This window comes from Prionailurus bengalensis, chromosome E2 (assembly GCF_016509475.1).
Source record: "Prionailurus bengalensis isolate Pbe53 chromosome E2, Fcat_Pben_1.1_paternal_pri, whole genome shotgun sequence".
Taxonomy (NCBI): domain Eukaryota; kingdom Metazoa; phylum Chordata; class Mammalia; order Carnivora; family Felidae; genus Prionailurus; species Prionailurus bengalensis.
In genome coordinates, this window is record NC_057352.1 from 35033899 (window position 1) to 35174658 (window position 140760).

The window sequence follows — 140760 nt, forward strand, 5'->3', positions numbered from 1 at the left end:
ATTACATTATAACAAATGTACAGGAAATAAGACATACTGGCTCTGTGCCAGATGGATAACTTAATATCGAAAGACAAAAGTTCTTCACAAATTAACCTATGAATACAATACAGTTCTAATAGATTCCAAAGGATTGTTTAGACTTCCCAAAAATGTACTCTAAAATTCATTTGGAGGCATATAGGCCTCAAATAGCTAGTCACCCTTAGTGAAAGAGGGCATGGAAAGAAGACTTGGTAGAAAGATATTACGAGGCCATCATGGTAAATCCAACATGGGGTCTGAGCAGGGATAGGCATGAAGGCCAGTGGAAGAGAATGAAGGGCTCAGCAGCAGACTTATATACACCTGGGGGACTTAAGACACAATATTAGTGGCATCACCAGTAAGGGACAGATGGTCTGATGATGGTGTTGGAAAACTGGCTTATTATATGAAGAAAAATAAAATGGGATCCATATCTAACTCCTCATCCAGAGATGGGCTCCAGGCAGAGTAAAGGTTCTAAACAAAATGGCAAAACTATAAAGGTAATGCAGTAAAATAACTTTGTGACCTCAGGACAAGGACGGACTTCTCAAACAAAAAACGATAAGCACGAAACATCAGACCAAAAACCTGGTGAGTTTACGTACATCAAAATTATGGAGTTTTTTTGTTGTTGTTCCGTGGAAGACACCATAGGCGATGTTAGCCAGCATGGGACAGAATAGGGCGAGGTATTTGCAACATCTGAAGCCAGAGATTAACATCTGGAAGACCTGCAAATCAAAGCAAGGATACTTCCCTAATACAGAAAAATGGGCTGAGGTTTTATAAGGCAATTTCAGAGAAGACAATATCTAAAAGTAAGAATTTAGCATGTGAAGACACATTTAAAGTCATCAGTGACCACAAACATTAAAAAAAATTTTTTTTAAGGTTTATTTTTTTGAGAGAGAGAGAGAGACACAGCACGAGTGGGGGAGGGGCAGAGAGAGCGGGAGACACAGAATCCAAGCTGTCAGCACAGAGCCCAATGCGGGGCTTGGACCCACAAGCCAAGAGATCATGACCTGAGCTGAAGTCAGACGCTCAACCGACTGAGCCACCCAGGTGCCTCCCCCCCACAATTTTTTTTTTTTTTAAAAAGGGGCTCCTGGGTGGCTCATTCGGTTGGCGTCCGATTTCAGCTCAGGTCATGAGCTCTCACAGTTCATGAGTTCAAGCCCCAGGGCAGGCTCTGTGCTGACAGCTCAGACCGTGAGCCTGCTTCAGATTCTGTATGTGTGTGTGTCTCTCTCTCTGCCCTTGCCCTGCTCACTCTCTCTCTCTCTCTCTCTCTTTCTCTCAAAAATAAAATTTAAAACAAATTTTAAAGTCATGAGTGATCACAGAGTTGCACATTAAGATGACAGAGGGACCTCATTGTATCCCTATTAAACTGGCAGACGCATGATAGGAAGCTGGATACTATGGATGCTGGCTTCCTGGGGCATTGTGGAGGTTGTGTAGGGTGTAGGTTTCATGGCCTGGAGTAAATGGGGTGCTGCTGCTCATTATCCAGCAATCCTGCTCCTGGTTATTGACCCCAGAGGAACACTCTTACATGCCTAGAAGAGACACGACCGAGGACGGGTGTGTGGCATTATTTATGGCATTATTTGTAGTGGAAAGGAGCTGGTGGCAAAGGGGAGGTACGGTCCATCACAGGGAGAACAGAATGAATCCCTACAGCAGACACACAGCCACATGGATGGATCTAAAAACGCAGTTTTTAGCAATAATATAAGAAACAGAGGAGGTAGTAACACCGTATCACTTACGTGAGTTAAAAACAACAACGTGCAAAAGAATGCTCATTTTGAAACAAAAAAAATGTATCAGAATGGCTGCCTATAAAGGTCAGAGAATGGGGTGGGGTGCCTGTGTGGCTCAGTCAGTTACGTTTCTGACGCTTGATTTTCAGCTCAGGTCATGATCCCACAGTTCATTATTGAGCTCCGCATCAGGCTCTCTGCTTGGGATTCTCCCTCTCCCCCTCTCTCTCCCCCTCCCTCCCTCAAAATAAATGAATAAACTTAAAAAAAAAGAATCAGATAATTGGAGTGGGTATGAGGATAAAAAGGAATAAAGAAATATACAAAAGAAATGAGACTAGCCTGACACACCCCATGTTTACCTTTCGCTCCTCCCTGCCTTCCCTCGCCCCAGGCGGATTCCTCAGGGGTAATTGCAGGGCACACGGTCCCACGACAGTTTAATTTATCCTTCACACTTTATTTTTCGTGACTGCATAATATTCCAGCCAGAATTTAAAATCATGATTTATTATTGAGAATTGAGGTTATTGCTATGTTTCCCCCAGTAGCAGCAACTGTGTAAACTTGTCAGGACAGTGTTTCTCCAGAAGCGGCCCCCCACACCCCACAGGGTGCTTTACAACTTTTGTGGGCTCCTTCCTCCAATAACAAAAGAGTAAAAATATATATTTTTTTACCTCATTGGTACAAAGACGAATACAATCCAGAGTGGACTCATAATTATATACTTATTATTAGTCTATTCATTTTTTTTTCTGAATTCGAAAGCAATTAGAATTAATTTTTATAGACCACTAACCTTCTGGATAAGTTTTCCCTGTCCCATGAGTTAGACACTAAGTCAGAGGCCCAGGGTGGACTAGAACCCAGGCCTCAGCTAGGCAGGCTGGTTCTGTGGTGTAAGTAACCCCATGGCCAATTTTAAGCCGTTGATATGACATCACTGAAGAGAAGCTGGGAAAAGATACAGAGGAGCTCACCATTGCCTATTTCCATTATAGAGATACAATAGTAGCAAACAACTCCAAGAACATACATGCTAGAGAAAGGTAGTAAAATAATTAACAAGTGATGAATTTTGAGTATTAATTACCTTTGCTTTAATATAACCTATTTATTTACAAGTTTTTCTAATTTAATGTGTAATCGTGGCTGTTTGTCAACGGGCTTGCAAACATTTCTGAAATTTTAACAATCAGCCCTTGCTTGCAAACTGGCACGAACTGGCTCCAGCCTGTCGCTCGCTGAGGGACCTATAGCAGGTGGTCTTCCGGACCGAGGCCGGGACAGTGACAGACTACATTTCCCAGAGGCCTCCTCTCCCAGAACCTGTCCTCAGCTTCCGAAAGCTGTTACCATGGAGATGGGCTAACAGATGGTGCGGGCTGTTCTCAGAGGGGTGAGGAGGGAGCCCAGGACCTGAGGTAGCTGGTGGCAGGGTAAGAAGTAGGGTGGTGGTGGGAGGGGGCTTTTTCTGCTTGGGGGGCTTCCAGCCCTGATCTTTCTGGGGAAGGGGGGTGTGTGTGTGTGTGTGTGTGTAGGCTGCTGCCAGGGACGGTGCAGAAAAGGGCCTGCGCGGGTTGGGGAGGGCCTCTGGGCAGGGACTGCCCTCCCCACACTGGGCTGTAGCTGAGGAGGCAGTCTGGTTTGGGGAGTATTTAGCTCAGCTCCACCTCTGATAAAGGTGTTCTGTGACCTTGGGCTCAGGGCCCATCTCAGTGCCTGTCACAGTTGTAACCCTCTGCAGCCCACAGATACCTTGGCCTTATCCCCATTTCTATCTTTACTTACCTCTCCCACTCCCCCCACCTCATCCCTTCTAGAACTTTCCCATCTCAGTAGGCCCTTAAGTGCCTGGCTTTCAAAGCCAGAAATATATGGCTTCTAACCCCAGATCTGCTACTTACTAGCTCTGTGACCTTAGGCACTGCACTTAACCTCTCTAGGACTCAATTTTTTCATCTGCAAAGTGGGTATCATAGCACTGTCTGCTTCTTAGAGTCCGTAATGGAAAAACTCAATTCAGTGTCCTATCTCCTGTGTTTCTCCTTTACTACTCACATGGGACACTTCACCCCTGACACTTCTGGTCACCAAATGTGTGACTCACCAAGCAATTCTCTGTGAGCTGGGTGTCCTACAACGTAACTCAATTCTGACACTATCTACCTGGAGATAGAATCAGACCCCACAGATTCAGGGCTAAGTCCCACAAGATGGCCCGTCCACCTCAGACACTGATCTCAAGTAGTAGGTCCCTAGGTTTACCCACAACTTCTGTCTTCTTTGGTTACAAATTGGAGGTTGGTGCCCATGACGCCTTCCTCAGGTTTGATTAATTTGCTTAAATGGCTCACAGAACTCAGGGAAACACTTACTTGCATTCATCAGTTTATTGAAGGATCCAAAAAGGATACAGATGAGTAGCTACATGAAGAGGTAATAGGGTGAGGTCCGGAAGGGACCTAGGCACAGGAGCTTCCGTCCCTGTGGGGGTGGTGGTGTCATATAGGTGGATAGGTTCACCCACCTGACAACTCTCCAAACCCCTACGGCTGGTATTTTATGGAGGCTTCCTCATTTAGCACCATCAGTTATTAACTTCATTTCCAAACCGCTCTCCTCTCTTTAGAGAAGTGGGGGGTCGTGGGGCTGAAGATTCTGAGCTTCTAAGCATAGCATGGCCTTCGCGGCGACCAGCCCCATCCACAGCCCACCCAGAGTCCCCTTGTCAGGACAAAAGATGCTCCCTGTGCTCTCATCACTCAGGAAATTCCAAGCGTTTCTGGAGCTCTGTGCCAGGAACTGAGGCACAGACCAATACATATTTTCTGGGATCTCACTGACTCATTGCAGGATGTGTGGGATTATCTCTGGGAAGCCCTTAGCACGGTGCCTGGCACACAGTAGGTATCGGGTACACAGTAAGCACCTAGTGATGGTTATTACTGTCCTCCCTGTGGCGGAATACTCTCTGCGCCCAAGGGGAAGACAAACAGATCTGAGCATTGGGCTGTGCTGCGGGGCTGGCAGGCACAGTGGGAGGTTTGCCTGCAGAGAACTGGGGTCCTGAATGAGCCTGCTAGACACAGGTCTCCACCATGATGTCGGCCACCTGGGCGTCAAGTGGGCTGACCTCCAGTAACAGGTGCATTACTGGGTCCTGAGTCCTACAGAATGTCAGCATGGGACAGAAAACATCTGTCTCTCCTTTCATGTTGCAGAAGGGGAAAACGAGGCCTAGAAACGGGCAGGGAGTGGCCCAAGGCCCCAGCAGAAACTGATGGCACAGCCAAGTTCTCCGTTTAGCCAGGCTGGCGGTCAGTTTGCCTCCCCAAGAAGCTGAGGCTCCAGATAGGGATTGGAGTGGGGAGGTGGGCCCAGCCTTTACCTCCTGGTCCCTTTTGCCCCCGCCCTGGATCCTGGCTCCACCCAAATCTGGGGAGACCCTGCTCTTTTCTCCCCTGTTCCCACTCCACCACACCCTGGGCATTGGGTTGGTTTCCCTCCCCTCTGGACCTTTGCCCTGTGTGCCATAAAGAAACGGGACATTTGAGGTAGAGCACTGCAAATACCAAAGACTGGAGATGGAGTCAGGAGGCAGGAGGCCATTGGATCAGCTGGGCTGGTGTAATAGGAACCCGACATGGCCACTTCCATAAGCAGAGCCTGGATTTTCTCACATGACGGGAAGTCTGGAGGTGGCACTCAGGGCTGCCAGGGTTCCGTTTGGGACCCCAGATCCCCCCGTCTCTCCACTCTGCTGTCCTTAGCAGGCAGCTTTGGTCCTCATGTGTGGTCATCTCACGATCAGGCATTGGCTGTCCCACCTCCTGCTTTATGCAGGAAGAAGAGAAGGGCAAACAGTCCGTGCCATCTGGGCCCTGCACTTTACCATCCGACAACTTGGACTCACATCTCAGTGGCCAGAACCAGGTTCACATCGCCGAGGCCACCCCCAGCTGCAAGTGAGGCCGGGAACTGAACATTTCAAACCAAGCACATTGCTGCCACCAGTGAAATTGGGGTTCTGCCATATATGGAAGAGGGGACTGGATCTTTGGGGAGGCGACGAGTGGTCCACTACAGCGAGGCTTTGCCTTGTGGCTGCGGGTAAGGGCTTCCCTAGGGCACATGAGCACAAATGTCATCTCAATGTGGCTCCCCAAAAGACCTCCATCCTGTGGGCTGACAAAGGGCTTGGCCCGGAGAGTACAGGCTATGTCACACCCCACACACCTGCCCCCTGGCCAGGTGCCCTGCCCTTGCCTTCTCTGTGCCTCAGCTCCGAATTTGGTGATGTTACTTTTTTTTCCTTCCTTCTTTCTCCTTTCATCATATTCCATATCACCTTACTGTTATGAATAATTTTCCAATTCACTTGTCCGACTTAATAAGCATATCTTAATAGGAAACTTCATAATACCATTGTAACCCCTATGGTATTAGTGTTGCTTGCCATAAAGAGAAGGTACTTTCAGAAGAAAGAAAGAAAGAAAGAAAGAAAGAAAGAAAGAAAGAAAGAAAGAAAAAAGGGAAGGAAGGAAGGAAGGAAGGAAGGAAGGAAGGAAGGAAGGAAGGACAAAGAAAAGGAAGGAAGGAAGGGAGAGAGAAAGAATGGAGGGAGGAGGGAAGGAGGGATGGAGGGGGAAGGTTGGCAAGCAGCATTAGTAAATTTGGACCAGGACCTACTCTGGCCTTGACAATAGCTTTCAACCTGTGGCCTGCTGTGTCTTTGTTTTTAAGAGAGGTCTGCACATGTCAGAAAGGTGTTACAGGCATGCCAGCACCAAGCAAGACTCTCCCCAATAGAAGAGAAGTTTAAGAGGGGCTCGCTTGTCCCCCCTCCAAACCACCTCCCAGAGACACAGGTGGTCTTGGTGGCCGAAGTGGGCCATTCTGAGTGCATTTATCCCTCCCACAGACATTCTGCCTCTAGGCAGCCAGAGACGTGCCAGGATGGAGGTCCTGAAGGAGAAAGTGGAGGAGGAGGAGGAGGCCGAGCGGGAGGAGGCGGCCGTGCGGGCTGAGAGGGGCGAGAAGGTGGTGAGGCCGATGGAGGTGCGGAGAGAGGAAGCCCCCATGACACAGGAGATGCTCAGAGACCTGGAGAAGAAGCTGTCAGACATTGAGATGGCCATCCCGGAGAAGCTCTCGTGCGTGCCAGGGTGGGGGTTTCGGGCCTGGCGGCCCTGATGAGGGTCAGACCAGGGCTGGGTGAGAGAAGAGCCAGACAGAACGGTGGCCCTAGGGCTGGGAGGCAGGACCGGACATAGAGGGAGGCAGATATGAAGGAGGGCTCTGCTTTCAATCGGCCTGGTCCACGTCCCCTCTCTGCCCCTCACTAGCCGTGTGACCCTGGGTGAGTCATTCAACCTCTGTGCCTCCGTTCCCGTTTCTATTCAAAAGTGCACAGGACGATGATGCTTCTAGGCAGCTGGGAGGATTAAATGAGGAAAGGATAGAGCCAACGGCAGCTAAGGTGGGTTGATGGTTCCCTGTGTGCCAGGCCTAGCCTCACACGGACTAATGCCACCCCTCTTACGGGCACAGGACCTTTACCAAGGACACTATCGACATCTCCAAGCTACCCCTCTCCTACCAAAGCAACACCCTCAAGGAGGAACACTTGCTGCAGGTGGCAGACAGCTTCTCCCGCCAGTACAGCCACCTGTGCCCAGACCGCGTGCCCCTCTTCCTGCACCCACTGAACGAGTGCGAAGTGCCCGTAAGGCCGGGTCGTGGAGGGTAGGGCAAGGGCTGGAGAGCAGAGGGTGGAGGGAGGCGGGCCAAAGCTCATGGGTCAGAGTTTATATCCGGGGATAGCATAAATCCAAATGCCAGCAGACCTCAGCAGAGTCGATGTGAATCACCCCTGGGGGCCTTTGGGGGCCTGGAGACCCCACGCCAGCTACGGGACAGTTAGACACCTGGTGCAGTCTCCAGCCCCGGACCCCAGCTCTGTCCGGGGAAGGGCAGAGAAATAAGATGAGATAGACTGGGACCCAAGCCCTGGCCTCCTTCCCTCCAGCCCTGTAACCCAAGCACGTCCTGAGTGTCTCTGGGCCTCAGTTTCCCCCATCTCTAGGTGGAATGGCATAGGATGAATGCAAAGGTTGCAAAACAGCAGCCCACAGACTGTTTTATTTGGTCCACATGGTAATTTTTAACATTGGTATTAGCTGCCAGCATTTGAAACTCAGTGATTCCCATACGGGTCCCAGCTCCCGCTTCTCTTGATCTGGTAACCCCAGGTGTGCATTTCCCCTGGAGCAATCAGCGGGCCTGCACAGGTGGGGCCATGTGACATCCTATGCTGGCAGGCCTTCTTCGAATCTGCAAGGAGACCACGGAGGACTGGGCCATGGGCCCTGGGGTGACAGCAGCCCCTCAAAGGGGTAGCACTAGCTCCCTCGCACTGGGTGGTGGTCAAGAGCCAGACAGGCCAGATCTGCTACTGACTGTGAACCTGAACAAGTCAGCTCACCTCTCAGAGCCTCAGTTTCCCCATCTGCCACTGGGCCTGACTTACAGGGTTGTTGGGGGATCAGGAGGTGGTGCCTGGTCTGGCAGCACTCAGCAGAGCACAAGCTTATTTGGCATCTGGGCTGGAGGGGCAGAGGCCTAGAGAGCCTCCCCACCCAGGGCTCTGGCTTGCTGGGAGTACTGGCCTCCCCCCACCAACCCCCAGGTAGAAAGCCCTCCGGGGGTCTGTGGTCTCTCCCCTTGCAGAAGTTCGTGAGCACAACCATCCGACCCACACTGATGCCCTACCCTGAGCTCTACAACTGGGACAGCTGTGCCCAGTTCGTCTCAGACTTTCTCTCCATGGTGCCCCTGCCGGACCCCCTCAAGCCGGTAAGCCACCCTTGGCTGCATCCTTAGGCCCATGGGACCTAGGAGGGGAAGCCAGGGATAGGGCGAAGGAGGCTCAGTGAGGCTCACACCACAGGCCATACTGCATCTGGTCTGAGCCCCTCAGAGACCCCTCTAGGGTGGGGTGGGGAAATGGGCCCAGAGAGGGAGGGCCACTTGCCTGAGGTCACACAGCAAGCCTGGTCTCTTGGCTCCTACCTCTTTGCCTCCTTTGCCTCCTTCTGCCTTCAGAGTCTTCCTCTCACGACTTGAGGAGGTGAGAAAAGGAGAGAGGGGAGCGCCTTGCTGGTTGTGACCCCCAGCCTCATCTTTGGGCTTCTGTCTAGCTCAATGTGTTTCCCACTGATCATGGAGGGAGACAGGGAGAGAGGGATAGATGCACAGGGAGAGGGGAGAAAGGCAAGATCCTTCGATCAGAAGAAGTGAGGACAACTTTGGATAAAACCGTAAAACGACCAGTCAGAGAGCATTAGACCAGAAGCTTCTAACTAGTCCAGATGGTCTTTCCTATCAGGAAGTCCACAGCCACTTAAAATTATAGGCAAATGTGGATTGCAGTTTCTACACATGGTTCGAGGTTTCCATCCCATTCTCGGTAGGCTCTTCGGCCTGACAAAGGGGAGGAGCTTGGGGTGGGGAGGGGTCCCGCATGCGCATTGGCCCTAACACCAGGCTGCTGGCCTGTGGGAGGACAGGTAGGGGTGCACCGGGGCGGCTGCGCTGACTAGCCCTCTGCGGCCAGCCCTCCCACCTGTACTCCCCGACCACGGTGCTCAAGTACCAGGAGGGGAACTGCTTCGACTTCAGCACGCTGCTCTGCTCCATGCTCCTTGGCGCTGGCTACGATGCCTACTGTGTCAACGGCTACGGCTCACAGAACATGTGTCAAATGGACCTGACGCGGGACGTGTGCCCGCTCACCGTGAAGCACCAGGAGGTACGGGGGCTCGTGCTGCCCCGGGCATCCCGCAAGGCGTGCCATTGGTGACGCAGCGCGTCCCCTCCCTTCCTGCCCCTTCCCGGCCCCACAAGCAGCCCCCCGCTGCCCCGGACTTCATTCACGCTGCCGGTGTGTCTGTCCTGGTGTGTCTGTCCCCGTGTCTCAGCACACACAGCCCGGCTCCCCGAATCGCTGTCCTCCTTCCCTTGTCCTAACTCACTTCCAAGCGGCTGTTCCCCACCAGGTGAATTCTGTGACTGCCGCCGGCTTCCACCGGCTTCTAAAGTCAGTGTCTCCCAGATTTATCCTCCGTGTTTGATAAAAATCCCCCTAGCCGTTTTCATGTAAAGAAAAAAACAGACAAGTGGGCATTTAGTTCGCTCTCCGCCCCCCCCTCCGCCCCACTATTTCCTCCCAATTCAAAAGACCCCTTTTTAACAGCAAAAAAAATTGTCACCAACTCTCCAGCAGGTGGTGGGTGTGTTTTTATATCTGTTGACATGACAGCTCCCAACTGGCCAGAGGCTGCTGTGAACACAAGAGACGCTCTGAAATGAATTTAATTTTAGGATTCCAAAAGCATCTCTGCATTTTGGGAAATAGCCACGGTACAGACAGAAAATGCCATTGGGGAACTGGATTGACTCCAGGGCTCTGTGATCAGAGTTAAGCCCCCGTGGGTGTCTGCAGCTCAGGACAGGGCATCGGGGGGCCTGGGGCCTCCAGCACTATGTGCATGTGCACCTGTGTCACACCTGAGCGAGCTCCCGGGGGCCCTGGGGCTGGTGCTCTGCTGGAGGGAGGCACCGGGTGAGAGTCTTGCTCTCGCAGGCCCACCTCCCCCAGGAAGATGGAGCGAAGGCCGCCTTGCCTTCCGCTTGGCTTCCGCAGGCCTGGGAGCCCACACTCAGGGCTCTTACCCCAGCCAAAATGTTAATAATTAAAGTGATAGAATAGCTACTAGATGCAGAGAACTCTCGGGTTTACAAACCGCTTTCACGTCCGTTGTCCCCTCACAACAGCGCTGTGTGGTGGGTGTTCTCTCTCCTATTTCACAGACGAGTATGTAGAGATGAACAGAGAGATGGACTAACATGGCCGAAGCCACATGGCTGGTGAACGGAGACAGGGGCTGAGGCCCCACCTGGCTGATGGGCAGCTGCGGAGACTGGCCATTTTCCCTCTTCACTGTGGCAGGCCCCCTCCGCAGCCTCTGCGGTGTTCTCCCCTCGACACTGTGCTGACCACCTGGCACACATTTGTACACGCGTGCGTGCACGCACACAGGCTTTCTTCTCCTTCCTAGCCCAGAAGAGTCTTTAGGTCAACACGAGACACCCTCCAATGCCAGAATCTGGGAAGTCCGACTCCTGACAATTCTCCCGCTTTCTGGGTCAAATCCAGATCATAGATAATAAGGGCAGTGGGGGGCGAAGGGGCGAAAATCTCATCTCCTGAGCTCTGCTGCACCCGGCACCTCCCGTGGGCGTTTTCCTGTCTTTAGGTCTCAGAACAAGCCCGAGAGAAGGTTCTGATTCCCGTCCCATTCTACAGAAGAGCCTGAAGTCAGGGAATGGGAGCTGAGGCTCTTGCATTTAGGGCCAGAAAGCCTGGGGACTCCAGGAGCAGCTGTGACCTCCTGGTCAGTGGGGCGGGCGACGCAGGGCCACTGATCCTTCTCTCGTTGGGAGACAGGTGGTCCAGGAGGAAGAAAAGGTACCACCTAAGAAGTACGCCATTAAACCGCCCAGGGACCTGACCAGTAGGTTCCAGCAAGAGCAGGAGACAAAGAAGCTGGAGGAGATCAAAGCGGAGGAGGAGAGGCGGCTGAGGGAGGAGGAAGAGCGCCTCCTGGTGGGTCCTCGTCCTCAGCCCCTGCACTCAGTCCTCCGGGAGAGGCCGCTGGCAACTGTAAACCGAGACAGATCCACACACCCGGGTCCGCATCCCCTCCTCCCGCCTCTCCATCCCCCACATCAGTCCAGCCATGTGGGAAGCTCCCACTGGTGGTCAGCCAGCTTCTGCCATGGGTTTCTAATGTCAGAGAGCTCTGCTGCCTGGAGCCAGCCTTTCTGTGCCGGACTCTGGTGTCCTCCTTGTTCCAGACTCTTTCCCTACCTGTATATACTCCTCATCCATCCTCCCTGGTTCCCCATCATCCCAGGTCTGGATCCTCCCATCCATCCTCCCGGCTCTCCTTCCATGCATCCATGCATCCACACTCTCATCTCCCCGCCCCCCGCCCCCCACTCTTTTCCTCCCTCCCTCTCATCCTTCGCTTCCATATAGTATCTACTAGCATCTCCTGTGGTCCAGGCACTGGGGATACAAAGAAGAACATGACACAGTCACCCTTCTTCCAGAGGGAAGACGACAAAGAGGCCACACAGTACCCCTCCACCTTCTTTTGGATGATATCTCACCCAGAATCACAACGCAGAAAGCCAGTAAACCCCAGATACTTCGGGACTCCAAAGGGCCCAGTTTGTAAACTACAGATAAACCCAGACCGTCCCATTTTACAGATAAGAAAACAGGCTCAGAAGGGGGGTGATGTCCTCAAGGTCATGCAGTCGGCCAGTGCTGCCGTCAGGATCAGAAATTGGCTCGCCTGCTGGTTCCCCAGCCCTGGGGAGATGTTTGGGCCCCTGACACCCCCCTTCCCATCCCTTGGCCCATGGACCCACCTTTCCCGTGCAGGATGTGGAGAAAGCAAAGACTGACCCCCTGCATGGCCTACGTGTGCACTCCTGGGTCCTGGTGTTGCCGGGGAAGCGTGAGGTGCCTGAGAGTTTTTTTATCGACCCATTCACGGCACGCAGCTACAGCACCCAGGACGACCACTTCCTGGGCATCGAGAGCCTCTGGAACCATACGAACTACTGGGTCAACATGCAGGACTGTTGGAATTGCTGCAAGGTACTGGGCCAGGGGGCGGGGGCGATGTGACAGGCACAGTCGGGCGGGGGTGGGGGGGTATGCTGGGGGAGTGACCTGTGGGGTGAGCTGGCCACACCGAGCTTCAGACGTCCCCATTAGCTGAGTCCCATAGCCCACTCCTTTGTCCATAAATAACCATTCTAATATTATTGTCTCTCTCTTGATTTGTGTATCCTTATAAAAAGTGGATTGTTGTTTATATGAGTGATTTTTTTAACGTTTATTCATTTTTGAGAGAGAGAGACAGAGTGTGAGTGGGGGAGGGGCAGAGAGAGGGAGACACAGAATCTGAAACAGACTCCAGGCTCTGAGCTGTCAGAGTTATCTGGCAGGTGAACAGAGCCTGACGCGGGGCTGGAACTCACGAACTGCGAGATCCTGACCTGAGCTGAAGTCATACGCTCAACCGACTGAGCCACCCAGGCGCCCCTATATGAGTGATTTTTTAAAACAACGTATTAAAGTGTAGAAAAATATACTCATGCAGAAAACATACTCATCCTAAATGTATAGTCCAATGAATTCCCATGAATGTGTGTGTAGATATGTATACACACATACGTGTGTGTGTGTGTGTGTGTGTGTGTGTGTGTATAAAATTCAGTGCCACTTACGTAAGTTAAAAATACATGCACACGTTTGGGGGAGAGGGAGAGTCGTAACTGGACACAAAAGGACTTTCTGGAGTGTGGGCAATGTTCTATTTCTTAATCTGGGTGCAGGGAACCAGAGTGCATTCAGTTTCTAGAAATTCATTGTGCTGTACACAAATCAAATGAGACCCAGGCTCCAGGCTCCACATCCTGTGCTCTTTTGTTGTTTCCAAATTCCTCCATTTCCAACCGGGCCAGTTTCCCAAAGGTGGATCCTGGGCCCTTTGCCCCCTCTTCCAAGGTGGCCCTGTCCAAGGGGACTGCTGTCACCCCTGTGGCAGATGGGCAGAATTGATGCACCTGTGCCCCAGTGCAAGTCACCCTGTGTGGAAGTCAGATGTTCTGAGATGGGGAAACTTCTGCCTTGAGCGAAGTGAGGATCAGCCCAGCCCCCGCTCCCGTCACCACGCTGGCCTCTCAGCCTGATTCCAGGCTTGGCTCTCACTGACTTCACAACGTTGTGGGGTAGATGTGCAGTAGATGCTTAGAATAGTCCCTGCCTGTGCAACAAATGTTAGCTGTTGTTACTCTCATTTTACAGAAAGAGCTTCTACCCCACCGCACAGATAGAGCAGCGCCCAGACTGCCCTCCCCCAGAGCCCAGGCTCCTAACTGCCATGGCGGTCAGCGCCCTCTAAAGGCTAATGGACCCTTAGAGGCTGCTTACAGTCCTCCTTCGCCCCATCCCAGACTGGACTGAAGGTCCTCAGCCTCCCCCTCCCAGCATGCTCTGCACCAGTGCCAGGAGAAGGAAATCTGTGGCAGGGATAGCACAAGATGATGAGATGAGGTGGAGATGGAAGGGTGGTCTGGTGGAAAGCGAAGCCAGAGAGGCTGTACTGCATCACCAAGTGAGGCCATGAAGAAATAGATCATGACACTGGCTGTCACTTCTGCCAGGGGAGAGTGGGAGCGGCTGCTCTGTTCCTTCGGACGACCCTGAAATGACATTGAGAACGGAGAGCCACGCGAGGCACCCACACAGAAACTGGCTGGTGCAAACACACCCCAGGCTCACGGACGTGGTGGTTGTCCATTCATGTATGCTTTCTCTGTGGAAACAGAACTTTAAGTTAAAGTATCAGAACATCTAACTACTGCTTCTGGTTACCAAGGTGATGGAATGGAGGACGTGCCTTAAAGAAATACAAACATCTGTGTGGTTAGCTTCCTCTCCTCTAAGCCTTGACTATCCGCAGTCACTACTACATCTGGGGGCAGTTCTCTCCCTCCCTGCCCTCCACCATGTTCCTCGTTCCTCTCCCCCCACCTCCCAGCTAGAGCAGAGTAAGAGCCCCCCAGGACTCAGGGTGGCCTCAGATCAGAGCTGCCTTCAGGACAGCGTCATGTTGAAATCCTTTGTGGGAAGCTATTCTTAAGCCTTTGACCTCCCTCTGAGACACTGATTCTGGGTGTGTTGGGGTCAGGGGGTGCCAGACTGGGGAGGTAGATTGGGACATTGAGTGCCCCCATCTGCTGGGAGTTATCTGGCAGGTGAACCCAGGCTCAGGTAGGTTGGGCTGAAAAGGTGAGAGCCCCCCCCCACTATGGAGGAGAGATTCCCGCCTGCCTCCTCTGTACAGTTCTGCGTGTGCCTGCCTGGTTCCTTTCTCCCTGGCACGGGTAGAAACCGTGAGTTGACCCTTTCTCAAACCCACCATTTCCCCATCCGTAAAGTCTTGCTGGCCTGCATCTGCTCTGAACACCGCCTGGGACACCCCCTCCCCCACCGATGCAGCAGGATAAGCCCCATATCCAGGACCGTCCCAGGCCGGAGAGTGGCCAAGTCTCACAGAGACCAACAGCGGGATTGTCTTCGCAGGGAGATTGGACAGCGGGGCTGGCTTCAGTTTCCCTGTTGAAATGAGGAGGATGGGCGTGGCCTCTGAGAGGTGGCCTGGAACCGACATTCTGCCCCCCTGAGACCCTGGCCCAGGTCCCTCCTCTACTCCGGATACGGCTGTTCCCCGCTACCGCGTGGAACGGGAGGGGGTGTGCTGGCAGTGGGGTGCACTCAGACGATCCTTCCCCCACCAGGACTTGGTCTTTGACCTGGGAGACCCTGTGAGATGGGAGTACCTGCTCTTGGGGACCGAGAAGTCTCACCTGTCCTTGACTGAGGAAGAGGAAGATGGGTTGAATGATGACGACGATGTGGAAAACCTGGTGAGTCTCAGCAGCGCGGGGCTGGGCGGTGGGATGGGGTCTTCGCTCCCTGTCTTGCTTCAGGCCGACCTGACCCCTGTCCCCCACCACGTGTATGTGTATTGGTGGGGAATGTGCCAGGCAGACCAGTTATAGATCCCTCAAAGCAGAAGGGCCTGGACCCTGCTCTCATTTTTTTTTTTAATTTTTTTTTCAACGTTTTTATTTATTTTTGGGACAGAGAGAGACAGAGCATGAATGGGGGAGGGGCAGAGAGAGAGGGAGACACAGAATCGGAAACAGGCTCCAGGCTCTGAGCCATCAGCCCAGAGCCTGACGCGGGGCTCGAACTCCCGGACCGCGAGATCGTGACCTGGCTGAAGTCGGACGCTTAACCGACTGCGCCACCCAGGCGCCCCGACCCTGCTCTCATTTTACAGATGGGCAAACTCGGGCCCAGGCAGGTCCACTGACTTGCCCGGGACACCCAGTGGGGTAGGGAAGGGCTGAGACTTGCATCCATGGCTCCTGCCCCACACACAGCCCGCCTTGGTCAGTGGTTGCCCTGCTTCTGTTAAGAGCGTGTGCCCCGCAGTAGGGTGATGGGACCATGCCCACAAGCCCTGGCCTCACTTGCAGACCTTCCTGCATAGCCACCACAGCCCCCCTCACATGCTTCCAGGCCTTTCTCTGTCTGTCTAATCAGCCCATTGGCCTGGGGCCTTCCCCACAGCATCAACATCCCCTCTCCTATATCCTGGCCGGGGGCCTTCCGGGCAGGTCTCTGTGAGGACCCGTGCCTGGAGGTCAGGGGCCCAGAGGCCTTAGCTGTTGGCTGCTCACCTTGGCAGACTTCCCAGTCATGGAGAGCTTCATTTTCCCCATCTGTGTGTAAAATGGGGGAGGGGGGTCAGTTATAGTACCAGGTGTATCAGTTTGCTAGAGGTGCCATGACAAAGTGCCACACACTGGGGGGCTTGAACAACAGAAATTAATTTTCTCACAGTTCTGGAGGCTGGAAGTCCAAGATCAAGGTGTGGGCATGTTGACTTCTGCTGAAGCCTCTCTCCTTGACTTGCAAATGGCTGTCTTCTCTCTGGGTCCTCGCGCCGTCTTTCCTCTGTGTGTGTGTCTTAATCTCTTCTCACAAGGACCCAGTCACGTTGGATTAATGGCCCAGTTTTAATTTAACTACCTCTTTAAAGATCCTGTCTGCAAATGTAGCCACATCCTGAGGTACTGGTTTTGGGGCATGATTAGGGGGACCCAGTTCAGCCCACCCCAGTAACATTCGAATGACCCTAAGTGCCAGGAGGCACTTGACCTGAACTAACTCGTCCACGTCTTTACAACCACCTGGTGAGGTGGGTGTTCGTATGATCCTTCCTGATTATCATCATCCCATTTTACAGACAAGAAGACTTAACACAGGGGTGAAGTAATTTACCCAATGGTAAATGGCCTGTAAGTGACAGAGCTGGGGCTTGAACCTGGGATCTGACAGTCTGACTCCCAAGTGTGGGTTCTGAACAGTGACTCTGTTCTACCTCTTGGGACTGCTCAGGGACAAAAGGGAGACCATAGGTACGACGAACTTGTCTCATCGTCCTCATCTCTGGAGACCAGAGAGCCTCCGTGTGCCCTAAATCCTGGGACACAGGCGCCCCCTGCTGGCCTCCAGGGAGCACAGAGGTGTGAGCCATGTTTGTGGGAGAACAGTTTTACATTGTGAAAATCTTATCCACGTTTCTGTGGTTACCTAGCTTGAGGACCATTTGTGTAGACCAGTCCTTATTTTACAGATGGGGAAACTAAGGCTTGAAGAGGGGGAAAAAAAACAGTAGCTAGGCAGTGCCTCAGTGGTTTATGTACATTCTTTTTTTAGTAAATGTTTATTTATCTATTTTGAGAGAGAGAAAGAGAGCATTAGCAGGGGAGGGGCAGAGACAGAGGGAGAGGGAGAGAATCCCAAGCAGGCTCTGAGCTGTCAGCACAGAGCCAGACTTGGGGCTTAATCCCAAGAACCGTGAGATCATGACCTGAACCGAAATCAAGAGTCAGATGCTTCGCCGACTTAGCCACCCAGGCGTCCCTGTATATTCTATCAGTTAGTCCTCCCACGGGGTCCAGTTAACAGTTAGGAAACAGGCTCAGAGCAGTTAAGGGACTTACTCCCCCAGGACACCAAGCTGGTGTCAGATGGAGGGTGGGGCTTGGGTCCACCTGACTCCAGAAGCCCCTTTCTTAAGGAAGGATGCGTAGCTGTTCCCGGTGCCCGTGCTGACTGACAGGAGGTGGGGCATGCAGGGCAGGGGATTCCTGTCCTAGCCAGGCAGCCAAGGGAAGGCTCCTGAGCCACCCCTCTTCGTCTCTACCTTGGGTCATGCCAGGTCAGAACCGTCCGTGACCTCTGGCTCCCCTGGGGGAGCTGATGGCCACTGTGGCTTGGCCCTGGCGGGCAAGACAGAGGCTCTGCCTCTAACTGCCGCTCCAAGGCCCAGCCCTGACCAGAGCCTGCCCCCTCCACCCTCTCCCAACAGGGCAAGGAGGACGAGGATAAGAGTTTCGACATGCCGCCCTCATGGGTGGAGCAAATTGAGATCTCCCCAGAAGGTATATGCACATATGTGTTCACCCACCTCCCCAGGACCCGTTCGGGGGGAGCCAGCCGAGGCTGCCCCAGTCCCTCATTTCCACCCCTTCTGCCTTCTGTCGCACCCTTGTCCTTCCTTCCTGCTACATGCAGTAGCTCTGTGGCCGAGGGCCTGACACCTGGCATGCGGGAGGGGGCTCAGTTAAGCCGCGCTGGGTGACACAGGGTGGGTGATAAAGGACAGGGGACCAGGACGCAGTCATTCCCCTCCCGCACCCTCCCTGCCAGGAGGAGGCCAAACATAGTACAGGTGGCACAGGGGAGTGGAGGTGTCAGGACCAGGAGGAGCAGGCAGAGAAAGCAGGAGGGCAGGGACACTCGTGTCCCATGCCGGCATCTACTGGGTGCTGAGGTGCCTGTCTGGGGGTGCCCAGACCCACGGCGAGGGCATGGGCTGTTCTAATAGGTGGGAAGGGCTAGAAGGGGCTTCATGGGAACCAGGGGAGGAACACTCGGCCCAGCCTCCCGGCAGAGAATGTTTCCAGCAGGGAGACCTGCACAGGCCAAGGCCTGGCAGTGGATGACTGGTGTGGTAGGTCACAGCTCCCACGGCCAGGCTCAAACCTGAGAAGTCCCCCGGGGCAGAGCCACTCTAGTGACCACTTTCCTCCATCTCCCTGCAGTGGGCTGGGGGCCTGGAGCCAAGCAGACAGCACAGCGGACAGCAACTAGATGAGTGGCTGGGGAGGGCGGGTAGGGTGGCCCTCCGGTCCACCCCCCCACTGCCCTGATCTGGGGAGGAGCGACCCCAGCCTGCTCTGTTTCTGCAGCTTTCGAGACCCGCTGCCCAAATGGGAAGAAGGTGATCCAGTACAAGAGGGCGAAGCTGGAGAAGTGGGCCCCATATCTCAACAGCAACGGCCTCGTGTGCCGCCTCACCACCTACGAGGACTTGGAGTGTAAGGGGGGCAGCCCCGCCCATGGGAGCAGGAGAGCCGAGGTCCCCATCCCGGTGTGTGACCTCGGGCACGTCGCTGCCACTCTCTCGGTGTGAGTGCGGGCCCTGCCGGCCTCTGTGCTGGGCAGGTGGACGGAGGCCAGGGGAGCCGGCCTGGCTGCACCAAGCACCCATCGCGCCCCGCAGGTACCAAGACTTTGGAGATAAAGGAATGGTTTCAGAATCGGGAGGACATGCTGGAGCTGAAGCACATAGACAAGAACACAGGCCTGAATGTCGACTACTTCAAGCCAGGCCACCCCCAGGCTCTGCGTGGTGAGTGTCCGGCTGGGAGGCCGGGGTGGGGGCGCTTCTCATTCCTGGAGCAGCCTCCATGTGGCTGGCCTGTGCTGGGAGGAGCCAGTACCCAGGCATCCGCAGGGCTCTTAGGCGGCAAGCAGTGTACTTCGCCTCTGCCTCCCTGAGCAAATCAGATGTGTGGGAGGTCAGGGGAAGTGCAGAAAATCCAAGGAAATGTGACAAATGTCCCTCCAGGAAAGTCAAAACTAGGGCTGTGGAGCCCATTCTGTGGCTAGGCCTAGGCACACGGGGGGGGGGGGGGGGTGTCACATTTCCAAAGGGTCAGAATGCTGAGCAGTAAAACCAATGAATGTGCTCCACAAGGATGATGCAGCAGGGGGCGGAGGTGTGGCCATGAGCCCCAGAGTCTGGGAAGTGAGGGAAGGACATGTGTTGGGAGAGAATCAACAGCCCTAACCAAAGACTCACAAAAGAAAAACACAGTGTCAATATACATCTTAAAAAAAATTATCAATCTCACTTGGTAGTTGAAGTGAAAAGAAAGAAAAGGAAGAAAGGAAGGAAGGAAATCCATAAGGGACCATCTTACGAGCCTCATGTTGGCAAAGATGAAGAAAATGGTCCTACTGGGTGTGAGCAAACACACTTGCCCCCTGTCACTGTTGGTAGGACAGAAAATTGGTGCAATGTCCCTGGAAAGCAGTTGGGCAAAATAATCAATAGTAGCTTCCAACGATGCTTTCTAAAAAAATTTTTTTAATGTTTTTTTAATTTATTTTTGAGGGAGAGAGAGACAGACAGAGCATGAGCAGGGGAGAGGGAGAGAGAGAGGGAGACACAGAATCCGAAGCAGGCTCCAGGCTCGGAGCTGTCAGCACAGAGCCCGACGCGGGGCTCGAACCCACGAGCGGCAAGATCACAGACCTGAGCTGAAGTAGGATGCTCAACTGACTGAGCCACCAGGTGCCCCTCAACTGTGTATGCTTTTTGACCAGCAGTGCTACTGCTGGTATTTGTCCTGAGCAAATAATGGGCAAGAATGAAAAATGCATGATGCAGATGTTCAACATGGTGTCGTTTATAATAACGAAAAGGACAGAGGCAACCTAAATACTCAGCAGTAGGGGATTGGTTACAGAACTCGTGGTCATCCATGAGCATTCACGGGCATGCCTTGTCCCTGGGGTCTGGGGTTGGGTTCTCAAGCCAGTGGCCAGAGCTCCTGGTCTCACCCTGCTGACCTCCCGGACCCTGTCTCCCACTACAGTGCACTCGTACAAGTCTATGCAACCTGAAACGGACCGCATCATGGAGTTTTATGACAGAGCCCGTGTGGACGGCCTGGTAAAGCGGGAGGAGACATCGAAGACAATGACGGAGTATTACCGAGGACGGTCTGACTTCCTCTCCTATCGCCATGTCAGTTTCGGGGACAGGGTCAAGAAGTTGTCTCTGAACAGTGCAGAGTCAAACCCCCGGCCGATTGTGGTGAGCACTCACTGGGCCTGGGGATAGGGTGCCCACTCTCTCCGGCAGGCTGAGGTGACCCTGGGATGGGGACAGCTCTGACTCTGGAGCCACATCTTTCCCAAGTGCCCTCTCCTGTTTTGTGACCCTGAGGCTGTCAGATGCCAGGCTGTGCCCTCAGCCACTGGGCCATGGATGTGTTACTTCCTTACTATTATAAAAAGTGCACACTCGTGACCAAACATTTAGAAAATATGGAAAAATATAACAAGAAAAGGAAAAGTATCTCTGGATGGTATCTCTCAGATATTGCCATGTGTTAATAGGTCTGGCTTTGAGAGTCTAAGTCTAACTGAGGTGTGTGTGTGGTGTGTGTGTGCGAGGGAAGGTAGAATCCCTCATCACTCACTTAACATTAAATTTGCGCTTTTTCCTCTACATCATTACAAATTATTTGGCAACTGTGTTTAACGGCTGTATACCAAAGAGGCTCTTCCTGGAAGTAAGGGATGTTTAATGATAAAGCAGGGTGCTTGGAGAGGTGGTGAGCTCCCCATCTCTGGAGGTGAGCAAATAGAATCTTGTGGAGAGAGCTAGAGAAGAAACGCCGCACCATACAGGGCTGAGGTGGCCGGGTGCTGAGAACCCACGGAGCCAGAGAGCCACCGTCTGGCTGGGAAGGACTGCTCCATATAAAGTCCCAAAAGCCCCCAAAGCCCAGTGTCCGATTGTCCTTTACTTCCACCCTCAGGGGTGTGCATAGAGAGCCCCTTCCCCACCTCCCATCCTATGACGATCTGGCCTCCCAGAAAATCACAGAGCGGTTTGCCCGCAACCCCGAGCAGCCTGCGGATGAGGATGTGGCGGAACGCGTGTTTCTGATCTCGGAGGAGCGCATCCAGCTGCGCTACCACTGCCGTAACGACCACATCACGGCCTCCAAGCGCGAGTTCCTGCGGCGCTCCGAGGTGGACAACAAGGGCAACAAGATCGTCATGACGCCCGACATGTGTATCAGCTTTGAGGTGGGCCTGGGCGCCGTGGCTGGCCCGGGTGGGCCGGGTGGGTGAGGAGAAGTTCCCGGGGCCCTCTGTGCCGTCCCAACGACTTGGGGAAACTGGGATGGAAACTCATGGTTCCCAGCCCGGAAATTCATCGCTGCCCCTTGGGAAAATCAAGAGCTCCCATCTGGGGACCTTCATCTTTGCAGCTCCTCTGAAAATCTGCCCTTTTTCCATCAAGAAAGGCAACCCAGCAGGCTACTCTCCTTACTCGTCCTCCCCCACCTCAGTCCTAGACCAAGCTGACCCCAGATCCCGGACCAACGCTGGAGTAGGAGAAGGTCCTACCACCTCTGAGGAGCTGGCTTTCCTCACTCTTCTGGCACATTCCTTAGTCCCTCTGAGCTTCCAGTTCACCTTCTTTTATAATCTATACTTTCATAGATGAAGAAGCTGAGGCCCAGAGAGGTCAAGCAAGTTGCTTGTTGTCACACGGCTAGAAAACGGCAAGGGAAGATTTGAACCCAAGCAGTCTGGCTCCAGAGTCTGCCCATGACCCTAGCCATTGCTGCTTCTCCTTGTCACTGTGGTTGTGGTTGTCCCAGGTGGAGCCCATGGAGCACACCAAGAAGCTTCTCTACCAGTATGAGGCCATGATGAAGCTGAAGAATGAGGAGAAGTTGTCCAGACATCAGGCCTGGGAGTCGGAGCTGGAGGTGGGCCCGTGGCGAGGGTGGGTGGGTGGGTGGGAGGAGGCAAGGGTAGAGGATGTCTTATCCATGCCATCCCCCGCTTTCCAACTTAGGTGCTGGAGATCCTGAAGCTTCGAGAGGAGGAGGAGGAGGAGCACAGGCTGACCATCTCCATCTATGACACCAAGCGCAACGCGAAGAGCAAAGAGTATCGGGAGGCCATGGTGAGCCTCGTGTCCTGGCCCAGGCCCTGGCTTTTCCTGGACACTGCTGCCCCCCCCCCCAGGCCTCCGGGACAGCGAGGACAATCAGGGACTCTGCCAGGGAGCTCCTTATAGGGGACAAAGCTATTGACACCACTGTGGTCCTCCTTGCTGTTGAGCTGACCGTTTCTGTGATGAACGCCAAAGGGTGCTCAGGATCCAGAAGGTCTCCCCCCACCTCCAGGGGCTGTGGCCAAGGCAAGGCCTCTGCCGCATGGGAAAATAGTGGAAATCGTGTACCCACCTCCACCCAGGGCTCCCCTCAAGGTCAGGACCCGGGCCGGTAGCCCCAGGGAGCCCACTCTGGCCACAGGCCTGAGTTCTCGGGCACCTGCCGCACAGGACTTTCGGGTGATACCCTCGGGTTGCAAGGCCCAGCTGGGTTTTCAAGGCCAGCTTCTAAATCTCCTTCACCCACCAAGTGTGGAGATTTCTAAAAATAGTTTGGGGTTGTCGAGGCAGGACAGGGCATTAGACCACTCACTGGTTCTCAGCCGATACAGGCTAAAAGACCGGGGGTGAGAGAGAAAAAGAAGGGAGTTATTGACAGTTTTTGATTTACCGTTACTATGATCACCATTTATTACCATTTATTGAACAAGCATCGGCTGAGTGTTGGTTATTTGCCAGGGCTCAGGCAGAGAGATTTGAATTCAGGTATGCGGAGTTGGCTGTTACCGACTATGACCACTGCTACGAGGGCCGGCACGAAGAGCCCCTCCGCGGGCTCCGTCCCAGCGGCACCTGGCCCTGGGATCTGGATTTAAGGCCTAGTTTTGTGTTGTCACATGTTGATGCAGAGCTGGTCGGGAGGTCTCTGCGGCTCCTGCTCGTCCAGCTGACCCTCCCCCCCCCCCCACAGGAGCGCGTGATGCACGAGGAACACCTGCGGCAGGTGGAGGCCCAGCTGGACTATCTGGCCCCCTTCCTGGCACAGCTCCCGCCGAGTGAGAAGATGACACGTTGGCAGGCCATGCGTGTCAAGGACGAGTGCCTCAGTGACTTTAAGCAGCGGCTCATCGACAAGGCCAACCTCATCCAGGCCCGGTTCGAGAAGGTGCGGCCAGGGCCTGGGCAGGGGAGGGAACCTCGGCATCCTCGTCCAGAAAATGGACCCGGGGCTCTCTGCTCGCCATCTCCACACTTCTGAGGGAGCAGTGAGGGGGAATGAGTCAATCAGTGCTTGGAATTTTCCAGAAGACCGAGTTGTCCTTCCTCGTTGTTTGCTGGGTGGAAGCGGGGAGGGAGGGGTGGTACATTATAACAACCCCTAGTCCTCGCTGCATTTCATATTCAGCTACGTGCCATGTAGTTTCCATGCATTATCTCCTTTAATCTGCACACAATGCTTTCTGGTGTGTGCAAGGGTATACAGTGCCCTTCATTCTGCAGACAAGGAATCGGAAGCTCTGAAAATATTGGAAACTTGTTCACCAGGCTCTCAGTCTTGAGGCCTGCTCCTCATGAACACGACACCTCTCTAAATGTGACCCCCCACTGGCTCCCACGCAAGACATTGTGTGGCCCCTGCCTCTGCCGCTCTGGCTTCTATGGATGGTGGTAGCAAGGCCGGCCCTCATCGACTCCTCTGCTCTCTGCTCCCCATGCCCGCAGGAGACCCAGGAGCTGCAGAAGAAGCAGCAGTGGTACCAGGAGAACCAGGTGACCCTGACGGTCGAGGACGAGGACTTGTATCTGAGTTACTGCTCTCAGGCCATGTTCCGCATCCGCATCCTGGAGCAGCGGCTCAACCGGTGAGGGACGGGGGAGCTGGACAGGACCCTTAGGAGGCTGGAGCAGAGCGTTGTGAACCCTCACCACCTCCTGTTCCTGCCTCTGATTTCAGGCACAAGGAGCTGGCCCCGCTGAAGTACTTGGCTCTGGAGGAAAAGCTCTACAAGGACCCACGCCTGGTGGAGTTCATGAAAGTCTTTGTTTGATGCCCGCCATGGGGCCTTGGCCAAAGCTGCCAGGGCAAGAAACCTCCCCCACAGCCCGGCCCCTATGCCCCCCACACCCGGAAAATGACAGTCCACTTGGGCGACCTCACTGCCACACCGCCTCCCTGTGGCCCTGTCTGTTCCTGCTTCTCATGACCTTCCCGTAAATAAACACACTTTGAATTTGCTGCTTGCACCTCATGTTTAGTCTTTATAGCCTAGGGGCCACCGCCTGCCCACTCACCTTGGCCACCTTCTTTATTTGCTTCCTGTCCGTCTTCCCATTGGAATGTTGAGTCTTTGCATCACCTCTGCAGATGGTCCCACAGCCACCTTCAAACAACTGGTTAGATCTCAATGTGGCTAGGGTGGCCCCGCTGACAATGTGGGAATGGCAAAGCCGAGGTGCATGCTCCAGGACCTGGGGGCTCCATATTAGACTGCCAGGAACAGCCCCCAGATCCTCTTCTTACCAACTACTATTTAGCCATCTGTGAAATGGGATGGCGTTGTTGTCTTCCATAACACTTGTAAATCAGAGGGCTGGAAACGGCACTTAGAAAGCACTCAATGTTAGCTTAAAAAGTGGCCAAGAAACACATGAAAGTGTCAAATTCATTAGTCATCAGGGATATGAAATGCCACCGCAAACCCACCAGCATATATGCCATGAATACGTGTCAGGAGGATAAGAAGCAAATGGAACTCTCCCGCAGCTTTCCCAGTGGAAGGGTCAATCTGTACAACCACTTTGGAAAACTGGAGGTATCTAGGACTAAGCTTTGGCCCAACAATTCTGCTCCTAGGTTCCACTCCATCCACCCATCTGCCCATCCATCCACGCTCCCCCATCCGTCTATTCACCCGCTCATCCAATGAACGAGAATGATGAACAACTCAACCAAGATGCACATATACATCCACTAAAAGGCATGTACTAGAACATTCATCGCAGCACTATTATTAGTACCAAGCTGGAAAGAACCCAAATGCACATCAAGAGTAGAATGGAGACATATATTGTGGTCTTGAGAGATTTTTGTCATAACCGTATGGGAATGCTCCTGGTGTACTGTTAAACATTCTACAATGCACAGGACAGCTCCCTGCTACAAAAAAGGATCTAGCCTAAAATATCAGTAATGGTAAGGTTGAGAAACTCTACTTAGGCTCAGTGAAAATGCATGAACTATAAGCCACATGGAGATTCCTCATATACAATATCAAGAGATTTCCAGATACAAAAAAGTACATGCTGCCTGATTCCATTTATATGGGGGGGGGGGGGAACCCAGACAAATTAATTGATGGTATTAGAAATCAGAATAATCACTGCTCTTGGGGTGTAAGGGTTAGTGAATGTGAGGAAGCACCATGGGGGGCTTCTGGGAAGTTTGTAATGTTCCTGACCTGAGCATGTTCAGTTTGTGAAAACTCACTTTGACACTTAGAGTCTATGCCCTTTGGGGCATGTGCGTGATACTTCAGTACAAAGTATTTTAAAATGCTGATCCTGAATCTAATCAAGTTTTAACTTCCAATTTACAGGAAATTCAGAGGGAAAGAAACAAATAAACAACACTAGAAGGAAACAGTGAGACAAAATCATAATGTGGGACAGTCTACAAGGTAAAAGTCCTGATCAATCTCTTCAAAAGATCAATGTTATTTAAAAAAAAAAAAAAAAAAAAAAAAGTTGGACTGGAACAAAATGAGTTAAAGAGCCAGGTGTGGTGAATCTTGTTTCCTAGCTAGAAAAAGTTTTACATAGCTTTTGGGGATGATTGGGGAAATCTGGACTGCATGTTAGGGAGTTATTAGTTTGTTGTTGTTGTTGTTTTAAATGTGGTGATTTAATGCTTATCAGGACCAGAGCCTTATTCTTAAGAGGTACGTGCTCAGCATTTTAGTGCCACTGAGGGCAAAATGTCTTGATGTTTACAACTTTCAAATCACTCAGCAAACATACATACATGAACAAAGCAAATACGGAAAAATGTTAGCAAGTGTTGGATTACCCACCAGGTGAATTGTACTATTAAAACTATCACACATCATTGTAGAATTCTTTGCAAGTTTTCTCTGGGAAGTTTTTCACAATAAAAAGTTGAGGGGAAATACAGAGTGGACAGCTTTGATCAATCAGATTTTATTCTGCTCATCTAGTCCTCTTTTGATACCTCTCTCCACCCACTTCCCAAAAGTACAACGTGAGGGTGGACCCTCTGCCTCTGTCTGGCAGGGGGTGCAGTACCATGGAGAAATCCGCAGATTTTGCTTTAACAACAACGGTTCAAATCCGGACACCATTCTTTTTTATCGTGTGGCCTATTACAAGCGCGTTAATCTGGACCTCAAGTTTCCTTATCCGTAAATCGGAACAGGAATTCCTACTTTTTAGGATTGTCAGGTGCGTTACAAGAGATCAAGCTGCCCTGAGCTGCAGTGAGCGGCTGGCGGATAAACGGGGAGGTTCGGGGGTCTTTAGGCACCAGGTCCTGGGCATCACCAGTGGGCTCGAGTCCCTAATGAGCGGTTCCTAGGCGGCCTGGCCACGTGTGGGGCCCCGGCTCCAGCCGGTCACGGCCCTTCCCTAAGCCCTTCCTGCCCACGAATCAAATGAAGCCGGCCTCTCTCCGATTTCTGGTTGGTGGTGCCTTTAAGGTGGCAGCCCACGCATCCATTCACCGACGCCGGGCCGTGGGGCAGCACCCGGGATCTCCACTCTCGGCTCGCACCCGGGATCAAGCTCCGTCTCCCTGAAGGTCTCCAGTCCGAGCCAGAGAAGAGGAGTAAAGTTCTTAGACCAGCGCAGCACCGCCCCCGACTAGAGGGAAGGAGCAGGAACTACCGCAAAGTGATAAAACTTCACCTCCTCGCCCCCCTCCAAGATGGAAGATCCGTGACTTCACGCTGCTCCCGATGTCCCCGCCCCATTGGCTACTTGGGAACTGGGTTTTCCAATAAGGCTTAAGCTTATTGGTTAAATTGGGACGGTTGCTAAAGCGATTGGCGCAGCCGGCATTGGAGGGCGGCTCGAAATGCTTTCAAACGCGAATTAAGTTTGAGGAAGAGAAGGAAAGCGGAGGAAAGGGAAAGTTTGAGGTGGAGGCGGGACCAAGGAAATGACAGCCCTCATTGGTTAATTAGAAGCTGAGGGGAGGCTCTTGAATTCTCCTTCCTCGTGATTAGTCCCAATTCAGGAAAAGTGGGCGGGTACTTAGGAAAAGCGGCAGAAGCGCCTTCTTCGATTGGTCAAGCCTGGCTGGAGGTGGAGCGCTCGCGGCGGCTCATTGGTGCGGGTGGTGAGGAGGGCGGGGCTCTGAGCCGGAGGTTTTGTTGTGAGGGTCGGTTGTCAAGCAGCGGCCAATCAGGGCAGGGGATGGAGGCAAGTGGGGGTCGCGCCTGGAGAGGAGCCTCGGCCTCCGGAGCCTCAGCTGCAGGTGGAGTGGGCGAGGGGGCGAGGAGGAAAGGGGGCCTATGGGCCTTGGACCGGGCCACTCCAGGCCGGGCCGAGCCGCGCCGTGGCGGAGAGAGCTCCGGGCGGGGGGAAATTGGAGCCCGTGCCCCGCAAGCCGAGAGGAGTGGGAGGATTTGGCGAGGCCGTGGGACCAGCCCCAGCCTCGGGACGGGAGGGACTGGCGGGACGGGCTTGGGAGAAAAGCCGGGAGGCCGGAAGCGGAGCTGGGGGTCTGCAGGAGGATGGGCGGTGAATAGGGACACTGGAAGCAGGAGAGTGAATGAATGGGGGGATACTGATAGCAGAGTGGGGAGGGAAATAAAGGGGGTCTGGCGAGGCAGGGGTCAAGTTAGGGAGCCCAGGAGACAGGATATGCACGGATGGGGGACACAGGCAGCAAGGAGAAAGGGAACAAACGGCGGACTAGAGAGGCAGAACTGGGGAATCCAGGAGAGAGGGGACGGACAGGAGAGGGTTCATGGGAAAGAGGCTTGGAAGAAAAGGGTAGAAGGCTTCATGAGGTGGCCTTTTAGAGTTGAGGAGTCCTACCGACTCATGCCCAGACCGGAGACCTAGTTACCAGTCTGTCCTTGGGAATTGCCAGGGCCAGGAGTAGTTTCCTTGCCACGAACGGAGGGATTGGACCCTCGGGGCCCTCTTTGAGATTCTACCCAGAGAAGACTTAAATGCCTGTCTCTGGAGTGCCTCTCTTGGGCCCACAAGCTTAGCCTCTGACTCCACCCCCTTGCCATAGCGTCAGACACAGCAGTCATTCCCAGAGATCTGTCTGAACTGTGGACATGTGGTCTTCCCCGCCCCACTGCGGCTGCTGCACTTCAGGCGGCCAGCCTCCTGGAACAGAGCCTCCTCCCATCCCATCATCCCGGCATCTGGGAGCACCTTTTTTCCCTGGGTCTCAAGTCACCCTGCCTGAGGTGCCTCCTTCAGATTCTCAAACCCGATTGGCAGCTCCTGGCTCTGGTGGCTTTGGTGGGTGTCTCTTTGTCAAGTGGCCTTGGTGATCCAGGGAGCTGCAGCTGTAGTTCTGCAAGCCCAGAGTTTGGCGAACTCATACCAAGTGTTTTCTAACAAGCCATCGTTTCTGTCTGTGTTCCAGCCCAGGGTTGAGCTGAGATGGCTCAAGCCTGACATTCCACAATCCAGGATCCTGACAGGCACACACAGGCTGCTGCTGTGGCTGCTGTGAATGATTTAAAACCAGGAGGCAATCCGGAGCTGAGAGTCGAGGCATTCCCTCTGCCTGGATGTGTGGGAACTCCTTGCCAACTTGATTGGCGGATCCTGGGGGGGATCCACCCCCACCCCTGGAGGAAAGCACAGTCTATTTTGTGGGCAGAGCTTCAGGTGCAGCCGGTTGGAGGATGGCCACCCCCGTGGTCACCAAGACAGCCTGGAAGTTGCGTGAGTGATTTTCTCTCTTTTTTTCTTGCTCACCCCGTTTATTCTGTTAGCTGCTTGTTGCTGGAGAGCCAGAACCCCCAGCTTTGTCTCCTGTTCTTGGCACAGAGAGAGACTCCCAGCTTTGCAGTAAGATACACCAGGAAGCAAATCATGACTTTGGCCCTTCTTAGCTGGGTGACACTGGGCAGGTGACTTAACCTCTCTGAGGCTTAATTTCCTGTCTGTGTAGTGAGATGATCACACCTACATTCCAGAGTTGCTGTGAGACCCAAGCGAGGTGGTGAACATAAAAGCAGCTCTCAGCGCAGTTAGGCTGACAGGCGGGATTAGAGAAATGCCAAGAGGTGTTCTTGGCATTTGCAGACATCTCATGAGTCGGGCTGCCCCCATGAGGTGGGGCATCTTGGAGCGGGGGTGGGGGTGAGAGGGGAGGCTGAGGGGTGCTGGCAAAAGGGTCTGGAATGTGACTGAGCAGCAACATCACCCACCTTCACGTTATTCTCCACTAGCAGTTCTAAACGTTTTGATCTTTGTACCTCTTTTTACTCTTAAAAATTGTTGAAGACCCTGACGGCTTTTTGTTTATGGGAGTTATCCATATTTACACGTTAGGAATTAATACCCAGACATTTTATTTTATTTTATTTTATTTTATTTTATTTTTTCAACATTTTTTATTTATTTTTGGGACAGAGAGAGACAGAGCATGAACAGGGGAGGGGCAGAGAGAGAGGGAGACACAGAATTGGAAACAGGCTCCAGGCTCCGGGCCATCAGCCCAGAGCCCGACGCGGGGCTCGAACTCACGGACCGCGAGATCGTGACCTGGCTGAAGTCAGACGCTTAACCGACTGTGCCACCCAGGCGCCCTACCCAGACATTTTAAAACACAGGCATACACAGTCAAACATGCCATTTGTGATGATGTCATCACATGTCTTCCCCCCCAAAATCCCATGTATGCTTGTGAGCAAACGAGAGGGTAAAAGTCACATACCATCTCGGTGTTATTCTGAAAATAGTTTTCTCTTGGATCCCTGGAAAGGATCTTGAGGATCCAAAGGTCCCTCTGACCTATAATAACTGGTTGGCATAGATTTGCTGTGCCCACACTGGTCACCTTTTGCTATGAGCTCTCCCTGAGCTGTTTTCGGAAGCTGTGCAAGGCTCCTCTGAGCTGTTTTCAGAACCTGGGCAAAGCCCTTTGCTGGATCTTAGTGTCCTCATGTGTAAAATGAGAAGTTTGGGCAGTTTCAAATTGTTCTTAGCCCTAGGGTTCTGGGAGAACCCTGTTATGGACTCCCAAGGAGAGTACAGTTTGGACAGAGTGGCTCTGTAATTTTGGGGCTTATATATTCCCTCATAGCTGGTCTTTCCTGAGCATAGAATCAGGCACTGAGGAGGCAGTCCGGAGGGGGGGTGTGGCGTGCAAAATAGATGAGGTCCCTGTGCAGCGGGGCTCAGAGCCTGGGGAGAGCAACAGGCAGGAATCAAATAACCACACCCCTCCATTTCTCCTTCTCTGATTCCAAGCTGAGACCTGTGCTTCAAGTCCATTAACTAGATAATGGTCAGGGTAGGGGAGTGCTTAGGCTGCCTAAATAGCACGTACAAAGGCCCTGGGGCAGGAAGCTCGGTATGTTGGAAGGGCTCAAAGAAGGCTGCCGCACGGCAGTGGAGAGAGTGTGTCACATGAGGCTGTTGGGGCCTTTGGGGGCACTTGTCCACGGGACCCCAGCCCTTCTGAGGCCCTGGCTTTATCTTGAAGGCAAGATCAAGCCATCAAAGTGTTCAAACAAGAGGTAATATGATCAGGCATGTCGGTTCTGCTGACAAGTTCATGTGCATAGCAGCCGTCATGAGTATAAGCTGTCTGAATATCCAAAGCCAAATGATCCCTGCTCCTTGTGGCTTTAGAATCCAGCAAAGATCAGAAGGTGCTAGGCCAGTTTGGGTCATTGAAACCCAATTCTCTGCACCTTCCATTTAGGATGCAAATCCTCAGCACCTCTGTCAGAATGCAGTGTCCCTGGCTCTAGCTGGGACGTGGGGCCCAGGTTGTGCCAACTCAGCTTGAGAAACTGGCACAGGCCTGGGCCAGAGGGTGGAGCAGCAGCCATCAGCCTGACCTGCCAAGAGATGCTGTGAGGAATTTTATTTGTTTGCACTAAAATTCGGTACCCAGGCCTGGGCCATTGGTGGTTGCTGTCCTTCAGGCCAGAGGGAGAGTTCTTAGGCCAGTGCCCCATGCCGAAGTCTCCTCTGCCTGGTGCCCATGGTGTACCTCCCTCTCCTGCTGGTCCCCGGCTCCTCCAGGGGCTCCAATCAGGCCAGAGACCCTGGTCAGGCTGCTTAGAGGGGAGTGAGCTGAGCCCCTCTAGAAAGACCCAACCTCCACATCCTTCTTACCCCAACATCTGTGGTTCTTCGAGAGGGATGCCATGTCCCAGGACCCATCTGATCAGGCTATAGCATAAACACAGGAACCTTCTCACTGTCGTTCCCCACATTCTCCCCAGTGCTGGGCCTGGAGCAGCTGCCCAGGAAACATTTATATATGAATTAAGGGGCAGTAGTCCTGAGGCCCAGAGAGGGGTGGCAGTGTGCCCAAGAAAGCCCGGTGAGGTGGAGCCTAGCCGGAGGTTTCCCTGGGAAGGGTGAGAGCCAAGGTAGACACCCAGGCCTTTAGGTAGGTCACAAGTGGAGGGCAGTGTATGCAGGCAGTGTTTTCAGAGAAGGGGAGAAGGCCCAAGGCTTGGGAACTGAGTGCTCAGGGAGAAGTTGGGTGCTCTCTTTCTGGGTTGGGAAGTCACTAGGTCCCAACAGAAGCTCTTGAACAGACAAGAGTCTGTGGCCAAAGCCCCAGAGCACCCCAGGCATCTGTCCCTACATCTAGAGGACAGAACTGCCCGTAGTTGAGATGCAGATTTGGGAGGGACTCAGCTCCCTTGAGTCCAGTGATGGGGTTCCCGAGGCCTCCGCTGACACGTGGGCCTCTGCTGGGGCTGGACTCAGCCTGTGCAGGGCTTTGGCCGGGCGGGGCCCTGAGGTGGCGCATCATCTGTGACAGTGAGCCTGGGGGTCTGGTCCTCAGGGCAGTTTTGATGACATCCCCTCTGAGCCACACTTCCTGACAAGCAGCCTTCCTGGGCCCCATTTCCCACCCGCCCTGTGGTGCGAAGCCAGTGCCACAGAGACCCCCAGGCAGGGTGGAGGCCGGAGCGCAGGAGAGGCCCTCTGTGCGACGACCGCAAGCCCTTTTCCTCAGCGTCACCCAGGCCGGCCTCCCGGTTGCCTCAGGGCGTCGGCATATTGGGGGTTTCCCTATGCTGGTGTGGGGAGACCTGTCCTCTGTCCTCCTCATTCCCAGGAGGAAGTCACTTAGGGCCTGGCTTCGAGGCCTGGGCTGCCTCTTAGCTCCTTGCTCATGTTTGTTCCCTTTGGAGCACTGATGAGACCCTCTGTGGTTTACGTCTGCTTCCCCCGCTGCAGCTTCAGCAGTCCTGGCTAGGGGCCCTCATGGCCGCCCACCGGGGCCATACCTCCCACTCTGTCTGGTCAGCCCTCACTCCCACCCCTCACACCCGGGCCTCCCACCCCCAGGCACCCCACCCGCCTATGCCTGCCGGGGCCCCCAGTGCCCACTCTCTGTGCCTTAGCCTTGCTAACAACCACTGAGCACGGCTTAACAGAATGTTCTCAGGGAATCCTCAGCAACTCAATGAACCAAGCACTGTTATTACCTCCATTTACCAGAGGAGGAACCCAGCCCTCAGAGAGGTTAAGTGACTACTCTAAGGCCACACAGCCTACAGTAGCAGAGCTCAGACCAGAACCTGGTCCATGATTCTGAAGCTGGGGGCTGAAGCCCTGGGTGAGCTCACTTGGAGATAGCTTGTCTAGAGTTGACCTGAATGGTCCAAGTATGTTCTCCAAAGTGGGTTTATGTGTGTAGCAAGCAGCCCCAGAGAGATGCTTAGGTGGTATGTGGGTCAATATTTTTTCTTTTAATAATTGTTTTTGTTTTGTATTATAAAGTATAATGAACATATCAATCTCGTGACTTTATGAATTTTACCGCTTAATTGTCTTTATTTAGAAAGAGCTAAATACAAAAGGCAAGTCATTTTTTTAAGTTGAGCATGGTAAACATAAAAATACTATCAGTTTATATGCAGAAAAAGGAGAAAACCGTCAGGCCGGAGTGTGGAACAGGAATGCCTGAGGTTGAGAAATAGTCACTTCTGCCTCAGGTGCAAGGCCTGTCCTAGCAGCCAGGCCTCGGCTCATGGCAGGGTGTCACCAAAGGGGAGCTGTAGTGGGCAGAGCCCTCCGCCTGGGCTTCACGTGCCAGGACCAGGGGCCGCCTTCTCTGAATGCCTTTTCCTCCTGTCCTTTCTCGTGTAGAGGAGATTGTTGCCCACGCCAGCAATGTGTCCTCACTGGTACTGGGCAAAGCCTCCGGGCGGCTGCTGGCTACTGGTGGAGATGACTGCCGTGTCAACTTATGGTCCATCAACAAACCCAACTGCATCATGGTGAGCCTCGCTAGCCTGCGGGAAACAGGACAAAAGCCCAGGGAGGGGACGGGCTTGGGGAGCAGGGTGGGGTCGGGGCTTGGGGAGCAGGTGGCTTTGCAGGCTCTGTCAGGTCTAGGGCACCCGGAGGCTAGGGGGACACAGCACGACATCAGTGCCCACCTCCCCGGCCTGCAGCCATCTGCTCAAGGGAGGCCCAGGACAATCCCGATGGCTGGGACAGTAGCTAGCCCTCAGGAATGGGGAAGTCCCCTGCTGGTGGACAGAATTCCAGGGAGCCTATGTGAGAAAGCTAAAATAAGCCCATGGGCTCAAGATTGAGGTTTGCCCGCTGGCCCATCCGCCCACCTGTCAGGTGCGCTTGGAGGTTACTTTGAATCGTTCCCTGTCTCCTTCCACAAAAAAGATTTGAGGGCACCAGGTTGAAGCTGATTAGCGAGCTGGTTCTTTAATAACACTTTCTCCCAGTCACACAATGAATTCATTGCCCCAAACTGCCTCCAAAACAGGAAAACATAAAGGAGGAAAATACAAAAATGAATTATATCTATTTCCATCATCCAAAGACCACTACACGTGGTATTTTGGTCTATGCCCTTCTGGGTGCTGATACAGATACATATACAGGCATACATATACACACGTGCAAACGTGCACACATGTGCATCATAGCAATATATAACCATATATTTTTGGAGCACTATCTTATTCCTCTGTAGCCTGGAAAGATAACAGTCTTTATTGTTTGCGAGCATTTTCCGGTGTCAACAAATATCCTTCCACAGCGTGATTTTTAATGACTTCCTGGTATTCCATTGTAGGGATGAGCCGGAATTAGCTTAGCCATTGCCCTGTTCCCGGCCTAAAGGTTATTTCCAGTGCTGTGGCTCTGCTCAGCCACAGAGGGGAACATCCTCATCTACCTCAATCTTTGAACAGATCTGCGATGGTTGCATTATCTGAGGGTGTGCACTTTTTAAAAAGCTTTCGAAACATATTGCCAAATTGCCCTCCAGAAATCAATTTATATTCTTGCCAGAAGAATGGGGACCTGCCCTCCCCACCCCACCCCCCCCACGACCTTGCCAGCGCAGGGTATTAACATTCTTATGATTCTTGGCCACGTGAAGGTAAAGATAAGGGATAGGAAGTGATTTTTTTTTTTTTTTTTTTAGTAGAAACTTAATCACCTCAGTATTTCTGTGAGATGCAGCCAAGAACTGAGATCCAAGCTGAATCAGGGCCAGGGTAAAGAACAGAATTGAAATTGCTTTGTTTCGCTTCACTTTATTCTTGGGATTCAAGTGTGTCCTACCCCCACCCCCAAAATGCCCAAGTAACACATACTGATTGAAAACGAATCAATAAAGACCAACCAAAATGGACGTGAGGTGACCCCATGCTCGCATCCCCCGCCAGACGGTGGGGGACCCCCTTCTTACGCTGGGGTCAGCCTGCAGGCCTCCCCCCATGTCTCCCCTGCTTACACACTGCATACCAGGCCTCTCAGCTCCTCACCCCCACCACCTTCTTGCTCACCTTCGGATTCAGGCCCATGCTACGCCCCCTGTAGACGGTCCATTTTTACCTGTTTGTGTGTTTCTGAGTATGTGTGAGCTTCGTATAGTTCAGTATCCAAATGATCCAGGGTAAGCAGTGAAAGGTCTTCTTTCCTCCCCCGATTCCCACTTTCTTCCCTACGGACCACCACAGCACAGTTTCTGATTAGTTTATATCCTTCCAGAATTTTCCCCCTTCTTTTTTTTGTTTTTGTTTTTGTTTTTTTAATATACAGACAGTATTCTGTATACACCGTTCACCTTTTCTCACCTGAAGTGTCATGAAGATGAGTCTTTATTATAATTCGGACGGTTCCCTCATTCATTTTTATGGCCAAGTAATAAGTTTTCTGTTGCATGGAGGACCACAGCTTAGCTGACCAATTTCCTCCGATGGGCACTTATATGGCTTCTAGTCTTTTGTGTAAAAGATTCGCTGCGGTGAACGACCTTGTGTCTATTTTGTTTGCCATGTGTTTGAGCGTGTGCAGAGGAGGCCCCCAGAGGTAGGGTTGTGGCATGCAGGGAATGTGCATTTCTAAGTGTGACACATTTTGCCCACTGGCCCCCCATGGAGTTTCTACTCATTTATACTCCTACTGGTGACGTCTGTGAGTCACACAGGCTGCTTGTGACTGTCTGGCCTTTGGGTAGTTCTGCTGGGGAGCAGTTTCCCCTGCCATCTCCGCCCCTCCCTCGGAACATCGTCTTAGCAAACAATGTGCCTCGAGGTGGTCAGTGCTGGGCGGGGAGTGACAGATGCCATGGACTTCACATTCCAGCCTTCTCTCCAGAAAGCTGGAAATGCCAGCACCTCCCACCCCTCTAAGGGGCTGGGCTGGGACCTGGCTTAGCCCTGCCCCAGCCCTGCCCCAGCCCTGCCCCGCTTTGGCCTGCGCTGAGTTGGATGAGAGTTTTTAACAGTAGAGTCACTGCCAAGCTCTCTGGGTTCCACCAGCCCCTGCCTGGGAGTGTGGCCGGGTTTTCCGCCAGGGGCAACCCCCGGGGATCCAGGCATTCCAGAGGGGTGAGGTGTGTGCCATTGACCAGCCGGGCCTCGGTTCTGTCAGGGTTTCTCCTCCTGAGGAGCATGGCCGGGCAGAGTGGGAATGGAAGCAGAGCCTAGGTGGAAGCAGAGCTTAGTGGTTTGGACTCAGGGCTTCAGGGTCAGCGGCTCCCCTGTAAGGGGCCCAGGGCCATTTGGGCAAACGATGTCCTCATCTGGGGCACACCGGGCAGCAGGAGGGGTTTGGAGCGTGACCGGGCTCTGGCTCCCTTTGGGCCCTGGAGGCCGAGGCCCAGAGAAGTGGCTGCCCAGCCTGCGTGCGGGAGAGCCTTGGTGTGGCTCCGTGGAGCACAGCCTCCCTGCTGAGCCACCTCTTGCTGATGCCCTTCCTGGGGAGCCAGAAACTGGGGCAGCAGCGGGGGCTTCTCCACACAGTGCCCTGAAGCCACTACCCTCTCTCCACAGAGCCTGACAGGTCACACGTCCCCAGTGGAGAGCGTCCGCCTCAACACCCCGGAGGAGCTCATTGTGGCCGGCTCCCAGTCGGGCTCCATCCGCGTCTGGGACCTAGAAGCTGCCAAAAGTAGGCATCTGCGTTTTCTTTCCCCACATGTACGCCTGCAGTCGTGTTGTCTCAGGCTCTGCTATGAGCTGTTTCCTCCGGGAAGCCTGTCCTGACTGTGTTGGGTGCTTCCCTCCTGGAAACCTGACCATACCGAGTGGCGACTGCCCGCCCCCGTGAGCCCGGCAGCAGCGACATCACTGCTGCCTCCGGGTGCTGACGCCCAGGAGGCGCCCAGGAGATGTCCCGGACACCTGTGGATGGGCGAGTGGGTGTCGGTGTGGATTCAGAACCTGGGAGAACATCAGGGGCTACGCGAGACACATGAACAAGTGTGGGGGCCCGTGGGGAGAACCAGGGTGCGTGCGCCGTGACGTGGGGGCGCCGCCTCTCAGCTCTGGGCAACCGTTGCCTGCAGGAATGGGGCCTAGGGCGGGTAGGTCTTCTGTCTCCTTGTGCTCTGTTTGTTTGAACTTGGTTTTCATCTTTATAGAAGTTGTACAGAGCTTAAAAAGCCAAATGCCGGCCATTCTCCAAATAATCATGACGGAAATGAGAAGTTCCCTCACTCCTTCCCATCCTCCAGGGGCCTCAACCTTCTGTCCTTCTGCCTCGTGTCTCGCTACCTCCGCTTTTCTGAGAACATGGTATCGCGGCAACTCCCGTCCCTTCTGTCCGTCTCTTGCTGCCTTCCTCCCACGGAAGTCAAGGAGTTAGCTCTGTGACGGGAGCCTGGCTGCGCCAGAGTCCACATTTGCCATCTTCCTTGGTTTTCTGCCTCTTTTCGCTGGAGCACGTTCTTTCATAGCTCACGGAGAGAGGGTGCGTGACGGGTTCAGTTTTAGAGACCATCCACGGCTGAAAATGACTTTATTCTACCCTCATCCTTGTTTATTTATTTTTTAGAGTTTGTAGAACTCTAGATTGGAAATAGTTTTCCCTCAGAATTTTGAAGGTGCGGCGACATCGCATGTTAGGCTCCTGTTTGGTTGCTGTTGGGAGACGCGTGCAGTTTCCTAGGTCCCGTATCTGCTCGCAGGCACTTTGTCCCGGTGTCCTGAGGTTTTGCAGTGGTGACCCTTGGTCCTATGCTGAATCCTTGCTGGGATCTTTCAGTGTGTAAACTTGCGCCTTTGCTTCCGGGCCACGTGGGGCGTCTTGCCTTCCCTCAAAGGGGGGGCTGCCACATGGCAGCCTGGGCCCAGTGTTGCCAGCCGTACAGACTTTTTATTTATTTATTTATTTATTTAGCCTTTTTTTTTTTTTTTAACGTTTATTCATTTTTTTTGAGACAGAGAGAGACAGAGCATGAATGGGGGAAGGTCAGAGAGAGAGGGAGACACAGAATCTGAAACAGGCCCCAGGCTCTGAGCTGTCAGCACAGAGCCCAACACGGGGCTCGAACTCACAGACCGCGAGATCATGACCTGAGCCGAAGTGAGACGCTTAACCGACTGAGCCACCCAGGCGCCCCGCTGTACAGACTTTTTAAAGAGAAGCTGGGAATCTGGAACTTTCAGTGGAATCCCCCCGTTTCTGAATGTTGACAGCTAGTTCAGTATTTTTGCAGAACACTATGCAGGCCAACAGTGAGAGGTCCAAGTAAAACCTGTTTGCTCGCTGCTTTTTGCCAGTGCCAGCATGCCGGGCGGAGGCCCTCCGGTACCTGAAGGACGGGAGAGGAAACTGGCCGGGGTCTTGCTGAGGTTGCTTTTTCCAGAAGAGAGCCCCCTTGCCTGGTTGAGACCCAGAGGTCTTTCTGGGCCTCTCCTGCGGTGTGTGCTCGACCTCTGCTGTAGGACAGCAGCCGTCAGCCACGCATGCCCAGTGGCCAGGTTCTCTGTGCTCAAGAATAGCGGTCTTCTTACGTAGGTGGTCCTCAAGAGAGATGTCGCCCCTGGCCCTTTTGGGTGATGCTTGCCCACCCGGTGATGGGCTGCATGTGCAAGACAAAGCCCCTGAGATAACAAACCGGGGCTGTGAGCTTAGTGTCTTGGCTGTGCGTTCCCACTGCCCGGCCACACGCGGGAGCCAGGCAGGGCATGCTGTGCTTGGGTGTTGCTGGACTCCGGGGCCGGGGAGGAGCAAGCTCCGGCTGGCTGGGCTCCAGCTGAGAAAGCAGAACGGCTCGGGCAGAAGGCAGTGTGCCTGGGAAGTCTCTACCTGGATCAGAATCCCAGTGGACAGCACCGGCCATTCACCATCCACTGAGGAGCAAGGGATGAAAGGGAGGAGCCAAGGGTGCCACGCTTTCTCAGCCGTGACTACTTCACACATGAGGGAAATGTGAGGAGCTGGAGGCAGGCAAAGAATGAAGACCGACGACCCGTGGGATTCCCGGGCCCTGGGCTCTCAGTGTTTGCTACTCTACAGGGAGCTCATTACAAACACATGGCCCAGACCTCACTCCCGGAGAACCCGATTCAGTAGTGGCGTGGGCCCAAATCTGGCTTTCAGTATGCTTCCAGATGATTCTGATGCAGAGCCAGGTCGGCAGGGCCCCCTCATTTGACACATGGGCGAAGTGGGGCCCAAGGAGGGCCCCCATAAAGACTCCGTGGCTGGGGTGGCAGAACCCGGGACTCAAATCCTGGCATCAAGACTCCCATCCTAGTGCCCTTCACCCTGCCACTCGGGGGGTTCGATGCTGGGACGGAAACCTGCCGTCCGCAGCCTTGGCGGGAAGAGCTAAGACCTCAGGCCGACCTCCACCCCTCCCATCACAGCTTAAGTGAAAACAACGGGCCAGTTGGCATCCCAGGTGCACAGGGGCTTCTAAAAGGGCTGCCTGACTGTCACGTGGGTTGCCTCGAAAGGCAGCCCATCACTGGAGGGTTTAGGCAGAGGTCGAACGGCTACTCAGCTAGGACGCCTTGGAGGTCCTCACACCGGGCAGACGGATCCAGGACGCCCCTCCACTCTGCGACTCTGGGATCCTGTGACCGAGCCCTGCAGTAGCAGGACTTCCAGGGGCCCTCCCGGGACAGAAGAGCAAGGGCAGAAGTCACGCCAGAAGAATGTGGTCCTGCCTGCTTTCCACAGCGCAGCCAGAGGGCAAGGGTGGGTCAGCCCGGCCATCCCACAGGAAGGTAGCCTGCGTTTCGCGAATCTGGCCCACACAGGGGTGGAACCGGCCACATCCTCTCGGGGCAGGGCTGGAGTTTGGAAACCTTGCCGTGGGGTGCAAAGCAAGTGGGCTGGGAGGTGGGCGTGGCCTGGAGCAGGGGCTAGCACACGTCTGTACCCTCCGGCCCCGGATTTGGCCAGCAAAACAGCCCCTGAGCCCCCCGTGGCATGTGACAGCTCCAGAGAGTGGGGAGAGGCAGCCGCTCAGGTTTTGGTGGTTGAATTAGATAGGCAACAGATGTGGTGGTTGAATTAGTCAACAGATATCAACAGATGTGTGCCTCGTCACACTCTGGAGGAGCTAAAAATGGGTCGGTCCCAGCTTGGCGCCTGACAGGGCCTGCTGCAGAGTGGCAGCGAGTAGGATGGGTGGATGTGGTGGGCGGGGGGCGGAAGGCTGCACTTTGACCTCAAGGCAGATAAAGACCGGAGCAGCTCATTTGATCCTGCCCTTAGGTGCACCTGGCTCCGTGTTAGGAGCCATAGACGAATGAGCGCCCTTGACGCAGGTAAAGGGTCACGTGGTGAAGCATGCTTCTCAGGATGCCGATGCCTGCTTTAAATTCTGGCTCTGCGCCCTGCTGACCGGCCTCGGGCAGGTTGCTTCACCCTCTGAGCCTTAGGTCCTCGCCCACCTCCTGTTGGTGTTTGGGGGCGGTGCTAATGTGCTGATGTCATTCAGGCTGTTCTCCACACACCAGAAGTGCTCAGCAGATGTCCTGGGGACGAGGGAAGCGCCCAAATGGTCATGGGCACTGAGGAGTCATCACTGGTGCCAGAAGACAGAGAACCAGGATATGTGCTCTGAGGCCAGAGGACGGGCAAACGTTCCATTGGGGGGACAGAGGAAGCAGCTTTCGTGCAGAAAGGAATTACAGGAATAACTGTAGCTGGCATCATCGAGCACTTACTGCGTGCAGGCCCGTGCTAAGCACCTTATGTCTACTTTCTTAACTCTGATCATGACCATTACGAGGCTCAGATGGGGGTAAGGGATTGCCCAGGGTCACGTAGCAAGCAAGGAGCAGAGCCAGACTGCTCCCTTTTCTGTCTGGCTCCGAGTCCTGCACCTGGACCTTGAGGGAAGGAGGCAATCATACACTAGACTTTGTTTAATTGACCTAGTACTTGGAGCTCAACTCTCTTGTCCCTAAAGCATTATGTTTGGTCTGCTTGAACACCTCCAGTGGAGAACTCACTACCTCACAAGGCAACTGTTTCACCTTGGCTCAACCTAAGGATGGCTGGATTCCACACCCCTTGGCCCCTACACTTATGGGATGATCAGTTTCATTCAGGTGGTGAAATTATAAATCTTTTAACAAGCAAGACACTTGAGGCCAGAGACAAGAAGCAAATCTGAGTTGTGCCCGAAATACTCTGAGATAGAAGCACAAGGTTTGCCTGAGGGTCGGGCTGGGCCTGGCCACCGAGCTGCCTGCAAATGCTTGACGGATGGGAGCCGAGGTTCCCCAGGGCAGCAGTCATGTCCTCCTTGTGTTCTCAGTTCACATGGCACCCGTCCCATCCTCACAGCCACCCTCCAGATCCCTTGGACATGGGGCCGGTGTAAGGACCACGGCCACTCCAGGCATGCCCTCCAACTGCCCTCGTTGGGGCCTTTGCCCCCTTTTTCCCTCCGCCTGATATCCTCCCTTATCCTCCACCCACTGATGTCCTATTCAAATACCACCTCCTCCAAAAAGCCTTCCTGGATTTCTCTCTTCAACCAAGCAGCTTTTCCCCCAGCATGGACCTCTCCTGCACCCCTCTTCTGCCTCAGCTGTGGCGGGGGGGCCCAGGAGAGCGTAAGTGAACCGAGTGCAATCGTTGTCCGGCTCTGCTGACTCTAGGGCAGCATCCTTGTGAGCACACACTGGGACGAGCCCAGGGGCGTGAGCTACAGGGAGCGTGCGCTACATTTCCTGGGGGTTTAGGTAATGACAGGAGTGGCTTCATCTATCAGGAGGAAAATAGGAAAATCAGTCGGCGTGGTAGGACCCTGGTTGATCTGTCTCCCTATTTTTAAAATCGCTGTTTGGGTTTGCTGTGTGGTTACCATGGAGGCACACACACAAGTGAACGTGGCAGCCCTTCCCCCACTGGGTATCTCGCTCGCCTCATGCCCCGTCTCTGCTCTCTTCCTGGACAGTTCTTCGCACACTTATGGGACACAAAGCCAACATCTGCAGCCTGGATTTCCACCCGTATGGCGAGTTCGTAGCCTCAGGTTCCCAGGACACGAACATCAAGGTGCGACACTGTTCTGTGCCCCGTGTCTCCCGCTGGGCCAGCAGTGGGCCCTGGGCTGTGTGTCGTACCTGAGGACGACACAGGTAGCTTTTGGCTCATTGGGGGGTGCGTCTTCCCTCTGGTAGTGTCTGCACCTTCCAAGGAAGAGGGATGTGGAAACATTTGCCAGACATTCTCAGAATGCCCAGCTTTGGGGCACCTGGGTGGCTTGGGCAGCTGAGCATCCGACTTTGGCTCAGGTCATGATCTCATGGTTCGTGGGTCTGAGTCCCACGTTGGGCTCACTGATGTCAACATAGAGCCTGCTTCGGATCCTCTGTCCCCTCTGTCCCCGTGCCCCTCCTACTAGCTCTCTCTCTCTCTCAAAAAGAAATAAAAATTAAAATGTAAGATTTTCAGCAAAAAAAAAAAAAAAAAACCTCACCTTTAGTGAACAGTTTCCAGAACCCTGTCGTTTTGGGGTATAATGACCTGGGGGTGCCTAGAACCCCTCTCTGCTCATGGCTGCACACCGCCCTCTGAGCTGGGCACCAGGACTGAGCTTGGCCCCTCGAGGCCAAGCCCACCTTGGTAATGACCTGTCCTGACTCTGCCCCTCTGCTCTTCTCCCCACAGCTCTGGGACATCAGGAGGAAAGGTTGTGTCTTCCGATACAGGGTAAGGAGGGTGCCCTTTGTCGGTCATTCCGCAAGCACCATGCAGGCGTGGAGCATGGGGTAGTGCCCAGACCCTGGCACGGGGGGTGGGGTGGGGGCGGAATTCTGTCCCATATGGGTGACGATGTGGGAAATGAGGGTCCAAGTGAGAAACGTGAATCTAGAGCGGAGCAGGAGTGCTGTGGGCGGTCCACCTGGGTCCCCCGCTTTCCATGACTCCTCCCAGAGCCGTATTTACCAAACTGTGCTCCGTACTCTGGCTTTGTAGGCAGATGACAGGTGTCATTAGGTGAAAAGCATTCCTGTTCATATGGGTTTGGAAGCACCGAGTTTAGTAAGTAATTTTGGACATTTTTAGACCCTTGACATTAAGAGGGGACACGTACCTCTGCAAAAAGAGGCATGAGATATGTTGCTTTCCAAACTAATATGAATGACCGATAAATCTGGATTTCCTGGAGCATCCTGCAGGACCGGGAGTCCTGAGTGCATGAGAAGTGTCCCTCTGTGACACCCTCCGTGACCCCTCCCTCACAGGCCTGCTCATCAAGGGCGGGGTGGTGAGGAGGGAGGCCCGCTGGGCCTAGGCCCTTACGGTGAGCTCGGCGCTCTGTCCTCTCCTCAGGGACACAGCCAGGCTGTGCGGTGTCTGCGGTTCAGCCCCGACGGGAAGTGGTTGGCATCGGCCGCAGATGACCACACAGTGAAGGTAGCTCCTGGCCTGACCTGGGCCCGGGGTGGGCTGAGGTCTGCTGATCACGCTCGGCCTGGGTCCTCTGCTATCCCCCCCACCCCCAGTCGGGCTCGAATATCCCAAGCCTGTCAAGAGCGGAAGGCGGCTCATGGATAAAGAGCCGGGGCGGGAATAGAGGGAGAGCGGGCAGACGAGGTCCCAGGCCGGGTCCCGACCTCCCTCCTGCCCTGCCCCAGCTCTGGGATCTGACTGCTGGCAAGATGATGTCCGAGTTTCCTGGTCACACGGGGCCTGTCAACGTGGTGGAGTTTCACCCCAATGAGTACCTCCTGGCTTCTGGCAGCTCTGACAGGTGAGGAGCAAGGCCTGTGACCCATGACTGCCACCTCTCATCTCTGTCCTCTGTGTGTGTCTCTCTGTCCCAGTCCATCTTTGTCCCGAGGTGTCCTATGCCGGTGATGCTCTGTAGACCGAACTGACTTCCGGCCGTGCCAGGGTGGGGTCCTGGTCCCATCTCACCCCCAGCCCTGGTTCCCGGGCCCCAGCGTCCTGGGCCGTCATGGCGTGTCCAGATCTAAAGCCCATGCTCACCTCCCACCTGCCATGGCCCCTCGCCTGCCTGTGTAGGGTCAACCCCTGGCCCTAGGCCTTGCTCTTGGTGGCCACAACCCAGAGGGACGGGCGTTTGCAGAGAAGCGGGCTTTCCAGGCCCCGGGCCCGCATGCAGGCTGGCACGGGGCCGCCGGCTCCCCGGCACAGCCTGGCTGCCTTTGCAGGACCATCCGGTTCTGGGATCTGGAGAAGTTCCAGGTGGTGAGCTGCATCGAAGGAGAGCCAGGGCCTGTCAGGTGCGCAGGCAGCTGGGTGGCGGGTCTGGGCCCTCCTCCGGGGCCATGGGATGTGGGTATGGGTGGGCCTTTCCCGTCCCCGCTTCTGCTCCCTCTGTCCGGGGCTCCCCACAGCCTTCCTGGACTTGTTGGGACCCACGGCCCACTCTCGCCTGGCCCAGGAGCGTCCTCTTCAACCCCGACGGCTGCTGCCTGTACAGTGGCTGCCAGGACTCTCTGCGCGTCTATGGCTGGGAGCCCGAGCGCTGTTTTGACGTGGTCCTGGTCAGCTGGGGCAAGGTGGCCGACCTGGCTGTCTGCAACGACCAGCTGGTGAGAGAGCCACCCACCGCCTCCCCCTCAGGCCCTCATGTCCCCCCCCAGCCCTGCTGGGGTCCTGCCCTCCCGTACCCCAGCTCTGCCACTTCCTGCAGATAGGTGTGGCCTTCTCCCAGAGCAACGTCTCCTCTTATGTGGTGGACCTGACGCGGGTCACCAGGACAGGCACCGTGGCCCAGGACCTTGTGCAGGACAGCCGGCCCCTGGCGCAACAGTCAGCCCACCCTAGTGCCCCGCTTCGGCGCATCTATGAGCGGCCCAGCACGGCCTGCAGCAAGCCGCAGAGGTAGGGTGCTCAGGCCCCAGAGGGCTCAGGAGGCGGGCCGGCACTGAGAAGGCTTTGGGGGACCGGCCCCAGCTGGCCGGGCCGGCCTCCTATCGGCTCGGCCCCGCCCCACAGGGTGAAGCAGAACTCGGAGAGCGAGCGCCGTAGCCCTAGCAGCGAGGATGACCGGGACGAGCGGGAGTCTCGGGCCGAGATCCAGAACGCCGAGGAGTACAACGAGATCTTCCAGCCCAAGAACAGCATCAGTGAGGCCCGCCCCCGGGCCCCTGCCCAGCCCGGGGCCCCCATCTGTGCATGGAGGCCAACGGTGCTTTATGGGGGACGGTGTGGATGTCGCTGTGCTTCCGAGGCTTGATTCTCAGCTTACACCTGGAACCCAGGCTCTGTCCCAGGTCTTCAAGGCCCCAGCAGAGGCCCCGCAGTCACTCATTGCCCCAGCCCATCCCGAGCAAGGGAAGGCCCCATAGGGGCATATAGATGGGAGGGCGCAGGCCTGGGATTTCCTGGGACCAGGAACGGGGTCACAGGTCTGCAGCTGTGTGTGCACCTGGGGACCACCTTCTGTCCCCTGTGTCCCAGGCCAGCCCGGCTCTGAGGGCTCAGGCAGGAGGCCCAGGCTGGCCATTATCAGTCCCCAGCCCTCCTTGCCTCTGCAGGTCGGACACCACCCCGAAGAAGTGAGCCCTTCCCGGCACCCCCCGAGGACGGTGAGTCGGGCGGCGGAGCTTGACCTCCCAGGGTCACCAGCTCCCCAGGCCTCATCTGCCGTGGCACCATCTCCAGTTTCTCTGGGCTCACCCAAAAGCACCTGCTGTGCGCCGGCCCCCTGCTAGGCCCTGGTGATGGAGCATGAGCAAGGCGGGCAGGTGCTCCCCCCAAGAGCCCACACCCTAGGGAGGAGGACAGACGGCAGACAGGCAGCCACACTGCTAGGTCTGCGGATGGGACGTGCTGTGGAGGCAGGGGTGTGGTGTGCTGAGAGAGGGCCCCTGTGGGCCGGTGGAGAAGAGAGAGCCAGGAAAAGCAGCAGGTGGGAGGGAGGTGGGAGGGGGGCGGGTCTTGGGGTCTGGGAGCCGGAGGCCAGCCCCCACGTCCCTCCCCTCCTCCACCTGGCTTCCTCTTCAAGGGGCCATCTCATCATTCGCCCTCAAGGTGGTATTTCCTGTGCTTCCCACTCACCATCTACTCACTGCATGTCCCCACCCCCACCCCCACTCCATTCCCAGTGAGGTGACAGGATGGCCACTCCTGGGAGCTCCCTGGGTCCCATCCACACACCGTACTTGATGCCTGCTTTCTGCCAGACTTGTGGTGGAGTGGGTGGAAAGGGAGGGGACAGGTCTGACCCCCACCCTCAGGCCTTCCCAGGAGCCTCCCACACCTAACCCTCCCCCCCACCCCCATCCCACCCCCCCACTGCTGATGTCTCCTTCCTCAGCTGCCCCACTGGTTCCTGCCCATCTCCCCCAGTTAACAGGCGCCACCCAGAGGTCCACCACAAGGCCTGCCTTCTTCCCGCCCGTCCCTCCGGCCTGACCTGACCCAGAGACCTTTCTCTTTTCCTCCAGACACGGCCACAGCCAAGGAGGCGGCAAAGCCCAGCCCACCCATGGACTCGCAGTTCCCGGTGCCAAATGTATGTCTAGGTGTAGAGGGCGCAGTGTGGGGCTGGGAGAGGGGCCGAGGTCCCCAGCGAAGGTCGGGGCCTCCCGTGCCGGGGTGGGCAGACAGGGAGGCCTCAGGCTGGCTACCCGCTGAGCTCTGGACCCTACCAGCTCGAGGTCCTGCCCCGGCCCCCGGTCGTCACTCCCACTCCTGCACCCAAGGCCGAGCCTGCCATCATCCCTGCCACCCGGAATGAGCCCATTGGGCTGAAGGCCTCTGACTTCCTGCCCGTGAGTGGGGGTCCAACCTGAGGGCGGGAAGGAGGCCCACGGGCAAGGGCGGAGCTTCACCGCCAGCACGTGGGCACCCGTCCCACACAGGCCGTGAAGATCCCCCAGCAGGCGGAGCTGGTCGACGAGGACGCCATGTCGCAGATCCGCAAAGGCCACGACACCATGTGCGTGGTACTCACCAGCCGCCACAAGAACCTGGACACCGTGCGGGCCGTGTGGACCACGGGTGACATCAAGGCAAGCACCACCTTTCCCCTAGGCGTTGGGCTGGCCGAGAAGAAGGCTGCGCAAGGCGGGGCAGAGGGGCTGGGTGGCCCCTGTCACCACACTGGCTGACTTCATATCCCATTCTGCCACCATCGTCATCACAAGCCGCCATTTGTCGAACACCTCTTGTGGGCCTCATGGTCATCACTTTAGGTGCAGTCTTGTTAACACCCCACGACAAAGTCCATCACACCACACCCAGGCAGGGGCCGCTGTGTCCCCGGTCCCCTCTGACAGGTGCTCTCTTTACACAGACGTCGGTGGACTCAGCCGTGGCTATCAATGACCTGTCGGTGGTAGTGGACCTCCTCAACATTGTCAACCAGAAAGCGTAAGTCGCTGTGGTGGACGGGGCTGGCAGAGTGGGCCGGGCCCGGTGCTAAGGGCCCACGTCCCCCGCCCTCTCCCCAGCTCCCTGTGGAAGCTGGACCTGTGCACCACGGTCTTGCCGCAGATCGAGAAGCTTCTGCAGAGCAAGTACGAGAGGTAGGCGTGGGGAAGCCACAACTGCCTCACGTCAGGGAGGGGAGGGGCAAGAGGCTCCTTCGGGGACGACGGGAAGGACCCCAGGGCTGGTGCCCGTGTGAAGCGGCTTTGCAGCTCTACCGTCCCCGCCAAGTCGGGAGAGGCTGCACTGAGAACAAGCCTGTGCTGTCCCTGTTCCTCCGTCTACCCCTCTTTGTGGACCTTGCTCTCTGTTTATCTTTCTGTGGTTCCATCATTCATCTGCCTCTGAAGCTATGTCCAGACTGGCTGCACCTCCCTGAAGCTGATCCTGCAGCGGTTTCTGCCCCTGATCACTGACATCCTGGCGGCCCCGCCATCTGTGGGTGTGGACATCAGCCGGGAGGAGAGGTGAGGGGCCCAGCCGTGTGTCGGCATTGGGATGTCGGGGTCCACGGGCCTGGGGGCCCAGCCTGCTCAGCGATGGCCTTGCTATAGGCAGCCTATAGAGGAGGTTGTGCCTGGAACAGTGGCTCGGCCGTGTTACCCCCTTGGGATGGGGGTGGCTGCAGACCGGGCTCCGTGGCCTGCTCTGCCCTGAGCCTGGGCGTGGCCTGGATGAGTCCTGCGTCCTGGCCTGCCTCCAAGAGGAGGGCGGGAGTGGTCTGACAGAGGCCCTGGCACTTCAAGCGCTACCTCTCTGCCCACAGACTACACAAGTGCCGGCTCTGCTACAAGCAGCTGAAGAGCATCAGTGGCCTCGTCAAGAGCAAGTCGGCTCTGAGTGGCCGCCACGGCAGTGCCTTCCGCGAGCTGCACCTACTCATGGCCAGTTTGGACTGAGGAGCTCTTGGGTCTGGCCTCAGCCCCCACTCCTGTTCCCTGTGCACTCCTGGGCCCGTGAGCCTCTGCCTGGCCTCTGCTGCAGCCCTGCGGCCATCCTGGAGGTGGTGGCGCTGGCCCACTGGCCACCTGCACAGCCCTGAGCTCTCAGACAACTCCCCAGCAGTGGCTGCCCAGCTTTGCCAACTCCCGCTTCTTGGGGCAGCAGAGAGCGCCCTGGGGCTGCTGCTGTAATTTATAAGGTGGATTTTATTAAATTTGTAACTATTCCCTGGTTTGTTTGCCTGGAGGGGCATTCTCTGGCCACGTGGCGCTCTCAGGCCCAGGGCTGCCTGCCTGGCCCCTCAAGGAGGAGACCGCTCCCCTTCCCCGAGGCAGTGCACCAGGCAGAGTGGCCAGCAGGGGGCAGCAGAGTGCCAGGCCTGCAGGAAGGGGCAAGTTCAGACCTATGGGGGGGCAGCAGCTCCCCCCTTTTATGGCTCAGGGAAACAGGCGAGGGGTCGCCCCCCCCACCGGCCCATCCCTTTGTCTCAGCCACACTCCCAGCTGTCCTGTGGGTGCCTCCAGGGCCAGCCGACAGCTGTAAACTTCAGGGTGCCAGGACCCCAGCCTCACAGGTTGGCCGCCACAGAGCCCACCTCCCTCCCCAAACCACTCCCCCTTCTCTGAGAGGCCTCCAGGGACAGGACTGGAAGGGCAGCTGCCCTGTCCTCCAATGAGGGCTCTGAACTGTGTTCACTCCCTGCAGGATCCCCCAGCACTGATCCCTTGTGCTCCTTGGCAGCAGCTGGTAGATTCGCCCCAGTTGGAGAGGGGGCCCCACTGAGCCCCTGTGCAGTCCCCCTCGAGGCCAAGACCAGGTACAGGCTGACAACCCCCACGGCAGGGGGGTGGGAGTGGGGAGTTACTGAGCTTGTGGTTGGGGTCCGGTAGCACTGGGAGGAGGCTGGCACCCACCTACAGCTGGTCCACTTAAGGGGCAAGGCCAGGACCGAGGGGAGCCAGGCTAGCCCAGCCCTACCAGCTGTGGCTCTCAAGCCTTTGAAGAGCCATCGCTTCCCATCTTCTAGGATGGAGGCAATAACGTGTGGCTGGGCCAGTTGTGACAAGGGTGGCCAGGGGGCACTGGACCTACTCGGTCATGGCCTTCGGGAGAGGCCAGGAGGGCTGTGGGTGACCAGCTAGCAGTGTGGAGCCGAAGGCTCATCCCCATAATCTGACCAGGGCCTCAAGAGACCAACTGAGACCACACTTGTGTAAAAAGGTTTTTATTTTAAGTAAAAATGGCTAAGCTTCCAAAAGTTCTTAAATAGGATTTCAAAGGGGGGGAAGATGTCAAGAGGCCAGTGAGCAAGGAGAGAGCCTGGTACCAGGCAGATGAGGGGAGCAGCAGAATCCCCACCCACTGGCCTCCTGCCAGCCATAAATATAGGCCGGCCCTCGGCGGGGAGGGCCGTGCCCCTATGTACACCTAGAACACTATGTACATGTCCAGCACAGGGCCCGTGTGTGGCCAGGGCTGCCCCAGGGTGCCCACCAAACTGCCCGGGTGTCATGGTTCCTGTGCCCCCCGGGGGCTCCTCAGCACACCCACTAGAGACAGGGCCCGGCAGGCGGGGGAGAGTCAGACCAGGCTGGGCGAGAGGACCACCTTCCTGCATACTCCTGCCCTTCCCATGAGGGCCTCCTGATGGCCCGGGCCTGCCAAGCAGAGTGGGCCATCCCTACCCTTCCGGCCTGTGCCACTTGAACCCACAGCCACGGACGAGAGACACCATTTCCTTCTGAGCATGTTTCTCATCTCTGAGTGGAGACGGGGTGGAAGAGGTGCCTCCACCCTGGCCTTTGCCTCCTAGGCTCCCAGTGCTACAGCAGGAGCGGGCCAGCAAGGCCTCACGACCCAGTCCCCAGTCTGGTAGGGTGGACACGTCCATCACACAGGCACCGGCCTTGACTTCCCTGCAGGAGGGGGAGGAGGGGGTTCGTCAGTCTCTGTGCATAAGGGCAGGAGGGAGCCAGGCAGAAGCGCACAAACAGCAGGCAGCAGGACGGACCCAGCCCTGAGCAGCCATCTCCCCGGCACAGCCCTGCAACCCAAGATGGCCAGGCAGGTGGGCAGGTAGGCCCGGGCCACTGGCCCCACACTCACCTGGAGACTCTGCAGCCCCAGCCGTCAGGCTGAAATCAAAGCAACAGGCGTCTCACTGGTGGGCTTGCCTTGGGCCAGGACTCCCCAGGATCCTGCTGCCCCTACCTCTTTGCACTCTAGCACCTGCCAGGCCCTTCTGTGAGTGGGGCCAGGCAGGGGGCTGGAGCTCTGCATTCCAGTCCTACGGCCGGGCTCACTCCTCACCCGGGACACGGGCTGGTCCCTGCCCCCCACCCTCCCTAGGAGCCAAGGCCCAGAACAGGGGGTTCCTGGCCTGCTTTGGAAGGTGTGTATTGCTGGAGCCCTGCCTGGGAGAACTGGGTCCTGGGCCTCAAGTCAGTAGCCCCGCTAGGAGCCCGAAGGGCTGCTTCCTCCTTACACTATTCCCTCTCCAGGGAGCCTGTGATTTCCCGTCTGTGAAATGGATCTAGCACAGTCTGCCCTGACTACTTCCTAGGGCTAGAAAAGGTGGTAAAACAGGTTCTGGATGGGTTTTATAAACTTAACCAAAAAGGAAAACAAAAAGTCCATTCAGGCAAGGGCAGTCCAGTGGCTATCCGCCCGTAGGGGAGGCTCACCCACCCACCCTGGCCCACTCCCTAAAGGCTCACCCAAGGGCTGCAGCTTCCTCCGGATGGAGCCTGGGCGGCTGGTGGTCCCGGAGCTGGGGGCTGAGTGTGCTCGTGCCGAGGGCTGTGGGGTCTGGCAAGCCGGCTCCCACTGTGGGCAGGGGTGAGCAGGTGGGCGGGGGCCGTGGTCCTGGCTCCCCGCCTCCACCGTGCTCAGTTAGTGCAAGAATTACATGAGATAATACATGTAAAGAAGAAAATGAGTTATAACTGAGCACCTGTGTGCCAACCTGCAACCGGGACCTCCCCAGGTTATCTCTGAGGTCAAGGCGAAATATTCAGACCAAGGCTCCCAGGTTCAAGTTCTAGGTCCACCCCCTTCTGGCATCTTCCCCTCTCTTGCCGCTCTAGGCCGTCTCCCATCCCAGATCCTCCTTCCTGCCCAAGATGGGCCCGTGGCAGTCACCATACCTCCAAGTGCTCCTGGCTGGACCAGGACCCGAGCTCTGCCCTGCGGGACCCAGGGCCCAGCTCCACAGAGCGCACCCTCTCTGCAAACTTCAGGGAATACAGCGTCTCGCTGGTGTTCTTCTCCACGGGGGACACCTAGGGGACACGAGAGCTCACTTTCCACCCAGGCCAACAGGCCTCCCTGACAGAACTGGAGGGGGCAGCATGCTCACTGACTGAAGCTGCAGAGGACGAGGGTGGCCCTTCCCTGCACAGCCTGATGTACGGGGGCCACAGGGGGAGGGCGTCCCTGGTCACGGTGCTGGCCAAGCCCGACACACGAAGGGCCACCGTGTCTGGCCAGCCGAGGCCCTCACCTGCACCACCATAAGGGTCTTGCTGTCTCCACTGAGCGAGTCCTGCAGCAGGTAGGTGAGTTTGGAGTTGCGGAAGGGCACATGGCCCTGGCGGGAGCGCAGGGCGGCGATGACGTCCCCCAGGGCTGACAGCGACTTGTTGATGTGCTGCGCCTCCCGCAGGCGGCTGCCCTCAGCCCCTGACTTGCCCACACGCTCCGAGCCGGCCAGGTCCACCAGGTTCAGCTTCCCTGTGGGGAGGGTGCCGGGCAGGTCGAGGCCGCCCCAGTGGGGGCAGGTGCCAGGGGTCTTCGGCCAGGCCGCCCGGCGCCCTCACTCACCCGTGGTGCGGAGGCCCGTGCTGCAGTCCACCCCGCGCACCGTCACGATGAGCAGGGCGTGTGAGCGGGAGCTGTGCTCGTTCAGGTTGGTGAACTCGGTCGTGCGGTTGGTGTGGCCAAACTCAAACACCTGGCAGGGAGCAGGGAGGGCGGAGGCCCACGGTTTGGAGTGAGGTCTTTGCAATCACCCTGTCCCCGAGGAGGCTCACCCTACGCACTTCACAGAGGAGGAAACCTGCGGACAGGCTGCCTATGTCCTGCTCCCGCCCGGCCCCACTTGCATGTGGGGGCCTCCCCGGCACTTCCCTGCCTCCAGGTGCCCTGGCCTTGCACCTTGTTGATGTCCTCCACGCTCTGCACCCGGAACTCTGTCAGCCCCGGCACGTACAGCTGCCCGCTGCCGTCTGGGCACAGCCGGATCTCCAGCTTCTCCTGGGGCTCCTGCCCCAGCAAGTCCCTGTGGGGACAGACGACACGGTCACTCCCTTCTCCCACTTCTGCCTCTGCTTGCACTGTACCCCGCTCCCCCCTCACACCCTGAGGAAGCCTTCCTTAACCATAGGGCTAAGCCCCTCTCTCCTCCAGCTCCTTCCCTGCACTCAGTCTGCTGAGGGGCAGAGGCCAAATGTTCCCCCCAGTCTTGTAGTAGCACTACTCCCGCCCCCACGATGCACGGAGCTCTTGTGGGCAGGGACCCCCAAGTCCCTCACTCTCACTTATCACCACCTGGTGCAGCCTGCAGGGAGACTGGGTAGACTCGGCAGGAAAAGCAGCACCTGGGTCTGGTCTAGGGGTCCTGGGGGGACTGAGAGCAAGGCCTTCTCCCTGCTGCCTCCGGTGTGGGGCGGGGGCCGGGGACCACCCGATCCCTGGGCTGATCCAGACATGTAGCCCCGACTCCGACATTCGTCACACACAGCCCTGCATGGCCCCGCGGACCACAAAGCCACCGGGCGGGCCGTGCCCCGCGCCAGAACCGCCCACCTGAGGACCTCGTTGTAGATCTCGGCAGCGCTGACGGTGATGGTGTAGTCCCAGTCGGACGCCTTCTCCTGCACCTCGGAGAAGAGCAGCTGCAGGGCCCGCTGGTTGATGCCTGGGTTCTCGGGGGTCCCCTGGGGGCAGAAGCAGGGCCCCAGTGAGCCAGGCCTCTCCCCACCACAAGGGGGGGCCGTGCAGATGCCCATGTGGTGTCTATGGTGACCCCTCACGAGCCAGCCTCCCTGTCCGTGCCTAGTGGTCCACCCCAAAACGCCCTCCACTAGCTGCAAGCAACTTCATTGCCTTGGGCCTCAGTTTCCCCACCTTTCCACGGCACTGCCCTGTCAGGACCAGTCTGAGACGTAAAGCAGAGGACTGGGTGAAGCACCCGACGCGGCCCTGCACAAGGGGCCACTGAGCACCAGGTGCACACCTGGTCCTGGGGGGCCACCTGGGAGGGAGCACTGGGAACCTGTGATCTCTGTGCCACCGCCTAGAGGGTGGCTCACATCAGGGAAGCCACGAGCTGGGCTCTGTGGGTGGCAGAAGGGGGGCACAAGCAGAGACACGTGTGCCCTGAGGCCAGATGGGCTGGCCGGCCCTTCTAGAAAGAAATCTGGAGTCTTCACCTCAGCGGTCACCTCCCCTTAAGTAGCCCACCCACGCCCCTTCCCGTCTGTTGCTCAGGCCTCAGTACCCCTAGCATGCTCCAGGCTCGTGGCCTCAGCCCTGCTGTTCCTGGTCCCTGAATGCTCTTCCCCACACACCCCCATGGCTGGCTCCAATGCCGCCTCCTGGGAGATGGCTTTATCTTCCCCACCAACACCTGATCTGATCCCTCCTTCACTGCTGATTCCTCATAGTCAACTTTAAGTTTTCTCCCTGGCACCTGCCAGGCACACAGCTTGATGTGCTGTGAGCACTGAAGCCTCCCCACCGGTGAGCTGGCTCCCGGGAGCAGACACTCTGTGGCCAAACTGTGCCCAGCGCCCAGAACGGCACCTGATATACATGGGCCTTGGCAGGCACTGCTGGAGGAGAGATGTTCCTGGGGGTCACCCCAACTCTGAGCACCCAAGATAGGGTTAGGAGCCCCCCCAACCCCCTCGCTCCCCCACCTTGCTTGGCCTGGCCCCCACTAACCAGTCTTCACGAATCCCAGAACGAGGGCAACAGTGGGGCCCAGACTGGAAGGAAAGAGCCATGATGACAGCCTGTCACCTAAAGGTGCCTGTCTAGCTTTCTCACCCCCCTCCTCAGACACTGGGACGCCTGTCCTCACCCCTTCCCAGAGAACCACACAGCACCCTCTCAAGAGCCAGGCACATGCTAACAAACCAAAGAAACTCCCAACGGCGGCCTTCCATTTTTACCTCTGGTTGAGATTCTTCCTCCCCTCAAAGCTCCCATCTCCCGCTGCCCTTCCCGGAGGGGGCTTGGCCCCAGCAGCAGAGACTGCCCTCCTCCATCCCCATACCCCAGGGCCCAGCATAGGGCAGCCATATGGCAGGATCCCAATAAATGCACATGGGTGAAACAAAGGTCCATCCAGGGAGATGCAGAGGCGGTCTGCCCTGGGCTCTAACCTCAGGCAGAGACCCCTCTGGTGCCAGAGCTTGTGGGCATTACACCTGCCCCTCCAGAACCACAGGGGTCCATCCCAAGTCCACCTGAGCAAGGTGCCCCTCTCTTCAGGCCTGGTGCCCCAGGCTAACACAGATAACCACCAGCTCTGCTCCTGTACCAAACAAAACCCGCAGACACAAGGACAGCGACAGGGTGGGGTCCTCACCGAGCCCCTGCCCCGTGCAGCGGGTACCCACCTCCATCGTGTAGGTCTTGCCGGCACCCGTCTGGCCATAGGCAAAGATGCAGACGTTGAAGCCATCAATACAGGAGGTGATCAGGGCTTGTACCTCCTGGAACACCTGGGGAGGTGACATGGGATGGAGATTGCAAGCCCCTCCCAGGTCACCCACCATTTCCAAGTCCAGCCACCTCCCCTGACCACTCTCTCCTTCAGTAACAGTACAACGCATATTGTTACTGGCGAGTGGTTCACTGTGGAAGAATTTCTGACTAATAAGTCACTTACAATAGGCATCAGTCGAGCTGCCAAGACTGAAGGGAAGACAGGGCAGTGCCTGCTGCCCAGCCCTGGAGCTCAGGGGTCCCCACCTCTACTTCTCCGGCACCAAAGGCGTGCTCAGTGAGGTGAAGGCAGAGGCCAGCGTGTGCCCGGCACCCAGAGCCTGCCTGTACACCAGCAGACAGGGTGGGGCAAAGGTAAAGCCCAGCACAGGGACAGAAGGGCACAGGCAAGACAGTCCTGGCCGGTCAGCCAGGGCAGAGATGAGAAAAGAAGGATGCTGAGACCACATGGCTCTCACAGGCCAAGGGTTCCATAGTGGGGCCAAGGAGCAGCGGGGGAGTCCCTAGGCAGACCTACATAAGTGCTCCCGGCTGGAGAAGCAACGCCCGCCAGGGTCCTGTGGTTGGGCGGGGCCACGTAGGTGCCACAGGCTGTGCATGAATCTCCCTCCCTGCAGAGGCTTCAATCTTAGCTTCCCACCCTCTTCTCTCCTCCAGTGGAGGGAGCAAGGCATCCCAGTGCCCCACGCCTCCCCATCGTGTCTTCCCCACTCTTATACTTCTTTCGGTCCATGCTCCCATCATCTCTCCCTGTGTGTCCCCTCACCCTCCACTGCTCTGTCCCTTTCCCCACAGGGCCACACTCACATCCTGCTGTGAGGCCCGCGGGGAGAAGACCTTGTCCAGCTCAAAGGACACAGGCTTTCCTTTGTGCAGTAGGTGGATGATGGAGTCATCGTCAGCATCGAAGGTCACAGCATTGGTTGCTTCAGGTCCTTCTCCGTCCTCTTTGGTGACTGGCCTGACACGAGCAATCACCCGGATATTCCCTGGATTGTGTGGGGGAGGAGAGAAGGGTACAGGCTGGGTCAAGATCAGACTGCCTCTACACTGGCATCCTCTGGTGTCCTGAGCAACCCAGCGGCTCAGGAACCTGCTGCCTTCTAAGCAAGGCCCCCCAAGGAAAGGTAGCCCACAAAGCTGTGATCAGTCACTCACACTATCATGAATTCAAGTATCAGTACCCTTTCTTCCTGGGCAAGCCAGCTGAGAGTGGGAGCTTCACACTGAGGACAGGGAGGAAAGGTCAGTTGTGGGGCTCAGGCCCTGCGCCCAGTCTGGGTGGGATACCAAATGGACGCTCTCTCTCTGTGTCTGGACTTCAGTTTTCTCTATATGATAGGGCTTGGGTCCCAGTAAGCCAAGAGACTTATTCTGTCATTCTAAAAGGACACCATGGATGCCAGGACAGGGCTTGGGAATCAGATAGGCAGACAGAACCAGGCAACGAGGCAGCCCTGGGGTGTGTGGGCACATAGATCTGATCACTTCAAGCCCTTCAGTGGGATCTCAGTGGAATGAAGAACAAACTCCCCACTATAGCCAGAATCTTCACCTTCACCTTCACCTGTACACTCCACCTCACCATCCAGGTCCAAGGTCTGGCTGCACCTCCTCCGGGAAGCCCCCTGACACGCTCGACTGTCAGACACTAAGGGGCTCTGAGAGCCCCTCCCCAGCCCCGGTAACAGGGGCAGTGTTGAGGTTCTCTGGGTGATTAACGATCACTGCTGCCCCAGCTGAAGCGAGCACCGTGAGGCCAGCGACAGCATCTGTGTGGGCTCACGGCCATGTCTCAGTGTCTGGAACAGCACCTGGCACACAGCAAGCACTCCCTAGACCTTTGTGTAGCAAACAGGTACCCTCAAGCTTGGCCAGGCCGTTGGTCAGAACAAGTGGCATACCAGCCACCCCACCCAGTGCCTCAATAGCCCACCCGGCCCCCTCGGGGCCCAGGGGTCACCTGCCATGGGCACTGGGATGAGGGCTTCAGAGTTGGATGGATCCAAGTCCAGATCCAGGGCAGACCGTTTACTAGCCATGCGGGTTTGAGCAAGCTCCCCGACTTCTCTGGGTTTCCAGATCTACAAAGACGGAGCTACAGCAGCCCCTCGGTGGCAGGGCACAGCTCCAAGGAGTGGTGCTGGGCTGGGGGGAAGGGCTGCATCACCTCCGAGCCAGCTTGGGACCCCTGTGCCAGGGCCCCCCAGCACCCCCGGCGGTCACCTTTCAGCCGCACGAGCTCATTGTGGCACTTCTTGCGCAGCTGCAGCTCCCGGCGGTACTTGCGCAGGAGCTCCTGGTTGTTGCTGTTGACCTCCTCGATGGCTTGGCCGATCTGGTGGGGGGTGCGCAGCGCTGTCACGGGCTGGCTCCACCGACCTGGCTTACCACGCTGCCTGCCACCTCCCCACCCCCACCCCAGCAGCTGCTCACTGCCTCCCGCCCTGGGCTGAGTACTTGAGGTCCGCTGTCACAGGCCAACTCTATCCAATAGCCCCTGTGGGCATGTACTACTGCCAGGCCCATTTTACAGAGGAATAAACTGAGTCTCAATGAGGCTTATTGCTCTGCTGATGAGCAAACAGCAGGACTCAGCCCTCACTTCACAGCACTAGCACTTGACTACAACAAGATTCAGCTGGACCCATACTCCAGCTCTACCCTTATCTCAAGTAGCTGGGGGGACCTAAGGCAACCATCTCAGTCGTCGAGCCTCTTTTTTCTCCTCTGTAAACTGGGGAGAACACCACCTAATTCGCGGATCTGTAGGACTTGGTAGGTATGGACCTCCACGTTACACTTCATGAGGGAAAGGACCAAAATGCAGACCGCGCGTGCATATGTTGCCCTTCGTTGGGTAAAAAGGGAAGTGTGCACATGCACGCAAATACATCAACAGGCTTCATCATGCTCAGAACGCTCGGGGGGTAAATTCTGACAGACATCCGCCTCTGGGGAGCAGGCCAGGGTGGCAGAGAGAGGCCCTTCCTTTTCTTCTGATGCTCTTCTGCATAGTTTGAACTTTCTACCACATCCATGTATTATTGACATAATTTTTTTCACATAAAGAGAACTATTTTCTATTCCCAAAATATATCAGTCTCTCTACCCTGCAGGACTGTTGTACAGATTCAAGGAGCTGACAGCTATAAAAGGCTTAGCATGTAGGAGGCACTTAAGAGACGCTGGCTATTCTCATACTGTACAAGTATAGCTTTAAAAAATCAAAACTAACAGATGTAAGAATATGTGCAGCATGTTTGAGATATAAGAATATATGTAATATGTTTGGTTTAAAGCATCACAATAAGTCAAATACCCAAATACCTGCCCCTGACCAGTGTGTTTTTCAAACAGGGTCTGGGGGTGGCAGTGTGTGGGTGAGGCAGGGGGGCTACTGTCTGGGGGGCTTCACCGCATTTTGGAATGGAGCCCTGGGCTCCAGGGCCTCTCCCAGCCTCCCCCGTCCCCTCAGCCATGAGCTGCACTCACCTCAGCCTTGACGCTCTTGAGAGCCTCCTGCAGGAGCAGGGGGAAGCCACGCACCTGCCGCTTGAGCCCATTGTAGTCGTTGGTGAGGGTCCGCAGCGCTGGCTGCAGCGTCAGCAGGTTGGTCCGGACACCTATGGGGACAGAGGTATAAAGTGGACAGGGGGAGGGGCTACGGCACGGGGCAGGCCAGGGCCCGGCCAGCCGGCTCACCTGCCAGGTTCTCATGCACAGCCTTCATCTCCACCTGGGCTCTGGCAAAGGCCTCCTCGATGGCCCGGTTCTTGTCCTCCTCCAGGGACTGCATCTCCTCCAGCATCTGCCCGTGTGCCCGCTCCAGCTCTGACTCGTACATGGCGATCTGATGGCCAGGACCAGAAGCTCAATGTGTGTGGGGGGGAGAGAAGCTCACAAGGGGGGGGAGAGCCAGAAAGAAGCCCCTCACCTACCCCACAGCCCACGTGAGCAAACACTGACCCCTACATGTACACACACACACACACACACACACACACACACACAGAAGGGTAGATGGCCATCTCGCTCCTCGAAAGGTCTGGGAGCTCCGTGCAGCTACTTCCTTGCATTACCCCCGGCACCAGCCTGGGTCCTGGCACGTAACAGGTGCACAAGCTACAGGCCCCAGGAGGGCAGGGGAGAGCACTTGTTATACAGTAATGACCAGGGTTCCTTTCTAAGAACGTGTGCGCTAGACCCTGTGTGAGGAACCTTTAATGATTATGTCCCTGAGCCCCACTGGGAGGGGAGTTCTGCGATCACATCATTTTACAGATGAGGAAACAGACACTAACAAAACTTGGCCTTGGTCATGCAGCCAGCAGGGAGAGAAGGGACCGGAACCCAGGCGCGTCGGACCCCGGAGCGCTGACCCGCCATACTGTGTTGAAGGCCCGCCTCTGGCTTTCCAGCCGGGCGTGCGCATGCTCTCTCCAGCCAGGCGTGCGCATGCTCTCTCCAGCCGGGCGTGCGCATGCTCTCCCACAGCTACGCGCGCCCCCGCAGCCCACGCACCTGCGCCCGGAGCTGCGCGGTCAGCTGGTGCGAGCTCTGCAGCTGCTGCTCCATCTCCTTCAGCACCTGCCTCTGCATGGCCACCTGCTCCTGCAGGTGCTGGTTCCGGGCCTGGGACTCGCTGAGGGCCTGCTTGGTCTTGGACGACTCCACTTCCACGGTCTTGATGACATACTGTGAGGGGAAGGAGGGACGGGCGCGTGGCGGCGCGTTGGTGCCTCGACCTCACCCGGGGGTCCTGAGACGCGGCTGGCCTTGGGAAGGGACCTTCAGGGACATCCCGCCAAGAGCCCCCAGAAAAAACTAGAGAGGCCTCGAGGTACTGGCTTTCCAGGATGCTGCAAGGGCCTCTCATCTAATTAGCCAAGAGCCTGGCTGTGGCCCCAGCCTGGGCACAGGACAGACAAGAAGGGCAAAGATGAAGGTAGAACCTCGCGGTGCGTCACATCCATGCCTGGCACGCACGGGCACCTCAAGCCTCAGTTGCCAGATGCCCGCTACGCGCCTGGCCCTGGACGGCAAGGAGAGTAAGGGGCAAGACTAAGGGCAGACCTGCAATGATTCCTTCAACCACCTGCCCCTCCTCATTCACCAAGACGCTTAAGCCCCTCCTCCGGGAGGCCCCGCCCTGGGCGCGGGATGGAGAGGGCGCTCCCAAGGCCCTGCACGTGGCCACGGCTCACCTTGATTGGCGGCGACTGGGCCCTCAGGCTGGCGATGGTCTCGTGGCTGTCCCGGAGGCGCCGGCTCAGCCGCTCCTCCTCCTGCGCCTTCTCGGCCAGGCAGTCCTTGAGCCGCAGCTCGACCTCCGCCAGCCGGTCGGTCTTCTGCTGCACCTCCAGGTTCAGCTCCGACAGCATGCCCTTGTTCTCCACCACCTCCAGCTGCAGCTGTGACAGCTTGTCCCGGAGCTGGGCGCTCTCCTGCAGGCAGGCGGTGGCGAGCGACGCCGGGACCCAGGGAGGACAGACAAGCGGGCAGGGGTCACTGTGAGGAACTGGGTCACCGTTGGGGACTGAGCCCTCTGGGACCGGGTGGGGCCGGGGCCAGCCCGCTCACCTGGCTGTGCTCACAGCCTGTGCAGGGGGCCACCGGCTTGGCCCGCAGCTCCTGCAGCTCTGCCTCGAAGCGCCGCATCTCCTGCCTCAGCCGTTCATTCTCTACCATCAGCAGGTCCCGGTGCTTCTCCAAGTCCGTGCCTCCCTGTAGACGGCCGGAGCACAGGGGACGCATGTGAGGTGGAGAGGGTTACCAGGGCAGGGGAGAGAGGAGACAGGTGGGGAGAAGGAGAGGGAAAGAGAAAGGCGGAGAGGGAGGGAAGAGAGCAGGAGCTCCAGAGGGAAATGAGAAGACAGGAGGAAAGGGGAGCTGGAGGGACGGACTTCACCCCGCCCGGTTCATTCTATTTTCCTGAGTGTGAAAGTAACAAGAAAGTCGTATTTATACACAGAGTTCACACTCCTATTTTACATCAGCAAACGAGAATTAACCTCCCTCCCTTTGGGGGTCACATGGCCTCTGAGGACCTAGTGAGTGGAGACAAGTATTCGGGGAGCATCTCCCAGGCAGGATGGCAGTCTGATGGGCACACGGGCAGCCCCGGCTTGGGCTGGACGTGAGGGCCCTGGAGAGATGGGGTCGCACATCCCATCTGGAAGGGTCAGTCTGCATGAGACCCGGCCAACCCCCGCCTCCCCCGCCCACCTGAGGATGGCAGTGTTGAGCCTCACCAGCTCTGATCGAAGGCGGCTCACTTCCTGGGCTTGGCTAATGAGCTTCTCCTTCAGGTTTTCCACCTGCCAGCACAAAGCCACAGTCACGGTCACGGTGAGCCTTGTTCCTCACCTCCAGCCCACACCCAGGCCTGATCTCTCAGCCCCAGCCCTCCCTGTGTTCAAGCATCAGGCCACACCTGGGACTCCAGGTGACACACACCTGCCCCATCCCAATAGCCTTCAGCACCCTCTCCCACTTCAAGACCCAGGTAGTCTGGGCTCTCAGGAAAGTCTGGGGAGCAAGCAAAGCAGAAGTGACCCGTGTACCACCAAGCCCACGCCAGAGGCAGCTCCCTGGGAGACTCAGAAGGCTGACCTCAGGACGCCTGCCTTGCATCGGCCCCTGCGTCTACTTAGGTATTTGTAATTATATATATATATATATATTTTTTTCTTTTTTCCTTAAAAAGGCTTCCAAATTATATAAACTCTAGGCACTACAAAACCTGGATCAGTCCTTGCCCAAGTCCTAAATTTTTCCACTTCAAGTGGTTCCTGGTGAATCTGCCTGTGGAGACAGGTCTGTCAGTGACCAGGGCACATCTCAGACCTGCGTCCACCCCAGCTCCCAGCCTGTCTTGCTGGAGAGCCATGGCCAGCAGAGGCTATTAGAAAGAGGAGGGGTGCACGCTCTGTGAGGAGGCAAGGGTGGCCTGGCTCAGCCAGAGCCCAGGGCGGGGGCAAGCACGATGCCAGTTCCGAGAGTGCACATCCCAGGATGGCGACCCTCCCCTAGAGCTGTCCCCCCGCTGGCCATCCTCCTCGCAGGCCCCAAACCCTGGTTCTCTATCATCCCACCTGCAGGAACCTCTCGGGAGATAACTGCAAATGCAGCCAATGACTTTGGCACCAGCATTCATTAGAGCATGTTTGGCGGTTTTCTTGCAGAACATCCTATGAGGACCATACCCTACTATACCTCACCTTGAGAAGGCACAGTGAGAGTCAGACTCACTCGGCGGGGGCTTAGGAGAGGTGGGTTTTACACAAGCGGACCACGAAGCGCTAGGTTCTTATTACTAAGCGACAGGTGACAAAGTCCCCTGCCTGCAGGGGCCAGCCAGGGCCAGGTAAGGCAGGTGAGGGGCAGTGCAGGATTGGACACCTGCTATCCACCCCTAGGAGGCAGCCACAATGCACTCCCTGCAGGCCGCAGCCAGAGACATGCAGGCCCACATCTCCAAACGTCTGACCTTTCAAGACAGGCCAGATGTTGGGATTTGGGGATATGTCAAATCTCCCCACTTTACATGGCTGAGATGTCATCAACAGTGTGTGAGTAGCATAGGCAGCATGCAGACCAGGCCTGTGCCACCTCCGATGCCCCCTTTTGCTGAGACCCTGGTGGGAGGAGCACTCAGATCCCCCAGCCTTAGAGGGGAGTGAGGGACACCTCACAGAAGGCAGCCTTTCATTCCTTGGTGGTGAAATCGGGACTAGCGTGAATCCCCAGCATTAAGGGAATGGTTACGCAAGTTATGGCGTATGTACACGCAGACTAGTGCGTAGTCGTCACGGTTAGGGTTAGCAGAAGTTTTAAGTGACTTGGAGAAAGGCTCCCGAACATAGTTAAGTCAAAAGTCCGAAAACAAAACTGCGAATGTAACACCAAGAAGCAGAAGTCTCTGGACTGTAGAATTCTGCCAAATTCTTTATGCTTTTCAGTAACTTGTAAGCCTCAAAGAATACGTACTCCTCTCATACACACTCTCCCCATCCTGATATAGGTGGGTCTACCTCCTTTTGAAAGGTTGAGTCCCCCCACCCCCCTTCCTTCCCTCAGAAAGCACCCCAGGAAGATCCACTTGCACTGAACAGGTGCCTCAGACAGGCTGCTTCCTCAGCACCGGGCTGGGTGTGCTGGGACCTCGCCACCAGCACTCAGCCCCAGATGCAGCGAGAATGGGGTCTTCCAAGTGCTTACTTGCGGGGTCAGGACGCCTGCCTGCCACCTGCCTGTAGCCCAGGCTCCTGCTCCTTTCTTGCATCACAATCAGAACTCTGGGCACTCCTAGGCTCTACCTGGAATTTCTGAGGGGTGCCCCAAAAGGAGGTGGCTACAAAATGGGGCAGGCTAGGGGTGAGGGTGAGGGGTTGAGGAAGAGGCTATAAAAGACTCCCTTTGTCAGAGATGTCAGACAGTCATCTCCTGGCTTGTCTCAGACAGCGGGGGACATGACCCACCAACACAGCAGTGTGGCCTGTCAGGCACCAGTCACCGCTGTGGTGCATGGTGACCGTGCCCCGGCAGGCCAGCTGCATTTGGGGCTGAGAAGTCAGGATGTATGCTGCTCAGGAGTGGGGCCATTGCCCTCTACCCAGAGGGGTCTATTTCAGGAGTGGTGAGAGCAGAGAGCGGGGTGCTGAGGGTGAACCAGAGCAGCGAGGAAGGTCTTCCACAGGAGAGAGCCCCCAGAGGCATCCTGTCCACACCCGCCCGGGCTCTGAGCAATCGTGCTGGCATCTATCCGCAAAGAGGGGAGGGACCTTCTCTATTACTCATCATAAGCCCCGACCCTGGCAGGTGACCAGCACGCAGTAGACACCCAATGAACACTAGAAGTGACAGCAGACAAGCGGCATGCACACTCCTGAGGGCAAAGAGCCAGGCCAAAGGCGAAGCAGATCCCCGGCAGGCTGCTGTGCTGGTGCCCAGGAGGGTATGATGTCAACCCCAGGGCTGACCAAGGGACCAGGCTAGATTTGTGCAACGTCCCTTCCCAGGCCCAGGCTCCCTGTCAGCCGGAGAAACTGGGTCATGGGCCTGGTGCACAGGGCCTCAGTGGGAGCGGGGAGCCGGGGCCCATCTGACACAAATCCACATTTCCATCTCTCAGCAGAAGTGGGTTCAGTAGAGGGTGGGGCTGCCCTGCGCAGGTCTGTGTTCTCAGCTGTCTGCTCCCATCAGTGGAGACAACCTGCTGATTACCTCCCCACCTCCCACCAAGCCTGGCTCTTGATCACCAGCTGTCTGTCCTCTGAGGAAAAGAGGGCTCTCCCAGTGGCGAGACCAAGGCGTTGCTGAGCTGAAAAGGCAAGAGGTCCCGGGACCCAGAACACCCTGAGGAAACAGAGGCCAGAGGGGCGGCCCCCGGAAGTACCCCATCCCGTCACCAACACACTCCCCCTCTCAGGACATATGGCTACATGACTGACTGTGCCCATCTGGCCCCATCCACCCTGCCCTGCCCACTGCCACGTTTTCACATTCAGGTCCTTCTGCCACTGAGGGGCAGTCGGGCACAGGGGTTCTCAGGCCTGACTGCCCAGCTTTCTAATATAGACATCACCCTACTCGCTGGATAACCTTGGAAAAGTCTCAACTTCACCATGCCTCTTGTTTTCCTCATCAGGACAGTGAGGCTACCCCTACAAGGATGTCCCGGGCATTAAGTGAGATTAAATGAGATAACGTAAGTAAAGCGCTTAGGACAGACCCCAGCACACAGCGAGTTCTATTGTTAGAATAAAGGCCCGTGAGAGCAGAGATATCTGTCTGTAGTGTGGGTGACGAATTCCCAGTGCCTAGGACAGTGCCTGACACACAGCAGGTGCTCTGTAAACACATGTAGGAAGAATGAGTGCACAAGGGGCTGGGTAGAGCAGGGTCTGTGAGTGAGGCTGTCAGGCAGGGTGGGGCCAGGAGGGGTGCTAGAGGCTGGGGCACCACTGGGCACCAGCAGGAGGACACTCACTTCTGCCAAAGGAAGGAGCTGCTACACGGCTCCAGGCATGTGGGTGCCACGTGGGACTGTCGGGCCAGAGGTGCCACGTCTTCCAATATATTCTGACAAAATAGGAATTCCAGATCTTTATGTGAACTTAACTAAGGTTTAAAAATAGGCAACTGGCTCTGGAAAACAGTGTGGAGGTTCCTCAAAAAATTAAAACTAGAATTACCCTACGACCCAGCAATAGCACTACTAGGAATTTATCCAAAGGATACAGGAGTGCTGATTCCTAGGGGCACATGTACTCCAATGTTTACAACAGCACCATCAACAATAGCCAAAGTATGGGAAGAGCCCAAATGTCCATCAACCAATAAATGGATAAAAAAAGATGTGGGGTGTGTGTGTGTGTGTGTGTGTGTGTGTGTGTACACACAATGGAATACTACTTGGCAATAAGAAAGAATGAAATCCTGCCATTTGCAACAATGTGGATGGAACTAGAGGGTACTATGCTGAGTGAAATAAGTCAGTCAGAGAAAGATATATGTTTTCACTCATATGTGTAATTTGAGAAACTTAACAGAAGACCATGGGGGAAGGGAAGAGGAAAAAATAGTTTCAAACAGAGAGGTAGGCAACATAAGAGACTCTTAAATACAGAGAACAAACTGAGGGTTGATAGAGGGGTGGGGGGGGTAATGGGTGATGGGCACTGAGGAGGACACTTGTTGAGATGAGCAATGAGTGTTGTATGTAAGCGATGAATCATGGGAATCTACTCCCAAAGCCAAGGGCATACTGTATACACTGCACATTAGCTAACTTGACAATAAATTATATTTTAAAAAATTAAATAAATAAAATAAAAATAAAAATTGGCAACGAATCTGATCAGTAAAAAAGGAGGCCATTTAGAGCTAATAAACTCAGCAAAGTCACAGGATACAAAATCATCACGTAAAAATCTGTTGTGCTTCTACACAATATCAATGGACAATCCAAAAAAGGAAATTTAGAAAACAATTCCATTTACAATTGCATCAGAAATAATAAAATACTTAGGAATAAACTTAATCAAGAAGGCAAAAGATCTGTACATTGAAAACTATAAAATATTGCTCAATAAATTAAAGAAGGCACTGATAAATGAAAAGACATCCCAGGTTATGGATTGACATATTGCTAAGATATCAATACTACCCAAAGTGTCCTTCAGATTTAATGCAATCCACATCAAAATTCCAATGGCATTTTTTACAGAAATAGAAAAATCCACCCTAAAATTCATATGAAATCTCAAAGAACCCCAAATAGCCAAAACATACCTGCAAAAGAAGAGAAAGTGAGAGGTTGCACACTTCCTGATTTCAAAAGTTACTACAAAGCTACAGCAATGAAAACAAAGTACTGGCATAAAGACTGACATACAGATCAACGGACTAGAATAGAGAACCCAGAAAAAACCCTCACATGTGTGGTCAATTGATTTTTGACATGGGTGCCAAGACCATTCCAGGGGGAAAGGACAGTCTTTTCAACAAATAGTGCCAGGAAAACTGGACGTCCACATGCAAAAGAATGAGATTGGACCCTTGCCTTACACCACAGACAAAATTAACTCAGAATAGATCAAAGACCTAAACGTGAAAACCAAAACTATAAACATAGGGGAAAACCTTCATGGCACTGGATTTGGCAGTGCTTTCTGAGATCGGACACCAACAGCACAGGCAACAAAAGACAAAATAGATAAATTGAGCTTCATCAAAATAAATAAAACCTTTTGTGTATCAAAAGATACCATCCACAGAGTAGAAAGGTGCTCTGTGGAATGGAAAAAACTATCTGTGAATCGTATGCTGATAAGGGGTTAATATTCAGAATATAGAGAGAACCCCTACAACTCCACCCCAAAAACCCCAATTCAAGACAGGCAAAGGACTTGAATGGACATTTCTCCAAGGAAGATACACACATGGCCAATAAGCACATGAAAAGATGCTCAATATCACTAATCATTAGGGAAATGCAAATCAAAGCCACAATAAGATACCACTTCAACCCATTATGATGGCTATTAGTTAAAAAAAATAACCCTCAGAAAATAACAAATACTGATGAGAATCTGGAGAAATTAGAACCTTTGTCCCACTGCTGGTGGGAATGTCAAACAGTGTACCTGCTGTGGAAAACAGTATGGTGGACTCCTCAAAAAATTTTAACTGGAACTACCATATGATCTAGCCATTCCACTTATGGGTATTTACCCAAAAGGAATTAAAAGCAGGGTCTCCAAATTGATATTTGCATGCCCATGTTCATAGCAGCATTATTCACAATAGGTACAATGTGGTAGCAGACCAAGTGTCCACTGATGAATGAAAGGATAAGCAAAGTGTGGTATATCCATACAATGGAATATTATTCTGCCTTAAAAACAGGAAATCCTGCCATTTGCAATAACATGGATGAACCTGGAAAGCATTATGCTAAGGGAAATGAGCCAGTCACCAAAAGACAAATACTGTGATCCCGCTTATATTAAGTACCAGGAAGAGCTACATTCATAGAGACAGGAAGTAGAATGGTGGGTGCCAGGGGCTGGAGGAGGAGAGAGGGGGAAGTTAGTATTTAATGGGAACAGTTTCAGGTTTGCAACATGAATAAAAATGTGAATATACTTAATACCAGTGAACTATACACTTAAAAATGGTTAAGATGGGAGGGGGAGCCAAGATGGCGGAACAGCATGGAAGTGTTTTTGTGTGTCTTGCATCCATGAAATACAGCAAGACCAACACTACACCATCCTGCACACCTAGAAAAATGATCTGAGGATTAACACAACAATCTGCACAACCTAAACCACAAAATTCAGCAGGTACCTGGCACAGAGAGGTGAACTTGGGGAGAGAGAAGCTGTGGAGGGCAGGGAGCTGCTTTAGCACACGGAGAGAGGATGGAGGCGGGGGAGGAGAATATGGGAAAAGCACCCTCCAAAAGCAGCTAAAGAGAAAGTAGAAAAGTGGAAACAGCCACAGGGACTGAACTAAGGGAGAAAGGAGAAAGAAGAGGGTTTAAATTCCATTAAGACTATAACAGGGGGAGCGCGGAGTCTGAAACTCTGCAGCTCGATATCTGGCGGTGCTCTGGTGGGAAGGGCGAGTCCCCAGGAGCAGAGTGGGGTCCGGGAGGTTCTCGGGCCACACAGGGAAAAGCGGTTCCACTGCTGGAAGAACATTTGGTGGAGACTGTGAGGCCACCTGGTCCCAGCAGACCCCAGAGAACAACCACATAAGGTCATTATGGGTGAAGCCTGGTGCCAGATGTGTGTTGTGATTTTCCATAATCCCTGAAACGCTGCTGCTACACTATCTCGCAAACTTTTTCTAGGGAGGGCTGGCACCTGACCACACTCTCTGGGCACCACCAGCAGGCACGGTCCCACAAGCATTCCTGGGTGTGGCCGGCGCCTGGCCATTGCTCGGTGAGACACTCTGCAGAGGGAAGAAGCAGGTCAAAGCCACAGTCCCTCAGAAGAAAGAGGACGAGAAAAACAGCCACATCTGAGACAAAACTCAGGAGAGGGGTGCTGGCTGGGGCTTGGTCACAGACTGTGAAAAAGCCGGATGGGCGGGGGGGGGTGAAGGGAAGCTGAAGTGCACGATTGCTGATCTGGGAGAACAGAGTTCCAATACTAGAGAATGGGTAGCTGGCTGACGCCATTTTCACCGCTCCCGCGCATGAGCATACGCACCTACAAGCGCCACCACAATCCACCCCAGTAAACTAAGCAGCGCCATCTAGTGAAGAACAGAGCCATTACACTAAGCCCCACCCCACTGGGCCAACCTCGCTCTTCAGGAACACAAGTCTCTCTACCTGCTTAGTTTACGAACTATAAAGTGCTTCATAGTTTGACTTCTAGATGAAAATGAAGTAATTGCAGTGGCATTTCAGTCTGTTACTGGTCCATCTATTCAATTTTCTTTCTTTTTCTTTTTTCTCTTTTTCCTTTCTTTTTCTTGAATACAGAAAGAGAAAAAAATCATTTTTATTTTCAATTTTTATTAAAAATATTTTTCTTTCATTTTTTTCTACTATATTTTTTACTTTTGTGTAAATTTTTTCAAATTCCATTTTACTTCCATCATTTCATTTTAGTCTACTTCAGTGTATTCATTTTTTCAAATTTTCAAACAATTTCCTTCCCCCCCCCCTTTTTCTCTAACCTATCAAGCCACTTTCAACACCCAGACCAAAACACACCTAGGAGCTAGCATCATTTATTTGATTTTGTGTGTGTGTGTTTAATTTTTTAATTTTAATATTTTTTTAATTTTAATTTTTTCTAACTCATTAATTCCTTTTCTCCCTTCAAAGTGACAAAATGAAGGAATTAACCCCAAAAGAAAGAGCAGGAAGAAACGACAGCCAAGGACTTAACCAACACAGATACAAACAAGATGTCTGAACCAGAATTTAGAATCACGATAATAAGAATACTAGCTAGAGTCGAAAATAGATTAGAATCCCTTTCTGCGGACAGAAAAGAAGTAAAAGCTAGTCAGGATGAAATAAAAAATGCTATAACCGAGCTGCAATCTTGAATGGAGGCCACTGAGGCAAGGATGGATGAGACAGAACAGAGAAGTAGCAATACAGAGGACAAAATTATAGAGAATAATGAAGCAGAAAAAAAGAGGGAGATTAAAGCACGATTTAAGAATTAGAGAAATCAGTGACTCATTAAAAAGGAACAACATCGGAATCATAGGGGTCCCAGAAGAGGGGGAGACAGAAATAGGGGTTGAAGGGTTATGTGGATAAATCATAGCGGAAAACTTTCCTAACCCGGGGAAAGACACAGTCATCAAAATCCAGGAAGCACCGAAGACTCCCATTAGATTCAACAAAAGCCAACCATCAATCAACAAGGCATATCATAGTCAAATTCACAAAATACTCAAGCAAGGAAAGAATGATGAAAGCAGCAAGGGGAAAAAAGTCCTTAACCTACAATGGAAGACAGATCAGGTTTGCAGCAGACCTATCCACAGAAACTTGGCAGTCCAGAAAAGAGTGGCAGGATATATTCAATGTGCTGAATCAGAAAAATATGCAGCCAAGAATTATTTACCCAGCAAGGCTGTCATTCAAAATAGAGGAGAGTGAAAAAGTTTCCCAAACAAAAATTAAAGGAGTTTGTGACCACTAAACCAGCCATGCAGGAAATTTTAAGGGGGACTCTCTGAGGGGAGAAAAAATGAAAAAAAAAACCAACAAATAAATAAGGACCAAAAGCAACAAAGACTAGAAAGGACCAGAGAACACCACCAGAAACTCCAACTCGACAAGCAACATAATGACAATAAATTCATATCTTCCAGTACTCACTCTAAACATCAATGGACTAAATGCTCCAATCAAAAGACATAGGGTAACAGAATGGATAAGAAAACAAGATCCATCTATATGTTGTTTACAAGAGACCCACTTTAGACCTAAAGACACCTTCAGATTGAAAGTAAGGGGATGGAGAACCATCTATCATGCTAATGGTCACCAAAAGAATGCCAGAGTAGCCATACTTATATCAGACAACCTAGACTTTAAAATAAAGACTGTACCAAGAGATGCAGAAGGGCATTATATCATAATCAAGGGGTCTATCCACCAAGAAGACCTAACAATTGTAAACATTTATGTTCCAAATGTGGGATAGCCTAAATATATAAATCAATTAATCACAAACATAAAGAAACTCATTGATAGTAACACCATAATAGTAGGAGACTTCAACACCCCACTCACAGTAATGGACAGATCATCTAATCAAAAAATCAACAAGGAAACAATGGCTTTGAATGACACACTGGACCAGATGGACTTAACAGATATATTCAGAACATTTCACCCTAAAGCAGCAGAATATACATTCTTCTCCAGTGCCCATGGAACGTTCTCCAGAATAGACCACATACTAGGAAACAAAACAGCCCTCAACAAGTACAAAAAGATCGAGATATTTTCAGACCACAGTGCTATGAAACGCGAAATCAACCACAAGAAAAAATTTGGAAAGGTAACAAATACTTGGAGACTAAAGAACATCCTATTAAAGAATGAATGGGCTAACCAAGAAGTTAAAGAGGAAATTAACAAGTTTATGGAAGCCAATGAAAATGATTATACCACAACCCCAAACCTCTGGGACGCAGGAAAGGCAGTCATAAGAGGAAAGTATATAGCAATCCAGGCATTCCTAAAGAAGGAAGAAAGATCTCAGGTACACAACCTAACCTTACACCTTAAAGAAGTGGAAAAAGAACAGCAAATAAAACCCTAAACCAGCAGAAGACAGGAAATAATAAAGATTAGAGCAGAAATTAATACTATCAAAACCAAAAAACAAACAAATAGTAGAACAAATCAATGAAACCAGAAACTGGGTCTTGGAAAGAATTAACAAAATTGGTAAACCACTAGCCAGTTTGATCAAAAAGAAAAAGGAAAGGACCCAAATAAATAAAATCAAGAATGAAAGAAGAGGGATCACAACCAACACAGCAGAAATAAAAACAATAATAAGAGAATATTATGAACAATTATACGCCAATAAAATGGGCAATCTGGAAGAAATGGACAAATTCCTAGAAACATATACACTACCAAAACTGAAACAGAAAGAAATAGAAAATTTGAACAGACCCATAACCAGTAAAGAAATCAAATTAGTAATCAACAATCTCCCAAAAAGCAAGAGTTCAGCGTCAGATGGCTTTCCAGAGGAATTCTACCATTTAAGGAAGAGTTAACACCTATTCTCTTGAAACTGTTCCAAAAAATAGAAATGGAAGGAAAACTTCCAAATCTTTCTATGAAGCCAGCATTACTTTGATTCTAAAACCAGACAGAGACCCCACTAAAAAGAAGAACTATAGACCAATTTCCCTGATGAACATGGATACAAAAATCCTCAAGAAGATATTAGCCAACCGGATCCAACAATACATTAAAAAAAATTATTCACAATGACCGACCAAGTGGGATTTATACCTGGGATGCAGGGCTGGTTCACTATCTGCAAAACAATCAACATGATTCATCACATCAATAAAAGAAAGGACAAGAACCACATGATCCTCTCAACTGATGCAGAGAAAGCATTTGACAAAATACAGCATCCTTTCTTGATATAAACCCTCAAGAAAGTAGGGAAAGAAGGATGATACTTCGAGATAGTAAAAGCCATATATGAAAAACCCAATGCTAATATCCTCCTCAATGGGGAAAAACTGAGAGCTTTCCCCCTAAGGTCAGGAAGAAGACAGGGATGTCCACTCTCGCCACTGTTATTCAACATAGTACTGGAAGTCTTAGCCTCTGCAATCAAACAACACAAAGACATAAAAGGCATCCAAATCGACCAGGAGGAAGTCAAACTTTCACTCTTCACAGATGACATGATACTCGACGTGGAAAACCCAAAAGATTCCACCAAAAAACTTCTAGAATTGATTCATGAATTCAGCAAAGTTGCAGGATATAAAATCAATGCACAGAAATCGGTTGCATTCCTACACACCAATAATGAAGCAACAGAAAGAGTAATCAAGGAATCAATCCCATTTACAATTGAGCCAAAACCCATAAAATACCTAGGAATAAATCTAACCAAAGAGGTGAGAAATCTACACACTGAAAACTATAGGAAGCTTATGAAAGAAACTGAAGAAGACACAAAAAAATGGAAAAAGATTCCCTGCTACTGGATAGGAAGAACAAATATTGTTAAATGTCGGTACTACCCAAAGCAATCTACATATTCAATGGAATCCCTATCAAAATGACACAAGCATTCTTCACAGAGCTAGAACAAACAATCCTAAAATTTGTATGGAACCAGAAAAGACCCCGAATAGCCAAAGCAATCTTGAAAAAGAAAACCAAAACAGGAGGCATCACCATCCCGGACTTCAAGCTATACTACAAAGCTGTAATCATCAAGACAGTATGGTACTGGCACAAGAACAGACACTCAGATCAATGGAACAGAATAGAGAACCCAGAAATGGACCCAGAAATGCATGGCCAACTAATCTTTGACAAAGCAGGAGAGAATATCCAATGCAATAAAGACAGTCTCTTCAGCAAGTGGTGCTGGGAAAACGGGACAACGACATGCAAAAAAATAAACCTGGGCCACTTTCTTACACCATACACAAAAATAAACTCAAAATGGATGAGAGACCTAAATGTAAGACAGGAAGCCTTCAAAATCTTCGAGGAGAAAGCAGGCAAAAACCTCTTTGATCTTGGCTGCAGCAACTTCTTACTCAACACATCTCCAGAGGCAAGAGAAACAAAAGCAAAAATGAACTACTGGGACCTCATCAAAATAAAAAGCTTCCGGACAGTGAAGGAAACAATCAGCAAAACTAAAAGGCAACTGACAGAATGGGAGAAGATATTTGCAAACGACATATCAGATAAAGGGTTAGTATCCAAAATCTATAACTTATCAAACTCAACACTCAACTTATCAAACTCAAACGCCACTTCACTCAATCCAGTGAAGAAATGGGCAAAAGACATGAATAGACACTTCTCCAAAGCAGACATCCAGATGGCCAACTGACATATGAAAAAATGCTCAACATCACTGATCATCAGGGAAATACAAACGAAAACCACAATGAGATACCACCTCACGTATGTCAGAATGGCTAACATTAACAACTCAGGCAACAACAGCTGTTGGCAAGGATGCAGAGAAAGAGGATGTCTTTTGCATTGTTGGTGGGAAGGCAACTTGGTGCAGCCACTCTGGAAAACAGTATAGAGGTTCCTCAAAAAATTAAAAATAGAACTACCCTATGACCCAGCAATTGCACTACTAGATATTTATCCAAGGGATACAGGTATGCTTTTCCAAAGGGACACATGCACCCCAATGTTTATATCAGCACTGTCAACAATAGCCAAAATATGTAAAGAGCCCAAATGTCCATAGGCAATCAAAAAGAATGAAATCTTGCCATTTGCAACTACATGGTTGGAATTAGAAGGTATTATGTTAATTGAAATTAGTCAGAGAAAGACAAATATCATATGACTTCACTCATGAGGACTTTAATACACAGAACAGATGAACACAAGTGAAGGGAAGCAAATATAATACAAAAACAGGGAGGGGGACAAAACATAAGAGATTCTTAAATGTGGAGAACAAACAGAGGGTTACTGGAGGGGGTGTGGGATGGGGGATGGGCTAAATGGGTAAGGAGCATTAAGGAATCTGCTCCTAAAGTCATTGTTGCACTATATGCTAACTAATTTGGACGTAAATTTAAAAAATAAAATTAGGGGCGCCTGGGTGGCGCAGTCGGTTAAGCGTCCGACTTCAGCCAGGTCACGATCTCGCGGTCCGTGAGTTCAAGCCCCGTGTCAGGCTCTGGGCTGATGGCTCAGAGCCTGGAGCCTGTTTCCGATTCTGTGTCTCCCTCTCTCTCTGCCCCTCCCCCATTCATGCTCTGTCTCTCTCTGTCCCAAAAATAAATAAACGTTGAAAAAAAAAATTAAAAAAAAATAAATAAAATTAAATAAATAAATAAATAAATAAATAAATGGTTAAAGTGATAAATTTTCTGTTGTGCATATTCTACCACAATTTTTTAATGGTTAAAAAGAAAAAAAAGGCAAACAAATCAGACACACTTGAAGGCTAGATCTAGTCTACCAGCCTGTGGTCTCTGAGCAGTTTTTTAAGCTTCTATCTGGAAGTTCAGGGGCAATAAGGTGGGGGGGGGGGTGTGTGTGTGGCCAGTCTGGTAACGTGTAACACTGGCAGGGCCTTGGGAGTGTGGAGGCCACTGCTCCAGGCACTTCCACAAAAGGGGAGGGGAGCTATAGCATGTGGCTCGGGGTTATAGTTGCCAACATCAGGGAGGGTCATCCAGACCAGCCGCGGTCTCTCTCCTGTTGCCAGACCAAGACCAGTGGCCTCTGTGGCTTGGGTCCTCCTGAGCACCGAAGACCTGGGCCCGCGTGCTCCCCACAAGGAGCACAGTGGGCTCCTGGTAAATACAGCTAGCGCCATCTGACACTTATCAGTGCATAAGCCTCAAAAGACTCCCACCGCCCCCACAAGCCCAGGTTCCAACAGTGATAATGGCAGCCCCATTTCCTGAGTCAGTTTGCCAGCATGGTACAGGACTTCCTGAGATCATCACTTCGAATCCCCAATTCTATGAGGTAGACACTATTATCATCCCCACTTTACAGGAAGAGAAATTGAGATTCCAAGAGATTAAGCCTTAGTTAAGGTGGCTTTTTATATGCCCTTTTGGTCCCAAGATTATGGCCACAGGGATATCAGGGTCACCAAGGATAATTTAATTATGGAGGTTGCCAAGGACTTGGTTTAAAGTGTTTTCAAGTCTGACCAAGAACTCTGACATGGTTCAGAGTGGGGTGGGTGAGGTGAAAGCCTTAGTTAAGCAGCTTGCTCAAGGTCACCTGACCACTAAGTGGTGGATCTAGGATTAAACTTGGGTCTGAGTGACCACCCCCACTACAGGGCCCTCAAACTCAACTACTAGGCTACCCTGCCTTCAGGAAGAGCCACACCCAGAAGGCAAGTCTGGAAAAGGTTGGGAATAAGGCACCATGGCAGTGAGGCAGAGTGTCCCCCACTGATGGGCTTTTCTTCTTAGAGGAGGAGGAAGGTCAATCTGTGTCAAACCACAGTGAGGCAGACAGAAGACCAGAGCACACAGAAGTGATACCTCCCGAGGCATTAGCACTTTACAGTTTATCACCCATTTTTCTGTCCAGTCTCACAATTGATCTGTCCAATAACCATGAAGCAACATTGATTAGTCCCAGTTTAGAGAATGGTAAACGAAGGCTCGGAGAGGAAGTCACTTCCTACCGCCGCACAGCTAGCGAGTGGCACAGCCAGGACTAGAACCCTGTTTGTGTGGTTCCAAATCCAAAACTCTTCCCAGTAAAGATGGCGGTGCTGGCAGCAACAACCACAATACTGGATCATCTCATCAGGTGCTTTTATGTCCACTTGACAGATGAGGAAACTGAGGTGCAGAGTGGTAATTAACCAGCCCAAGGTCCCACAGCTGAAACTGAGTAGTGTCCAAAGTCAGGATTTGAACCCGGCTCCCGGCCCATCTGGTTGAACATAGCTCCACAGATTCGGACCCTCCGAAGAGTAGCTCAGGGACCTGGAATTTCAGGTGCACCCCCTGAAGTTTTCAGAAAAGAGCTGGCAGTCAGGAAGTTCAAGGATAAAGCCTGAGCAAAGACGGAGAACCATTCTGAATTCTCTCAATCATCCAGAGGGGCCGGGGATGGGAGAGGACAGGGGCTGGGGATATCTGCAGACCTGGGGGCACAAAGACCACAAAAAGGCCAAGATCCTTCACCTTCAACTTCCCCTCTAAAAAGTAAGCCAACTTTGCTAATAAAAGGGAAAAAATGTTTTTTTTTTTAATTCATTTAAAGTCACAAAAGGCCACACATGGTTATGATTTCATTTACATGAAATGTTCAGGAAAGGCAAGTCCACACAAACAGAAAGCAGATCTGCGGTTGCCAGGGCTTGTGGGGGGAGGGGGAAAGGAGGGTGACTAGGCTTTTTTAGGGTGATGAAAATGTTCTGACATTGGATGATGGTGATGGTGGTATCACCATCTCAATATACTTAATGTATTTAAATTGTGCACCTTAAAGGGGTGAATCGTATGTGAGTTATATTTCAGTAAACCTCTTTAAAAAAAAAAAAAAACTTATTTCAAAAATTAACTGCCTGGACAGTCTATCTTGGAGAAGGTCAAGGAAGGAAGAGCTGCGGATAAGCTCTTGCCACGGGCCAGGCGTGCCCTGTGGGGTGGGCCCTGGACGAGCCCCCAGTCCCACAGGGCTACCCAAGCTTTGGTTCTGCCCCTATATCTTGCTCCTCCTGCCACAGTCCCTTTGCACAGACTATTCCCTTAGCTCAGAACCCCCTTCCTCTGCTTTGTGCCAGACCTTGGCTCCAGCACCACTTTCTCAAGGAGGCTGTCCCTGACCTCCCCGCCAGGCCCTGATGTCCCTCACAAAGGCCTCTGGTACAAGCCCTCATGCCCTGTGTGTGTGCCCACCTGCAGAGCCCTTGTCGCTCTTCTAACTTCACATGGGTACATGTAACAAATGTCTGTCCTCCCTTAGACCATAGCCTCCACAGACCAGAGCACACCTACCCACCTGGACATCCCCAGTGGCTAGCCTGGTGCCCAGGGCACACTGCGCACTCAGCAAACAGCTGAGGGAGAGAGGCAGGCGGGCACCGAAGGAAGCAACAGTGACACAAAGCTAGTGTATCACCCTGCCTAGAAGAGCCCCTGAGAGTGAGGCAGACAGGCCCAGAGGCAGCAAACAACGGGGTCAGTGTATGAAGGAGACACAGGGCACTAGGGATGCCCCAAGGAGGCCCACCTAACCCAGCAAGGAACAAGTGGTCAGAACAGATAGTTCCGGAGAAGAGGATACATCCGTAAGCTGGGGGAAAAATCCTACATTAAAAAATGCATAGGGGCGCCTGGGTGGCTCAGTGGGTTAGGCATCTGACTCTTGATTTCAACTCAGGTCATGATCTCACGGTTCATGAGATTGAGCCCTGCATCAGGATAGAGCCTACTCAGGATTCTCTCTCACTCTCTCTCTGCCCCTCCCCTGCTCCCTCTTTCTCCCTCCCTCTTTAAAAAATAAAAATTAAAAATGCATAAAAAGAATCTGCTGCTCCCTGGAACTGAGAACAAGTCACAGTATTCTGTGATGTCTCCCCAAGCAAAAGGTCCACATGGTGGGTGACCACAGAGTAAGAACTTGGCTCCAGGTGAAGGCGGGCCCGTCAACAGAGAGTCCTGGGCCCACAGCTCAGGGCACAGATCCAAGGCAGAGATGATGTAGAGAGAGGGTGGGGGGACCTTGGGGAAGTGGGAAAGTTCAGACAGACACAAAAGACAGACACTGGCCATGGGTGTGGGGAGTGAACCTCTGGAAAGGGGCCTCGGGGTCCACGTGCAGGTGGGGAAGGAGGGCCCACGGTCAGTCCCACAGGGCATGCAGCCGAGGTCCCGAATGTCCTGACCAGCCGAGGAAGGAGACAGCACTCGCCAGCATAAACCTGAGGCCCTCCCTGGCTTCCAGAGTCTGAGTGCTTCTCCTCCCGCATGCACTCACACCAGCCTCTCCTTTCCTACCAGTTTTCCCTGGGGTGACCACTGCAGTGACTTTTGTCCACTTGGACTGCCCAGTCCAAGGCACCGAATAAGATGGGGTGGACTCGGCACCGGCCTTAGGGCTGGGAGTGACCCTGTACCTCCCTGCTTCCCTCACATCTACACACACAGCCTGTCACTCCTGGAGAGGCACGTCCTGGCCCCCCGGAACCACGAGGAATGGGGCACAAGGATGAGCAGGATGGGAGACCCAGGCCTCTGACTCTTGCCACCTTGCCCCCTCATGCATTCCTGAGCCAAGAGAGGAGACCCTATCTGTCCATCACGTCGGCCGCCCGGTGGGTTGGTTCCGGGCGGCCCACGCAGTGTCCTCTGATCTGCTCCCCGGGGGGGAGTGGCCTCTGCCCATCCCATCCTCCCCAGGTACCTGATTCTGCAGCTGGGTGGATGTGGCTTGCTGGTCACTGTCTCGGAGGGCCAGCCTCTCCTGTAGGGCTGCCAGCTCCTCCTGTAGCCGGGCTTTCTCCTCCTGCAGCTGGGACATGGCCTCCACCATCCTATGCACCATGGGGGCTGCACCTGGCGGCCCCGCCAGGCTCGAGCACCTCCCGCTGCCAAAGAGCCGCCCACCTATGAGCAAAGTAGTGGCCGATCAGAAAGGACAGCAGAGGACCCCCCCTGGATGAGGAGAGGGGGCCCGTCACGGCAGGGCAGACCGTCAGGGATGGGGAGGGGATGCAAGCCAGCGGGGCGAGGGCTGGGGGTGGCAGCGGCGTGGGTTGGCCGGGGCAGGCCCTGGAGGAAGCCGCTTCAGCGGGCAGCTTCTGAGAGACAGAATTGCCTGGATAAGAACTGAGGCAAGAGACTTTCACCCTAGACTCCCTTCAAAGTATGTGTCCGAGGTCTGATGGGCGATACCCTCCCTGTGGCCAGGCCGCAAGGAATCGCAGCTGAGAAAGACATGCCTTCTGGCAACAGCTGATTAAGAGTCCGGGGTTCTCTCCCCAGAAAACACTATTCTTGGGGGAAAACGTGATTTCTTTAAACCCCAAACCCCCTCTAGAGTACAGAAGAGAGGCAGAGGCTCCCCAGCCTGTGCCCTGACCTCTGCAGGGAGTGGTCACCTGCACACAGAGAAGGGGCAAGGGGAGGGTGTGCGTGTGCAAGGGGCAGCCAGACCAGGACACACAGAGACAGACACAGCATGTGAGCAGGAACACAGCCAGGCCCGCTCTGGGGCCAACACCTGCGCTGAGCACAGGGACTGCACAGGCACGACAAAGTGATAAATACCAGCGGGAGAGGGTGGTACCTCAGCCTGAATCCTCCTCCTCCCACGGCCTTCCACTGTCCTGTCACCAGGAGCAGGAGAGAAACAGAGAGACTGACAGAAGGACAAAGACAGAATCAAGGCCCACGATGTGACAATAGGGCTTGGGATGCCTGTCATAGCTTGCCTGGAGGATACCAAGAACGCTCATGGTCTCTGCAGGTGGGGAGCAGGGGGTGTGCAGGAGTGGGGTAGAGGAGAGGCTCTGAAGGCAGGAGATCTGCCTCTCCCCTTGGGCAGCCTGAACTGGGACCCAACCAAAGCCCCAGGAGGCAGAAAGAAGGGTCCAAGGTGTGACAAGTGGCACCTGCTGTCTCCAAGCCTCCAGTCTGAGGGCAGCCAGGCTTCGGGGCTCCCCCACGCTACATCCCAGGAGCCAGAGCCCTATGGGGCAGGACTGGAGGGCCCCCAGACTCTGCACCTAAAGTCACACACCCTGCTGGCAGCTTCAACCCACCGGGAGGCAGCAAGTGCGCTCACTGAGACTTCAGAGAAGCCACAATAGAGTTTCCGGGCTGGGTGGGATGTCACAGGCCTGCTCCCAGGAGGGTAGACCCTGAGGGATCTCGGGCCCCACTCTCAAGAGGGCAAGTAAAGCACACACGGCTTTTCCCTTCCTCACAATCCCTTGGAATAGCTTCGACTCGAGACCCTCTGGAGAGCTGGAGCAGGCTCAGTTACCGGTTGGCTAGTGGCCCTGGCAGTGTGGCCTGCATGTGACACAGCATGCATATCATACACAGTTGGCCAAGCTTCTGCTATCTGTTCTAGAGAGAGTGAGGTCAGGTGGATGCTTCCAGGCCTGCACACGGGGCTGCCATGAGCAGCATGTGACCAGCGTGGCCCTCAGCCCTTTGCAGACTGCCATGGTGTGGTGGGGAACACACCAGGGCTCTAGGTCCTGAGAGCTCTCTCTGTCACCTGGGAGATGGGGGTGTGGGGAGGGGGTCTTCCTTTGTGAAGTGGGGACAATGGTCCCAGTGAGGCAACCTTGGGAAAGGAGCCTGGGATCCATGAAGGATGCATAGAAGTGAGTGAGCGTCATCCCACAGACCATAGGGCTGGAACAAGACACAGAATAGTCCTTCTCATCCAGGACACTCGGAAGGTTCTGAGATGCCCTTGGAGCCCACACGGGGGTTCATCCTGACCCCAGCAGAGGGGCACAGCCAGGGGAGCTGGGACAGGGCCTAGAGAGCACTTGCTAGGGGAGAAAAGACCTTGAAGAAGCTAAGGGAAGGCCAGAGGAGGGAGGGAGAGGTGAGGTCAAAGAGGCACTTGGGGGCCAGGGAGTGAATGGGACTTGGCCCTGAGAAGGCCACATGCCTCTCAGCGGGTCGGATGTCAGTGCAAGTTTTAAATGAGAGCATGCCTCAGAGACCCTGCCTGCTCACTGTGCCTTGGGCTCAGGAAGACAGAAGTCTGGCCCCAGCCCCACTGACAAGGCTCAGTCCACCCCCTTGACAGAAACTGGTCTCTCTCTTCTCCACGAACTGGGAGAGCCGATCTGACTGGCTGGACAGCTCACCCCTTCCCAAGTCCTGTCTGCCCACACCTCAGCCAGACCCCAACACCTGTCCCTGAATGCCAGACAGGCGACTGCAGCTCTGGGACAACCCCAGAGAAGGGAGTGGCTCTTTCCACCACACAGCAAGTTCAGAAACACAGATCGACCCCTGGTGACGGGAGGAAGAGAACAGGGGAAAGACCAGCTGCTTTTTCTCCACACAGTCTTGGCCTTCCTTTTGGGCTCCTGAGGATGCTTTTTCCCCAATTACTGAGCTCAGGTTTCCCTGAGCTGGAGAAGCCCCACAAAGGGGGTCCATAGAATCTTCCAGAACCAGTCATCCTGGTCAGAGAAGAATGGAGCCACCGGCTCCTTGACCCTGGCCTTGAGGGAGCAGAGCAAAGCCCTGTCCTAGAGCCTCTGGGTCCCTGACGCATCCACAGATAAAGGGGATGGGGTCAGGCTTCTCTCCACAGGCGTGGCGTCTTTGAGGCTGCCACCCTTGGCCTGCTTTTGACAAGCACTGGGGAAAAGACAAAAAGCAGGGAAACTCAACCCCAGCCCACACAGGCCAAAGCCTCTTATCACTGGTGGGGCCCTGCGGGCAGTGGGAGGAGGGTATCCCTGGAGTGGGATGGGCAGGCCAGGGTCTCTGAGTCCCACGTCAAGGTGGCCAGGAATTGGCTGGGCCACCTCCAGGTGAGGAGGACAGGGTGTGAGGACAGTCCAAATGCCACAGCAGCCTCCCTGCCAGTGCCTGCTTTAGCGAGGGCTATTCCAGGTTGGCGGGCAGACCTCCTTTACCTGTTTTCTCTACATTCATGGTGCCACCAGCTTCCTGGGCCTCCCGGTCCCGCCTGGGGCCCGGCGCCTGCCTCTTCAGGAGCTTCTCTTCTTTCGTCCCCTGACTCTTGTTCTCGCACCCCTTGTCCAGCAGGGCTTGCTGCCAAGACACAACCAGAATCCTCACGTGAAGGGGACTACAGGCGGGAGGGGACGCCCTTGAGCCTGCGGATGGTGTGCTCCTGGAGCTGGGAGCATCCCGGGCACAGGGACCCAGCCCTCGCTGTGTGAGTGGGTGAGGACAATGAGGCCCGGGGTCTGGAAGGAAATGTGCCCAGATGCCACGACAGGACAGTGGCAGTGCATTCTCTTGGCCCCCGTTCGGCAGCCAGCTATCTGCACTGGCAAAGAAGGTTCTGGGGCACTTAGAAGTTCTCAGGTGAAGCTCACTGGGCTGTCCCTGCAGGCTCTGTGGGGCGGGAGTCATCAGTGCAGCAGCCTACTTGCTGCGGGCCCACAGCCCCACCATTCGCAGGGCTGTCCAGCCCCACCAGGCACACGGCAATCTCAGGGCAACACCCCCCGCGATGTCAGCTGCCCCCAGCTCGAGACTGCCAAGAGGGGGGCACACAAATCTGCACAAGCAGGGGAAGCCCATGCCCCCCATCTCCTGGTCAAGGAGAAACCGAGGCCAAGAAGGAGGAACAGACAGGTGGACAGGCAGGGAGAGAGAGAAGGGAGGGGCAGAAAGAGTCATCTGGAGACGATCACCTGCAGCTCACACAGAAAGACATCCAAAGCAAGCCGCAGAACCGCATGCAAAGTGCAATCCCATTTGAGGATAAGAGAAATAAAACAGGCCTTGAAAAAAATCTGGGGAACTGTATAAACAATGGTTGTCTCTGGCAGGTCAGGTGACGCAGCAACTAGGAGGAGAAACGCGCATCATTTAAACTTTTGGGGGAGTAAAAAGAAACTAAGAGAATGTGGGGGAAAAGGGCAAAGAGTCCTTACATTTCACTTTGAACCTATTTTTAGCCTTATAAGCATCTACAGTGTTCTGTTTTGTTTTTTTAATGTCAATAGAAATTATCTGGGAAGGGGCATTATAGACACATTTTTTTTTTTTTTTGAGTTTTATTTATTTAAGTCATCTACACCCAACAGGGAGCTCGAACTCACAACTCCAAGATCAAGAATTGCACGCTCATGCGACTGAGAGCCAGCCGGGTGCCCCTACAGACACGTTTTTGGTGTCTTTGTGCCTACTGTATTGGAAACAAAAGACAAACGTTCTGTCTAAAAGAACGTTCTGAGTCCAGAGTCGGCAAGAGCTGGGTGTGAAACATGGCTGCGCCTCAGGTGAGCCGTGTGGCTCTGGGCAAGTTACTTACCTTCTCTGAAGCTTCATTTTCCCCATTCCTACGAGAGAAACAGTACTAGCCCCCTGATGCCACTGGTGTGAAGGGGAACTGCAGGAACCGTGCAAAGTCCTCAAAGCCTCTGGCACACAGAAAGGGCTCGATATCAGGTAGCCACTAGCATTGTACTTTTTCTGCACTCTTCCTTTTTTTTTTTTTTTAACTTTTGTAACCCCGAATCCAATAAACAGAATGGAAAAGAGGAAAAGAGCAACATCAGCAGCCTCGTTCACCGTCTCTGACTCCCTCTCTCTCGACCTCACCTTCTACTTGAGAAGGGAGGGTGGCGAGCACAGTCTCTCATATGTAGGAAAGTTTCCCCCCCCCCCGACTTTATTTTGTCCCCACCCTTTGACCAACTGCCACACCATCACGAGCAGGCTTGTCAGCGGTGGCGGCAATGGCAGCAGCTGGAAGTTTCCAATTGCCGACCAGAGCAAAGGTCACGCTATTTCTGGCCTGGTGGCCAAGCCACAGGAAGGGCAGCCGGGACGCCAGGGGGGTTGGGGATTTCTGCAGCACCTTCAGAGGGAGCATCTCAGGTTTTAACTACTTGAGAGGCTGGGGCAGGGGGGAGGTTCACTAAGCCTACCTGCTCACCCCACAGTGCCCGGGTCCCTCCTTCAGCCCCACATCCCTGTCCTCGAAGCAAACTATAAACACAATGGAGCTTCATGGGGGCCCAGAAGGACACCAACATGGAAACTGGTTGCTTACAGGAGCTCCTCACAGATTCTCAGCAGATCTGCTGACCCCAGGACTCAGCAGCAACCACAACCCAACACCCCATAATCAAAATTCAAGAACAGAGCCACCGCCCAACTCAAGGCAGCCAGTTTCTGACCACCTCCCGATTTAACTACCAATGGCTCGACTCAGAGGAAAAACAAATGGCTTCTCCAGTTTCTTTAACTGTTCCCACACCAGACCTGCTTTTCTTGCAGACCTTAACATAAAAGAAAGACTGTTTGGTTCGGTTTGCAGATGAACCACACAAGAAGGGCCAAGAAAAGCCTTGAAGCCCAAGACTGCTCCTGAAGCCACATCAAGCTTTGGGCCACATTCAGATCAGGACTTGGGGCCACACGCCGCCCAGGCCCAGGACTTTCATCTGCATGAGGGAGGATATGCCCTCAAAGGGCACCTGGGTTTCCTCTCCCTCCTGCCCCCCATGTGCCCATGTCCCTTCAAAGTGAGCCCTCTTGTGTGCAATCTTTCTTGGGCAGGGAGCTTTGCAACCCGCCCAAGTGACTCTGGTCATTCATCCTCCATTACTGTGTCAATGGTCCTTGTCCAGTTTGCATTCATACACTTGTGATCACTTGATTATTTTGTGGCAGGCTGTCAGGCTGCCAGGCTGCCAGGCTGTCAGGTCTATTTCTCCGCTAGGTTATGGGCCAGCACCTAGCACACAACCTGGCACAGAAGAGGCACTTCATAAATATCTGTATTCTTTTAAAAAGTGCAGTGCCTGTGCCATCCTTAAATTATTCAAAGCCACAGTTGTGAGAATGCATCGATATTTAAGTAGCTCATTGCAACCAGAAATAATACAGAGCACCAGTTAGATAACCTATGGTAAACCCTGAAGTAGAATATTATGAAGCAGTTCAAAAGAATGGGGTAGTTCTCTGTATACTGACATGCATGAAGAAATCACCAGATTTCCTGTCGAGGGAAAGAGCTAGTCACAAAATAATTTGTAAAAATAAATAATAAAATTGTATAAACATAATTAAGTGATTATATAGGAAAGATACATAAACACCAAACTCTTAATAGTGAATTTCTTAAAAGATGCAGGACTGGAAAAAACATTCAGCTTCGAGATGTTATATCCCTGTGTGAATTCTTTTATACCATAAGTTATCGAGCACATCATGCTTAGCTATTCAGATCCCCGCTTGCTGTGGGACCAGTAGCAAGTTACATAACCTCTCTGGGCCTCCATTACTTCATCCATACACCTCCAATAAAACAGTAGCTGTGTCTTGAGACTGTTACGAGGACCATGAGTACTAATGTGAGCTATATAATACATGGCACCGGTGCCTGGTTCAAAACCAGTGTTCCATAAATAGCAGCTATTATTACTATCATTATGTATGATCTCTACAACCAAATATACAAATATATATAAAATTTGTCTTTTGAAAGTCAGTTGGTGATAACTGCGAGAGAAAAGAATCCAAGTTTTGGCAAAGTCCTCTGTCTGGCTTTGGATCCTCACGTTAAATAGGAAATACAAGTATTGCCCCACGGACAAACATGCTGAGTAGGAATTAACGGCTACCCCAAAACCTGCCTGTTTTCCTAAGAGCTCCTCAGCGAAGGCCCCGCAGTTCTCACTTTAACGCCTCAGCCAGGGTGTGGCTGAAAGCTTTCTGTCACCTGCTCTGCGATTTTCCCTGAGATAACCCAGTAAAGCAAACTGCTCCATCCGGGCTCTGCGTGCTGTGAGAAGCTTACCAAGGCAGGTCCCCGGCTCTCTCTCAGTGCTCGCTTCCCCAGAGAGCCTGCTGGGGACCCCAGAGAGCTGCTGGGAGCTCAGAGGGCGAAGACACATCAGCCTGGCTTGGGCCCTCACCTTCCCGAAGGCCCCAGTGCTTACCTGCACGGTCAGGTAGAGCCTGTGGGGGCTCCCAGGGCCGGCCCAGTCCACACTGAGGGCCCGGCACTGAGCTAGGGCCGGGCGAGCTGCGCTCCGGGCACTGGAGTCCTCGTCACCGCTGACTGGGGTATCTTTTCCACGCCCTGTTCCGGGACAGAGAGTATGGGTAAGATGCTAGGCCCCTGGCTGAAGACCGCTGGCCAGGGCCCTGGCTGAGTTCTGCTTCCCCACACTCCGGGCCGGCCCGGGCGCGGCCAGCAGGGACTCACACGCCCTCACACGCCTGACCTACTCAGAGGGAAGGCCTGGCACCAGGCAGGGGCTGTGCTCCTTTCTTCCCAAAAGCCACCCCAAGCTTCTCCTCAGGAAGGCACCCAAGGCCTCCGGGGCAGGAGGGGTGCTCCCCGCCCTCCACAGTGGATTTTGGGGCTGGCGCTCATTCATGAACACCCTCTACAGAGAGCAGCAAAGGGAAGCCGACACCAAGCTGGCTGTGCCAACCTTCACAGGAGGTGCACCCCAGGGCTGTGGTTTTATTACCAAGGCTGCCTCTAGGTGGCAATTTCTCCCTTGCCTTCATAAAGACCAACCCCACACCGGGTGGCCTGGCCCCTGCAGCCTCCAAAAGCATCTTCGGGACCAGCTAAAGCACATCCCCTTGAGCCTCTGACACACTGCCTCCCTCACTGGATGGGGGAAAGAGCTGAGTGGGGTATGGGTATCCCATGCACCCCCACCTCAACCCCCCACCACAGCTCGTGAGGGGGGATGGGATGGGAAAGGGGGTGCACCTCCCAGGGGCAAGCCGCAGAGCCACCGCGCTGGGGGGTAATGATATCCTGGGCCAAGCGCTTCCGAGACCTTAATGCCCTTCCCGATCCTCAGTTTCTTTGTCAAGAACATGGGGATAAGGAACCAAGCTCATAGTCCCGTGGCGAGGGTTAAACGGAATGACACATGTAAAACGCTCACTCTGTGCCAGGTACACAGAAAGTGGCCACAAATGCAGGCCGTCAGGACCACAACTGAGAAGGGTTAATAACATGCCCAGGGTCACGCTGACCCAGTATTCCAGTCCCATGTGCTGACCCACCACCCTCTGTTTGACTATCCCTCTGAAGGTAGTGATAAGAGTGGGGGTGGAGACAGAGGGGCTGGGGTGGGCAGGGGAGGGGGGAACCAAGCTGGCTGGAACCCTACTCAGTGGCAGGCACTCTGCTTAGCATTTCACACACAGGATTTCATTTGACCTTTGCCTTAAATTTTCAAAGTGGCTAAGTCTGTATCTTCATAATACTCATTTATATGCATGCATGCGCACAAACACAAGATTGGAAGGAACTATATAAAATGTTCACTAACGATCTTGTAGGTAATTTTTATTTTCTTTTTTATACTTTTTCTGGGGTTTTCTGTGTTCTTGATTTTTCAAGGGTTTTTTTAGTGTTCTAAGGAACCTGTTTTCGTCTTTTGCTTCTTGTTTTCTTTTTGCTCTTTTCTTTTTTTCTTTTTTTTTTTTTAACCAGAAAAGCAATACTCATTCATATTATATTTGTAATCCTTAGGACAACCTTGTGGAATATATCTTCATCCCCTTCCAGACAATTGAGGCTATCTGACCCAAGAGCCCAAGCTTTTTCCAGAGACCCTCCCGGGGCCATCCCCAGCCTCACCGTCCCCTACAGAGAAACTCTGGAGAGTATCACTCTGGCTGCCATCAGTGGCACAAAGTGGTGGGAGAGAAGGAACTGAACAGGAGTTTGCTGTGTGCCCTCTCTGGGCCTCAGTTTCCCCTTCTGTACATCAGAGGGTTTGGATCTGATGGCCCAGAGGGAATTTGCTAGTTCAGACAGGCTGGTAATCTAACCCCCTTCCTCTGGGGGTCAGAACAACAGACAGCAAGCCTCTGAAGACATCTTGACTGAAGACCCCTCTGTCCTTCCACACTTCCAGGATGACTTGCCCCAGCTCAGCTCAGGAGACAGTCATGGGGCAGTGCACCAGACCCGATGATCCAGTCCGCATTGGAAATCAGAGGTGCTGCTCACTTATTGGTGTGTGAGGCACCAGGGGACATGACCCAGAAAGAAGGACACTCCCCCAAGGGGCAGCAGGGGTCCAGACTCAAACTCCTTCACTGCCCACTTGCTGTCGGGGCCCCCACAGGATCCGCCCCAGATGGCACCTGAAACCCAGCGCATGGCACCCAAACTCCGCGGGGCCACGCTCCGGCGCGGCTTCGGTCCGCTCCTCACGTCCCCCGCGGGCGGGCCGGCCGCGATCAGGTGTCAGTGCCGCGCCGGGCACCGGGCTGCCACTTCACCTACCTTGTTTACCAGCTGCGGGCAGAAACCGGAGCGAGACCGCAAGCGCTCGGCCAAGGACCAAGGACGGGCCGCCCGCGCAGCGCCCCGACCCGGCTGGCCGGAGATCGCGTGGTTTGGGCGGCGTTGTCCCCCGACTCCAGCGACCGCGTTGAAGTTTAACTCGGCGTCCTGGACCTCTCTTTACAGGCGGGCGCGGGGCAGGAGCGCCGGCGAGATTGACGCCCCGACTCCGACTCCGCGCCGGCCCGCGGGCTGCCGGGCACCCTGTAATTACCTGACAGCTCTGACTGAGCCTAGGAACTTGCGAGAAAGCCCGGCCTCATCGCTGCTATCTGGAGGAAGGAAGGGAAATAAAGAGGCATTTTAAAAATGCGGACTCACCAGTTCTCAACCTCCCCGGGCCGGTGTGTGGGAAAGGGCGGGCGGCCGGGCTGGCGGGGGCGGGGCGAGCCATCCCGGGCTCGGGCTCCCGGGCCCGGCCCACTCTCCACAGGCCGCGCAGCGAGGGCGTGGCTCCCAGGTTCCACGGCCGGCGAGACGGGACCATGGCCCGGGGCTCAGCGGCCTCGTCGTCGGGGCGCCGGGCAGCCTGCGGACAGAACAGGGGAGGCGAGACTAAGCGGGCTGGCAGGCACCCCGGGGGGGGGGGGGGCGGGGGGCAGATCGGAGCCCGCCATCCGCAACAGGGTCACCTGTTACCCAGAAGGGCAGCCCCGACTGCAATTCCACCCCCGACCCCTCCCGCCATCCCACCCCAAAGATCCCCGGGGCTTGTGGGATAAAACAGAACACGGTACCATTTCGGGGTGTTTTTTTTTTTCCAAGTAGGAGGCTCAGAAGTGGGTGAGGAGCCCGTCAGGTGTGTCTGCGGCACACTGTGGAGACCTCACATCTCAGCCCCTCCACGGGAAGCCTGGCAGCCTCCGCGCCAGGTCACAGCCCCACAAGGAGGAAGCAAAAGTCAACAGCATCTCCATAAACGTAATCAGACCGGGCCTGACTGTGGCCAGTGACAAGCTAAGCTTATATATATCAAATTCTTTTACAGGCCACTCATTCATGTATTCAACTAGCCTTCACTCTGTGGCTACAACTTGGCAGGCAGTAAGAGGCAAAGATTCATTCCTTCTTCATTTAATAATTATTTATCTGGTGTCTGCTGTGTGTCAGACACCTACCAGGGGTCCTCTTTGATCTGGAGAGATGGGGCCTCAAAGCTCCCTGTCAGGAGGGTGGTAAGCACTTCAACAAACCTTCACAATCAGAACAGGAATGCAGGGAAGCACCAGGTGGTATGGGAGAATGGGGGGCATGGGGTGGGGAGCACTGGTCTGGATAGAAAGCCCCAGAAGTCCCTCATGAACTGAGCAATAGACAGGACAGACTTTTAAGCATTCACTATACGAGTCTTTATGGAGCACCTATCGTGTGGCAAAGCAGCTGTGAGGGCATTTAAAGTACCAAGCTACAGTGCCAGACTCAGACAGTGATGCCGTTAACAGAAGAAGTCAAGTCAGCTCAGGGAGGTGATGTGGAATTTGCTTTTGGTTTGAAAATGGGAGTTTCAGGCACCCGGGGACTTACTAATGGTGCCACTTGGGCCGCAGACTGCTTTCTACCAGACAGTAAAGATTATCTGGTTGATCGGTGTCCACTCCCCTGACCCTGGATGGCTCCCCAGGGTAGGGCCCACAGAACGATCATCTGTGCAGCCCCATACCACCCAGCCTGGAGCTGCAGCAACACCCACACTAAGCTCCGGGCAGTGGCTTGATGGGTGAATGCCCTGAAATAAATGCAGACAGAAGCTCGGGCTGCATCTTGGAAAAAAACAAGGAGACTCGGAGGTGAGAGGCTTCTGGGCGTCCCAATGCCACAGGTGAGGATACAATCACTAAAGGTGATACTAGAGGTAACCAGAGCTCACTCTGGGTGGTAAGGAAAGCTGGAGAAGGAAGGTCAGAGGTGACAACAGCACCAGGCAGGTGCAGAGTCCTCAGACGTGACTGGATGCTGAGTGGGAAGGAGAGGATGGTCAGTTCCCAGGGAGTGACGCCACAGAGAGCTCAAACTGAAGAAAGCGGCTGGGGCTCTTGAAGGGAGCATATCAGTGGAGCAGGGCAGAGGGCAGACCTGGGAAGGCCCAAGAGGTGGGCGGGGCTAAAGGAAGCTGCCACTTCCTTCTCTTTGGGGAAGTTTGGCTAGGATGAGGAGGACAGGCTGAATTCAGAGAATGTGGTATTTAGAATAGGAGAGATCTGAGCATGCTGGGTCAACAGAGCCAGGAACAACTGGAGCACGGAGAGACAAAGAAGAGTTCAGGGCTGGGTGGCAGAAGATCTGGTGACCGAAGGTCACAGAGCTGAGCTCTGGAAGAATGCCAGGCTCCTGGACTGAGGAAGACAACTTGGAGGAAGCTCCTGGGTACAGTGTTACTGGACTATGGTCCATAGGACAGGGCAGACACTAATTCAAATATGTGTACCAGATCCCACTGAGGAAAATGGATGTGGACCAGTGTGGAGTGGAAGGAACCAGGGGGAATAGCCAGATGTCCTTTGCTCCAGATTGCTTGGCATGGAGCTGGGCACACAACCAACACTGAGGACCAGCTGCAACGGGCAAGGAGGGAGAGAGGCTCCACCTACATGCCAAAGCCACCGGATAGGTGAGATGGGCATTGAAGGTCGATTCCACGGGTGAGGGAGAAGACTTTTAAGGAGATCCTCTAAGTCTGAGGGGTGGGGACAGGAGGAGACAATATTGCTGTGGCTTTCTGGAAGGGAAGTCAGAGGAGCAGCCAGGAAGATATCAGGAAGAAAGAGGAAGGGTGTGTGCAAGATCCTGAAGAGGAAAAAGCAGCTGAATTTAGCAGCCAGAAGGGTGGGAAGGTCAAAAGTATCCAGGACTCAAATAAGCCCAAGGCTGGGGCTTCTACCAACTTAGGACTCACGGGGTGGGGTAATGGGGACAAGTAGTGGAGTGGCTATGACCAAAAACTGGTTCAGACCCAGCTTGGCCACTTGGTAGATGTGTGACCTTGGGAGAATTACTTTGCCTCTCCATGTCTTACTATCTCCATCTGAAAATGGGGAGAACTCCACCTTATAGGGTTGGTATAAGAATTAGACAAAGCATATATAAAGTATTCAGAACAATACTGGCATGTACAAGGAACTGAAAATCTTTATTTTTCAGTGATCTCCCTCTCTCCAGGGATGAGTGAATGCAGGGGGGCTGGCTTGGAGAGAGGAACAGATTTGCCCCTCTTTGTTTAGGCTATGGCAGTAGAGTGCAGCCCCCACTGCCCCCAGACCAGGGATATTGCAATGATTAAGGGACAGATTTGACAACTGCCCAGATACTGCTGCTGGGGAGGGCTTAGTCTCTCTGGGGGAAAAGGTCAGGAAGGTTGGACAGAGGCTGGGCCCTCCCCTGCACACAGTCACACGTCCTGGGTTTTCCAGGACAACACAGACTTCAAAACCTCGGCTCCATAAGGACAGCAGAACTCATCACCCTATGTCCCTAAAGTCCAGTCACTGCAAATACAGCCCCATTCTAAGGCTGCATTCCTTGCAAATGACTCTCTCTGGCCAAGGAGACAGCTACTTTATCAAGGGCATGGGGAGTGTGCCTGGGCAAGGAGAGGTGCTCACTCAGCCTCAGGGCTGGGGAAGGTGAAAGGTCAGGGACAGCTGACCCACAACCTTGAGACAGATACGTTGGGGACTGGGGGAGTACTTGAGAATTTAAATACAGCTTCCTCTTTAAAATGTTCCAGGACCAGGCCCTTCACTGCGCCAGAGTTCTGCTCTAACTCACAACAGGGGGTTGAAGGAGGTGGCTTCTGGCTTGCTCTCCCTACTGGGATCCCCTAGGCTGCTGCTGTCAGTGGCTCAATTCCCCACTGCCCAGGAGGGCACTGGCCCAGGCCCTCCTGCCAACCTCAGGCTGGCCTGCCCTCCCCCTGCCCTTCCAGGGGGAAAGCGAACTGCCCAGGGAACGTACATGGTGGGAGGGCTGGAAACTGCAGCCTTCAAGAGATCCTTGGGTGTACAGGAGGATCTCTGTAAAGGGAGGGGGGTGCGCGGACGGGACACGCGGTTCCCGCGGTAGGTTCCGGCTCTCCTGGGCCAAAGAGATTGGAAGGGGGGCGGGGGGGGGGTGTCCCGAGGCTGCTCGGACCCCAAGGGCCGTGCTTCCCCAGGCCGTGCTGTGGGCAAGGTCCTCGGCTCCGGCTGGACGGCGCGGGGGGCGGCTGGCGACTGCGCAGGGCTGGTTCTCCGGCACCCGGCCTTCCCTGCGCCCCGCGGCGGGTCCGGGCAGGGGAGGGGGTCCTGCGGGCAAGGCGGGCCCGGACGCGGCGCCCGGAATAGCGGACCGGGCGGACCCCGAGAGCCCAGCCCGCCCCCCGCCCGCCAGGGTCCCCGACTCACCGGCCTGGCGGAGGCAGGATCCCGGCGTCGCCGCAGAGCCCGGGGCTCGGCCCGACCCGGCCCGCCGGCGGGAGGCAGCTCCACGCCGCCGCCTCCTCGGCCCGCCCCGCTCCCGCCCCTCCCGCACACTTTCCACAGGAAATGATTAACTCGGGCCGCGGCGCGTTCCCATGGCAACCGGCTCTTTCCCAGGCGGGGGTCGGCGGCGCGCGCGCGCGCTCCCGCTCACTCTCCCGCGCGTGCTCACATGCACACGCGCGGCCGCCCACTCGGCGGCTGCCTCTCAGCTCCGCCCGGATGTTCCCGCCCGGCCCCGGGGTCCCCCACGCTCGGCACACATTAGTGCACACGTGCGCGCACACCCACTGGTGCACACGGAGCGTCATACGTGCTTGTGCTTTCGTGTATGGGCTCTCGTAAGCCAGTACACACCTCCCTCACACATGCCTTCACAATGCTCTAGTCCGCACACATGCACACATTCAGTTCTCAACACACGTCCCCACGCTAGTCCTACATACGTGCTTTTGCAGGTAAACTTCCACTCCGACACGCGCACATCTGCTAACCCTCGTACGGAACTTTCGCACCCACTCGTTACTACTCACACTTAGGCTTCTCCCGTGCTGCCCTTCACAAACTCCCATACGCGAGCACGTTTCTTGACATTGTAACACACACGCTTTCACACATGCTCTCACACACTCTAGATGGTACATGTGTACACTTCCACGTTCTTATTCACTTTACACACCCACTCACGTTATGGTCTGGTGCTCAGACTCATGCCTTCCCACAAATGGTCTGCTTGCTCCTTAGTGCACATATCTCCTTCTTCCTGCTCACATACGTTCTCTAACACTGTAACATACACATCCTGTTAAACCTGAGTCCACGCTTTCATACACACTTCTCACGCTCGGGTTAGCATGCATGGGTACGCATGCGTGTCACACGTTACCACTCCTGTTTATGCACACATGCTCTCACTAGTTCTAGTAAGGATACACATGCCAGTTGCCTCCCCAGCCACAGCACCACCCCCAAATTAACGTCTTCCAGTGCTTAAGATTTTTCAAAGTAAAATATTCCTTTGAGCTCCAGTGAAAACACGTCCAGAATGCAACCGCTCAGGAGCAGGCAGCGGCTCCCAGGGTAGCCCAGAAGTCCCTCCTTATGTCTCAGAAGAAGCACATGGGAGGCCAGGGAGCCGGCCAGCCACGGAGAGACAGCTGACCCAGAGGAGCTATTCTGTTCTTTGTCTCCCAAACAGAGGCGGCATTTTACTCCAGAGTCTGCAGCAGTATTCTCCCTCCAGGGTGCAGAAGGAGGAGAAAGAAGCTCAGAAACCAGCTCAGTGCAGGCTGATGGTTCTGCAGATAATCGGCAAAGGGTGGGCAGTTGGCTCTTTCCTGCTTCTCAGGTCATGGCCCAAGAGGTGCAAGGAGGGATTGGAGTGGGGCATTCAGATGAAGGAGAGTTCTATCTCCTGCCGCTCCAGGCACTGGGCTGGCAGTCAAGAATCTCAGCCGGAAACATAGCCAAGGTCCTGGGCCTCAGATTGTTCTGGATGCCAGAATAGGACACTCACAATCCCCCTACTGGAAGTGGGCTAATGTGTGTTTTATTTTCTGAGACACCCAAGTAAAGGCCCAGAAGAGGATAAATGTCACTCTCCTGGAATGGTTCCTTGGAGAGTTACAGATTTCCAACTAAGAACCCCAGATAACCTCCCAGTAGGAGAGAAGGCTGTAATTTGAGAATTACCTTCTCTGAACCCCCTGCCTGCTCTCCAGACAAGAGTGGTCAGGGGGACTGCAGGGCTGGATGAGGGCAGCATTTCTCTAGAATCCTGACTAAGTATCTCCCTTTGCTACAGTCTCTATTATTCGACTGAACAAGGTTGTTTGTCTTTAAAGTCCTCATATGAAACTGGAGGCCTTGTCTTACTTGCAGGCTGGTACAGTGACATTAACTGCAGGTTCCTTCCGACAAAGCCAAAGACAGATTTTTAAATTAATAATAACATTTATTGTTCGTTTTCTCTGATTGCAAAAGTAATAAATGTTCATTGTAACCATAATCCCACCCCCTGGAGATAAGTGCTGCCAACATTTTAGTAGTCTTTTTTTTTTTTTGTATGCACATAATAGCTACCATTTATCCAAAGCTAACACCGTGCCAGGCACTGGGCTAAGCTCTTTATAAACAAGACCCCATTTAACCCTGATCACCCTAGGAGGTGGACACCATTATATCCCCAGTTTTCAGGAGAGGAAACTGAGCCTCTAATAGTTCATTCACAAACCCAGTGTGTGACAGAGCTCATAGGATAAATGTACCTTACACACATAGGTATGTGTGTATGTATAATACATGGTACACACAAATAATACTATGATATGTAATGAGTTTCAGATATCAGATGCAAGAGTTTATTAAGATCAAAGCACCAAAGAAAAAAGAAAATTGAGGTATTAGATGGACACATTTTTGGAATTCTCACAAAACTCTGACTTGAAATGTAAAAGCAAATTGCTTTATGATTGTTGGAATTTAGTTTAAAATATAAAATGTCACCAAGAACTACATACCAATGACTTCAAGGTCATTTCTATGCCAGAAACTTCACTGATGCCTTGATATGGAGGCTGCTAACTCTCTCCTGGCCACAGGGAAGGTAGAGATTTGCCAGAAACCTGGCCGTCCCAATGCTGAGGTCCTGCCCTCCAGCCGGGGGACAGCAGCACCATCTCTGTGTTCAAAGAGCCTGAAACTCCTTCACTCTCAGGTCTGTGTCTGAGACGTAGCCAGGAGCCCAAGACTTCTACACCCAGAGGGAAGTAAAGAGGGGGAATAACATGGATTGGGTTTGATCTGGTTCTCACAGTAAGCTAGAATAAAGCACACCTAAGATTTACATGATTTTCCAGTTTTAATGATTGACCTTGAGATTCAATCACCTCCAGGCCTTTGCAATGCTGTTCTCCCTGCGGGGAAGGCCTCTCTCCTTCCACCGACTCCCACCTGCCTCCACCCACCTGGCTGACTCCTGCTTGTTCAAGTCCTTCAAGCTTACAGGTCATGCTCTTTGACCCTCCCAGGCAGTATATCTCCTGACTGCCCATCCCCCCACCACACCACTACACTGGATTATAATGGCCTCTTTTGTCTACACTGCTCTGGAAGGGCAGGGCCCTTTCCTGACTTGATCCAAGGAAAACCCCTACAGTGCCTGGTATCACGTAAATTTTCGTTGACTACATAAATAGATTACATATAATTCAGAGGGAAAGAACAGGTACTTTAAAGCATTTGCAAACAGACTTTCTTCTTGTGTAAGTTAATGATAATTCTTATCAAAAGGAGATAAGAGATAAATTCTTAAACAATTATTTCAATGTGGTCAATAAGGAGCACTCTGCAGTTATGAAAAGTATATATCCTTGCACGATTCTGGGTAACAGTTTCTTGAAGTTGAAGAGCAACATTCTAGAGTTAGGAGTCAAATATTTAAGCAGTCCTGACTCCATTAGCCACTGTTTTGAAGCCACATGTTCCAATGCTCCTGAAAGAGTTTGTTACGGACAGCGCAGAAAGAGCTGGGGAGGAATCCCATGGAGGATCCCATGGGTTCTGAACCCAGCCCTGCAATCATGAGTTTGACTCCCAGCTGCAGGACTTGGCACCTTAACCTCTGAGCATATTGGGGGGTGGGGGTGGGGGGAAAGGAGGGCTCGGTTCTTGGCTCACACCTGCCAGCTTTCAGGAAGCCATGCTCCTCAGTGGACATGAAGGGGTGGGGGCTTGGACAACCCTTGGCTGGTCTGTAAGTTCCCGTCGTTCTCATCTGCCACACACTAAGCTCTAGGCACTAGGTGCTCAATAGACACTTGAACAATTGGTACCTTTCTCTCTCCTCTCCCTTCCAGCTCCCTCTGTGCACCGCCCACTCCCCCATCCCTGCCCAAGGGTGCCTTCTTTCTAAAAGCTGTATTAACAGAGGAAACAGTTCTCCTATTTACAAAAGTCTCTGCAGGGAACCAAGCAACTCTTCCCTCAATAAAACCACCTTGCCCTAGAATGTCTAGACAGTGACTACCTTTCTGCATTTGCCAGGGAGATTGGACCCAGCAGTGCTTCCTTGGGCTCTCAGGTGAGGGAAAACTGAAACCTCTTCCTGACCTGAGAAAAAATTTGGCAGATACCTCTCCTGGCACTCCAGGGTGATAAGCAAACAGAGGGTTTTTTTTTTTCCGTTATCATTTCCTGCAGTCAAAAAAATGAGAGGAATGCAAACACTGAGAAGATATGTACTCATGCGCCAGGTAATAAAAAGATTTAGCAAGAATGGCCATGAGAGATCAGCCCTGCCCCTGCCCCTGCCCCTGCCCCTCCTCCCTGAGTCTGCGCATCCTGCCTGCCCGCCATCCAGAAGCTGCCTGGTCTTCCTCACCCAAACGTTCCCCGCCACCCCCCCCCCCCCCGACCCCTGACCCCGCTTCGCTCCTTGCTCCTAAATCATTCTAGCTCCTTGTTCGAAGCCAAGGCATGCATTATTAACATCGTTCCCACTTTTTTTCAGCTTCTCCATTCATTTGTACCCATCTGCTGCAAATTCTAGGTGGTTGGCATTTTTTTTAACTTCATTTTTTTTTCCCAACACAAATGTGGTAGAAATCAAGAGTGAAAGGAAAAAAAAAGAAAGAAAAAGAAAAAAAACAGATCCCACCACCCTTATCTTATTGGCCCAGGTTTTATTTTCAGTATTTGACCTTGAGCAGACATTATTTCCCTATTAAGGAGAGACATGTAGGAAAATGGTTGAACCTGGGCTTAGGGGTCAGGTAGTCCTGGGTTTGCACCCTGGCTCAATCACTTCCTCTGTGCCTCAGTTTCCTCCTGTGACAATGGAAGTAGCCCTGATACCTAACCCTGTGGATCGTTGTAAGAGGTAAACATGTGCCCGCATCTGGCACGTGTTCAGTAATCCACAAACACTAGCTCAGGTATAGGGGGAGGTAAAGCGTGAATGCAATTTTCTACTTCGCCTTTTCTCACTTAAAATCATATAATAAGCATTTTCCGAGTTATTTGTTTCTACTATGTCCTGCTCTTTTCTGAACTGCATGCCCCAGACCGAGGATAAAGCCAGGTCCCGATCAACTTTGGGATCCCAGTATCTGGGGACACGCCCAGTGCTCAGTAAAAATGACTGGAAAGAATAATCATTTTCCTTTTCTTTCCTTCTTTCTTTTTTTTTTTTAAATTTTTTTTGAAAAATTTTTTTAACGTTTATTTATTTTTGGGACAGAGAGAGACAGAGCATGAAGGGGGGAGGGGCAGAGAGAGAAGGAGACACAGAATCGGAAGCAGGCTCCAGGCTCTGAGCCATCAGCCCAGAGCCTGACGCGGGGCTTGAACTCACGGACTGCGAGATCGTGACCTGAGCTGAAGTCGGGCGCTTAACTGACTGCGCCACCCAGGCACCCCCCCTTCTTTCTTTTTGTAAAGTAATCTCTACACCCGATGTAGGGATCAAACTCACCACACCAAGATCAAGAGTCACATGCTCTACCGATTGAGCCAGCCAGACACCTGGAAAGAACGATCATTTTAAATGACTGCATAATATTCCCTGAATGGCTGTGCCCCAACTGAGCTGATCATTCTGTGAGGTCAGATATGTGAGTAGCTCCCAAATGTTCACTTGCATAAACAGCCTTGCTGTTGACATCTCCCTACGCGCAGCCTGTTCATTCCCAGGGGAAGGGGTGTTGTTAATTTCATAAATGCTTTCTGAATAAAGAATCTGAGCATTTTTTTACACATTCTAAACATGTTGCCAGATTGCCATCAGAAGGGGCCGTACCAAATTTACACTTTACGCTGTCGTTGGTAGCAATTCTGACGAGAACTATTCCTTACGCTAATTTACAGTTTTTCTCCTGGATCTGAGATTCCGGCCCCGGCTGGTTCCCCTGTGCAGCATGAGACCTATAAAAAGATGTCTGAATGATGGCTGTCAAGAGGGGAGGAGTGTCTGCTTTGTTTGCCAATGTTGCTGTCTGCTGGGCTGGGTCGGGTGGGGCTGGGAGCACTGAGTCAGTGCACCCTCTCCCTGCCTGCTTTTTGGCCCCCAGACACCTGCCCAGGTGGGTCTCAGGCCATCCCACAACCCTGGAAGTTTCCCTTCAGGTGATCCTTAGTGTTACTAAGGTTATCCCTGTTCTGACACCAGCCGGGCACTTCTCTGTGGCTTCTTACAGTAAGTCAGTCCGTCACTCCTGGAAAGAGAATCCCTCAAGAGGCTCTGGGATCTGCAGTCAGCTTTCCATTCCTGGGGGTGGGGGGCGGGGGGGAGGGACACAGAGCAGCCTCCAGGTAAGGGAAGCTGTGTGCTCTGCAGCCACAGCTCCGGACCACCCAGTCAGTCCCTTGGCACTGCCGGCAGGCATCGCTCGCCCAGGTTCTGCGGCAGCCCCGAGGTCTCCACCACCCCCCCACCACCTGACTCTGGTCCTCGCCTCTGGGGGTGGCCCTTGTTTGCAAACAGCCACAGGAAGTTTTGACGCTGCTGATTAACCAGACTCCCACGGCTCTGCATTCTTAGTCATCGTGGCAAGTCTCAACCTTCCGCCTGCCCCTCCGACATCACCAGCTTCAGGTGACAGTGACGGCGAAGAAATGACTAGGAGCTCGCTAGTTTCGGTGGCCTTCATCCGTCATCTTAGGGATGGGGGGTGGGGGAGGAGGGAGAGAGAACCTCCACCCATCCCAAACAACTGGAATGCACACAGGGCCTGGAATGCCACAGCGGGAATTTAATCTAAATTGATTTGGTCTGCCTGTGCTGAGAGACAGCTATGTGTTATGAAAATGAAAAACACAGGCCCAAAATGCAGTCACTTGTGTCAGAGGCCCTGTATCAGTACACCAAGACTTAAACTTGATCTGACTACAGTTTCCACTCCCTGACCCCCAAGAATGTAATCTGTAACCAGGCAATATAGGAATTTCCTGGTCAGCACTAGATTTGCTGATAGACCCCTTCCGGACACCTTAGAAAGGTGACCTTGCCTAACACTGCATTCTTTGCTAATAATTTCCTCTTTTCTCATTCCCTCTCTGCCTTTAAAAACCTTTCTGGTCTGTAGCTCAACAGGGTTCGTTTCCATTTTCTAGTTGGGATGCTGCCTGATTCACCAATCATTAAATATTTGATCTTTAAATTTACTCAGATGAATTTTGTTTTTTATTTATGTTTAAAAAAAATTTTTTTAAGTTTATTTATTTTGAGAGAGAGCGAGAGCAGGGGAGGGGCAGAGGGAGAGAGAGAGAGACAGAGAGAGAGAATCCCAAGCAGGCTCCGCACTGTCAGCCCAGAGCCTGATGCGGGACTCAAGCCCACGAACCGCAAGATCATGACCTGAGCCCAAGTCAGACGCTTAACCGACCGAGACACCCAGTTGCCCCGAATTTTGTTTTTTAACAGTGCCATGCACTGGGCTGAACTCTTTACAGAAAGGATTGTCTTCGGTTTCATTTAATCCTCTCAACAACACAGGCAATGTTATCATCCCATTTTATAGTTGGAGAAACTGAGGTACTATGTTTTAAGAATGGCTAGGGGGAGGCCCATGCATGAGTAGGGGGCAGCTGTGGGGAGATGGCTTTGGGCACTGCAAAAGGCAGGCACTCCGGGGCAGGAGCCCTTGTTCCCAACCACTGAGGGACCTTGGGCAGATTTCTTCCCCTGCTCTGGCTCTCATGTCACTCCCTGGATAAATGGGAAGGGTGGGCTCGTGACCTTTCCAGCACCAATGCCACGAGGGAGTGAGTGGGCAAGATGGAAGGGATGACTCCAAGATTCTGCCCGCAGAAGGCCTGGGCCAAGGGAGGGGTCATTCCAGCCTGGTTCCGGCTTCACTGTTTACCAGTGTCACTTCACAAATAAGTGCCAGTAAGGAGTAAGGAGATTAGTGGTTAGGGGCGGGGGTGGGGATGGGGAGTGACTGCTAATGGGGTTCCTTTTGGGGGTGATGAAATGTTCTGTAATTAGATTACGGTGATGGTTGCACACCCTGCGAATATGCAAAAACCACTGCATTGTACACTTTAAATGGGTGAATGTTGTGGTATGTTAATTATATCCCAATAAAGCTGTTTAAGAGAGAAAGGAAGAAAGGAAAGTAGGAAGGAAGGAAAGGAAAGAGGAGGGCAGGAGGGAGGGAGGAAGAAGACTCGCATAGAGGTTGGGCCAGAGCTGTCTTTGGGATTTACCTCCTGGGAGTGGGACCCTCGGCACCCAGCCTTTCCCCGGTTCTCTCTCCTCCAAGCACCCACGCTCCAGACCCTGGGGAGGGTGTCTGTGAAGAAGACACCCAAGTGGCAGGAGGTGGTTCCAGGTTCTAACTGGAAGTGTCAGGAGCTCCTGCTGTCCTTGAAGGCCGAAGGACCCATGAATGAAAGAGCAGGCTCAGAGCTGGAGGAATAGGGGAAGAGGGGTGGGGATGCCAAGAAAATGGGTGAAAGCCAATGCAGAGGGAGGTGTCAAGGAAGAGGCCCTGAGCTGGGGCACAGTGTTGCTCCGGTCGGGAGGGCCCAGACACAGACCCCGGCTGGGAAACGTGGGGCCGGCCAGGGGCTCTCTCTCTCGGTTGCTTGGAACCCTTGTGGCGCACCAGCAAGCGAGCACAAGAGACACCTGCGCTCCCGGGCGCCACCTGCCCCCCACCCTGCAAACCGGCACCGCTGTCTTCTGCTTGGCAGAAGTGGCCAACAGTCCGGTGCAGCTGTCCCAGAGGCAACGGCAGCCCAGACTTGACCCCGAGCCGGGGGCACAGGTGCAGGGGACCCAAAATGAGGGCAAAATTGGTCCATAAGAGGCAGGAGCCCAATCCACTCCTGCTGTTAGGGCAGCTTGCTGTTGAAAAGGGAGACGCCCAGAGGGTCTGGGAGCCACGGCCTCCCTCCCGGTGGAAATCTCCAAAGGCAGATGACCTTGCAGGCGCCTCTCCCAGACAGACCTCCCCCGGCTCACATCCTCTTTATGTGAGCCTCCTGGGGCAAATGGCACTGGATGGCCGGTGCCGTCTGGGCGGGGCACCCCTCACCCGGATGGGCTCAGTCCTCTGCAGTGGGCTTCATCACAGGGAGGAGACCTGAATGCTCCCTCGGCATAAAAGCCATGCTGAGGCTGGCATACAGGCCGAGGGGGAATATACCCCAGCCCTGGGCTGAGGGCCCTTGCCTGCTTCTTCCTACTAAGGGGTGCATTGCTATCGGCCCCACTCTGTACCTTTGACCCCAGGCGGCTGGCTCCAGAGTCCAGGTCTTGAACCACTGCACCATACTGCCTCTCAAGGGTGCTGTCAGTGTGCTTTTGGTCACCTGTGTTAATTCTCAGCATGCGTTCAAGGCTCTTTATCATCCATTGCAGCTGACCTGCTCAGCCTTCTCTCTCATCGATCCCCCCAAGGCAGCTCTCTCTGTTCCTCGAGTTTACCGTGTGTCTATGCCTTTCACCTTTGTACCTCCATGATGACAGCCCAGTGGAAATATCACCTCAATGGCACCTTCCTGACACTACCCAGTCAGAATTCCCCCAGGACCACCGAACCTTCCCTTAACTCACTTAGTGCACTGGGTCGGAGCTTGTGGGGAACTTATCAGGATCCTCCTTTGGGCATGGAGCTCCTATGCTGTGTGACCTTAATAAGGCATCTGATGTCTGTGAGCCTCGTTGTCCTCATAAATGGCAGCCGTAATAATAATAAATATTATGATTTCTTAAGCGCTATTATGATCGGGGCATTATGTGCTAAGTACTTTATGTACATGATCTCATTTAATCCTTCCAGCACCCTAGGAAGAAGGTACTGTTGCCTCATTATACAGATGCGGAAACCATCCCTGTTGTTAGGATTACCACCACTAACATTATTGCCATTCTTTGTCCCGAAGCCAAGCATGAAACAGATACTCAAATCCTGATCCTTAAGTTCAAATGTGGTGAAAACGGGAGGGGACTTGAATAGAAAAAGAGTTCCAGAGGAAACTGCCCTCCAAGCGCTCCAGAGTGCTCAGCCCAGCCCTGTCCCGGCTGGGATGATTCCATCTTTGGAGGCTGACGCCAGCAGATGGTTGAGGCTGGGGACCTGGGGTGGGTGGCCTGTTTTCACTTCTGCCATCAGCCCTGCCTTTACAGACAGAAACAGACCCTGCTCAAACCCGCCCTGCAGTGTTAGGAGCCCCTTGGTGAACGGGCCTCCTGGGTGGGTGGTGACTGAGGCTCTGAGGGTCCTGGGAGGTTGACCGGGGGCAGAATTCTGCATATGTCTATAACTAAAATAGCTTCCGGGTTGGTTCTGCCAGCTCAAAGAATGCCCCGTGTCTTCGTGCTCCAAGCTCTAAACACCCCAGTGAATTCTAGGACCCCCACACCCCCCACCATTTCTCAGAAGCCCTAGGGGCTACTTTGCAAGGATCTTTGCCATTCACCCCCACCGGCTGAGCTGGGACCACATCAGTGGTCCTGGCCTGACTGTTCAACCTGAACATCTGAACCCCCTCACCAGGGAAGCTGGGGCCGTCCCCAAAGGGGTGCTGCTGCCTCTTGACATTGGAAACATCAGGTCCAAAAGTAAAAGCGAAGCACACTTCTGAGAAACACCCCATTCGTGGCAGGGAAGAGGGGAGAATGGTCCGCAGTCTCAACTATGCCTGGCCTGGTTTGTCCCACGGTAAGGCTGCCTGGGTTCATGGCGTCACAACATTCTGGCTTCCCAGAAACACCCCCAAAACCCCCACGCTCCTTTCTTTGCCACTGCCCCACCCGGGCACACAGGCAGTGCTGGGCACCCAGATTAAGTCCGTGTCCTGTGGTGAGCTCTGCCCCGGGGCCCCTGCGTCCATGTGATAGACTCAGCCGGGCTGCCCCTGCCCAGCAGACTGGCTTTTCATCCTTGAACTTCACCTGGGGTGGTCAGGACTCCTGTGCCTTTTTCTCCCTGAGGCTTCCTAGGCCCTGATGTAAATTATTGGACACAAACAGGAAGGATGTGGTCACACTCTGTCACCGGCCATTTGACCTGCTCCTAATAGTCATTCACAAATGTGCCTGGTGCCGTTGGGCAGAGGGGACGGAGGGCACCCGCCTCTTCCAATAGCTCCTCATGTCCTCAAAACATCCCCATTTACAGCAAACAGAGGTCCTAAAAGATAAAGTGGCCAGTTCAAAGAAAGTGCCAGAACCAAGCATCCAGGCCACTTCTCTCCCCTGCCTACTCTTACCTGAAACCCAAACCCAGACCCAGAGGCCATGACAGGTCCCCAGGGAAGGCGGGGCCCTCCCTCAGTTTCTTCAGAAGGAGGCCTCAGAAGACCCACCTCCATCGCCGAGCAGAAGCTGGGCAGGAGGCAAGGGTTCTGCCTACACAGGGGAAACTCTGGGCTCAGTGAGTCACAGCTGACATTCCTCGTCTACGCGTTACAAAACCACAACGGGCTGTGGAGTGACAGCCGGCTGCTCAGGCTGTCGGAGGAATGCTGTTGCCAGACAGGTTTATGAGGCATCTGCCGAGATGGGCTCCAGAAACCAGACCTGGGCTCTTGCCACACCAGGCGGCTCCCAGGAGGCCACGGCCACGGGGCAGCCACCACCCCTCCCCACAACAAGGGCTCATGGAGACCCACCCCCAAACCTCAGCATAACCCCCGAGATTCATGGGAGCCAGCCACCGTCCCCACAGGCAGCCACCCCATCCAGGCAAGGGCTTTTGGGGACCGTGGCCTGGACAACCACCCCACCCTCACCCCTATCAAGACTGGAGGGCAGAGGGGTGGCAGGACTCTCCCCCAACCAAGTCTGTAGCCATCACAGAACCCACCTTGAACCATTACTACAGAGATGATAAGAATGTTAACAATAATACGTGTCCCTATGCCCGGTACCACACTGAACACTTTTTCTGGATTATCGCATATATGGATTTCCGGTGGCTGCTGTAACAAATTACCACAACCCGGGTCTACGTGGTGTTCTCCTCTTTGTGTGTCTGTATTCTTTGTTGAAATTTCCCTTTTCTAATAAAAGACATCGGTCAAATTGGATTAGGGCTCATTCTAATCCAGTATGAGCTCATCTTAACTTGATAACCTCTGCAGAAAGACCCTATTTGTAAATAAGGTCACATTCACAGGTTCCAAGTGGACACGAATTTGTAGGAGACACTATTCAACCCAGTACATCACCTGTGATTCTCCCAACACCCCCATCTTACAGGTAATAAAACTAAGGCTCAGAGAGGTTGAGCAACTTGCCCAAGGTCACACAGCCAGGAATGGAACGCAGTCTCTCTGATTCTACAACTCACACTATATTGTGCCAGACATCCTCATCACCGTCTCCTCACGGGGGCCTAGTGGTTCAGTGGCCACAAAGCGTCTCCTGGCCATCGTCATGTTTTCCCCTCACCAGGTCTTGAGGGCCTGGCTTACAGCATATGGAAATGGAAGCTCCATTAGTTAACTTGACCAAGGTCACACAGCTAACGAGTAGCAGATTTTCGGACCCCAGGCCCAGCACTCCCTGTTACATAGGCTCCAAATGGGGGTCTCACGGGAACATTCCAAAGCTCTGCCACGCCAGTCAAGGCCATTTGCCTAGCGTGATCAATGCCCATTCTGTGTTTACTTCAGCTACACTTACCAAGCCCATAAAAGGTATTGTAAATCTGCGGCTTAAATTCACCTCCTCAGGTTTCACCCCTCGTCCCAGACTGCTGTCTGCCAGCAGCCAAGGCCAGCTGTTCAAGCGGTTACCAAGCGGAGGCAAACCGGGTCAAGACCGCAGAAGGAGCTCACAGCCCACAGGTGAGCCGTGGAGCCCTGCCACAGCAAGAGATACAGTGGGCACCGTCCCTCCAGTCGTTCCCAGATAGGAGGGGTCACGACACAGACACAGCCCACCGTTGGCCCGGCTGCAGGCACAGTGCAGCACTTTCCGCTAATCCTCACAAACGCCCCACAAAGTAGGCTCTGTTGGTTCCCCCACTTTCCCGGAGGAGGAGACTGAGGCTCTGAGGAAGCTCACTCTGCTGGCGAGTGGTCAAGCCAGGACTTGGTCCCAGGCCTCTGAGTCCAGAGCCCCAGTCTTGCTCTCTGCAGAAAGTGCGCTCAGGGACGGTCCAGGGCTGCGAGCATGACCACTGATGGGGGAGCACCTTAGAACATGCAAGGGATGTGGGGGTGGGGGGCACTGGAGGAGGTTTTGAAAGAGGGAAGGCAGACTAAGGACCAGCAGCCACGGGAGCCAGTGCATTCTGGGCCATGCAGGGAAAGGGGGTGGGGGGGACACAAAGTGGTGCAGGCCAGAAGGCAGGACCCTGGAGGACCTCTCCTCTGATCCACCACGAGAGCCAGAGAGGTCCTAACATGAAAAGCTAGACCACATCACCTTCCGCCTTTAATGCCCCAGTGGCTTCCCATGTTGCTCACAACAGAATCCAAACTCTTTCCTGTGGTCAGCGAGGTTCTGCAGGGCTGGCTCCAATGACCTCCTTCAGCTCAACTCAGTTCTTGCTGTTTAGGCTTCCTTCTTGTTCCCCAAGCATGCCACCAGGCCTTCGCATTTACTGTTCCCTCTGCCTAGAACACCATTCCACCAACTTTGTGCATGTTAACTCCTCACCCTCAGAATCTCAGCTCTGCTGTGCCCTCCTCACGGTGCCTTCCCTGGCCACCAATCCAGTATCAATGGTCCCCAGTTATCATCTATCTAATCCCCGCCTCTCTGATTATCTTTCCTTCAGAGCACTTTCCCTAACCTGCAATTGTCCTGTTTATTTACTGTCCGCTCCTTAATTGTCTTCCTTCAAGAAGGTAAAGACTTTGTCTTGTCCCCTGCTTCCCCAAGCACCTAGCACAGTGCCTCCCACAATAGCGGGTGCTCAGTAGGTATTTGTTGAATAAATAAATGCTTGAATTCAACAGAGATATAGAGTCACAGATGGATCGCCCAAAGAAAGCCTGGGAAAAGACCAGGCCGGCAGCTGAGATGGCCCTTGAGCAGCCCATGAGGCCAAGGCCTGAGTGGAAGCCGCTGGGGAAATTGGGGAGAGGTGAGGAGTGTATGAGCCACGAGGGACTGCCTGGCCACAAACAAGGACAGAAACAGGCAGAAAGGAGGCTGTTTTCTCAACAGCCGTGCAGACCACAACTTGTGGCCAACCAGTGGGCAGATGAGGCCACGAAGAGTCTGGTAAGAAAAGTTACTTGTTAGGGTGACAAACAAAAAGTAGGTCCCAACGCATCCTGCACACTTTCACTCACTCATTCCTTCATTCATTCATGAGTCTCAAACACCTGTCAGGTGCCACCAGTGAGGAGAGCTGCTCTGGGGGTGGGGGGCAGTGGCGTCAGGGACGGGGATAGGGTAAAGGATGCCTGGGGCTGCCAGAGGGACTTCCTGGAGGAGAGTGACCAGACCCCCTGAGAGGATGCTCTGCCTCAGGCTGCAGCTCTGAGCAGAGGCAGAGGCAGGAAGGGGAGCCATGTGACCCTCTGCTGCTCCAGCTATAGCCACAGACACGGAGACCTGACCAGGGAGGGCTCCTTAGTCCACGTCTTCCTCCAGCCCATAACATAACTTGGATGAGGGGGCAGGGGTGGTTAGACTCAAAGGTGAACTTTCATCCCATAATCCTCTGCACTCATTTGCATGCAATCTCTCCAAGGCTCCTAAAGCTAATTGCCACCTTGCATCTTACAGGCCCGGGGGAAGTACAAGGGTCATCCTTCTTATCTCCATAGGTGCTTGGGGGAGGGTTCCAGGTAGGGGATGGTTGGAGGGAGATCTTACAATAATTTGCTGACCTCATTGCTCCAGAAGTTAAACAAAAACAACATCTGCAAATAAAGACCAAGAAAATTCCCCCAGGGCACAGTGGCCCAGTGGTTAGGAAAATGGGCTCTGGGGTTAAAATCAGGGCCCACCTCTTGCTGGTTGAATGACCTCAGGAGAGCCCCCAAACTTCCTTGAGCCCGTTTCCTTGGTGCAAAATGGGGATATAACCGTTGTCTTTCAAAGGGCTGTTGAAGAGATGAATGACTACGATGTGTGTGAGAGCCTGGTGTGGTAGCACTTACTAGGAGCGAATTATGGGCCAGGCGTTGCTAGAGGAGCCTTCATTCTGTAAAGAAACTGGCCTAGCCTCCCCCAAAAGGTCAATGTCATGAAATACAAAGAAAAACTCAGGAACCGTTCTTTTTTTTAATATTTTAAAAAATTTTTTCTTTCATTCTATTTTAAAGTTTATTTTTGAGAGAGAGAGAGAATGAAAGCACAAACAAGGGAGGGGCAGAGGGAAAGGGAGAGAGAGAATCTCAAGTGGGACTTGATCTCAAGAACAGTGAGATGATGACCTGAGCAGAAATCAAGAGGCAGACGCTTAACTGACTGAACCACTCAGGGGCCCCAGGAACCATTCGAGTCAAAGGAGACTGAAGGGACATGGCAGCTATAGGCAAGACCCTAGCTTGATTTCCTTTTGCCATAAAGGGCATTATGGGGACAATTGACAATCGACAATTGACATTAGATAGTAGAATTATCTTCAGCAGTAATTGGCTGCTTGTGACCATCATACAGTGGTTATAAAAGAGAATTTCTGGGTTTTAGGAAATATATACTGAAGTCTCATGTCTGCAACTTATTCTTAAATTTCAGAGACAGAGAGGGTGCCTGGTTGGCTAGTCGGGTAAGTGTCCGACTTCAGCTCAGGTCATGATCTCGCAGTTCGTGGGTTTGAGCCCTCATCGGGCCCTCAGTTGTCGGCACAGAGCCCCTTTCGGATCCTCTGTCCCCCTCCCTCTCTGTCTCTCCCCGGCTTCCGCTCTCTCTCTCTCAAAAATAAATAAACATAAAAAAAACTTTAATCTCAGAGAAAGGGAGAAAAGATATAGCAAATGTAAAATGTTAACACTCATGGGATCTAGGTGGAGGGTATCTCAGAATTGTTTGTATTATTCTTGCAATTTTTCTGTAAAATGTCTACTCATGAAAGGGAAAGAAGAAGAAATGCATTGTCCTTGCCTTCGGAAGGATGCAAAGTTCTGGCATAGCCCCCTGCCAGAGGGGAGCATGTCTCTCTGGTGACAGCCTTCCGGGGAGGGTGATCCCCTGTCCGGGATGGCTCGGGACTGTCCTGGCTTTAGCCCTGAATGCCTTGCATCCTGGGAAATCCCTCAGTCCTGTGTGAACTGTGATGGGGGGTGGGGGGGGTCACCCTATTTCTGGGCCAACATGTGGGTGAATACTGCGGACGCAAGGTGAGCCTCTGTGGGTCCAGTGAGCCTCCCTGCAGAAGTGGGGGGCCCTGCGGGCATAGTTGCTGTGAGCGAACACAAGATAGGCCAGACATCTCATCTCATTCAGCAAGAGCTGGGCCCGAGACTTACAGGCAAATAAAGTTTTGCCTCACAACAAGATCTCAAAGTGGTCAAGTGGCCCTTTGCCTGGATCACAACTGAGGCCCCAAAAGTAAATTGGAGCCTATGGTGAGGCCAGCCCTGTCCCACTGACGCCTCCTGACCAGGCCCTCACTCAGCCTCAGGCAAATAGTTAACCTGCATCTGAAGCCTACTCAGCTGTCACTGTGACCAACTGGAACCCAACTTGTGAAGGATGGACGGATGTCCTTAGTCTGAGCTCTGGCTCCGTCAACAGGGCACTTCATGGCTGAGGAATGTGGCCTACAGCACCACTCACCCCGGCCCAGCCTGCCTGGCAGGTTGATGACTGCCTGGGGCCGGGCCCTTGGGCTCGCAGGTGACCTCCGGGGGACGTTCCCCCTGAGTGAGGTGGGGCAAGGCACAAGAGTCAGTCCTCAAGAGTCCCTGCACAGTCCCCTCCTCCCTGTCCTTCCCCGACAGATACTGAGCGTCTGCACTGTGGCCTCCCAGCCTCAGAGGGCTCTGAGACAGGTGAATGGAGTTTGCACACCAGCTTTGAGCTCCATCCATGAAAGCCTCGATGCTGTGATTATGACAAGGATACGAGCTTGCACGCAGCAGGCCGTTAAACACCGTGCAAGGGAGACGCCACTGCGGAGCCAGCTGCGAATCAAGCTTTGACCTCGGCCACCTTCTTAATTTAGAGAAGCAGCAGCTGCCCACCCAAATTAGCTGCCCCCTGTCCGGTCTCGGTTCCGCCATTCACATGCCTCTCTCCACTCAGGGTCTTTTGCAAGCCAAATTGGCATGTTGCCCTGTGGGGCTGTTTTCTTGTTTGACTGCCTTAATGCCACGAGTCCAGACAGTACAAATTCTGGTGAAAAGCAAGACTCCCCCTCACCCCTGACCTCTGTCCCCCGATCTGCCTCCTCTGAGACAATCATGGCAACCAGTGGCTGGCAGATCCTTGCCAGAGATAGACCCCATACATAAGCTCCCACAGATGTTAGCACAGCACACATATCACTCTGCGCGCAGGAAAAAAAGCACGCATACTTTGCTTTTCTTACTTAACCCTCTTGGAGAGCCCTTTACTTCGCACAGAGACTTGTCCCCCAAAGGCTGTGTATCTTTCAAAGGGTGAATGGACCCAGTTGACTTAAGCAGTCTCTGTTGACGGATAATTGAGCTATTTCTAATCTTTTAGATTACAATGCTTCCAAAAGGAATGTCCTCCTGGATGGATCTTTGCTCTCACAAGTAGTCGTAGGAATTCCTAAAAGTGGAACTGCTAGCGTTTTAAAATTTTGGGTAGGAACCCTCAACCCCTTGGAGAATCTAATGAAAAATAAGACACCTCTCTCCAGAAAAAAATCTATGCAATTTTTTTTTTTGCATTGAATTTCTGGAAGGAAGCTCACAGACTCCATATTAAGAAGTCTTGGTGTAGGGGAAGGGTGCCTGGGTGGCTCAATGGGTTGGTTGAGCATCCGACTCTTGATTTCTGCTCTGGTCATGATCTCGTGATTCGTGAGTTTGAGTCCTGCATCAGGCATGAGCTGACAGCACAGAGCCTGCTTGGGATTTGGGATTCTCTCTCTCCCTCTCTCAAAAAAATGAATAAAAGAAGAGGAGGAGGAGGAAGAGGAGGAGGAGGAGGAGGAGGAGAAATCTTGGGTTAGGGAAAAGAATGCATGTAAGAAAATTGCATCTGACCACCACCTCTGTGTGTGTGTGCGTGTGCGTGTGTGCTTTGATTCGGTCATTAAACAGGAAGCAACCAGTTTGTTCTGCTGACAGTCACAGAGACAGCTAGCACAATTCAGTTCAGATTCCAGAAGTCAGATTCTTTATCACGCTCCATCCACCACGGTACATACCTCTCACGGTTGTCGTTATGCTCCTTGACCTCAGATTTCTAGAATGTGGCTGTTGAGCAGGAGTGTTGGGCTGGGGCTGTTCCTCACAGTGGCCCACTGAGGCGCTGGGGCCCCGGGGCTTCCTGCTGACCCTGCCTGCAGCTGCCGCCTCAGGGCTGTGAAACCAGACCCTGCGTCTGGAAGGCTCGGGAGCTCACACGCTCAGTTAGGTATTAATATTTTATGGCGGCAGCCAATAAGGACTCAGGGTAATAAAAGTGTCTTCAGGAAAGCACTATACAGAGAGCACATTGTCTGTCATTCAGGGTCCACATCAGAAGAAAGGGAGTCCACGAGAGAAAATCTATAAGGAAGCAGAACCCAGAACAGCCTATGGCTGGTCGGTCTAATGTCAACAGGCTCAGGGTCTGATTTTGGTACCCTTGGGAGACAAGAGCTTCCCTAGGGCAGTGGCCACAGGCCACATCTTGGTGTCCAGCTGGCTCTAAGCCTGAGGACACTACCCACAGTGAAGACATAGCAAGTGCTAAAGCCAGAGAGCCAAGGACCCTGGCTGACGGTCTCCTGGGCCACTCACCTCTCATGGGGCCATATCCACAAATCTACAGCAGAACCCAAAAGCCACCCAGTGCCTGACACGGAGGAGATACTCAAAACCTATTATCGCTTCCCCTCCTTCCCCCTTCGCTCAAAGTTCCTGGAGTTCACCATGGTTGGGTCCCCTATATTCCCTGAGCTACGAACCTTCCTGTGGACACAAAACATGTGTCCACACTTTAGAGAGGAAGAAACTGGAAACTCCCACTCCTGGAAAACTTCATGTAAGTTCTAGAAAGTTCCATCCTGAATGCTAAAGCCTTCAGGCCTTAGCTAAAAGGCTAAAGCCTCAGTGGCTTCTGTACCAAGAAAAAAAAATACCTACCATCTACTGGGCACTCACTACATCCCAGGTACCAATGTAAGCATCTTAGATGTGTTAACTCATTTATCCCTCCTAATAATCTTTCAAGGTAAACTCTAGGAATATCTCATTTTTCAGGCAAGGAAACTGAGGCACAAAAAGGTGAAGTACTTGCCCGATGTCACACTACTGGCAAGCAGTGGGGCCTACCGCTTTGCCCATGGACCCCTCGGGGGCTTTCCTGTGAGCAGACTCTGAAGGAGAATGGAGGAGAAAGCAGCTTCCCCATTACTTTCATCCTCGTGACGGATTCCCCACATAAGCCTGTCACTGAGCAATTGCTTTACCTGCATCATCTCATGTCACCTTCGCAATTGCCCTGTGACGTACGAAGCGTGGCCATGTCCCTCTCCCCGGTGAGGAAGCTGACACGAAGCGACCTGCCCAGCAGCTCCGTGCTAGAGCCAGGATCCGTCCCGGGGCTGCGCCATCTCGAAAGGCCAGGCCCTCGCTGGACACTGCACAAGGCAGCCCACGTGCAGACGTGGCCGCGAGGAGATGGAGTGAGCGGGGCAATGGCCAAGGAGGCATCGTGGGCGGCGGGAGGGAGGTTTGTGGCAAAGCCTTCTCCATGTCTCTGCCAAGAAGATGTGCTAGTCATTGTCTACCTGAGGGTGGCACCCTGAACAGACAGCCTCGGGTGGGGCTCGGTGCCTCTGGGCTGGGGTCCAAGCCTGGGTTCTTGTCCCAGCTCTGCCCGGACAGATCCAGCCTCTTCGTGGGTCTGGGTGGAGGGCAGGCTCTGCCGACCCTTCCGGCCCTAATACTTGGTGATGCAGGAGTGGGAAGCAGGGCGGACGGCATCAACCCTTACCCACAGTGACCTTTTAGCAAATGCCTGCGGAGCAGGCCCCTCCCCAGGGTAGTTACTCAGCACCCCTCCACAGCAAGCACCTCTGAGCACTAACCAGATGCCAGGTGTCATAGGGCAACCTCCACGCAAGCTCCTTGCTATGGATTAAAGCACTGTCGCTACACCCATTTTATGGATGAGGAAACCGAGACTTAGGAAAGTCAAACGGCTTGCTCAAGGTCACCACAAACCTAGTAAGCCCAAGGACGACTTATCCACTAAGAGCAGTGAGCACCATGCTCAGGGCCTGCGGTACTTTTAGGGGGCCCATGAAAATGTTTTAATTTCAGTGAAAAATCAGAAGGAAAAAATAAACTTTCAGGATAATGAAAATGTTTTCATATATAACATTAATATATTCATCTTTACATCAATGTAGTAGCAGATATGTTTTTACATTTTTTTTAATGTTTTTTGAAATTTATTTTTGAGTGAGAAAGAGAGAGATAGAGCATGAGCAGGGGAGGGGCAGGGAGAGGGAGACACAGAATCCGAAGCAGGTTCCAGGCTCTGAGCTGTCAGCACAGACCCCAATGCAGGGCTTGAACCCATAAACCTGACATCATGACCTGAGCCAAAGTCAGACACCCAACCCACTGAGCCACCCAGGTGCCCCTAGATTTTTCTTTTTAGTGGAGTAAGGGAACCACAAAGGCAAAAGTGCCTGGGACTCAAAAAGTCGTCATGCCACTCTGAGTAAGCAGCACCTGAACCCAAATCTGTTCCCTTCCCAAGGCCAGAGCCCTCAAAGAAATGCCCCAGCCTCTGTCCCAGTGTCAAAGGAGCAGCACACAGGGTGATCCTGGGAGCTGCGGTGTGCGCCTGTCCCTGGGAGGCCCTCAGGCAGATTGGCTACTTGGCCATAGACGCTCACCCTGCTGGCCACTCTCCCTGGCGGGCAAACTTCCCCAGCTCAGCTCCTGGCAGGGACTGTAAGAGCAGAGGTGTCACATCTCAGGGGCAGGTCATTCGGGAAGAGAAGGTGAGGAACAATATAAGTCCCTGGAAGTTCCTGCCTGGGAGAAGCAGGGGAAGAATGACAAAGATCATCCAGAAGAACATTCCAGCTTTTCTTCTTCACCCAACAGAAAATAGTAAACAGCCTGGACCAATGGTAGAAATTGTGTCTTTGAAAGTTCAGGTATAGCCCAGGTAGACAGAGAGCCCTAGTTTTGGAGTCACACAGATCTGGGTTAGGGTCCCTACCCTACCACTTAGTTTGCTGTGTGACCTTGTGAAAATTACTTTACCTCTCTGACTCTGATTTCCCCTCTGGGAAATGGTAATAGTAACAATCCTGCATCCCCAGAGGGTTGCAGTGAGAACAGTCAGATGCTTCCTGTGTAGGAAATCCTTGCTGTATAAAAAAGTGGTTGCAACTAAAAGCCAGAGGAATATTTATTTTGGGGGAGGAAAAAAATTGATCCCAACATCCCTAGGGCTTTGGGTAATTGGAATGCTGTGGGCTTTCCCAGGACATAGATACATTTAAAGAAGCCACCAAAGCTGCTATTACTGTGAGCTCAGCCTCATTTTCCCTCCAAGTCTTTGAGGGCACCGTTTAAACAGGAGATAGTCACCTTGCTAACAAAAGAAGAGGGTTGTCTCCAATTAAAGTGTCACCAGAGTCGGAAATTCACCAGCCCTGGTGACTTACGCCACACTTGAGCCTTGCAAGTCCAGGATTACACAATATCAGGCTGAAACCATGAACTAGAACAGAGGCCTGAGTGATGAGCAGAGCTGAGGGTCCCTTCCGGGTGAGCAGCAGGCGAGCCTGTCTCCCACCAGGCTTGGTGCTATGGTCAGAACCACATCTGCGCGCGCCAGGCAGGCTGAGCCCCGCTCACCCCACATGGGGCCTTCTCCAAGTGTCCCCGCAGGGTTTGGCTGTAGGCAGCCTCCTCAGGTGACAGCAACCCCCCCCCCCCCCCCCCCCCCCCCCCCCCCCCCCGCCCCACCGAGTGGTGCTTCTCCAATTACACTTGAACCACCTGGGATGTTGTTAAAGTGCAGCTTAAGATTCAGTGGGGCTTGAGAGTGTGCATCTCTGACAGGCTCCCGGGTGATGCTGATGCATGAGGGCAAGACCTTCCTCTGGGGCTGCCCTCCGTGTGGTTGACCAGGGGACCCTGAGTCGTCTGCACTCCAGAGCCAGCTGCACTACTCTAAACTAGATCCTCATGATTTCCCCCTTTTTGCTGGGGGATGGGGTACAAGAGGAATTAAATAGAAACATTTGTGGCGGGATAATTTACTGAATGGCTCTTTTTCGTCCTTCCAGAATGCCCACATTCCCACACACCCATTGCAGGTAGCAAGACCCTTTGGAGCTATCTTGCCACAGAGATTTTAACTTATTCTTTTATTCTGAAGATTTTTTTTTTTACATTTATTTATTTTTGAGAGAAAGAGAGACAGAGCGTGCGCGGGGGAGGGGCAGAGAGAGACAGAGACACAGCATTCGAAACAGGCTCCAGGCTCCAGCTGTCAGCACAGAGCCCGATGTGGGGCTCGAACTCATGACCCAGGAGATCATAACCTGAGCCAAAATCGGATGCTTAACTGACTGAGCCACCCAGGTGCCCCAATTTATTCTTTAATTTTGAGAGAGAGAGAGAGAGGGAGGGGCAGAGGGAGAGGGAGAAAGATAGAATCCCAAGCAGGCTCCGTGTTGACAGCGCAGAGCCTGATGCGGGGCTCGATTTTCTGAACCGTGAGATCACGACCTGAGCCGAGATCAAGAGTCAGACCCTCAACCAACAGTGCCATCCAGGCCCCCCACCACAGAGACTTTAAAACTACAATGAATTGCAGTAGTCAGATGCTTCCCTTTTAAAAAGAGAAGGCTCTGGGTAAAGACAAATCCTCTGCTATCACCCCTTCTCCTAAGCCTCTTCCTTAGGATTCCCCTTTTCATGCTTATGGAAAAGTATTTTGTTTAATTTTTTTTTTTTAGTAAGAGAGAGAGTGAGACCACGTGTCCCCGCAAGCAGGGGAGAAAGGCAGAGGGAGAGAGAGGGAGAATCCTAAGCAGGCTCCACACTGAGCACAGAGCAGCCCCAACGCAGGGCTCAATCCCACCACCCTGAGATCATGACTTGAGCCGAAATCAAAAGTCAGACACTCAACCGACTGAGCCACCCAAGTACCTCAGGGAAGGTATTTTTAAAGAGGGATTTTGGCAGAATCCTCTTGGGGTGGCTTTTCTCTTCTTTTTTTACAAAAACATAAGCCCAGGGGAGCATGGCTGGCTCAGTTGGTGGAACACGTGACTCTCGATCTCGGGGTTGTGGGTTCAAGCCCCACATTGGGTGTAGAGATTGCTTAAAAATAAGATCTTAGGGGCACCTGAGTAGTTCAGTCAGTTGAACGTCCGACTCTTGGTTTCAGCTCAGGTGATGATCTCACAGCTTTGTGGGCTCGAGCTGTGCTGACAGCACAGAGCCTGCTTGGGATTCTATCTCTCCCTCTCTATGTGCCCCTCACTCACTTGTGCTGTCTCTGTCTCTCTCAAAATAAATAAATAAACTTTAGAAAATAAAATAAAATCTTAAAAATACATGTATAAGCCCAGAGACCCAGAATGGGGGAGGGTACCATGGCTCCCCTTCCCACCTGTGCGAGAGGGGGTGGCGACAGGTAGCAATGGTGCCACAGGGAAGTTTGGGGGCCTTTGGCCTCCCTATCAACTCCACCAGGACCCCTCCCTAATTCCTGAACATGCACAGCTTAGAGCACTCTGGGGATGCTGGGGCCAAGCGCCCTAGGGGATTCCCTGAGCTGGGGAGGAAGACCGTGCACCTGCTAAGGCAACAACCAGGCAGAGCTGAACCTCAGGGAGAAACTTCCAGCCTCGTGACAGGCTCCCCACCCCAAGCCAGCTCCACCTGGAAGCAGCCCCCACGGATCCCCCTGAGGGACCCAAAGGCTGGAACAGTTACAATGCCAGCATCAGAAATGGTGACATAGAAGGTGCAGAGCCCCGACCCCTGGCTCTGGTGAGTTCCCCATTCTGGAGATACCTGGAAGGGGGAGGGGCTCCAAAATCATTGAGAAGGAATTTATGGCCACCCTTCTTCAAGGGAAATTGGGGACAGAACTAGACACCTTCAATGACAATTTTAATTCCTTTTTTTAAGTGTATTTTTTTTTTAGTAATCTCTATGCCCGACGTGGGGCTCAAACTCACGACCCCGAGATCAAGAGTTCCATGCTCTTCCGACTGAGCCAGCCAGGTGCCCCTTTCAATAACAATTTTTCAAGTGGTTTCATACTCATGGCACATACTTAGTTTAACGATTAGGAAAGCAGTTACCATTTTGCTTTCGAGTCATACGCGCACTGTGGCTTATAAACACGTTATTGAATATAGTCTGATTTAAAAAATCGCTAAAGGTTACCATCTGTTAAACTAATCTTTTAGTGTTGTTTCCCAGTGGAGCTCTCCTCGTTTCAATTGTTCTATGCCCAGGAAACATCGGTTTATCGTGTTAATTTATTTATTTTGAGGGGGGAGGGGCAGAGAGAGAGGGAGACAGGGAATCCCAAGCAGGTTTCTCTCTGTCAGTGCAGAACCCAATGCTGGGCTCCATCTTGCCAACCCTGAGATCATGACCTTAGCTGAAATCAAAAGTTGGACACTCAACCGATTGAGCCACCCAGGTGCCCCGGGAAACATCAGTTTAGTTTGTCCCTGAGCAAACTGCACTCCCTGACAGTTTAAACAACATATGAATGAATGAATGAATGAAGCAAAGGTTATACACATTATACAATTCATTCGTTATTCAGTAAAACATTCACCTTGATCTCTTTTTTTTTCAAGAGATAAAATTCTGGAATCTCCGTGAAATCAGAACACCAGGTGGTACCCTCGAACGGCTGTTACCTATTGGCATCTCTCGAAGCCACTAGGCTCCGCAGAAGCAGCGGATAATTAGCAATATTCAGGCCTTCGGCTGCTACCAGGCCACCTGTTCTTCCCCAGGGAAGTCCATCTAGGAAAGAGTGGGAGATACCTGCCTGTGATAGCAAAGCTCAGGAGGATAAAAAAGCAACAACAACAAAAAGTGTCCTCTTTCCTTTCCTCTTTGCCAAGACTGACTGGATCCCTGCAGGGCCCCTCCGCCCCATGAGTAAGAGAGAGGAAGATGCCCTCTTTTGTTCTAGCCACAGTCATGGGAGAATGCTGCCTTTTCCCTCGAGGCACTTCAGCACCAATATCTGAGTAGGTGATAGGCCATTTCGTCATCAGGAGGTTTTGGCAACAGAGGGAAAAAAAAAATCTTCTTTTAAGAACAAAACAAGGGGTGCCTGGGTGGCTCAGTCAGTGAAGCGTCCGACTTCGACCCAGGTCATGATCTCACCGTTTGTGGGTTCGAGCCCCATGTCGGGCTCCGTGCTGACAGCCCAGAGTCTGGAGCCTGCCTTGGATGCCGTGTCTCCCTCTCTCTCTGCTCCTCCCCCGCTCAGGCTCTCAAAAATAAATAAACATTTCAAAAAATTTAAAAAACAAAACAAAAACAAAAAAACCCCACGCAATTTAAAAATATCACAAATAATAAACATTGAAAAAAATCTTCAAAACCAAACAAACACAAGAAAACCCACACAATTTAAAAATATCAAAATCATGGGGCGCCTGGGTGGCGCAGTCGGTTAAACGTCCGACATCAGCCAGGTCACGATCTCGCGGTCCGTGAGTTCGAGCCCCGCATCAGGCTCTGGGCTGACTGCTCAGAGCCTGGAGCCTCTTTCCGATTCTGTGTCTCCCTCTCTCTCTGCCCCTCCCCCGTTCATGCTCTGTATCTCTCTGTCCCAAAAATAAATAAATGTAAAAAAATATATATATCAAAATCAAATCAACCCCTTTATCCACAGGGAGGGGGAAGACACGAAAGTGTGTTTTACTGTATCCCGACTCGTCGTGAAAGAGGAAGCTGGAACGCGTTCCAAAAAGCAGCCAAAACACTGGTGTGGCAACTGGGAGCACGAATCTTGCAGCTAACTATATGACAAGCTGACAGCACAATTTTCCTTTGGGGATCTTCTGAAATAACCAACATGACTATAATAAGAACTATCATCTATTGGGTGCTTACTACATGCCAGCGTTTTCTCTGGCCTTTCATGAAATTCTCAGAACAGCTCAATGAGGGGCACTACTCAGCCCGTTTTGTACTAACCGAAGGAGTAAGTGACCTGCTCAGAGTATTGTGGCCAAGAAAACTCCATTCCAACCCAGGCCCTTGCTCCTCACGCAGGTGATTCTGGACGCCAGAGCCTGGACAGGTGCACAGGTCAGTCCTGCGGGGGGGGTGAGGGGGACACGAAAGCTGCAGACATTATCTTACCAGTCTTCATCAGACTCCCCTGGTGGGGCTAAGAGCATTCTTTTTTTTCTTGATAAAGAACTAAGGCTCCTGCTCCAAAAGTTGAATTCATGCACGGTCAAAAAAGGAATTCATGGCAGAGTTTTCTGTTCTTGGGCTGAAAACTCTATCTCATTGAACTACCCCAAACAGGCACAGAAAAATCACAAAAATGTGCCCTCTTGCTCCAAAAGCATTCTTCCGGCCTTCAGTTCAGTCCTTTAAAGACAACGTCATCTGCGTGTATTATGTGTATTTGTGAATGTGTGCATGTGTGGATGTGTGTGTAAGTGTGTGTTTGGAAAGGGTGACAGAGTTGGGGAAGCAGGCAGCAACTCAGGAATTCAATCAGCTCAATAGGAAAAAAAAATCACAACACTGAAAATGTAGCAGCAAACATGAGATTGTGTTGCCATGGCAACAATTTAATTGACATTTTCATTTTCCCCGCATTTGTTCCGGTCAAGTGTGGACAGATATGCGTCCTCAAGGAATGTGGGAGGATGAGGGTGTGTCCATTTGCCTCGGTCAGAGTTCACGATTGGGGGGCTAGTACTGCCCCCAGATAAGGTCCTTGGAATCGGGGTCTTGGACAGTCGGCACAGAGAACCCTGTGTCACCCATGACAGGCAGAGCATCATCACCGTGTAACAGAGGTGGAGACGATGGTACTCTTGACCTTCATTGCCTGGATGGGATGCTGAAGCTCTGGCAGACGGTCATACAGAGCGACTGAGGCAGAGCCTGCTTTCGGACCTGGGTGGCTATTCCATGTTGGCTTTGCTGAACTGTGGTCAATTAACAGGGGTTGGCGGGGGAGGGGTGATGAGGCAAGGAGGCAGCATGGCACAGCCTAAACCCACCGAAAGAACAGGGCCATCCTTGATATACCCAAACAGCAATCATTTTCCCCACCAGACGACGCATTAGCAGCAAATCTGCTGCCACGGAACAAAGAACAGAGAAACGGGAACATCCTCCAGCTCGGCGATCGGAGATGGAATTAAATGAGGATTTACCTGCAGGAGCAGCTGATGTTCTAACTACAAACCTCCTCTGAGCAGTCTGTGAGATTCGGAGTGCACGTGCCCCGCAAGCTGCATCCCAATCCCGGAGGCAGCCCTGGCTGGGCCCTCGAAGCCTCCACGCACACAGAATACTAAACACACCCCGGGAGTTCCCGACACGGCCACCTGATTACAGCCCTGCCCGCACTTGTCTGCAGCAATTTCTCTCCAAGGCGAGGCTTCACGCATATCTGTTACCCAGCATCTGAACACACAGTGTTCGCAAAGCACAGCTCCGCATGGGAAAACATGAGCCGTCAGCAAATCATTTCCGTGGGGGCAGGAACATCTTCAGGCGGGACTAGTGCTTGGATGACGTCCCCGTAAAGAAGGAAGGGGCTGAAACTGCTATGATGCTGCAGCTTCCATTTTCCAAAAAGCAACCTGCTTTCTAGAAGCCCATCTAGGTTAGCCAGTGTCATAGCTTGGCTTAATCCCTTTCTTCACAGGCTTGGGCGTTGTTATCTTTGCTCCTGAAACCACTCCTGAGCTTTATAGTTCCCGCAAAATCTCATCATAAAAAGATCTGCAGCGTCCGTGGTGTCGTTTGAACACCAAACAACAAAAAGGCACAGCACTGCAGGCAGGTGCATGAAGCTCTTGGGGCAAAGGGTGACTTGGGTTGAAATGGTCTCTGGGAAATGTGGGGGTGGCCTAAAAAGCTCAGTGGGCTTCCTCCAAAAAACCAAGAGCAGGGGACCTGGCTGGCTCAGTTGGCGGCAGAGCATGCGAATCTTGATCTCGGGGTCATGAGTTCAAGCCCCACATACAGGCTAGGGCTCACTTAAAAAAACAACTGAGGGGCCCCTGGGTGGCTGAGTTCATTGAGCATCTGCCTTTGGCTCAGGTCACGATCTCATGGTTCATGAGTTTGGGCCCCGCATCGGGCTCTCTGTTGTCAGCGCGGAGCTTGCCTCGGATCCTCTGTCCCCCACACCCCTGCCTCTCCCTTGCTTGTGCACTCTCTCTCAAAATAAAAACATTAAAAAAAAAATAGTGAGAGCAGCATTCTGGGAAATAACACTTATTCCGGGGTGGTGCCTACCTCCTAAAATATTAAAGGTTATTTGTAATTGTCTCTGTAAAGGAAAGGCCAAAAAAAAAAAAAATCTATAAATAGGACACCTCCCACGTTGTCATTCCCTAACTTTATTTTAAATGCCTTTGAAGTTTATTTTAAAGTATTTCCCAAGGGGCGTCTGGGTGTCTCAGTCGGTTAAGCATCCGCCTTCGGCTCAGGTCATGATCTCACAGAATGTGGGTTGGAGCCCCGCGTAGGGCTCTGTGCTGACAGCTCAGAGCCTGGAGCCTGGCTCGCATTCTGTGTCTCTCTCTCTCTCTCTCTGCCCCTCCCCCATTCATGCTCCCTCACTCATGGGTGCTCTCTCTCTCTCTCAAAAATAACTAAACATTAAAAAAAATTGTTTTTAATTAAAAAAAAATTTTTTTTAAATTTTCTTTAATGTTTATTTATTTTTGAGAGAGAGACAGAGCATGAGTGGGGGAGGGGCAGAGAAAGAGGGAGACACAGAATCCAAGGCAGGCTCCAGGCTCTGAGCTGTCAGCACAGAGCCCAATGCGGGGCTCGAAGTCACAAACTGCGAGATCATGACCTGAGCCAAAGTCGGACACTCAACCGACTGAGCCACCCAGGCGCCCCAACATTAAAAAAATTTTTAAGCACTTCCTGTGACTTATAAATTTAGGCATTTTGGCTAACATTATTATTTGATGCTTGATACTCAAATGTAATCAAAGTGTCAAGCTTATTTACCCAAACTTATTCCTTTTTTTTTAAAATTTTTTTTAACGTTTTATTTATTTTTGAGACAGAGAGAGACAGAGCATGAATGGGGGAGGGGCAGAGAGAGAGGGAGACACAGAATCGGAAGCAGGCTCCAGGCTCTGAGCCATCAGCCCAGAGCCCGACGCGGGGCTCGAACTCACGGACCGCGAGATTGTGACCTCAGCTGAAGTCAGCCGCTTAACCGACTGAGCCACCCAGGCGCCCCTACCCAAACTTATTTCAATCTAGGTTTTGGATTTTTTTTTTCCTGAACCTAAAATTGCATGGTGCTTGTGCAACACGTATTTGTCCACCTGACAGTTTCTCCATTGCTTTAAGTACTTTTTTTGCGTCAAAACCTTTTACCATGGATAACGCACTCTTAGCTATCTTACAGAGATCCCTTCAGCTGATTCCCCCGTCGAACTGTCCCCTCCCCCGTCCTCTTCTCCCCAGCCTTCTCAGTCTCAAGAAATGGCCACCGTCGCTCAAATCAAAATCCTAGAGCGAGAACTCATTACCCAAACCCACAACCCAGTTGTTAGCACTGGGTCCTGCGTGCAGGATAATGTTAAACCAGACCACCCCTCACCATCCTCATCCCAGGGGGCTTTGGAAGTCGCCTCATTAGGCTCCCTGTGCCCCCCAGTCCTCCTTCCACGAGGCAGCCAGAGGGACCTTGTAAAAGCATAATCTACAGCTTGTCACTTTATTCAGGTTTCATCTGACAAATATTTGCACACTTCCTCTGGGCCAGCACTGTTCTAGCAATTCCTTGACCTTGCTAGACGTCTCGTGCTTGTCAGGGAGGGGATGACCCCCGAAATTAAAGAGTAAAAACGTAGACTGTGGTGGAGGATAAGAAGTGCTGTGGAGAAAAACGACACAGAGAAGGAGAACCATGCAGCGTGGTGAGCAGCTGACCTCAGTCCAGAGCTTGAAATGGCGGGACTGCAACTTTAGGTAGGGTAGTCAGGGAAAGCGTCGCTGAAAGGGGCATTTGGGACCCGGAGAAGGTGGGAGAGCGGTCCACACCATACCTGGGGGGAAGAGTTGCAACCCTCCGGTGGCTCCCTATCACGTGAAAATAAAATCCAAATTCCCTACAACCGCCCTTGAGGTCCCATTGGACGTGTCCAGTCCATCTCTCTAAGCGCTCTGCCCTTTGTTCTCCAGCCACACGGGCGTCTCTCTGGGTTGTCACCCTGCCAGGTTCCTCCCCACCAGGGTCTTTGCTGTGGGTGCTCCCCCATCTGGGCCACCCCATCCACCCCTCCATGTACGCATACCCATCCTTTATCCTTCTTTTCTCAAGGCCGGCTCCTGCCCATTCTCGGGTCTTAAAGATGTCACTTCCTGGGAAGGGCCTTCCCTGACCAGCCCAGCCTCCCTCAACCTGCTTGCTTTCTGTGTTTTATTTTCATCATGGCTCTTATCACCATCTGAAATTGTTTCCTGCCTGCCTCAGCTACAGGGAATGCAAGTTCCCGGAGAGAATCGTGGTGGCCTACTCACGGCCTGGAACGGGGCCTGGTTCAGAGCAAATGTTCAATACATATTTACTGAGTGAAGCAATCAATCAGTCAAGGAGAACTAGTTACCAAACTTGTAAATAATTAATGAGATTCCGGGCAACAAATTGGGCATCACTCAAAAACCAATCAACCCCTGTCTCAGGCTCTGCCATTTTATCAACAATAAGGCAACAACAGCAATAGAAATAAAAATTCAATAACTCCATCTCATAATTCAATTCAATAAAAGCAGTTTAAGAACACAAGTCACTTGGGCATTTATTCAAAGCCCTTGGCATTTGCTATCTCTTTTCATTGTGACAACCCAGTGAGATGGTCCGTCACTCCCATCTGAATAGGGTCCAGTCACTGAGGTTTCAGAAATGTTTTGTGACTTGCCCAGGGTCACACAGCCAGTATAGGGCAGAGCCAATGTCCTCATGCTGGGCCACACAATTGTATTCAAATTCCTCTAAATAATCATCATGGAGCACTTACTGTGTAGGAGAAACCCTGTGAGAAAGAGTTTCAAAGACAGATGATCTCATAGGCAAATTGAGATGTTTCAGATAAAAGGATTTTCAATGAATTCTGAACTACCTGACAGAGATCCAACCATAGTATCGTCAGAAGGTGAATATAAATCATTTACTGAGCGCTTCCTTTCCACCAGATGCTGCGCTATGCACTTCACATGTGTTACCTCATTACTGTGTGTTATTATCCCCACTTTACAAATGAGCAAACTGAGGCATGGGATGATTACGTAACTTGCTCAAGGTCCTACGGCCAGGAAGTGACGGAGCTGGGTGCTCAACTCGGCCTTAGCTCAACAGATACTCACCACAGGAAAAACCTAGTACTCTGTGAAATCTTGTCAGTTGGCAGGAGTTTCTGAGTACAGAAGATACTAGATATACCTAAATCTGGCCACCTTGAGACGTGTTTGCAGGACTTGAAGGAAAACATCCATGCTCCTTTCTGGAGAAGGTTATTTCCTTTATCTAAAGACAATATAACGCCCTTGGCAACATCTGGTAGCCGTCCTTACCTGTAAACTGTGGCCCGTTGGCTCTGAGACCAGGATGCTTCCTAGGGAGGGGGCTTGAAGCTCGGCAAGAACAGCTCGGCTGGAGATGCAGGGTCCAGGCCAGTGCCAGCCGTGACAGCCAGGGGCCTCTTCCTGGCCTGCACTGGGGTCTCTCTCCTCCTCCTCTCTCTGCCCCCTCCGCAGGACCCAGCTGTTCGAGCTCAGCCACACCAGGGCTGGAACCACAAACATGGCAGCCTGTGGCCCGGCTTGCTCTGTCAGGCTGTGGGAGAAGAAGCTTCCAAATTGGAGCCTGTAATAGCCTGTGCCCTGGAATTTTCTGCTTGGTTCACCAATTCCTCGCTGGACCAGACGTAGCTTTGGTGCTGAACAAGGCGGCCATTCAGTCTTTAGTGTGGCAATTAAAAGGCTTTGAGGGCAGGATCTCCTTCAGCCTCCAGGGACCGATTTGGGTCGCAAGCAAGGGTCCTGAAATGTTGTCTTCTGGGTTTTCTAGCCGTTGTGTCTCCTTTGAGGTCCATTCAGTTTTGAGAAGAATTGGTATTGTGGCAGAACGGGGCGGGGCGGGGGGGAGGGGTGGCAAGAATAAAGTTAATTAGGCTCCTGACATTCAAGTGGGAACGCAAGATGTCCACAAGTGAACCCTGATTCTCATCTCCCCCCAAATCCTGCTTCACCCCCAGCCTTCCCACTCCAACTAATAGTAGCTGCCTCCCTCCCATGACTTGTGGACTCCTCCTTTCTTTCACACCACCACCTCCACAGCTCCCACCTTCCCTGCCTGACGCCTACAGTTGGCTCCAGTCCCTGACTCACTACTGTTACGTCTCGGCTCGGCAGCCAGACCGTCGTGCTTAAATCAGAGTCGAATCAACTCCCTCCTGCTCAGAGCCTTTGATGGCCTCCATATCCCTTGGGAGTAAATGCCCGAGTCTCACAGGGGCCCTCGAGGCCTCTCTGCTCCGAACTTGCCACCGCTCTACACTCCTCCACCCTGCTCTTGACATCCACCGGGCACCCTCAAGGCCTTTGCACTGACTGTTTCCTCTACCTGGGTACCCTTTCCCCAGATATCCACATGGCTCAGATTCTTTTCTCAAGGAGATGGAGCCTGACGGCCTTACCATCCCTCACCCCCTTCTTCCATCTTCGCCCTCCCATGTCCCCCACCTTGCCTTAGTTTTCCCTTCATAGCACTCAATACCCCTGGCATGCTAAATGATATACTTAGTGGTTGTACCCAATGTTCAGGTCTGTTCTTCTCTATGAGGGGGAGTAAGTCATGCAGGGTGGGGATCTTTGCTTATTTTGTTTGCCGTTGTATCTCAGGCAGCTGTACAGAGCCTGGCACGTGGAGGGGGCTCGGTAAAGTTGTGACAGGAAGGGGAGGCCCTTCGAGACACAGAATTTCTGTCAAACCAAGATGAGATAGAGCACAGAGGAAATGTTTTGGATTGTCCAACTCTTCAGGGAGCTTAGAAGGGAAGAGGGAGTGAGGGAGGGGCTGGAGACCAGGTAAACACCCTCTCCCCCCGACACAGCGACTTATAAGCCTATGCCCACCCCCGCTCCAACAGAGAAGGGAGGTCCTTGACCTCTAGGGGCCCTTAGCTAGGTGCAGGGAGAGCTCCACCCGTGTCCCTGGATGGGGCTGGGCAGCGGAGGATTCCCTCCACCCACTAGGTCCTCAGTTGGCAGGGCTCCTGGCTCCAAACCCAATATCAGGCTGGGAGAAGCAGACAGAGAGGTAGGGTACATCTTTCCCTACCTGTGGCCTCCCAGGCGCCTCCAACCTGGACACCAGGCTTTCCAGGCAGTCAGCTTTTCTAAATAAGCATGTTGATTGCTGAAGAAAGAGAACGGTACAGAGTGATCCTAGCAGAAGCGAGCTGTCTGCAGGTGCTGGAATATAGTGTCCTGTTGGGAAACGTAGCCTTCCAAGCCGGAGCGGCCCCGTCTCTTGTCCGACCCATCCTGGCCCCAACTCTTTAATGAATCTGGTCACAGACAGCCGGTCTCCCTCCTCTCTCTCCCTCTCCATCTGGGTGTTAAGGCGCAAAGCAGATTAGAAATGTCACTCGCGTGGCTGGCCCCAAGCTGCACCGTCGGTCCACACTCGTTCCGTTCCGACAGGTGTAATTTCCTTCCCCAAACAAACACTCAGGTGTTGGGTTCTGAAAATCTTCTCCTTATACGAATTTCATGAGCCCAACTATGACCTGGGGTAACTCTTTTACGAGCAGAACAAAGAAATGATCAATCAAAAGGAGTTTGTTTTCCTTTGCAACTCCAAATAGAGTCTGTACGTGCAGAACACAGATGGGACCCGCCCAGCTTTCTGTTGTAGGCGGGGCAGGTACATCCTGTAAGAGGGTCTGCCGAAGAGATGAGCGTGGAAGAGAATTTTAAAGCTTCTTTTCCTTCATCTTATTGTTCAAGACTATATATTTCAGATTAAGGCCAGATGCCAGAAGATTCCTTCACAGAGCAATTTTGAAACACTCTGGGGGCACCTGGTTAGCTCAGCCAGTAGAGCATGAGCCTCTTGATCTCAGGGTTGTGAGTTTGAGCCCCACGTTGGATGTAGAGATTACAAAAAAAAGAAAATTAACTTGGGGCACCTGGGTGGCTCAGCCGGTTGAGTGTCCGACTTCAGCTCAGGTCACGATCGCACAGCTTGTGAGTTCAAGCCCCGAGTTGGGCTCTGTGCTGACAGCTCAGAGCCCGGAGCCTGCTTCGGATTCTGTGTCTCCCTCTCTCTCTGCCCCTCCCCCGCTCATGCTCTGTCTCTCTCTCTCTCAAAAATAAATAAACATTTTAAAAAATTGACTTAAAAAAAAGAATCTGAAAACTTATTGCTGTAGCATCTTTGTCTTTAAAAATAAATCAGAAACCAAAGTTTTAATATTAAGTCATTTTTTTATCCAATACCTCAAAATTGCCACACATTTGGGGGAGTCTACTAGAGTTACTAGCTCATTTGTGTCCACTTGGGTGTTCATTTGTTATTTTGAAGCCCTTGGGAAGTAAGAGGTGTCTGGGAGTCATTGTTTTCTTTAGTATAAAGCTGGGAGTGAACAAGATGTGATTTATCTGATTGAAGAAGGACCACACAGAGAGATGAAATTCAGGACCCGTGTTAAGACGCCTAGTGAATCTCATTTTCTATTCTGTGTGCAGACCACCAAAGCATCTCTCTCGCTAAACAGAAACCCTAAGAATCACTACATAGTGTTTTTAACAAAAAGATGTACTGCGTCTTTATGCTTATGATACTTTCAGGCAGCCTGAAGGAAAAACTGTGGAGGTTCAGACGTAATTGTTCATGTTTGTGAAAATTCTGCTAGAAGAAAAAAAAAATCTAAAGAATTTAGATTCCCTGGAGACAGTGATCTTCAACTTTATTTTGTGTAAGGAAAATAGTCACAGAAAACTAAGCTTTGTAAGAATTCTGTGATGATTTAATGTCATCGTTTTCTCCCCTCGATGAAACATTAATCCAAAAGTCCTAAAATGGTTCTCCCCTCAGATTCAAGATAAGTAACCCACTTTTTATGTGCTTTTTAACAAGCAGAAAACAATAGTACTGAGTGATCAGATGGTAGGAGGGATTAGCAGAGAGGTTAGCAATAAGCTTTAGAGGTTTATACCTATACCTCCATTAGTCTGAAACTGGGTCTCCTATTGGTGGAGACAAAAACCCTATTAACCAATTCAAGGCAAATACCATAACAACTTCTTAGTAATTGGTGGTCCCAGCAGAAAGGGTGAATTGTAAATAAGCCCAGAAATGAAACCCAGGTTTTCACTCATCAACGTATTGCTTGCAGATCGGGTTCATTGCGGTAAATTACCTTGTAGAAAATGATGAGGCAAATTTACCCCAGGTCAACTGTGATAAACTTCTCTGTGTGCGTGTCTGTGAAGGCACTGTCTTTGCCGTTACTGATGGAATTCTGTTAAACACTTATTAATGTGCTCGGTGGGTACGTAGTGGCACTTTAAGGATCTGAAGGTCAGGGGGGCGCTTGGGTGGGCTCAGTCGGTTAAGCATCGGACTGTTCATTTTGGCTTAGTTCATGACCTTGAGGTTGTGAGATGGAGCCCGAGTTGGACTCTGTACTGACAGGGTGGATCGCTTGGGATTCTCTCTCTCTCCCTCTCTCTCTCTCTCTGCTCCTCTCCTACACCGCTCCCCAAATAAATAAACTTAAAAAAAAAACCTGAAAGTCAGTATAGCCTTTTAAACTACAGTTAGTACCTTTTGTCTTATGAAGGGAAGGACACAAAATTCATGCTTCTGGACTAGAAGATGTTGGCTAGAGTTAACTTTAAAGTTCCTCACAGCATGACGTCAAAATTCAAAGGCTTTCACTCTTGTTTGTAATGGGAAATTTTTTTAAGGGGGAAGCTTTATTTAGGGAGAGAGAATTTTCTTTTCCTCCTTCACTTAGCGATGAACATCTGAGTAAAACACACTGGGAAAATATCAGGACGCACCTGAGATTTGTGACTTCTTTAAAGAATGAGTCATCCATTGTGCTGGGAACTCAGCAGGACATTGTCAGTCTAGAAATTCATATGCTTTGGTTTCAGGAAATTTCCTGTGTTATATCTCTGATATTTTCCTTCCCTCCAGTTTCTTGGTTTTCTCTGGAATTCCCTTGGATCCCCCTTTGGCATTTCTAATTTGATTCTACCTTTCTTTTCTCTTCTATGTATCATCTCTATCTCCTTGTTCCAGCTCCTGAGAAATTTCCTCAACCCTATCTTCCAACGTACCTATCGATTCCCCCACCTCACGTATTTTTTTAAGTTTAAGACAGAAACAGCATGAGCAGGGCGGGGGAGACAGAGAGAGAGAATCCCAAGCAGGCTCCACACTGTCAGCACAGAACCTGATGTGGGGCTCACACTCATGAAACTGTGAGATCATGACCTGAGCCAAAACAGAGAGTTGGATGCTTAACCAACTGAGCCACACAGGCGCCCCATATTTGTTTAATTCCCCAGATATTTTTCTTGTTTTTTGAATATTTATTTATTAATTTATTGCACTCCAAGCGTGCAATTGCATCTCATCTCTCTGGGACTATTAATTATAGGGTTTGGGTTTTCTCTTTCTCTGTCTCCTGCCATCTGGATTGCCTGTTTTCTCTTTCTTTTTTCCTGTTTGCTTTGTGTTGGTATCTATTTGTCAGCCAGACTTCCTATTAGATTATTCTTGACTCTCTGTTCATATTTACAGATGGAGTATTACAAAGGCAATTGGAAGCTGTTTGTGTGGGTGGAGCTTCTGGTTGGAGGACTTCCTAACGGGTGATGGCTGGGACATTTCACTGGAGAGACTCGATTGTCAGTTTTATTAGGTCCTTTCTCTTGAGCTGGTCAATTTCCCCACAAGCACATAGTCCCATCTCCTGCAGAGGTTGGATATAATCCTGGGTGCCGGTATTCTGAGACCTGAGAGAGAAGGAGGCCAGAGGTCTCATTGTTCAGAGTCAGATTTTGACTTAATCCCTGTTTGGTGTTTGATGCCTCATCAGCCCACTCCTCCATGCCAGGTCTTTCTAAGTCCAGATTTCTTGACACCTTTTGTCCAATGTTTGCCCTCTTCTATTATCTCCATCCTTATAGGTTTTTACATTTTACACCTTTTACAGTCATTTCATTCAGGTTCAGGAAGGGATGGACATAGATGCGTATGCTCAAGCCCTTATGCTTAACTAGAAGTCTTACACGTTCATTTTTACTTCAAGGGGGTTGGTGCAATGCGCATTCACGTTAGGAACAATAATTTTCCGTAAGTTCCAATGGGCCCAGGTGGGAAGGAGTAAAGAAAACACACGTGCCAAAAGAATTTTTGCATTCCACTTCAAGTGGTGGAATATCTATTCTAAGTGGACTGTGCAAAGTTTAAAATTTTTTTGTAGAATATTGCTTTGAATAGAAAATCTAGAACTTTTTTGTATAGAACTGAAACTAGCATGCCCTAATATATAAATAAAGAATTTTTTTGTATAGGAGAACTGTACAAAGAAATATAATGAAACATCCAATAGATAAATTTAAATGGTATACAAAAAAAAATGTCCAAACAACCTAAAAGGAAAGGTAAATAGAAAAACAAAAACTGGAGAGGACAATAGAAAGCAAATAATAAAACGGTAGACCTAAATTCAAATATAACAATAATTACATTAAACGTAGATAGTCTAAACATATGGATTAAAAGGCAGAAACTGTTAAATTGGAATTTTAAAAAGATCTAACTATGCAGCCTGTAAGAAACCTACTTTAGGTATAGTGATGTAGGTATATTAAAAGCGTAAAGATGCAAAAATATATACCATGCTGACAGAAAGCTGGAGTGGCTACAGCAATATCAGACAAAGCAAATTTAGAGCAAGGAAATTTCCGGGGAAAAAGACAGACGTTAGATAATGATAAGAGGGTCAACTTACCGAGAAAATGTAACAATCTTCACTGCATATGCACCTGGGATCAGAGCTTCAAAATGCAGGCAGCAAAAACTGATAGAACAAAATGGACAAAATGGACAAATCCCAAATTATAGTTAGAAACTTCAACACATCTCTCAGTAATTAATAGAACAATTGGCAGAAGATCATCAAGGATATAGAAGTGAGTATCATCATCAGCCAACTGACTCTTATTAACATTTATGGAATATTCCACCCAGTAAGAGTAGAACGCACATTCGTTTGAAGTGCCCATAGAGGGTTCTCCATGACTGACTGTGTTCTGGGTCATAAAACAAACTTTAATAATTCTTAAAGAATTTAAATCCCATAAAGTATGTTCTCTGACCATATAGGAATTAAACTAGAAATCAATAGAAAATATCTGGAAGATCTCTAAGTATTTGGAAATTAAACACATTTCTAAATAATACATGAATCAAAACTGAAGTCTCAATAGAAATTAGAAAATACTTGAAATGGAATGAAAATGGAAACGCAACATACGAAGTTTGTGGGATGAAAATAAGAGTTGCTTCAAGGCAAATGTATAGATGTTTACATTAGAAAAGGTCTCAGTCCCAAAGCAAAGCTTCCACCTTAAGAAACAAGGATAAGAATAGGGGCACCTGGGTGGTTCAGTCGGTTAAGTGTCCAACTTCAGCTCAGGTCATAATCTCACAGTTTGTGGGTTCGAGCCCCACATCAGGCTCTGTGCTGACAGCTCAGAGCCTGGAGCCTGCTCTTGACTCCATCTCTCCCTCTCTCAAAAACAAAACAAAAAAAAAAATGTTAAAAGAAACAAGGATAAGAATAAAATAAATCTGAAGCAAGCAAAAGCAAGAAAATAATAAAGTTAAGAGCAGAAATCAATAAAATTTAAACTGGAAAAATGATAGAGAAAAGCCAATCAAACCAAAAGCTAGTTTTTTGAAAAGATCAATAAAACTGATCCACTTCTACGCAGATGGACAAAGGAAAAAAGAGAGTAGCCAGAAATCACCAATATCAGAATTGAGACCCCCTGCCGACATTTCAGGGATAATACTAGGGAAATATTACAAACAACTCTACCCACATAAGTTTGACAACTTAGATGAAATGGACCAATTCCTTAAAACCACAAATTACCAACACTCACCCAAGAAGAAATGGACACACTAAACAGTTATATATCTGTTATAAGAAATTAAATTTACAGTCAAATCCTTCTGGAAAAACAAAACCAAACAAAACAAAAATCCAGGACCAGATGTTCACTGGTGAATTCTACCAAATATTTGGAGAAGATGTCAGACCAGCTCTGCACAATCTCTTCCAGAAAATAGGCACGAGACACCTCCCAAGTACCTTTATGGGGCCAGCATCACGGAAACCAATGAGCCCAGAATTTGGTATCAGTAATATCAGTAACATTTAATATGTCATAAAATCCATTTTCTAAAGATAGGTCAAGGCTTTACTTTCCAGGTAGGGTGGCGCAGGCCCACCCTCCCTGGTGCCGTGTGTCTTTCCAAGGAACTCCAGAGGGAAGTGCATATTATCCTGGTTGTTGCCAGCCTCCCCAGGAAACAGAGTGAACCTGAAGGCCAGGCATCAGCATCCCTGAGACGCCAGCCCTCCCTCCTTGGGAAAGCGTATTTCTGAACCTTGCTCTCAGTCCCCTGACTTCAGCCTGGGCTTCCTGAGATTCTTCTCTCATTTTTCACTTCCCAGAGTCTCCTTGGACCGCATCTCCCCTGCCTCCCCAAACCCCGACAAAAATTTCCTTTCTCTGCCTTTTCAAATTAACTTAACACTTAGCAAGCAGAGAACTGTAGTTTAGTTTGGTCTCAGAGCCTCACTGCGCAACCCGAAGATCCATCGATAAAATGTCCCCAGGATGAAGAGCACGCTTCCGCTTGATGAAACTTTCTTTTTCCCAGAGTTCAGAAGCAGCTGAACAGCTTTTAGGCTTGTGTTTTGTCATTGTTTTTGTCTCATTTGTTTTATTTTTTCCTTCCTGTCCCATAGTAGACGGACATGTGATGTTGAGTTTTGTGCACCACTCGTAGAGAAATGGAGTGCACAACGTGGCAGCCGGCATTGTCTTTCTCTGTTATTCTGCTCCTGGTGGGTCGTTAAACGCCGCTTACTTTCTACTGCTCACGAATTCACAAGCACACTTTTTTTTTATCCCTCGCTCCCTTGAAAATTTTAAGAAAAAAAATATATATAACTGAATTCTCAAAACAAACTTAGTGTCCATTTGTATCAAGACAGACAAATGCATAAATAAATTTTACCAAATATTCTCTGGGTTTATGGAAAAGAAGGTAAACAAACAGACACTTTTGCTTTATATTCTTGTAGTCTTTTTTTTTTTTAATTTTTTTTCAACGTTTTTTATTTATTTTTGGGACAGAGAGAGACAGAGCATGAACGGGGGAGGGGCAGAGAGAGAGGGAGACACAGAATCGGAAACAGGATCCAGGCTCCGAGCCATCAGCCCAGAGCCCGACGTGGGGCTCGAACTCACGGACCGCGAGATCATGACCTGGCTGAAGTCGGACGCTTAACAGACTGCGCCACCCAGGCACCCCACATTCTTGTAGTCTTAAAGTAACATATAGGACCATGGCCACCTCAGAGTTAGATTTTCTCAAAGCCATGTCTGCCCTACCTACCACTTTTACTGGGGTGGGCAAAAAGATTCAGAGAGGAGAGACCAAGCCTTTCCAGAAATGTCTTCACTAAAGACACTTATTTTCCACACGCCAAAAATAGTTCACTAATGTGTGCTCTCTGCTTATTTTCCCTGCTTCCACTTCCAAATTTGAGAAAAGTTCGGCAAAGCAGTTAAAATGGCATGCTGACTTTAGTTAGGAATAAAAAGGGCAGTAGTGAAAGAGATACACTAATTATAACTGTTCTCACCCCAAGCTTTCAGAAGCTCCCCCAGGGGGCTCATTCATCCCTACTGAGCTGCTACAGACCCCAAGATTATGTTGTCTACACTGGCCTTAGAAATTCCCCCACACCATTCCCCTTCCACACCCTGAGTGATAGACAGTGAGAATGGGGGCGGGGGGCGGGGAATGTGTAGGTAACTAAATACCCTGAACTACTGGTTTTATTTCAAAATACGTGACCTACAAAACAACAAACACGCAAACAAGTAAACCACGAGTGCGGCAGATGAAGGGCTCCTCATGCCTACCAAGGAAATCACATAAGGGCAGAGTGAAGGGTAGAAAATCAAACTGGGCATATGAATGAAATTAACTTATGTGTTTGCACTCATCACCATGATCAATTCATCTCAAAGTCCTTCCCTCTGATTCCTCCGATGACTAACTTGTCGGTCTCCTAGATCCCACAGGGTCGACTGGGGCAAAGAGCATCCCTGGAAGCTCTCAAGGAGACGTCACCAGTGGCAGGAAGAACTGTGGTCCAGGGAGCTGGTACTTCCCCGGCAGTCGCTGGTGATGTGGCACGTTCACCATGGTACAAAAGGGGCAGGGCGGGCACAAGGGTACAGTGTGAGCAACATAACCTTTCCTACAGGCAAAGTCGTCTCCAGCTCAGGGAATGGCAGTACCGTAGTGTGTAAGGACCATCAAAGAGTGAGGATGAGCTTCGGGGTGCAAATCCCGGTGGGCTGGGCTATCTCGGGCTGCCTGTGTCCGGGATCTCTTCTGTTGTTCCTCACGGGTCACCTCAGAGACGTTTCCCTTAACCTCTTTCTAAACTAAGTACAGTAAAACCTGGTTTGCAAGCGTAATTTGTTCCGGAAACATGCTTGTAATCCAAAGTGCTTGTATGTCAAAGCGGATTTCCCCATAAGAAATAATGGAAACTCAGACAATTCATCCTGCAACCCAAAAATATCCATATAAAAATGATTACAATACTGTCATATAATACAAAATAATAAAGAAAATACAAAATCTAAAGAAAAATAAACAAATTAGCCTGCACTTACCTTGGAAAACGTTCGTGGCTGGTGTGAGGGAGACAAGAGAGAGGAGGGTTATTGTGTAGGACGACTTTCACCATCATTAACGCAATCGCTGCTATCTATTGGCTCAATGGAATCTTTTTCTTTTCGTGCAACTTTAACAGGGAACCTATGCAATGACACTTGCTTTTGCCTCCTTTTGAGGATTTTGCAGAAATGTGACATTGCAGTGACAATCACCCACAATCCCGCAGTGAGAGAGAGAACCATTGGCTCAGTTGTGAGGATGTGATGTTCGGTGTCACTCGTATTGCAAGATTTCGCTCGTTTATCAAGTTAAAATGCATTAGAAATGTTTGCCCATCTTGCGGAACAGTCACAGAACAAGTTACTTGCAGTCCAGGGTTTTACTGTGCTTAGTTAATGCATGTGTGAATGAAGAAATGGGGCCCACAAGTGAGTTGAATTTCCTCCTTTGTAATGAGGACAGTCAATGGGGGCAGACCTTCACTGAGCCCCCATAATGTGCTGACTCAGAGTGAGGCTCTGAGGGTATGGTGGGGAGCCAAAGAGAGGAGCTGAGGTGAACTTTCTTGGCAGGGGAGGATCCCCGAGGATTAGAGACAAAATGCTAAAAATGCCTGACACTGGTAAGGGAGTAAGCCCTCGATAAATAGGAACTTTTATTACCTCTTAAAGGAAACACCGAACTTGGAAACCTATGCAAATGAAACAAAGAAATTATCGTGTGCTTAGAACATTTTAAGGGTCCTCATTTAAAAAAATTTTTTTAAATGTTTATTTTTTATTTTTTATTTTTTAAAAATTTTTTTTAACGTTTATTTATTTTTGAGACAGAGAGAGACAGAGCATGAAGGGGGGAGGGGCAGAGAGAGAAGGAGACACAGAATCAGAAGCAGGCTCCAGGCTCTGAGCCATCAGCCCAGAGCCTGACGCGGGGCTCGAACTCACGGACCACGAGATCTTGACCTGAGCTGAAGTCAGACGCTTAACCGACTGCGCCACCCAGGCGCCCCTAAATGTTTATTTTTGAGAGAGAGAGAGAGACAGGGTATGAGTGGGGGAGGGGAAGAGAGAGAGGAAGACACAATCTGAAGCAGGCTTCAGGCTGCGAGCTGTCAGCACAGAGCCGTCACGGGGCTTGAACTCACAAACCATGAGATCATGACCTGAGCCGAAGTCAGAAACTTAACCAACAGCCACCCAAGCGCCCCTCAAGGGTCTTCATTTTATCCAGGCCTCTGCTTCTCCTCTTTCCACCCACAGCCCCTCCCACCCCCATCCTCACCCTCAGGACACATTTGAAATGTAATTCCATTCACAGGACGTTTAATTTGAGTGATGTTCACAGTAGTAACAAAAATAATTAGTGCTTGAGTAGGACGAAGGGAACACAGGATGGCTCTGAACTTGGAGATTCTTAAAGACAAGACCCTCCAGGGGAAAGTGGCAGCTCAGAGCCTACCCAGAGCAGCCCCCGTCAGTGGCCCCAAAAGTCCTGCCCCTCCAGCTACAAGAAAAGGTCCTGCAACCCACAAGGTGGGCCACTTCCGGCTGGTCTTGGTCGTGGTGGGTCCAGGAGAGAGAAATAATGTCTTCAGTCATCAATGGTGGTAGCCAGAAGAGAAAAGTTCTGGTGGAAGCAGATTTGGACAGCTAAGAGGAAAACATCAGTAGCATGTTCCAGAAAAGGAAGGAGATGACAAAGGGGCCAGGGGAGGTCTGTTTCTCCCTAATTCTTATCAGGCAGTGCTGGGGGAGGTGGGGAACAGGGGTTCTCCATCCTTTTATCCTTTTATGGGGGGAGCGCTCTATGGGAGGATTTTCTGTTCTTTAATTTGGAATGCCATTAAATTGCATTTTAAAAATATTTCAAAGGTGTCATCCAAGTAATATGTGCATTTAATTAAAAATTAATTTCATCAATGCTTCGTAAGTAAATCAAGCACGAGACCTGTAACAAGCCTCTAAAGATATTGGTTACAACCCGAATCACCTTGGATGAGGGCTTCAGAGTCTGTTCCCTGCTTCCAGGATTGCCAGCCACAGCTTTGCCCCTGCCCTTTGGGCTCAGCCACAGCCTGCAGTTCCCCAGCAAGCCACCTTCCCCCATGCTCTCTTCCCTGCCTCCCATTTCTCAGCCTACAAGCCCTTGTGTCCTTCAGCCTCTAACATTATCTCCCCCAAATCTTCCCTTTCAGCTCCTCAAGCAGCTGCTTGCACATTCCTCCAAGTGACCAAAGCATACTATAATCACCTCTTTTATAGCATCTTTGATTTAGGGTGAGATTTTTTTTTCCATTTCTGTATTTCTTAAGAGAATATGAATTCATAGAACCCTTGTCTAATTTTTTTTAAATTCCCAGTGCCTAGCATTGTGGAAAACAAAAGGTAAGTATCCAGGGGTGCCTGGTTGGCTTAATTAAGCATCCAACTCTTGATTTCAGCTCAGGTCACGATCCCAGGGTCATGGGATCATGCCCCAAGTCAGGCTGCACGCTTGGCGTGGAACCTGCTTAGAATTCTCCACCACCCACCACCAACTCTCTCTCAAAATAAAATTAAAAAAACAAAAACCAAAAGGTAAGTATTCAATAGCTGCTTTGTAGATGTATGAATGAGTGAATGAATGAATGAATTAACGGTACCCTGCAGATGCCAGAATGCTCCTTCTGCTAATTGAATCTGACCATGTCTCTCTCTGAATTACATTCGTTCCCGGGCTCCTTCTCTGGCCATGAGTTTACACGGGAGCTGTTAACAAACAAGAAACAAACAAACAAAATGAAGTAGCAACAGAAGGGGAGAAGTGGAGGGGACTCTGGCAAATTACTTATTTTCACGGAGTTTCTATTTCCTCACTCGTGAAACAAAAGTGCTGCCAGAAGGAGCTTTAAAGGAATCTTCCAGTTCTCCAATCACAGCTGGCCGGGCTCCAGAACAACTGTTCTCCTGAGTCCTGGCAGCTATAACCCGAGTCTTAGCACCATCTAGTGATAAAGAGCTCCAGTAGCAATGGGGAGAAAGGCTGGGGAACGGGGACCGACTGTAGGCTCAAGAAGGAAACCCTGAGCTTAATTATTTTATAAAGCAGCAAGAAATTAGGTCAAATGTGAAGTTAGCCGAGAGGCCTAACTTGGGTGACTCAGAGTCCTTTCTGTTGGTGATGGCTTAATGAGTAAATCTCAGGACATGTAAGAAACAGCCAACTAGGATCCTTAAAACATGAAAAAGTCAAGTAAACAACACCTGTGTGCCATGGGTCCACTTGTTCCTTTTTTAAGTTCCCGCTTGTCCCAATTAACTCTTTTCCTTGGGAGGAAATGTACTTTTGAGGAACCAATGGTGTAGAACTCTGAAAACCCAATAAAAGCACAAATTATTTCATTAAGAGTATATATGTCTTTTCAAATGTCTTTTTTTTTAACCTTCACCGGAGTGGGATGAAAGAAATGTTAAAAATCCCGGGTGCCTGGGTGGCTCAGTTGGTTAAGCCTCAGACTTTGGCTCAGGTCATGATCTCACGGTTCATGAGTTCAAGCCCTGCATCAGGCTCTGCACTGGTGGTGTGGAGCCTGCTTTCAATTCTCTCTCTTCCTCTCTCTCTCTCTCTCTCTACCCCTTCCCCACTTGAGTTCTCTTTCTCTCTCTCTCAAAAATAAATAAACTTTAAAAGAAAGTCTTTTAAAAAAAGAAGAAGAAAGAAATGTTAAAAACCCAAACATGTCAGGGCACCTGGGTGGCTCAGTCGGTTAAGTGTCTGACCACAGCTCAGTTCATGTTCTTGCTGTTCACAAGTTCGAGCCCCATGTCAGGCTCTGTGCTGATAGCTTACAGCCTGGAGCCTGCTTCAGATTATGTGTCTCCCTCTTCTTCTGCCCTTCCCCTGTTCATACTCTATCTCTCTGTCTCTCAAAAATAAATAAAAGTTGAAAAAAATCCAAATATGGTTGACTAGCAATATAGAAAATATTAAAGACAATTCTGGGAGAAGGAAAACAATATCAAAAACTTTAGTGCTTATGGAATGCTCGTGGGCACATCCCCTTAAAACTCACCAAAACATTTTATCAACCTGATCTTTGCTTTCTAAATTACTTTCTGGTTGCCAAAAGCAAGACTCAACCAACCAACGGAACAAATAAACACAGGTTTTTGGTTTTTGGTTTTTTTTAATCGAAAACTGAAGGAGAATGATGCGGTGTCTTTGCTGTATGATCTGTCCCCAGGAGCCGTGCTCCTGAGACCACCTTCTGGGCAAAGCAAACATTTAAAAGGGTGGCTGCTTTACAGACACTTGAGGGAAGAAGGGCCTTTGAGTGGGGAGCAAGACTGACCGGTCCTATGTATAAACTGTCTCTGAAGGCAGATCCCATTGTAGAGCATAATCACATTCGCCAAAAAGTAATCTACATCTGCAGAGTGCATGACTCTATAAACCTGTTCCCACTAACTGCTTACTGGTTGACACCTGCTAACATCACTGATGTGCAGTAATTATTATCGCATGACCCCAGAAACACAGAGAGTATAACACTGAAACCAGACCATTCCACTGTAGGGACCGTATCTCCCAAACCAAAACCAAGGCCACTTGCATTGACAAGAACGTATGTGCACACCGACGCAAAGGGGGAAGCGGGCCCTGCTAGGGCATATCACCTCTGCATTCTGTCTTGGGAAATGTGTAATCTAGAAGTGTCTGGAAAAGGCAAAAACTGCAACCAGAAAACGACTTGGCCCTTTTCTGACTGGAATCAGAATGAAATGGGCCGGATTCGGAGGCAGCTTTGAAGAAAGAGAATGGCCGGGTGCAGTTGGTTCAGGCATTAACAACATAAAAGAATGTAGCAGTTACGAATGATGGACTCAGGAGGCAGGTCTGTGCCTGATTTTTACATTTTACCTGCCATTGAATATATGCCTCAACCTGTAAGCTTATTAGAGGTATCTCTTTTATATCTAATACAGTTACATAAAAGACCATATGTTCTATTTGGATCAGCTCAGTTTTACCTGACAAATTCAAAAAGAGTTTCACAGGTACAGCCTTGAAAAACAAACTCAAAATAAACAAAAAATTTAAATTCTAACAATGCTCAAATAGGTCACCAAAGCACTTGGGGAGAAGGTCCACTACCTCAATGCAAAGTCATCAGCTTCATAATAAAATCCAACTAAGGGAAACCCCTGCAATTAATTTCATGGGGACTTAA

General features: G+C 52.2%; 3 protein-coding genes across 7 annotated transcripts; 2 read left to right on the forward strand and 1 right to left on the reverse strand.

Moving 5' to 3' along the window:
* The first annotated feature begins 3141 nt into the window (after positions 1-3141).
* Positions 3142-24758, forward strand: DRC7 (dynein regulatory complex subunit 7). The gene is made up of 18 exons (XM_043599305.1): positions 3142-3241; positions 6727-6958; positions 7356-7530; positions 8535-8660; positions 9421-9615; positions 11314-11472; positions 12319-12537; positions 15249-15377; positions 17897-17969; positions 18780-18908; positions 19094-19222; positions 20475-20695; positions 21484-21699; positions 22281-22391; positions 22481-22591; positions 23493-23687; positions 24245-24384; positions 24477-24758. The coding sequence occupies exons 2-18, from the start codon at positions 6762-6764 to the stop codon at positions 24568-24570; spliced, it is 2619 nt and encodes an 872-aa protein (XP_043455240.1). The 5' UTR covers positions 3142-3241; positions 6727-6761; the 3' UTR covers positions 24571-24758.
* Positions 24759-27873: 3115 nt separating this feature from the next.
* On the forward strand, positions 27874-49019 carry KATNB1 (katanin regulatory subunit B1). 2 transcript variants are annotated; one of them, XM_043599310.1, is made up of 20 exons: positions 27874-28013; positions 29148-29452; positions 33860-33990; positions 37021-37138; positions 42396-42496; positions 43112-43153; positions 43778-43861; positions 44083-44198; positions 44623-44694; positions 44856-45006; positions 45108-45298; positions 45413-45543; positions 45955-46005; positions 46867-46934; positions 47074-47193; positions 47284-47433; positions 47718-47794; positions 47875-47949; positions 48202-48318; positions 48618-49019. In XM_043599310.1, the coding sequence occupies exons 2-20, from the start codon at positions 29413-29415 to the stop codon at positions 48748-48750; spliced, it is 1968 nt and encodes a 655-aa protein (XP_043455245.1). In that variant the 5' UTR covers positions 27874-28013; positions 29148-29412; the 3' UTR covers positions 48751-49019. The 2 variants fall into 2 exon arrangements, with proteins under 2 accessions (XP_043455245.1, XP_043455247.1); XM_043599312.1 differs by lacking the exon at positions 27874-28013 and adding an exon at positions 28374-29020.
* A 983-nt stretch (positions 49020-50002) lies between these two features.
* Positions 50003-93266, reverse strand: KIFC3 (kinesin family member C3). 4 transcript variants are annotated; one of them, XM_043599306.1, is made up of 22 exons: positions 93161-93244; positions 89103-89310; positions 86395-86537; positions 82384-82522; positions 79170-79372; positions 61783-61848; positions 61112-61255; positions 60736-60975; positions 60053-60226; positions 59234-59381; positions 59024-59154; positions 57755-57866; positions 56336-56517; positions 55420-55524; positions 53600-53730; positions 52949-53072; positions 52616-52745; positions 52296-52525; positions 51940-52074; positions 51511-51619; positions 50900-50928; positions 50003-50709 (listed from the first exon to the last, which is right to left on the reverse strand). In XM_043599306.1, exons 2-21 carry the CDS (start codon positions 89266-89268, stop codon positions 50924-50926), a joined length of 2817 nt encoding a protein of 938 aa, XP_043455241.1. In that variant the 5' UTR covers positions 89269-89310; positions 93161-93244; the 3' UTR covers positions 50003-50709; positions 50900-50923. The 4 variants fall into 4 exon arrangements, with proteins under 4 accessions (XP_043455241.1, XP_043455242.1, XP_043455243.1 ...); XM_043599307.1 differs by lacking the exon at positions 50900-50928 and having other exon boundaries at positions 93161-93266; XM_043599308.1 differs by lacking the exons at positions 50900-50928; positions 89103-89310; positions 93161-93244 and adding an exon at positions 88722-89002.
* Between the last annotated feature and the right edge of the window lie 47494 nt (positions 93267-140760).

What these genes read in the sequence shown, in the direction of transcription:
- DRC7 (XM_043599305.1), top strand. Translation starts at nt 6,762, where the DNA reads ATGGAGGTCCTGAAGGAGAAAGTGGAGGAGGAGGAGGAGGCCGAGCGG. An exon ending in TGCCGGACCCCCTCAAGCCG is followed by an intron (nt 8,661 to 9,420) that starts GTAAGCCACCCT and finishes CTCTGCGGCCAG; the next exon opens with CCCTCCCACCTGTACTCCCC. An exon ending in TCACCGTGAAGCACCAGGAG is followed by an intron (nt 9,616 to 11,313) that starts GTACGGGGGCTC and finishes GTTGGGAGACAG; the next exon opens with GTGGTCCAGGAGGAAGAAAA.
- KATNB1 (XM_043599310.1), top strand. Translation starts at nt 29,413, where the DNA reads ATGGCCACCCCCGTGGTCACCAAGACAGCCTGGAAGTTGC. An exon ending in CTGTCTGCAACGACCAGCTG is followed by an intron (nt 45,007 to 45,107) that starts GTGAGAGAGCCA and finishes CACTTCCTGCAG; the next exon opens with ATAGGTGTGGCCTTCTCCCA. An exon ending in GCCTGCAGCAAGCCGCAGAG is followed by an intron (nt 45,299 to 45,412) that starts GTAGGGTGCTCA and finishes CCCGCCCCACAG; the next exon opens with GGTGAAGCAGAACTCGGAGA.
- KIFC3 (XM_043599307.1), bottom strand. Translation starts at nt 89,268, where the DNA reads ATGGTCCCGTCTCGCCGGCCGTGGAACCTGGGAGCCACGCCCTCGCTG. An exon ending in CCGCGCAGCTCCGGGCGCAG is followed by an intron (nt 59,382 to 60,052) that starts GTGCGTGGGCTG and finishes CCTGGCCATCAG; the next exon opens with ATCGCCATGTACGAGTCAGA. An exon ending in TCAAGAGCGTCAAGGCTGAG is followed by an intron (nt 57,867 to 59,023) that starts GTGAGTGCAGCT and finishes ACCCCCCACCAG; the next exon opens with ATCGGCCAAGCCATCGAGGA.